Genomic DNA, 144,179 nt, shown 5'->3' on the forward strand with positions numbered 1-144,179 from the left:
AGCCCCCTTTAATAAGGGGGCCCCCAGATACCGGCCCCCCACCCTAAGTGAATGAGTATGGGGTACATCGTACCCCTACCCATTCACCTGCAAGAAAAGTGGTAAAAACACAAATAAACCACACAGGGTATTAAAATAATTTATTAGTCTGCTCCGGAGGCCGCCCCCTGTCTTCTTTATTAGCTCTTTTACCAGGGGGAGCTTCTTCTTTGACGTCTTCGGGTGGGTGGGGGCCGCCGTCTGGTTCTCTTCCACCGCCGGGGGGGGTGGCTTTTAAAAAAGCCCCCACCCCCCTGGCGGGTTTCCTCCGGCGTCTTCGGCGGGGCTCTTCTTCTTCCGCTATCCAGACGGGTCTTCTCCGCTATCCGGGGGGGTCTCCTTCTATGTTCGCCGCTCTCCGCTGTTGACTCGTCGCACCCCGGTTCTTCGTCTCGCTGTCCGGTCCCTTCTTCCGTGCTGTACGTCTTCTTCCGTGCTGTGAGTTCTTCTTCTGTGCTGTGACGTCATGTTCTTCACTTCTCTTCTTCTCCCGATGTTGACACGCCGGTCCTTCTCGCTGAAATGACGGATGCGCGCCTTGCATCGGACCTATATAGGCCTCACAGTCCCATCATGCTCTGTACCTACCCATGTGATACCTACCCACGTGGGTATCACATACCCCGACAACCAACGGCCAGGGTTGTCGGGAAGGGGCCCTGTCCTCATCAACATGGGGACAGGGTGCTCTGAGGTGGGGGGGCCGCAGTGCGCCCCCCTGCCCCAGAGCACCCAACCCCCCCATGTTGAGGGCATGCAGCCTGGTACGGCTCAGGAGGGGGGGGTGCTCGCTCGTCCCCACTCCCTTCCTGGCTGGCCGGGTAGCGTGCTTTGGATACGGGTCTGGTATGAATTGTAGGGGGACCCCCTACGCCGTTTTTTTTCGGCGTAGGGGGGCTCTCCTTACAACCCATAACAGACCTAAGGGCCCGGTATGCTCCCGAGGGGGGGACCCATGCCGGATTTTTATTTAAAATCCGGCGGGGACTTCCCCCTCAGGATTCATAACAAACGCCGCACACGTGTAGAATTGGCGGGAATCCAAGTCGGATCTTCCGTCGCTTCTATGACGGCTCTGTCTCCATCGCGGCAAGCCAGCTCGGTGCTGGCTCCCGCGATGGGGCTCGTAGGTGCTCAATCTCGCCGAGAAAGAGAGCGAGATTGACACAAAATCGGGTTCACCTACTGTAGTTCTGTGTGCGTTACTGCCAGTTTAATGCCATATAGTTTTGCATGTACTACTGCCAGTTTAACGCCATATAGTTTTGTGCATTACTGGCAGTTTGACGCCATTTACTTCTGTGTGTGTTACTGCCAGTTTAACGCCTTATAGTTCTGTGCATCACTGTATGCTTGGCGCATTATATTGCAGTATATTATATTGTATCAGTGGAGTGTGTCTGTGTAGTGTGAGTACTCAAATTAAAGGGCAAACACCTCTGTACATTGATTAAAGTGCATCTACGTACAGATTTCAACTTCTCCTTTACATTTGCTTATAAGCATCGCCCCTCCCTCCCAATAATGTCTGGGAGGACAAGGAGAGGCAGACGTTCCCTTGGCACTGTAAGGGGGTCAGCAACAAATGTATCCACAGACAAAGGTGGACACGGTGGTCAGTCCTCATGCAGGGCATCATTTCCTCTATTTAGTGAGTATGCCCATGCTATCCAGCCACAGCATGCAGAGGAGGTGGTGGACTGTCTTACTAAACCTTCCTCATGCTCTTCATCCTCTGTCACACAAGCATAGACAAGGGTGCAGTCCCCTAAAGTTGCCAGAGTGGATAAACCTGTCTCCTTGTCCACATCTATTCCTGTGGTAGCCCTAACATCAGCCATTGAGGAGTCAGCTGAGTTATTTGACCACAGTGTCAGACACTTTCTCCTTGATGATGCCCAGCCATTACTTAATTTAGATGCTAAACACTGGTAGATAAATTGGCATTCATATTCCCCAAGCCGCAGCGTATTGCCACATTGTCTTCAGTGGTAATAATGAAGATGGAGATGATGATGAGGTCACTGATGCGACTTGGGTGCCAGATAGAGCAGAGGAGGAAAGTGAAGGTGAGGCAGCACAACCCCAAGGAGGTTGACATCGGGAAAGAGTAGAGAGCATGCAGCCACCCTATTCCATCACATTCTGTAGCTGTTATCTCCCTTTGCCTTTTTCAGCACATCTGCAGCAGATCGCACCGTTGCTATCTGCAAACTGTGTCACAGGCACATCAAACGTGCATATCATTGCAATTTTTTACAGCAAGGCAAATTCTTGCTTAGTTCAAGAGTACCTCTATAGGGTTATGGTGGGAAGGCGCCACCGACACCCAAAGACACATTTTTCAGCACCTGTTTGACGGGTGCATATCATTGCAGTTTTTTTTACAGCAAGGCAAATTCTTGCATTCATCAAGATTATCTCTATAGGGTTACGGTGGGAAGTCTACATGACACCCAAAGACCAATTTTAACACACCCGTTACTTGTATACAAAGTCAAAGTGACACCAGAATGTATCAAAAAAATCTCTAATCTTGTTCCCAGTGCACTACATTGTGGCCTCATCATACACACTGGTCCCCCAGCCGTTGCTGAGCATAATAAAGGCAGCTTGCAGGAATTTTTTATTTTTTTTTGGCTTTATAAATTCAATCATCGCTGCAGCAGATTCCAGACATGGTACAAATTTGCCACTTTACAGTTGGACTAAGGGGACCCCCCCAGGCACTATATTGGAAGGAGTTTTTCATTTTTAGGCTTTCACTTTAAAAATCAAAAAATCACTGCTCATTTAAAAATGAAGTTTTTCACAAACTTTTTTTTATTGATACATGTCCCCCAGGGCAGGACCCAGACCCCTATAACCATTGTATGCCCAATTACTTGCATTTAAGCCTTCAAAACGGGCACTTTTGATATTTGACGTTCGTGTCCCATTGACTTTAATGGGGTTTGTTATAAAAGATGAGAGGTGATGAGAAAACAAGGCAGAACTAAGTTGCACAGGAACAAATAGTTTATCTTGAGGGGAACCTAGCACCATATAATGTAAAGAAGCAGACCCCACTTGCACTACACTTATGGCATTTCCCAGCATATTAGGGCAGCTGGCAACAAAGTGGCTGTGGTTGCCACAGTACAAGCAGTCATTGGGATTCTCTTCTAGCCTTTTCCCCTGTAGTATTAATGAGTAGTGTCAATTTGCTCTTCTTGGAAAGGTTGACAAAACCCAGGAAGGGCTGATTATACGGCCTATCTATACGGATGGCTACTTGCATGGTTTAATTAAAAAACTTTGAAACAGGGTAGTGTACTAAGGAGTCCCTGATGGAGTCTTATAAGCCTAACCTGAACTGGCTTCTTAGAGCTGGGTCATTCCAACCTCAGTCAGGTGCCCAGTGGCATAAATCAGAACAGTATTGATCTGTGATGCGTTTACCCTGATCCTCATATAGTAAACCCAGGGCTTGAAAAATGCCTTGACTGACTCTCGGACTTGATCTTCTGTGAGGAGACTAAAAATCCAAGACTGGGGGTTCCCCTGCAACCACATAATAATCAGGTCAATCGACTGTGCTTCAGAACCAGAAGGGTGTGGCTTAAAGTGATACTAAATTCTCTTTTTTTTGTTAAAAATAACAAACATGTTATACTTACCTGCTTTTTGCAGTGGTTTTGCACAAAACAGCCCAGATCCTCTTCATCTTAGGTCCCTCCCTCTTCAGCACTCCTGGCCCCTCCCTCCTGTTGAGTGCTCCCACAGCATGCAGCTTGCTTTGGGAACACACGTGCCAAGCTGCAGCTTTCTGCGTGGACAAATCTTTCACCGCTCCAGGTGAGTCTCATATATCATTAAGGGCTGTTGAACCACCAGGGTGCTGGCGATGCTGATTGTAGCAAATGGACGAAAAAAAACTCTGGACGGCCGCACTCCAAAATAACTAAAACAAAGTTGGTCTTTATTTTCAAATGCACATGCATTCACCGCAAGCAACAGGTACAGTATAGGCCGACGCGTTTCACGCTGTACTTCAGCGCTTAGTCATGGCTAACATGGGTTCATACTAACACAACATAAATATCAAAACCACCGTCATGTGAAAAAGACATCCGCCAATGGCAGAGTAAAATCAATCAAATAATTAAATAATTAAGCAAACAATTAATTGCAGACACGTTCAATTTGGATCATGTGAAGTAGGTGAGAAGACCTCCCTCAGAATCAATAAATTGAAAAAGTGCCTGGAGTAATGTGAAGATCATATAAAAAAATGTACATGCAAAATTGTTAAAAGTCCATTCAGACACAGAGACACTGCCCAGCCCTGCCCTCTTTCTCTCCTCATTGGATCACTGACTTTGATTGACAGCAGTGAGAGCCAATGGCACCATTCTGCTATCTCAGCCAATGAGCAGGGGAGTCCCGGACAGCCAAAGCTCTCGTGCAACATCACTGGATTTAGATGGACCTCAGGTAAGAATTAGGGGGACTGAGGGGGAGGAGGTTCCTGCACCCAGAAGGCTTTTTATCTTAATGCACAGTATGCATTAAGAAAAAAAAAACCTTCTGCCTTTACAACCACTTTAAGCTTAAAGTATAGTATACAACTGTTTTTTAAAGTTGGAAAACATAGGGAGGTCACCAGAAAATGGTTGGGCAGGTCAACCTTGGGCCCTGGCTTCTGTGATATTTGCCTATAGCCGTCCCATTTCCCATAAGGCAAGCAGGCCTACTGGTAATCGGTTGCCCCCAGGTCTTATACACAATGATCCAAAGTCATCAACAAGGGAATCCAAACTAGCAGGTGCAGGAACAGGACAGGCAAACAGGGAGCTTGAAGCACATGTTACACACAATCACAAGCATTAGACTGCAGGCTTTGCTGACTTATAGTGATTCAAAATGTTTTGTTTTTTTAATAACAAACATGTGCTTCTGGCTCTTCCCCCTTGGCCATTGCCCCCAATAGCAAGATTCTTGCTATGTGGGCACTGATGGGTGCTCACTCCTGAGCCTGTCTTTTCCCCCCTGCTCTCTCCTCATCGCTGGGTGTAATTGACAGCATTGGGAGCCAATGGCTCCTGCTGCTGATTCTCTGCCAATGAGGAAAAAGAAGCCTGGCATAGGTCGCTGGATGGTAAGGGGGCTCAAGTGAGTATAAGGGAGGGTCTGTGGGGGGGTGCAGCACACAAAAGGTTTTTTACCTTCATGCATTGCAAGCATGAACGTAAAACATCTTCAGCCTTTACAACCACTTTAATCCTAGGTTCAGATTGCTGCGGGTTAGAAATTGCGCAAGTTCAGCTAAACTCACCCAATTTCAACTTGGCAATGCAGCCTGACTTGTGTGGGTTCCTGCATAGATGTCTATACAAATTGCCCCCTCAAAGTCGCCAAAAGTAGTACAGAAACTACTTTTGGGAATCAGCGCAGTGTCGCAAAGTCGGCATCGCACTGATTTGGATGGTGTCATTGCTGGCAATATCTGAAGCTGAGCGCTCAGTGGAAGGTTTTTCTCTCTTAAATTCCAGAGTTTCTGAAAAAAAAAGTATGTGACAGACTACAGAAGATAGTTTTTAGCGACTTACCTTTTCAATACTCTTCATACACTGTGCACACTCTCCAAACTCTTCATACACTGTGCAAATTTAAATATTTTAATTCATTATTTGGATTTTCAAAGTAAAAAATTTCAGTGAGTTCTCCCCTTTAAAAGTAGTACTGCAGGCTATGAATGTATGGTACTGCACACTTAGAAATTATCGCCCAGAATAGAATTACCCTGACAGTAGTTAATGTTTTGTGACATATCACAAATGCTTGTTTCATTCCTGAGAAGGACAAGAAGGAGCTCACTGTAAATATTAAATTAAGCAATCTAACAGCTGAGAATAATTCAGTTTTCTGCTTTGTTGGTTGTGATTTAATAGAGAATGTGAGGTGACAGAGAAGCCAACTATTTACAATAAAATGAAACTGTAAATCAGCTGTGTTTATCATTAATTCACTTTAAAAGGAAATATTTAATCCATAGTACCCAGGCCATTGTGATATTACACACAGTAGTTAAACACTTGCTTGAAGACTTTCTCTAAAAATACACTAAAATCATTATTAGTGGAGACAAACACAACATATTCATGCTAAATGTTTGCCAAATGTACAAGCTACAACTGTATTAAATTATTAAATGATAAATATTTGTACATTTTAAACTCTTAACCCACGGCCCATTTGGCTATGGGGGCACAGCAGCTGTACAAATACAGCCACAGTGTGTCTGTACAGCTGTTACTTTGACAGCTATCAGAGTGTGGCCCTGAATGCAGACAGTGTGATAGAGTAAGAGGGTCAAAACCCCTGTTTTTTTTTTATGCCACCTGTGTTCCATTGGGTGAGATTTCCTATTACTTTCTTTTCTCATAACCAAAACAGGAAGTAAGAGGAAATCCCTCTAATGTGAGGAAATACCCAGTTGTCACCATTGTCACAAGATTTCTCCTCTATTCCTGTTCTGGTGACAACACAAACATTTATTTTACATTCAGTCTTGATGATAGAGGTAAACAGAATAAATAGAGAGGGCAAATCTCCCTATGGGGGCACAGGCAGTAATACAAATCTGACAAGGGTTTTGACCACTCTTCACTTTATCTATTGATTACTGAGCTACACTGATGCAAATTATTTTTCGGAAAAAGTTCAGGAGTGTCCCTAATTAGAATTCTCAGGAAAACAGATAACTAAGACCTATCTTTTCATGTATAGTGGAAATAAGGCTATGTGACTAAACTATGCATGAAAGCATAGCAGATGGGGTGCAGAAAAATGGCAGCAGGTGCTCTGGACTGATGAGTCAAAATGTGAAATATTTTGCTGTATCAGGAGGCAGTTTGATCAAGGAAGGGCAGGAGAGTCTCACAATAATGAGTGTCTGCAGGCAACAGAGAAGCATGATGGAGGTTCCTTGCAATTCTGGGGCTGCATTTCTGCAAATGGAGTTGAAGATTTAGGGGGTAATCCACAAAAGGGATACGCCGGCGTATCTACTGATACGCCGTCGTATCCCTGTTTCTATCTATGGAACTGATCCACAGAATCAGTTTCACATAGATAGACAGAAGATCCGACATGTGTAAGGGACTTACACTGTCGGATCTTAGGATGCAGTACCGCAGCCGCCGCTGGGGGCATTTCTCGTCGAAATGCCGCTTCGGGTATGCAAATTAGCACTTACGGAGATCCACGAAGCTTTTCAGCTTCGTTTTTTCTCCGTAAGTATTAGTTTGCCGTCGCAATATTAGGGCTGCTTTTACAAGGCCTAAACTGTTTACACCTTGTAAAAGTAGACCCTTCTATCCCGCGTCACTGTCTTTTTTTTTTCATTTTTTTTTTTCCGCCGCAACTCGTTTTTTTTTTTTTACGCCCGTCGCGATTCTCAAAACCCGGTGCAACGTAAAACCGCGCAAAGCACGTCGGGAAAATGACGTCGGGAGCATGCGCAGTACGTCCGGCGCGGTAGCGCGCCTAATTTAAATGGGACTCGCCCCATTAAATTAGGAACGCCTTGCGCCGGACGGATTTAAGTTACACCGCTCAAAATTTCTAGGTAAGTGCTTTGTGGATCAGGCACTTAGGTAGAGATTTTGCGGCGGTGTAACTTAAATGCCAAAAGTTACGTTGCGCCGGGTTTTTGAGGATTAGGCGCTTAGTCATGATCAATGTGTCCTCAATCCTGAGAAATACAGGCAGATACTTATCCATCAAAGTATTCACCAAGCCATACTATCGGGGAGGCATGTGATTGGCCCCAAATTTATTCTGCAGCAGGACAACAACCCCAAACATGCCATTTTATGTCTCCTGCCCAAGAACAACATTACCAAATATAATGAAATTATTAAAAGATTATGGAGAACTATCAAACTTAAAAATAAATCCTTCAAAGTCGTAAATCTTAAATATTAATATTGATAAGAAAGATGAACAACAATTACAAGAACAGTTTCTGTTTACATGGCAGAAAAAAAAATTAAATACTTAGGTATAAAATTAACAACATCTCCAAAGGATCTGTATCAAAAGAATTGCATATGATTATTAAAATGAGATTAAAGAGAAAATAAAAAAAATATCAATAAGGCCACATTCTTGGATTGTTTGTATAAATATCATCAAGAACGGAATCTTGCCAAAAGTTCTCTTTAAATTTTAGATGTTCCTTATAGATGTGCCACAGGTGTATTTTAATGCCAGCCATACACAGTTCGAATTTCGAAATAATTTTCTTTCGAAAATCGTATCTAAGAATTTTCGTACGAATTTCACACCATTAGTGGGCTGCAGTAACAGCCAATTTTCGTGCAGCAATCACATTTTAGGAATCTGACATGTTGGACATTTTTTTAAAAACAAACGATTTTCTAATCCATGATGGGAGAATCGTGCAAAAAAATGTAATAGAAAAAGGAATGCACATGTGCAAGAAAAGAACATTTCCGAAGAGAAAAGAAGATTCCCGGCCACGAAAATTATTTTCTGTAGCAACATGTGGTGAAATTGGTCAGCCGAATTTTGAAAATCAATGGTGGCATCATCAGATCACAAAAAAACAAACTTTCTGATTTTGAAAAGAAAATTTGTTTGAAATTCAACCATGTATGGCCTGCTTAATACATTAAAGAAGATGATATGTAAGTTCATCTGGCAGCACAAAAAATAAATACAATTTGCAGTACGAAGTAAAGTAAAAATACACGGAGGATTAGCTTTACAAGATTATAAAAGATATTACAATGCAGTTTTGTTATCACAAATTATAGATTGGACATGTAATTCACATGGGAAAAACTTTAAAGTAATAGATTAAGTAATACACAATTGAATAAAGGTATATGGGTACCACACCAGTATTGCAATTTTTCGAAAGACTCAAGTGAATTAACAATGAACATATTTAAGGTATGGGATTTATTACACAGACAAATGAAATGGGAATCTAATTCACCACTAATACCACTCACAGGCACAAACTATCTTTTTCCAGGGAATGAGATACTATTTGGAGTAGTATTAAAGGATAAAAATGCACAAATAAGGATTTTATGAAAGAGGGAGAGATATACACAATCCAGAAATTAAGACACAAAAAGGAGTTACTAGTGATAGATGAACTAAAATACCCACAGTTAAGACATTTTCTGGAGGGGGTGTTGTAAAAGAGGAACAATGACACATATATGGAGGGAGTGTTTGAAAATACAGAAATTTTGGAAAGAAGTGATACAACAGATTCAAGAAAATATGGGAGTAGATATGCCTACGAATCCAGAGACCTATTTATTACATAATACCAAACTTACAATAAAACAATATAAGAAAAGGATAATACCACATTTAATAAATACAGCAAAACACCTGATCCCAAAACATTGCCAAACATCGGAAAGTCCAACACTAAGAGAATGGGTTCAAAGTATAGAATTAATATACAACATGGAAGAATTGTGTCGTTACGGAGAAGATGGACTAGAAACATTTTCAAATAGTTGGAAAGGATGGGAAGAGTTTAAGAATACAACAAAATACTCTGAGATAATGTGAATCTGAAAAAAAGAGAGGTAGAGGAAATAAAAGAAGGAACAGTGGGGGTAATCCACAAAAGGGATACGCCGGCGTATCTACTGACGTCGTATCCCTGTTTCTATCTATGGAACTGATCCACAGAATCAGATCCGACATGTGTAAGGGACTTACACTGTCGGATCTTAGGATGCAGTACCGCAGCCGCCGCTGGGGGCATTTCTCATCGAAATACCGCTTCGGGTATGCAAATTAGCACTTACGGAGATCCATGAAGCTTTTCAGCTTCGTTTTTTCTCCGTAAGTATTAGTTTGCCGTCACAATATTAGGGCTGCTTTTACAAGGCCTAAACTGTTTACACCTTGTAAAAGTAGACCCTTCTATCACGCGTCGCTGTCTTTTTTTTATTTATTTTTTTATTTTTTACGCCCGTCGCAATTCTCAAAACCCGGCGCAACGTAAAACCGCGCAAATCACGTTGGGAAAATGACGTCGGGAGCATACGCAGTACGTCCGGCGCGGGAGCGCGCCTAATTTAAATGGGACTCGCCCCATTAAATTAGGAACGCCTTGCGCCGGACGGATTTAAGTTACACCGCTCAAAGTTCTAGGTAAGTGCTTTGTGGATCGGGCATTTTGGTAGAGATTTTGCGGCGGTGTAACTTAAATGCCAAAAGTTACGTTGCGCCAGGTTTTTGAGGATTAGGCCCAGTATAACACATGTTTAACCCCCTTTCTGATCAGAGCACTTTTTGCGATTCGGCACTGTGATGCTTTAACTGACTATCCAGCGGTCGTGTGACGTGGCACCCAAACAAAATTGACGTTCCTTTTTCCCCACAAATAGAGCTTTCTTTGGTGGTATGTGATCACCTCTGCGGATTTTATTTGTTGCGCTGTAAATTTTGGAAAAAATAGCAATATTTTTTAATTTTTGCTATAATAAATATCACCAAAAAGATATAAAAAACATTTTTTTTCTCATTTTAGGCCAATATGTATTCTTCTACATATTTTGCGTAAAAAAAAAAAATCGCAATTAGCGTATATTATTTTTTTTTATTAGTAATAGTAGTGATCTGTGATTTTTATCATGACTGCGACAATATGGCGAACACTTTTGACGCTATTTTGGGACCATTGTCATTTATACAGTGATCAGTGCTCTAAAAATGCACTGATTACTGTGTAAATGACACTGGCAGGAAGGGGTTAACCACTAGGTGGCGAGGAAGGGGTTAAGCGTGTCCTAGGGAGTGGTTCTAACTGTGAGGGGGCTGGGCTACCGGTGACATGACATTGATCACTGCTCCCGATCACAGGGAGCAGTAGATTAGTGTTCTGTCACAAAGCAGAGCAGGAAAATGCTTGTTTACACAGGCATCCCTCTGTTCTGCAGCTCCGTGACACGATCACGGGACACCGGCAGACATTGAGTCCATGGGTCCCGCGGGCATGGTCATAAAGCTCGTGGCAGGGGTGTGCGCGCTCCCGCACGGCTGCAAATTCAAAGCAACGTACCTGTACGTTGCTTTGTGCAGCTGTGCCATTCTGCCAACGTATATTTACTGGCGGCGGTCGGCAAGCGCTTAAGGAATGTGGGATGGGGAAGGTGAGGGGAGAACTATTTTATGAATGAGAATTTTGAACAAAGTATTTAAAATTTTGTATGATGTGAAATTTTATAAAATTTAAATGGGAAATAAAAAAGAACTATCTTCAGTGTAAAAAAGTACATGGGATCCTGGAAGTGATGGTTGGCACCCACAAAGCTCTGATCTCAACATCATTAAGTCTATCTGGGATTACATGAAGAGACAGAATAATTTGAGGCAACCTACATCCACAGAAGATCTGTGGTTAGTTCTCCAAGATGTTTGGAGCAGCCTACCTGCTGAGTTACTTCAAATACTGGCCCAGATTCAAGTAGAATCGTGCAATATTTGAGTGGGCAAAGAGCAAATTTTTTTCTCTGCGCCCACGCAAATATTGCGCTTTGCCCGCGATTCATGGAGCAGTTGCTCCGTAAATTGCGCGGGCAATATGCTAAGCAGCCGGGCGCAAAGCTGCCTAATGTAAATGATCCCGCCGGGGGCGGGAATCATTTAAATTAGGCGCGCTCCCGCGCCGAGCGAACAGCGCATGCTCCGTCGGGAAACTTTCCCGACGTGCATTGCGGCAAATGACGTCGCAAGGACGTCATTTGCTTGTAAGTGAACGTGAATGGCGTCCAGCGCCATTCACGGTTCACTTACGTAAACGACGTTAAATTTGAACGTCGCGAGCGGGAGGCGCAGCTATACTTTAGCATTGGCTGCGCCTGCTATTAGCAGGAGCAACCTTATGCTAAAGGCGCCGTACGGAAACTCCGTACCTTGCATAGGCAGGGCCCGCGCAACTTTTGTGAATCGGTGGTAGTATGCAATTTGCATACTACACGCCAAACACAAAGGCCGCGCCCCCTAGCGGCCAACGCAAGAATGCAGCCTGGGATGTGAAGGCATAAGGAGGCTTATGTTTATCACATCCTAGGCTGCATTCGGTGTAACGAGGTTCCTGAATCAGGAGCACTCGTTACACCGGAGCAAGTAAGCACTTGCGCCGCGCAACTATGGTTGCGCGGGCGCAAGTGCTTCTTGAATCTGGGCCACTGCGTGCAAGTGTACCTAGAAAAACTGATGCTGTTTTAAAGGCAAAAGGCAGTCAGAGCAAATATTGATTTGATTTGGATTTTTCTTCTGTTCATTTACCTGTATTTATCAGCATATAACACATACAGGTGTATAACACGCACCTTCATTTTAAGAGGGGAGTTTCAGTTTTATTTTTTTATTTTAAATAACGAACTTTGAAGCAAAATAAGGGTCAGTACCCATCAAAGTAAATAGAAAATTATTCAGCGCTGGAAAACAACACACAACAAAAAATATATGCAGGCCAGCACTAAAGGTAAATTCAAAAAACACCTCAATAAAATATACAGTGAAAATAGTGCAGCGCAAAATTACATAATAATACTATAGTATAAAATAGAAAGAAAGTCCATAATGTGCTCTGGTGCAATATAAATAGTCCAACAGTAAAGGTAGGTGCAAAAAACACACAATCCAGGAGTGATGTTCAGGAAAGAAGAAACCTCCACCATATGGAAAGGATGGCCTCTCACCTTAATACCCAGACCAACAAAGCATGAATATAGCACAGCAAGCTTCCTGTTCTCAGGGATGTCAGCAGTATGTAGAGACAAGATCTCACAACAGCAGCCAGATAAACGAATAAGATGGAGCATTCAGGGCATGTAAAAAAGGAAGAGGAAAATCTAGTGCTCTCAGTCAAACGATCGTTTATTATAATAAGACAAAAAACAACTCACATGTAAAAGCACTCTCAACTGAGTGCTGAAATAAAGGCATAAAACACAGTGTATCCGATCGTGATACACGAGAAAGCGATCGTGGGTGACGTTGTGCGTAGCCTCTCCCCGTTGTACGCGTTACATCCCGGTGGATGGGACTTCTTCAGCGTGGGGTGAAAGAGGATAACAAGACGTCCCAATAATGTGTTTAAATAGCGTGTGGTTGCCATAACAACCAACCACACCTGCTAGCCTCGGCTCCTCCCTATAGTCATCAGAGCAAAAGCTCAAGGATACTAAGTGCCAAGCGCACTAAAGGTGAGCACAAAATAGCTATTAAAGGGAAGTGCAAAGATACACAAACCCTTGGTATAATAAAATTAATAAAAATCATAAAAAATTGTATCATAAAAATATGATAAAATTGACGTCATCCGCGATCGCATTCTAAACATGCAAAAATGCACAATAATAGTAAAATTACAGAATTGCACATAAGACTATACAAAAAAATATATAAAATTCTACTTTAACCCCTCAGGGTCTATAAGATGGGCAGTAATCATTAAAAATATATAACAAATATAATCTATACCATAACCAACATATTGAAATATGTAAACAGTTATCTATTGGAAATAAAACAGTTGAGATCAAACTCAACGTTTAAACCAGATGGTGAGGACACTTTTGTTTCATAAATCCAAAAAGATTCACGTCTATTCAGTTGTCAAATGTAGTGTCCCCCTCGCCAGTGTTTCGATACCTTTTCGATACCCCAAAATTTGAGACCACTGGGGTCTTTTTGGTGACATTCCCTAAAATGTTTAGAAACACCATGGTTCCTCTTACCCCTTTTAATATTGCTTATATGTTCCCCTATCCTGACATGTAATGCACATGACGTGCGTCCAACATATTGCAGACCACAGTCACATTCAAGCATGTAGACAACTCAACTGCTTGATTGGATACTCAATTTGGGTCACATTGGAGCAAAAACTTTTTTGTTTCTTCACATTAAACTTGGCATGCTTGCAGGTCGCACAGCGACCGCATGCATAAAAACAAGATAAAAAGCTAAAAAGCTTGGGTTGGGCCACGACTGGAGGGTCAATCACTCCGGGGGCAAGGGTATCCCTTAAAGAGGGTGCTTTTTTATAGATAAATTGTGGGCGGTCTGGTAGGACCGGACCCCAAATCCTATCACTTTTTAAAATGGGCCAGTGTTTAGCGACGATTTTCTCAAATTTCCTGTGCTGGATATTGAAATCCAGCAACATTTTGTAACTGGTTTGTTCCTTATCTGCAATTTGAGTTTTATCAGCTACTATGCTGCTTCTTTCTAGGGTCCTGACCTTCTCAATTTCATTCATAATTTGTGGACGGGAATACCCTTTAGCCACAAACCTAGAGATAATTCTTGCGATTGCGTGAGATAGTCGGACTCCAGAGTACAGTTTCTGCGCAACCTTACAAACTGGCCTCTGGGAATATTGCATAGCCACAACCGGTGATGACAACTATTTAAGGGAATATATCCATTTCGATCCACTGATTTGAAATGGTTCCTGGTGTGCAATTTATTCCCAGACTTGAAAATCCCCAAGTCCAGAAAATTGATCTGCACATGAGATACTGTCCAAGTCAAAACAATATTCATAGCGTTGGTATTTAATTTGTCCATAAATAACTGTAAGGACAGTAAGTCACCCTCCCAGATCATAATCAGATCGTCAATGTACCTACGGTAGCATACTAATTGGGATGGTCTCTTAGGGAAGACTGTGTCTTGCTCCCAGTGGGCTTTGGCTTCAGAGAGCACTAGATTTTCCTCTTCCTTTTTTACATGCCCTGAATGCTCCATCTTATTAGTTTATCTGGCTGCTGTTGTGAGGCTGCTGTTGTGAGATCTTGTCTCTACATACTGCTGACATCCCTGCTTGCTGTGCTATATTCAATCTGATTGACCCTTTGTTGGTCTGGGTATTAAGGTGAGAGGCCATCCTTTCCATATGGTGGAGGTTTCTTCTTTCCTGAACATCACTCCTGGATTGTGTGTTTTTTGCACCTACCTTTACTGTTGGACTATTTATATTGCACCAGAGCACATTATGGACTTTCTTTCTATTTTATACTATAGTATTATTATGTAATTTTGCGCTGCACTATTTTCAGTACCCATCAATGCAGCCTGATCAATGCCCATCTGCAGCCTCAAAATTGACCATAAATGCAGATTGATCAATGCCCATCTGCAGTTTCACAATTGCCCATCAATGCATCTTAATCAATGCCCACCTGTAGCCTCACAATTACCCATCAATGCAGCTTGATTAATGCCCATCTGCAGGCTTCCCATTGCAATGAACGCAGCCTGATCAATGCCCATCTCAGGGAGGGGGCGGGGTGAGTGCCGTCAGATTACATACAGCGAAAATCTTCTGTTTATTCGGTGGCCTCTTTAATACCAAGTCCTGCCTCCTGCACTGGCTTCTATGATAGACAGAACACTGGCCCAATTCCGGCCCAGGAGACAGGACTTCCTATTACAGAGGCCGCTGTGTAAACAGGAGATTCTCGTTGTATGTAATCTGACAGCGCTCCTCCCGCCCCCCACCCCGTTCTCTCCGAGGCAGCCCAAATTGCAGTTTCGGCGTATAACATGCACACACTATTTGCAACCGATTTTCAGGGTGAAAAAAATAGTGTTATATGCTAATAAATACAGTACTTTCCATTTTGTTAATTGATAAAAATAAACTATTAGCATTTGTATTTCTGAAGCATTTTTTCACACCTGTATACAATTTTTGCACATTATACATATTGATTAGGTACACATACACATATACAGTGCATAAACTTATACTGAATAGACATGTGCACACTGAAATATTTTGTTTCGTAATTTCGTTTTCGTCTGAAAAATTTATTTATTTAGTTACTCCCGAAATTTGTTTTTATTTATTTTGTTTTTTGTAAAAAAAATGCATTCGTCCGAAAATCCAAATTAAGGTCGAATCTGTCATTGAAGGCTTATGGTGTCTGTCGAATGTTGTAAGAAAAAAAAAGAAGATTCGACAGAATCTTTAAAATCTATATATATAAAACTCAACGTGTGTGTGTATGTATGTATGTTCCAGCATCACGTCCAAACGGCTAAAGATATTAACATGAAACTTGGCACACATGTTACTTATATGTCAGCAACAAACATAGGATAGGTGGTTTAACCCTTACCCACCCCCATTTGCCATGGTCAGGGTTTTTCTTTAAAGTCCCATTCAACTCTATGGAAAATACATGTTACTTCATGTTCCAGCATCACGTCCAAACGGCTAAAGATATTAACATGAAACTTGGCACACATGTTACTTATATGTCAGCAACAAACATAGGATAGGTGGTTTAACCCTTACCCACCCCCATTTGCCATGGTCGGGGTTTTCCTTTAAAGTCCCATTCAACTCTATCATACATGTTACTTCATAACTTCCAAACGGCTGTAGATATTTCGATAACACTTGGTCACATGTTACTTATATGTCCACTTAAACTATAGGATAGTTCATTTATCCCTTAACTACCCCCATTTGTGAGGGTCTGGGTTTTTGTTTAAAGTCCCATGCAAATCAATGGGAAATGTATGTTCCCACATAACTTCTGTACGCCTGGAGATATTTCAATAATACCTGGTACACATATTACTTATATGCCAAATAAAAATATATGACAGTTAAATTAACCCTTACCTACACCCCTATATAAAAGATGGGTATATTTCTATTACTATGATTTTCCTCCCCAAAAGGTTAAGATAGGAAGACCGGGCAACGCCGGGTATTCAGCTAGTATATATATATATATATATATATATATATATATATATATATATATAATATGTCGAATCTTCATGTCTCTCTATGTCGAATCTTCATGTCTCTCTATGACGAATCTTCATGTCTCTCTATGTCGAATCTTTTCTCTCTATGTCGACTCTTCTTCATGTCTCTATAATGTTGAATCTTTTCTCTCTATGTCAAATCTTTTCTCTTTATGTAGAATAATTTTGGACTAATAGAGTTAATGTTAGGCACATTCGACCACAACGAAAATGAAAATAAAGCATGTGTTTATGTCGGATCTTTCGGTTTTCGTTTTCTGTGCTTTCGTTATCGTTTGTTAAAACGATAACGAAAATACCTGAAATTCGGACGAAAACGAATGCACATGTCTAATACTGAAATAAATATATAGGCTGTCCAAAATATCTAGTTCTCATGCTGACATTTTCTAGGGCACTGCCAGAAAAAAACCCATGTAGATCAGGAGTACGGTAATGATGTCACTTTGACTTCACTTGTGCATGCTTGTTACATGTCAGTAACTAAATAATTTGTAGCTAGAGACAGCCAAAACTTTTCAGAGGGAGGTCAGCAGTGGAAGCCTTTGTATTTATTTTAGTACCAATTTGCTTTAAAAAATATTATGTACACAAATCATGCTAGATTATGCAGTAAGGCATAAAGAGTATATTGTAGTTAGATCATTAGAAAATGGTCTCCGATTCATTGCTACAGGTTTTCACATTTTGCTCATCATCATTGCTTTTATGGTATCAAGAGTAATACCAAAATGACCACTAAACCCATGTTTCAATCTAGCCATGAATCAGGTTGGCAAGATATTTAATATTCAATATTTTACTGGCCACGCATATAAGTATGCATAATAAGTAAATACAGTAAAACCTTGGATTGCAAGCATAATTTGTCTCGGAAACATGCTTGTAATCCAAAGCACTTGTATATTGAAGCAAATTTCCCCAAAATAAATAATGGAAACTCAAATGATTCATTCCACAACCATTTATTTATAAGTCCTTCAGTTTAAAGTCCACATAAAAAATATTATAGCAGTGTAATAGGTTGTGTAACCATAAAATGTCCATCCACAAATGGAAAAATCCAGGGGATTAGAAGCAAAATCCAGCAGGAGCTGCAGAGTATAAAAGAGAAGAGAGGCGCCTCTAAGTGTAGCAATATGGTTACATTTAATGAAGGTACAACATTTAATAACTCACATGGTTGATGATTAAAAAGGCACATCTAAGTATATGCAGGCATCCGGGGGAAAACTGTCCACATAGACCATCCCCCACACCACCTGCTCTCACCACTGTCAGTCTACAATTATGACCGGGAAGACTACCCTGGAGTAGAGTGATTAAACCGCTCGTGGAACGCAGCGTGGAAGGGATGAAGTGAAAATGGGTCTATTGCGCTACTGCGAGTGTTGGAACGTGTACCTCTAAAATAAAATACAAAACTTAAGCTGCTAGATCTAAAAGGTGCACAAATGGAAGGGATGAAGTTGATGGCGGTGCAGAGGATGGTCTATATGGACAGCTTTACCCCGGATGCCTGCATACTTAGATGTGCCTGTTTTAATCATCAACCATGTGAGTTGCTAAATGTTGTACCTTCATTAAATATAACCATATTGCTACACTTAGAGGCACCCTTCTTCACTCTTATACTTAGTTGTGACGTGACGCTACTTGTGTATCAAGACATCACTTGTATATCAATTCAAAATGTATTTAAAAATGTTGCTTGTCTTGCAAAACGCTCTCAAACTCAACCCAAGCACTCAATTTAACCTCTTGCTTATCCTTTGGTCAATATGATCATATCTGTGCTAGAATTTAAAAACTTATTATCAGATTGTATATGTTATTGCATACCCCTCCAAAAATGCATAAATCTGCTGTATCCATGAAGCATCACTGGATTCCCGCTTTTAAAATAAAGTATAAACCCAGTATATGCATATACAACACTATGGCATCAAAATTTAGATTGTTTTTAGGTTGAGAAAAAAAGTGAAATAATAACAATCTGAGATAAATAAAGTAAAAAACAGGCAACAAATTAAAATCAGCACTAAAGCAGTGATGTCATTGCAACATCAGAAGAAAATAACTATCCAGTGCCTCAGAGCGCTGTTGAAAAACATTGCCTAGCAGTCACATCTTCTTATAATTAAAATATAACCAGTAACACAAACTGCAATAAGTGTATGGTAAATTGAAAAAATAAATCTTTTCTGTCAAATGTAAATTAACTACAAGTCTGCATTTTTGTATATCATTACATAGTAAATTACGTTATACATGTAGCTGCACCATCACAATAAAAGGTAAAAAAAAAGATCAGTTCTGTTGTTTTAAAAAATGCAAAATGACAGATTTAGACTTAAATAGTAGACACAAGATAATATAAAATATAGTGAACATTGCACTTTGATAGATGAAGTAAAGGCTATGCAATTTCCGAGATTCAATTTTCTGAAGAGCTTGCTTATGGGAAAAAGCTATGTAATACTTTGGGTGTAATTGTCTAATTGGTTCTTAAAGAATTAGATATTTATTATAACATTGAAAATGAACATATTTATTATACGTTGTAGACAAGTCTGGCATGCAGCAAATGATGCAGCATAATCACATGGAGAATGCAATACTAGAAAGAGTTAATAATCAACAATCAATTTAAAATGACTTTGTACTAAAACTGTGTTTTACAAAGATAGCTCAATAACGGCAAAAAACATAAGACTTTGTATTAAAGGAAGAGAGTTTTTTTTTTCATATAAATAAGGAAGAGTTCATTCTAAAAAAAGGTATCTTCCAATCTTTTGCACCCAGTCTACAAGCAAAGTAAAGCTGCCCATAGATAAATCTAAATTGGACCTGTTCAGAAGAAGTTAATCTACCAAACCACCCTGCAGTGATCACTTGTGTATTCTGATGGTGGGGAAGTTTCCCCGTTGTCAGGATACAATGACACAACGGAGAGGATTTCCCCTTGCTCCTCAAAAGTGTGGATGGGGGAATTGGGTCAGTTTTTCTTGTTCAACCATTTATAACCAGCTTTACAGAGAAATGTGGGTTAAATCTGCTGTTTTCCAATACTTGCTCTCACTTCTACCCAGATCTGATCCAGCAATCTGTCAACTCATGCATTTGCAGGAAATGTCTGAAGTACTTTAACCACTTCAGGCCCGGGCCAATTCTGACACTTCGTTTCTACATATAGAACAAAAGGAAATTGGGCTGTGGGACTTTAAATGGGGCATGGATGGGTTTGTAAGATTATTGAGGATATCAACAGTGGGAGATCTATCACAGTCCCATCAAGGGAAATCTCTGTGGTCAAGGATAATGCTTAGTGATCAATCCGAAAAGAAATTGAAGGAGTCAAATATAAACTTAATAATATAATGTGTATCATAATAAATAATACAGAGATCATGCATACAAAGGCATAATACATGTAGTCATAGTAACATTGATATAAAATATTCAAAAATCCAGGACCATTAAAAGCAATCACAATAAATTGACATATAGATACAGTAGACATGATTATCCAATAAAGTTGGTGGATGTAAACAATATGGTAATAGAACACATAATTTGGCAAGCTTGATCTTGGCATCCCTGAGCATAGACTCGACGCGCGTTTCTTGGCGTTTAAAGCCAGTCATCAGGAGTGGGGTGCATAGCAATAAGCTAGAGAGAAAGAGGAGGGGGGGAAAGGGATGAACATACAGGTGAGTAGGTGCAATCTTATCATGGTAGCAGCATAAGCGAGTTTGGTTGTGTGGTATATTACCTTTATGTTGGGCCAAAAGTGAAGTAAACCTTTGCGTTCCAAACTAAGGAGTGGAATGATGGTCCTGGAATGAAATGTCTCCCCCGGAGTTGAAGCAGGGACATCTCCCCCTTAGTCCAGGGACAGACCAGCAAATGAGGAGAGCCGAGGACAGAAAGACGTGGGACAGCAGTCAGATGAGGCAAAAGCAGCCACAGCACAATGCCAAAGGGTGAGGCGGGCGCACATGGGGCACACATTTGAGTACTGGTAAAGAAAAAAAGTGAATGAATGAGGTTATCAATCACTATGGGGTACTGGGGTATGGGTCCTATATAGGAAAAATCAATTACCAGTGAGTGTGGATACATGGAGCCTCTCATCAGATGGGAATGTGTGAAGTGAAATTGCCGGGGCAATCCGAACTAAATACCCACATCCTGGGGGCGTGTCCCCACTAACGTCATGCATCATCGCATTGGGCCAGACAATGGGATAGGAAAAGACCTCAGTGGGCGTCCACCCATCTAGTCAGCCATGCGGGATGGAAAAGCCATGCAGCAAACAATGGCGTCTTAGGACGCCCTGAATGCAGCATGCTAGCATGACGCTGATGCGCCGAAAGTCCGCCCCACCCCCATCAAGAAAAAAAAAAATGGGGGATGGGCAGGGGAGGAGGAGCTGGGTGCATCACAACCCCGGAATGAGAGACACCAGGTGAGTCAAACCTTAAAAATCACATGGGTTGGGCAAATATAAAGCATGAGTAAACAAATGGTTGATTGCAACTCAGATTAGTTAAAAAAAGGTAAATAATTATAGCGATATTCACCTATTGTAAAAGGGAGATAATTGAAATTGAAAAAATTGGGTTAATATAGGGAGTTAGAACAATGGGAGAGGATGCCAGAAATATGTAGTCTTGTATGATCATTGGCTGGAATGATCAATCATGAAAATAGATTGGGTCCATACAGATCACTGGTGTGACAGCGGGTGTCTTCCACCCTGTTAAACATTTGTAAAAGAAAGTGATCTGTTTGGAATCCAAAACCTAGACTGTGCCCCCATCCCTGTAGTCATATAGAACAAAAGGAAATTGGGTTGTGGGACTTTAAATGGGGCATGGACGGGTTTGTAAGATTATTAAGGATATCAACAGTGGGAGATCTATCACAGTCCCATCAAGGGAAATCTCTGTGGTCAAGGATAATGCTTAGTGATCAATCCGAAAAGAAATTTAAGGAGTCAAATATAAACTTAATAATATAATGTGTATCATAATAAATAATACAGAGATCATGCATACAAAGGCATAATACATGTAGTCATAGTAACATTGATATAAAATATTCAAAAATCCAGGACATGACCATTAAAAGCAATCACAATAAATTGACATATAGATACAGTAGACATGATTATCCAATAAAGTTGGTGGATGTAAACAATATGGTAATAGAACACATATTGGCGTTTAAAGACAGTCTTCAGGAGTGGGGTGCATAGCAATAAGCTAGAGAGAAAGAGGAGGGGGGAAAAGGGATGAACATACAGGTGAGTAGGTGCAATCTTATCATGGTAGCAGCATAAGCGAGTTTGGTTGTGTGGTATATTACCTTTATGTTGGGCCAAAAGTGAAGTAAACCTTTGCGTTCCAAACTAAGGAGTGGAATGATGGTCCTGGAATGAAATGTCTCCCCCGGAGTTGAAGCAGGGACATCTCCCATTTAAAGTCCCACAACCCAATTTCCTTTTGTTCTATATGACTACAGGGATGGGGGCACAGTCTAGGTTTTGGATTCCAAACAGATCACTTTCTTTTACTTCGTTTCTACATGTAAAGATCATCTTTTTTTGCTATTGTTTGCTAGAAAATTACATAGAACCCCAAACACTATATATATTTTTTTAGCAGAGACCCTGGAGAATACAATGGTGGTCATTGCAACTTTTTATCTCGCAACAATTTTTCAAATGCTTTTAAAAAAAAAAAAACAGTTTCATGCTTTAAGAAACAAACAAAAAAAAACAGTAAAGTTAACAGAATTTTTTTGTATAATGTGAAAGATGAAGTTACGCCGAGTAAATAGATACCCAACATGTCACGCTTCAAAATTGCACACGCTCGTGAAATGACGCCAAACTTCGGTACTTAAAAATCTCTATAGGCGACGCTTTAATTTTTTTTACTGGTTGCATGTTTTGAGTTACAGAGGAGGTCTAGGGCTAGAATTCAGAAGTTCATGGTGATACCTCACATGTGTGGTTTGAACACCATTTTCATATGTGGGCGGGTCTTACGTATGCGTTCGCTTCTGCGTGCAAGCACACAGGGACATAGGCACTTGTTAATTTTACTTATTTTTTTTTACATTTTGACACTTAAAAAAAAAAAAAAAAAATGTTGATCACTTTTATTCCTATTACAAGGAATGTAAACATCCCTTGTAATATAAATATGCATGACAGGACCTCTTTACAGTGAGATATGGGGTCAATAAGACCCCACATCTCACCGCTAGGCTGGGAAGGGTAAAAAAAAAAAAAAGAGAGAAAACGATCACCGCTTCACAGCCGAAGCGGTGCCGTTTTTTTGAATGCAGAGGCCGGTCGTGACGTCATAACATCGTGCCCGGCCTCCGACGATCATAGAGACTTCGGCGACTATCTGGTCCGCCAGAATTCTCTGTGATCTGCATCCAGGGGCTGGCGGTTCCTGTCACCGACTCACGTATCGCACAGGTGAGTCGGTAGAAGCACCGGAGGGCGACGGGAGGTCCCCTTTTGCCGCCCGTAGGAATGATCAAGTGGTGGAACAGCTGCTGTGATTGTTCCTATGGTGTAGGGAATTGCCGGCCGAAAATGCCGATATCTGAATGATGCCTGTAGCTTCAGGCATCATTCAGATATAGTCCCACAAAGTACCACAAAGCCCAGGACGTCATATGACGTCCTCTGGGCGCCAAGTGGTTAAAGGAATTATGGGCTGCTGAGCACCGTTCTATAAGAATTACTGTACAGCATATTTCAATAACAAAATGTGCTGATACTTATGCACATTATGCATTTTGTACGCAATCATATGTCATTGTATATACATTAGTGTGCGCTGTTGCTGTATTCTTTAGAAGGCATGGCTATTTCTGAAATCCAAGCTGGCCTTTTTTGTACCAATAAAGCCCAAAATAAGTCATATGTAAGGATATGTAGTTAGACATTGTACAAACAACCACCATTTTCATGGTCTTATGTCTACTTTCTTTTTACAGTAGTTGTGTGGGGTGTCTGCATATGACTGTGTAGTCCAGTTTGAACTAGAGTAATGCCGCGTACACACGATCGGAATTTCCGATAAAAAAATTCTGATGGATTTTTTTCATCGGAAATTCCGATCATGTGTGGGCCCAATCGGACTTTTTTCCGTCAGTGTTTAGAAATAGAACATGTTTTCTTTTTTTCGGATTGAAAAAAAAAAGATAAGAAATTCCTATCGTCTGTGTGCAACTCAGACGGAGAAAAAACCCACGCATGCTCAGAATCGAGTTGACGCATGCTCGGGAAGCATTGAACTTAATTTTTCTCGGCTCGTCGTAGTGTTTTATGTCACTGAGTTTTGGACAGTTGGAATTTGGTCTATTGCCGCGTACACACGATCGGTCCATCCGATAAAAACGGTCTGATGGATTTTTCCAACGGTTAACCGATGAAGCTGACTGATGGTCAGTCGTGCCTACACACCAACAGCTAAAAAAACGATTGTGTCAGAACGCGGTGACGTAAAACACAACGACATGCTGAAAAAAACGAAGTTCAATGCTTCCAAGCATGCGTCGACTTGATTCTGAGCATGCGTGGATTTTTAACCGATGGACGTGCCTGCAAACAATCGTTTTTTTCCTATCAGGTTAGGTATCCATCAGTTAAATTTAAAACAAGATTGATTTTTTTTAACCGATGGATAGGGCCTACACACAATCAGTTTGGTCTGATGAAAACGGTCCATCAGACCGTTCTCATCGGTTTGACCGATCATGTGTACGCGGCATGACAGTGTGTATGCAAGACAACTTGAACGGAATTCCGATGAAAAAATTCCATCGGATTTTAGGCCATCGGAAATTCCGATTGTGTGTATAGGGCATTAGACCCAGTGCCTTTTGTAATAAGTAACATGTCTGGAAAAACACCCCCTTCCCTTCTCTACAAGATAGTTCAGTTTACAATTTGGATGCCAAAATAAAGCACTGAAGTGTAAGTAAAGAAAACAGAATTTTAACTGAGAGAAAAGAGTATATTACTATTTACTATACAATCATTTCAAGCAAAATTTTCTCACAAATCATAATATATGGGGTAAATGTAGGAGACATCTACTGTTAAAATGCTGTTAAAAATTGGGGTCTTAAGGTTTTTGTTTGCTTCAAAAGGGTTTTTATATCCCCATGTCTAGGGTTCTGGTGTTTCCGCCAGGGGGTAACGCAATCCAATTTTAAGGCAAAGTCTAGAATCTTGCAGCCCTCCTCAGAACCATGGGAATTCATGCAACTAAAAAAGAAAAGAAAAAGGAGGGCTCACCGACCTAGTGTATTACCGTTTGAAAGGTTTTATTAGATAACATACAAGCAATAATCTTACTCACAAAGGGAGTTGCAGAGTAAGATTATTGCTTGTCAAGCAATCAGACTGGTACATGGCACCTCCCATGTCCCATGTTCTTTGCAACTCCCTTTGTGAGTAAGATTATTGCTTGTCAAGCAATCAGACTGGTACATGGCACCGCCAGAAAAACCTGATGATAATAAGCCGGCAAAATGGCTGACGCGTTTCTGGGGCGTACCCCTTTCCTCAGAGCCTAGGTAGTCCGTTGTCGACTGACGCGTTTCTGGGGCATACCCCTTTCCTCATCAGGTTTTTCTGGTGGTGCCGTGTACCAGTCTGATTGCTTGACAAGCGTTCTTTGCAACTTCCTTTGTGAGTAAGATTATTGCTTGTATTTTATCTAATAAAACCTTTCAAACGGTAATACACAAGATCGGTGCGCCCTCCTTTTTCTTTTCTTTTTTAGGGTACTGTAAACCAGCTTGAACATGGTAAAATGCAGATCAGAAAGAGGTTAACTGCAGGTAATTGCATCTGTCAGGGAATTCTGAATAATTCTGATGTCAGACTAATGCCATCAATACAAGCCTAAAGCCCATCAACACATAATTTAAAATGTATTTTGGCTAGGTTATTCGAGTGACTTATCATGATTGTGAGTAAATATTATACTTTACTTACAAACATTTGTGAAATAATCTAAAAATAAGTTTCTCTTTTATTCAGAAAAGTACCAGACTGATACACAAGACATGACAAATAGAATCATGACACTTTAGGGGCTAAATGAATGCATTTTTTTTCTAAATTAAAGTTTTTCTCCAGCCAGTTTTAATATAGCATTGAAACAATAAAGTTTGTGTTTTTGTCCTGAGGATTTTCTCTCATTTGCAGCCCCTGTGATGTTAATGCAGGAAGTAGGGGTATGAGGCTGCCATCTGGACAGAAAGGCAGATGTAGCAAAAATATTGTCAGAAGTTATAAGCTTTAGAAAATGCAGACGCATTTACTAGAGACATTCAGCTGCCTTGTAAAGTTGATGTCTGGCTTTCTGTTGTGCTGCTTTACACCTAAGGAAGAAAATGCTTACCTTATTTAGACCCAGTAACATCATCACTGTGTGTCTATGTGCTTCTCAATGCAATGATCATGGTTTTCTGGGAGAGGCAGACAGGGTGCTAAACATAACTTACTGAAACCATCATACAACTCTGCCTCAGTACATCTTTCAAGAGCTCTCAACCTTGATGCTAGCAGTAGGACAGATGCTCCTCCCAATGCCTGGAGGAGTGGGCATTTCTAGGTAGGCTAGAAATATGATACTGATAATATCTGATACTGAAATATGACTCGATAATAATGAAATAATTGAAATTGAATGAAAGAGCCAGGCCAGGGACAGTAAGGGTGAGGACAGAAAGGTAGAGCTAACCATGAAAAATAGCCTACAATTATTGCTCTCACTCTGCTGTGATATGCAATACATGTAGCGCAATTAACATTGTCATGCAAAGGTGCCCCAACCCATGCATTTGCATTCATATGTGTGTTTATGTGGGATGAGAGAGCAGTAAAAACATTTTTGAAGGGGATATTAAGTGCTCGGGTGTAACTAACTTTAAGGAACAAAAAATAGAAATTAGTTTGATTGCTTTTTTTCATCAAATAGGGGAAAAAATGTGATAAGTTCTCTTTACCACTTGCCACCCAGGCCAATTCTGATACTTCTCTCCTACATGTAAAAATCATTATTTTTTTTTAGAAAATTACTCAGAACCCACAAACATTATATATATATATATATTTTTTTTTAGCAGAGACGGTAGGGAATAAAATGGTGGTCATTGCAACTTTTTATCTCGTACGGTATTTGTGCAAAAATGTTTCATGCATTAAAAAAATAAAAAAAAACATTAACGTTAACCCGATTTTTTTTGCATAATGTGAAAGATGCTGTTACACTGAGTTAAACGATACCTAACATGTCACACTTTTAAAAAGTTTACATATGTGGGAGCAAACTATGTATATGTTTGCTTCTGCAAGCAAGCATGTGGGGAAGGGGGCACTTTAAATTCGTTTTTTATTGTTTATTTTTATTCTATTTTTCTATTTTGGCACTTCCCATTTGCAATTTTTTTATCACGTTTCTTCCTATTACAAGGAATGTAAACATCCCTTGTAATAGGAATAAGGTGTGACAGGTCATCTTTACAGTGCGATCTGGGGTCTATAAGTCCCAAGATCTCGCCTCTAGGCTGGAAAGCCTATAATAAAAAAATACGATCTTGACTTCCCAGCCAAGCCAATGACAGTGTCCCCTTCAACCGTCTGTAAAAACAATCAAACGGCTAAACAGCTGCTATGATTGTTTTTGCGGTGCAGGTACTTGCCTTCTGTAAAAGAAGATATCTGAATGATGCCTGTAACTGCAGGCATCATTCAAATATCCCAACTCAAAATATGTGACCTCATAAGCCATAGTTGGGCACAAAGTGGTTAATGAGACATCAGGGGTCTAAAATACCCTTAATGTCTTACCTGTCATCCAATAAAATGAATGCAGTGCAGATCACAATCTTCCCCAGCCATCTTGGAAGGTAAAAGTGGCACCAATACCCAGAAGTGACATTTTACATGTCACTTCCAAGTCAGTAAGAGGAAGGGAATATCAGCAAATTGATTTTTTGCTCATCTCCCTCCCCTGTACCTGTACCTGTACCAGTCCGCACCTGCCATGCTACTTTAGGGACCGCAGATGGACTTGTGGAACCTGGGAAACATGGCATGGGAATTGGGGGCACTATTACCGGAGTATATGGAAGCAATCCAGGCAATCCTGCAGCTGCACTGTCTCCAGAGCATTTCCATCTGACTGCGGACCGTTGGCTTGTCATATTTATACACACTGCAGCCACTGGGAGTATGTGTAAAAAACAAACAAAAACAAAGCCCATGACATACACTGGTGGCAGTGAAATGGTTAAATGGCTACTCTACTAAGGGTGTAGTTCTACTTTATTAAAGTAGATCTAACCCCCCAAAAAACGTTGCCTGTAAATGGCTGCTCAGTATAGCACACTAGATAATTCATCTTAATCACTGTAATTTTGTATTAAAAAAAATTCAGTTTACAGTTTGCAACACTGTCCTACAAAGCTTTTGCACATGTGGCAGGTTACTAGCTAGCTTACAGTGCTTTAAACATGTGTTCTAAAAAGATATGCAGGGCAAAAACATGTTGCTGGTTTAGTGTTAAAGAGCTTTTGCCTCAGTTATTTAAAAAGGTAGCTAGCAATTTTCCTGATCAACTATGGCAATTTATTTCTAAGTGTCCATTTACAAGGTGTCAGATGAAGACTTTTATTTATAATCATCATTTTAATTTCAACAAAGAGCTTTTCACTCATGTTCCATGCACATTTTGTTGCAGACAATGCCGATTATAAAAAATGGACTTTTATCCTCTTGCAATGGTGTTGACATATGGAAATGAATCAAATGGTAATAGGCATAATTACAAGAGTTCTATGTAGGGGTATAATTAGTGTCTTTTTGAAAAAGCGTTTTGATAAAAATTACCAAAAGAACAGTTCCATGCAAAAGAAAACTAAGGATAGGTATTAGAACATTCTGAATGAAGAGCTTTGCCTTAGTATAATTTAGTTTTGACCTTAAAGAGACACAATATTAAGTTTGAAGTTTATGTTACAAGTTAGTACTGTTGTGTTTATATACAGTACATGTAGATTTTTATGTAAAAATAATAGTATAACATCTTAATCTTAATTTGCTATTATGTTAAATCCTACACTTCTTGGCTCTGGAAACATGGCTGCACAATAGAAAGTATTAATCTTTGTTATGAGTATCTGTTTTTTCCATGGTACTAAAAATGTACTTTGGCTTTATCATGAGGCAAACTTATGAAACCCCTTTCATTGACTGACTTTCTAAATGAGCCTTTTAGAACATTTTACCCTTTGGAGTGGAGTTCCCCCTGTCCCCCCCCCCAAAAAAAAAAACCTTAAAATAAATTGAAAAAAATAAATAAAATTTATACTCACCTGAAAGGGCGGTTGCTATGTGGAAGTAGCTCTTCTGCCTCTTCTTCCACCGCGGTGGATCTTCTGACTCGTCTTCTGTCGCGGTGTCTTCTGGTGAATGAGCCGTGCTGCCTTCTGGGAACTGTGTGTATCCCAGGAGGCAGCCGCCAATTCACAAAGCGCCGCACGAGTCTTGCATGCGCAGTAGGAAACGGGCAGTGAAGCCGTAAGGCTTCGCTGCCTGTTTCCCTTAGTAAGGTTGGAGGTGCCAGGACTGAGCGATCGCCGTCGGGGGACCGACATCGCGGGCGACTAGGACAGGTAAGTGTCCTTATTAAAAGTCAGCAGCTACAGTGTTAGTAGCTGCTGACTTTAAAAAAAAAAAAAATTGCGGGTGGAATACATTAAATATGAACAAAGCATATCCCTCTATAGTGTATATTTCTCTCAATTAGGAGTGCTAAGTGTCAGTTCAGTATGTTGCTCTATTCCGTTGCTTTCAGCATGAATCACTTCTGACTAGCTTTCCTGACACCAAGAGAAAAAAGATGACAGGGGAGGGAGCTCCATCTGATTAACAGCCTCTGTTCCTGTGTGCTGTGTGAAGGGGAGTGTGTCTGTTCCTTCCAATCAGCTCTCCTCACTGAGCTTTGCAGAGTGTGACACTTCCCTCCCCTTTTTTTTAAAACTCTCAGATAAGCTTTTTACATTCTGGACTTTGAACAAGTGTAGAAAAGAGAAGACTGTAGATAGGTACAGCTTATGTAGGAGGAATTGTTTTATCTCTCTGCATCACCTGAGGCTAGTTACTTCACTAGGCATATGTAAGGGTTTATAACCACTTTAACCACTTAAGACCTGGACCAAAATGCAGCTAAAGGACCTTGCCCCTTTTTGCGATTCGGCACTGCGTCGCTTTAACTGACAATTGCGCGGTTGTGCGACGTGGCTCCCAAACAAAAATGGCGTCCTTTTTTCCCCCACAAATAGAGCTTTCTTTTGGTGGTATTTGATCACCTCTGCGGTTTTTATTTTTTGTGCTATAAACAAAAATAGAGCGACAATTTTGAAAAAAAAATAATATTTTTTACTTTTTGCTATAATAAATCTCCCCCAAAAATATATATATATAAAAAAAAAAAATTACTCAGTTTAGGCCGATACGTATTTTTCTACCTATTTTTGGTAAAAAAATCGCAATAAGCGTTTATCGTTTTTTTGCGCAAAATTTATAGCGTTTACAAAATAGGGGATAGTTTTATTGCATTTTTTATAAAAAAAAAATGTTACTACTAATGGCGGCGATCAGCGATTTTTTCCGTGACTGCAACATTATGGCGGACACTTCGGTCAGTTTTGACACATTTTTGGGACCATTGTCATTTTCACAGCAAAAAAATGCATTTAAAATGCATTGTTTATTGTGAAAATGACAGTTGCAGTTTGGGAGTTAACCACAAGGGGGCGCTGATGGGGTTATGTGTTCCCTGAAGTGTGTTTACAACTGTAGGGGGGTGTGGCTGTAGGTGTGAAGTCATCGATTGTGTCCCCTATAAAAGGGATGACACGATCGATGCAGCCGCCACAGTGAAGAACGGGGAAGCCGTGTTTACACACGGCTCTCCCCGTTTTTCAGCTCCGGAGACCGATCGCGGGTCTCCAGTGGCGATCGGGTCCACTGGTCCTGCGGTCCCGGTCACAGTGCTTCGGACTGGGTCGCGGGAGTGAGCCACGGGCGCGCGCCCGCGACCCACGGCTGGGTACTAGTACAGGACGTACCTGTACGTACATGTGCCCAGCCGTGCCATTCTGCCGACGTATATGTGCAGGAGGCGGTCCTTAAGTGGTTAAGGAACCCTTGAAAAAAAAATTGAGGTCTCAGGAAACCCAACTATCTCTACCAGAAAGCACTCTGAACTTTCCCTTCCCATACTTCAACATACTGCTGGAATTCTGATAAGAGAAGTGTCTAATGCCGCGTACAGACGGTCATTTTTTGTGATGAAATAAAATGACATTTTTAAAAATGTAAATTAAAATGATCGTGTGTGGGCAAAATGTCATTTTATGTCTTATGAAAAATGACAAAAAAAAAATTCGAACATGCTCGAATTTTTTGTGTCGTTTTTCAAAATGTCATTTTTTGTGTCAATGAAAATGATAGTGTGTGGGCAAAACGACGTTTTTAAACCCGCACATGCCCAGAAGCAAGTTTTGAGACGGGAGGTAAAACTACCATTCATAATGGAGTAAGCACATTCATCACGCTGTAACAGACAAAAAAGCACGAATCATCTTTTACTAACAAGTAACCAGCTAAAAGCAGCCTCAAGGCGAATAGAACTTCCCCTTTAGAGTGCCGTCACTTTGTTCATCATTTTTCAAAATGATGGTGTGTATGCTACATCGTTTTTGAAAATGAAGTTTCAAAAATGTCGTTTTTTTTCATCACTTCAAACGTCATTTTTTTTTCATCACAAAAAATGACCGTCTGTATGGGGCATTATATAGTGAGAAGGTAGGCACATTATCCATTGGTTTATAGTGAAAAATTCACTCTGCATTGGTGTTCAGTGCAATAAGTATTGATAAACAAGTATACTTGCATTTTTTTGCAGAAAGCTGACATTCCAAATATTGGGTTTATCTGGAGGCAGGTTTACATTTGTGTGCAGTTTTGGAAATGAATAAAACAAAAGAATGTATCCGTTGTGAGTGAGTGAGTGAATTACTTATATAGCACTACAAATGCGAACTGAATCACCTCAAGCTTGGCATCCATTTTCCTTCAGTTTGACCCTCAGAATAGATGGGTCTTTAGTTTTTTTCTGAAGGCCAGGTGACCAATTTCCATTCAGATATTAGTTGGTAAAGCATTCCATAGTCGAGGTCCTTGAACTGAAAAACAACGTTCTCCTTTGGTCTTATATCGGGCTTTGGGAATTTGTAATAATTTTTGGTTAGTTGATCTCATGCCGCGTACACACCATCACTTTATGTGATGAAAAAAAACAACGTTTTTAAAAACGTCAATTTAAATTACCGTGTGTGGGGGCAAACGTTGTTTTATGTCTTGTGAAAAACGACAAAAAAAGATTGAAGCATGCTTCAATTTTATGTTTCGTTTTTCAAAACTTAGTTTTTTACTTCACAGAAACGACATTTTTACACCCGCACATGCCCAGAAGCTAGTTATGAAGCGAGCTTCAATGGAAAAAAGTGGTGCTTTGCTAGAGCATTGTGAAAAAACGATGGTGTGTAGGCAACGTCGTTTTTGAAAATTGAAGTTTCAAAAACGTTGTTTTTTACTTCACAGAAAATGTTTTTTTTTTTCATCACATAAAGTGATGGTGTGTACGCGGCATAAGAACTCGATTTGGGTTTTGTTGTTTTTTTTTTCTCACTTAAATATAAGGGGGCGCTTCCGTGTATACATTTGTGCGTTAGGCATAAGGCCTTGAAAGTGACTCAGTCCTTTATGGGCAGCCAATGGAGGGATCTCAGGGACGGGGTGATTGGTTCCCAGGGTTTTTTCCCTGTTACCAGTCGAGCTGCCATGTTTTGGATGATTTGGAGCCGGGCAAGCTGGTACTTTGGGAGTACAATGTAAAGGGCATTTGCATAATCCAATCTGGAGTTAATGATTGACCCTACCACTACCGCTGTGTCTTCTTTAGGGATTGGGATTTAGGGATTGTCCCTATATACATGTTTTTTTTTTTTACTTATTGAGTATTGATCTGTGTTTGACCTATGCATATTTGAATTCATTGACTGACATTTTGGATGTTTAACCAGTTCCCTACCGAGCCATAGTAATAGGATGTCGGCAGGAACTACTGTCTCTCCCTCAGAGTGGACTTCATATGACATCCTTTGCATCGCAGGCGCTAGAGGGCGCGTGCGCGCCGCCGGCGCCCCACGCACCCGCGGCATCGTTCACGACCCGGTACGCGTGCCTGGTGGCCGCAATGTCCGCCGGGCAATCACAGCAAGAGTGTGGATCTGTGTGTGTAAACACACGGATCCACCGCCTGTCAGAGGTGAGGAGACCGATGTGTGTTCTCAGTACAGAGGAACACAGATCGGTCTCCTCCCCTTGTGAGTCCCCCTCCCCCTACAGTTAGAATCACTCCCAGGGAACATATTAACCCCTTCAGCGCCCCCTAGTGTTAACCTCTTCCCTGCCAGTCACATTTACACAGTAATCAGTGCAGTTTTATAGCACTAATAGCTGTATAAATATGAATGGTCCCAAAAACGTGTCAAAAGTGTCCGATATGTCCGCCGCAATGTCACGGTCACAATAAAAATCGCAGATCGCCACCATTACTAGTAAAAAAAAAATGCCATAAATCTATCCCCTATTTTGTAGACGCTATGGGCCAGATTCACAGTACAAGTACGCCGGCGTATCTACTGATACACCGGCGTACTTTCAAATTTTCCGCGTCGTATCTTTAGTTTGAATCCTCAAACCAAGATACGACAGCTTTTGGCTTCGATCCGACAGGCGTACGGCTTCGTACGCCTTCGGATCGTAGGTACAATACTTTGGCGCCCGCTGGGTGGAGTTTGCGTCGTTTTCCGCGTCGGGTATGCTAATTAGCTTTTTCCGGCGATCCACGAAGGTACGCGCGGCCGTCGCATTCTCTTACATCGTCGCTAGTCGGCTTTTCCCGGCGTATAGTTATAGCTGCTATTTTGTGGCCTATATTTAGACTTGCCATGTTAAAGTATGGCCGTCGTTCCCGCGTCGATTTTTTTTTTTTTTTTTTGCATAAGTCGTCCGTGAATAGGAAAGGACGTAACTCACGTCTACGTTCAAAAGCAAAGCGGAAAGCATGGCGGAGCATGCGCAGTACGTTCGGCACGGGAACGCGCCTAATTTAAATGATCCACGCCCCCTACCCGGATCATTTGAATTAGGCGGGCTTGCGCCGGAGGGATTTACGATACGCCGCCGCAACTTTACAGGCAAGTGCTTTACGTTACGCCGCCGCAGATGTACCTGAATCTGGCCCTATAACTTTTGCGCAAACCAATAAATATCCGTCTAAACTGAGGAATTTTTTTTAATGATATTTATTAAATCAAAAAGTAAAAAATATGGTGTTTTTTCAAAATTGTTGCTCTTTTGTTTATAGCGCAAAAAATAAAAAACGCAGAGATGATCAAATACCACCAAACGAAAGCTATATTTGTGGGGAGAAAAACATGAAGATTTCATTTGGGTACAGTGTTTCATGACCGCGCAATTGTCATTCAAAATACAACAGCGCTGAAAACTAAAAATTGGTCTGGGCAGGACGGGGGTGAAAATGCCCTGTATGGAAGTGGTTAATGATGTCAATACCATTATTTTTTGCATAATACAGTGCCTTGAAAAAGTATTCATGCCCCTTTCCACAATTTTACACATGTTGTCATGTTACAACCAAAAACGTAAATGTAGTTTATTGGGATTTTATATGATAGACCAAAACAAAGTAGCACCTAATTGCGAAGTGGAAGGAAAATAATAAATGGTTTTCCAAATTTTATTAAAATAAATATCTAAAATGTGTGGTGTGCATTTGTATTTCGACCCCTTTACTCTGATACCCCCAACTAATATCTAGTGGATGTGTAGGGGTTGGGGTGAACGTGGAATCACATAAGCTCCTACAAAGGCACCATCCCTTGGAAATATGCAAATATGTTACAAAAAAAGGGGGGATTGGAACAAGGTGGGACTTTAAATGTGCCTTTGAGGAGTATAAAAAATTTAATTCAGATACATTGGTTTATGGAAAAATAGATAAGTTTTTATTATTCTGCCAACAGGCAGTACATTCTATGAATAAAAACCAGATAAAATAAATTTACAGTCTTGAAGTTTTGAATACGGGGTGTGCAGGTCCCAAATAGTGAAAGCAATAGGGCCAACGTGTTTCGCGGACAATTCCGCTTCGTCTGGGCCTTGAGAGTTGCACAGCAGAATAACAAATAATTTCTATAAATGAGATATTAATGAACAAAACATAAATGACATAATATACTATACATAGTATACTGTATGAGAATTCAAAAACATAATAAATGGGTTAATACATTTGTTTGATATGGATTAAAAATGCATTTCCTGTAATGTTGTACAAATATCATCACAGGCTGTATGTTGTATTTTAAAGCATAAGAGATTAAAGGAGTTGTAAAGGAAATTTTTTTTTTTGCTGAAATGACTGTTTACAGGGTATAGAGACATACTAGTTAACTGATTCCTTTTAAAAATGATTAAAAATAGATACAAATCAATCATATAATGTACCTGTAGTTTCAGTTTAGTTTTTGCATGTTTCCTGCTTCTCTGCTGCACAGAGCCAATACAGGGCAGTGATGGTTTGGAAAACGAAACTGATTGGTGTTGAGGGGTTTTAGACACACAGTAATCACACCTCCTTGATTAGTGACCACAGAGAGAAAGCTCCCATGACTTTTTTCATCAGGAAACAGACAACCAGAAAGTGTTCAGAACAGAGAAGGATTAGAGCAAAAACAAACAATGAGGACATGAAACCAGGACTTCAGTAAGGTAAAGGAAGCTATTTAGCTAAAAAAAAATCCTTTAGTGACCCTTTAACTACTTGCCGACCTGCCGCCGTCGTTTTACGGCGACAGGTCAGCTCCCCTGTGTGGGAGCCTGTAGCTCTACGTCGGCTCTCTCGCAGGCCACTAGGTCACTAGGTCTCTAGGTCACTAGGTCTCGCAGGCCACTAGGGGCACTCGACCCCTGCTCGCCCCCAACTCCCATACTCACCCCCGACTCCCGGGCACACGCGATCGATCGTTACAGAGCGGGGACCGGGAGCTGTGTGTGTAGGGGGGAAATGCTGATCCTCTGTTCATACAATGTATGAACAGAAGATCAGTGATTTCCTCTAGTGAGGCCACCCCCCTACAGTTAGAACACACCTAGGGAACATACTTAACCCCTTCCCTGCCCCCTAGTGTTAACCCCTTCACTGCCAGTGGCATTTTTATAGTAATCCAATACATTCTAGTAGCACTGATCGCTATAAAAATGCCAATGGTCCCAAAAATGTGTCAAAAGTGTCCAAAGTGTCTGCCATAATATCGCAGTACCGAAAAAAATCGCTGATCGCCGCCATTACTAGTAAAAAAAAAATATTAATAAAAATACTATAAAAATACCCCCTATTTTGTAAACGCTATAACTTTTGTGCAAACCAATCAAATAAAGCCTATTTATATTTTTTTTTACGAAAAATTAGTAGAAGAATCTGTATCGGCCTAAACTGAGGAAAATAAGCACTGGCGCATGCGTGTTCGCCTGGATGAGCCATTGCGCACGCCCCTTCTGAACTCCGTTCATCTCACTCTAAGATTCTGCCCAATGCGCATTGGCGTTAGTGAAATGGGAGTCAGCAGCTGCTGCAGGAAGATGGGCACTTGCTGTGTGGGTTCTCTGACAATAAAGCTGGGGCTTTAATCAAATGGTTTAGATCAGCCTTTCTCAACCCTTTCAACAAAAAGGAACCATTGAAATAGCTTTGCGGTCTCAGGGAACCCCTAGTAAAAATGATGATATCTGAAACTCATGATAAATTTGTGTGATGGTCAGTGGGAAGAAAGTCCTTACACTTCTGGTCATTGGGAAGAATTACAGATAGCTAAAAAGATCAATGGAAACTTATCTTAGAGGAAGAAATTGCTGATTGCTCGAGGAACCCCTAGCAATCTCTGGAGGAACCCTAAAGTTCCACGGAAACCTGGTGGAAAAACCCTGGTTTAGATCAAAGCATATTCATGTTTTAGAATGGCCTAGTCAAAGTCCAGACCTAAATCCAATTGAGAATCTGTGGCAAGCATTGAAAATTGCTGCTCACAGATGCTTTCCATCCAATCTGACAGAGCTTGAGCTATTTTGCAGAGAAGAATGGGCAAAAAAATTCTCTAGTTGTGCAAAGCAAAGTATTGACTGAAAACATTTTGAAAACCATTTATCATTTTCCTTCAACTTTGAAGGTGGTCGATCACATAAAATCCTAATAAAATACTTTTATGTTTTTGGTTGTAACATGACAAAATGTGGAAAATTTCAAGGGGTATGAATACTTTTTGAAGGCACTGAATCTTTTTACACATATGCTCATAATATAACTGTATTAGTTATTTATTACAGGTACTTATATAGCACCATCAATTTACTCAGCACTTTACATATTATATTATACAATATATTCACATTAGTTCCTGCCCTCAAGGAGCTTACAATCTATGGTCCCTAATTCACATTCATACTATGGCCAATTTGGACAGGTACTGTGCCAATTAATCTACCTGCATCTTTTTGGAGTGTGGGATGAAACTGGAGTAAACTCATGCAGACACAGGAAGAACATGCAAATTCAATGCAGGTTGTGCAATGATTGGGATTTGAGCCGATAACTCTACTGCTGCTGGGTGGAAGTGCTAACTACTTAGCCACTGTGCTGTCAACTTTATAACCTTTACATTATTACTATGTTACATCCCTTTTCTGAGGTCCTATAATAATTGACTTGTTGTCCTGTAATGTAAGGCTTGATTTGGGAATTTGCCTTAAATTTGAGAAACCTAGGGCCAAATTCTCAAAAACATGTGTAAATTTAGGATTATCTAACTTATGTCATTTAAGTTACGGCGCCCTAAGTTGGTGTCCTAAGTACCGTATTCTCAGTGCATTTGCGCACAAAACTGCGCCATCCTTAACTTAAGTTTCAATGCGTAAGGCGTGGTTATGGCAAGTGGGAATGAAGTGGGCGTGCTTCATTGTAATGAGCCGTGACCCCATGCAAATGAAGTGCCGGCCATACTGCGCATGCGCGCACGAATCTGGACCTCACTGCGCATGTGCAGAACTTTGGTCAGCGCAATCAGTGAGATAGGTAAAAGGCCAAGCGTACTTAGTTTGAAGATCGCCCTGTGTCTAAATAGCCCCAGTCAAACAGACTTCAATTGCAAAAGTATTTCCCTGTGTTCCCTTCCTAAAGCAAGTTGCTTCTGCTTTGAACGTTTGTCAGTGTTTGTTGGTAAGATTTGTTTGTGAGAAAAGTGTTTGTGGAGTTGGAGGGTATAGTTGGTGTTTGTTTTTGATAATTTGTTCTTTGTTTTGATTGTTTGCGTGTTTGTTTTTGATAAGTGTTTTTTTTTGGTTGTGTTTATATTTTTTGTTTTCCTTTTTTGCCTGTTTGTATTCGAATTAATAGTAGCTGTCTGTATCTTTTTTATTTTTGCTTGTTTGTATTTTCTTTGTTGTGTGTGTGTATTGTTGTTTGTTTTTTGGGTGAGTTCCCTGTTGCTGGGTGTTGTCTGTCATGGCTCCCAAGCGCAGGAAGCTTAATTTTACCCTGGCAGAGAAGCATATACTTGCTCAGGGCGTCATTAAATTTGGGCGATTTCTCCATGGCCCTGAGAGCCACACCACCACCCCGGCCAGGAGGAAGGAGATCCTTCAAAAGATCACCGATCGGATCAATGCGGCGGGGGGGGGGGAGACCAGGACCATCGCTGGAGTTCAAAAAAAAAAAAATGACTTGAGGAGCGTGTCCCGGAACAAGCTGGCAACGCTGCATGCCCATACCAGGGGCACTGGAGGAGGGGGACCCTGCCCAGTCAGGATGAGTGAGGAGGAATGGGCAGTGGCCCAGTGTTTCCACCCACAGCAGGTGGTGGGCCTGCCTGGCTTTGACAATGATCCTCTTATGAGGACAGGTAATTTTTTGGAATTTCTATCTGGTGATTAGCATGTGTGGGTGGGGGAAGGGAAGATGTGCCAAGTGTGTGGATCCAACAACCTGTGATTGTTTTGTGTCCTCCCCAGATGGCCAGGAGGTTGCAGCCCCATCAGCCCAGGAGGTGGCAGCCCCATCAGCCCAGGAGGTGGCAGCCCCATCAGCCCAGGAGGTGGCAGCCCCATCAGCCCAGGAGGTGGCAGCCCCATCAGCCCAGGAGGTGGCTGGCCCATCAGGTCAGGAGGTTGCAGGCCCATCAGGGCAGGCTGCTGCACCACCCCCAAGACAGGCTCATGCAGAGTCCCAAGAAGGGCAGGATTCGCCATGGGAGGGGAGTGCCCACAACTCCCCTAATTTGGATGTTGAGTGGGAGGAGGATGAGGGGGAGGAAGATGACAATATTCTGATTGGGCAGGAAATAATGATGGGCCAAGATATGACCTTTGAATCATCCCCTGAGGGAACCCCACAGGCGCCCAGCAGTCAGGCCACCATCATGGGTCGCCTCTTCCAACCCTCCTCCAACATGCAGCAGCACCCATGGCTCACTCCAACTCCTCCTCCAAGGCCACAAGCCTCAGGGGCAAGTAGGATGCCGACCCCTGAAAACAGGGGGGGGTTGGTGCGTCTGCCGGTCAGTCTGTTGAGGGACAATGTCCGGCAGACCCGCAGTCTGTCTGCAATACAAAAAACAATGACCAAGGTGGAGCGCAGCCTGGGTGCAATGAGGGAGTCACTGGGTGACGTGGCCACCAACTCCGTGGGGGTCATCACCTGTTTGTGGGACCTGAGGAACGCCACAACAGGTGTGGCCCAGGAGGTGACTGCCCTCACCCAGGCTGTGCAGGCCAATACCCGGGCTGTGCAGGCCAATACGGCTGACATTACTTCCTGTCTGACAAGGATAGCCGTTGCCTTGGAGGGAAGGCCAGCAGGAGGACAGACACCAGGGGAGGCTGCTTCCTCCCCTGTACAGTCCCCCCCCCTGAAAATACTCCCTCCCCTGCACAGTCCCCCCCCCCCTGAAAATACTCCCTCCCCTGCACAGACCCCCCCCGTGAAGATCCCCCAGTCGGCCGTGGCCGTCCCCGTGCCCGTGCCCGTGGCCGTGGGCAGCCCAGAAGGAGCACTCGGCAACATCCTTAATTTGCAGGGGTACTTTTTTTTTTTTTTTTTCTTTTTTTTCACACTGTACTTATGATTTGGTTTATGTGTGTGAATGATGTGTGAATGTGGGGGGTGGCATTCCTGAAAACATAAGGGTGTCACCCTCAGTTTTGGTGGAGTAGGGATCCCCAGGACCAGGGAGAAGTCATCCTAGGTTCCTGAATGGTGTATGAATGCACAGTGACATAATTGGGGCCGTGGCGGGGCGTTACTGCTCCCAAGTACCAAAGGGGGGGGGTACTTGGATCTAATCCAATTCGATGTGCATGTGATGTGTCTGTGCTAGGGACCACAGTGACGTGCATTCATGCATTATCATTGTGAGATAATTAATGTGCGTTTTGTAACAACAAAAAAACATTCTCATTGGCATATAAGTAATGTGCATTTATTTTGCAAAGTAAAGATTTAAAGGTCACATAATCTCTGTGATTTGTTCTGGGCAAAGCAAAAACAAAAATATAATTAGGATCCATTTACTGGGCAAAGATGCCTTCAGACAGTTGTCTCCTGATTGCCTGGCCCTCAGCAGACCGGGTAGAGGGGTTTGGGGGGGGGGATTGCCTGGGTGGGGGGTTAGGTCAGGACATATCTCCACATGCATGCCCCTTCTTAAAGCAAAATTGTGCAGTATGCAACATGCCCCAATAATTTGGCATACAAAGTCTGGGGAATACAATAGTGTACCCCCAGTCTTGTCAAGGCATCTGAATCTTGACTTTAGCAGGCCAAAAGTCCGCTCTACTATAGCCCGGGTCTGGATGTGCACCTCATTGAATTTTCGTTCTCCGGGTGTTTGGGGGTTCCTAAAGGGGGTCATCAGGTGGGGTCCCAAGGCATATCCTGAGTCACCTGTAAGGGAAAAGACAGGAGGATATTAGTCATGCATGTGCCCCTTGTGATGTCTGCATCATGGGGGGGGCATACCTGACACCAATGTCACTCACCAATCAGCCAGCTGTCTCCATAAACGTTCATCTCAAAGTCTCTGTAGATCTTGGTCTGCCTTAGGATGTAACTATCATGGCACGAGCCCGGAAACTTGGCACAAACGTGCCAGATGAGGCCATGGGCATCTACGATCACCTGGACATTGATCGAATGCCAGCCTTTCCTGTTTCTGAACAGGTGTTCAGTATCATGGGGGGGCTGTAGTGCCACATGGGTGCAGTCTATCGCCCCGATGGTCTTAGGAAAGCCAGCAATATTATAAAAGTCTGTCATTGCTTGCACACGCTGGTCCTCCTGGGTGGGCATGACAAACTGGTTGCTCATGCGCCGCAGTATGGCAGGGACCACCTGATGTAGACATTTGCTCATGGTTGACTGCACCATCCCAGCCACACCTCCAGATGCTCGCTGGAATGAGCCACTCGATAAAAAATGGAGGGTTGCCATCACTTTTTCAAGAGGTGTCAGGGCATGGGAACGTAGGGTTGGGGCGATTAGATCCTCATGAAGGAGTTGGGTGATCTCCAGGATGGCCTCCCTATCAAAACGGTAGTTGCCAATCACCTCATAAGCTGGCATTTGCCAAATATCACGCCGTGGACGATAAACTCGCGCCTGTGCCCTCATCCTCCTCCTCTGTGCCCTCCTCCTCCTTTGTGCCTGTAAGGCAGCAAGTGCCGTCAAAATCATCGCTGGTCCTGGCATTTTTAAACAAAAACCTTCACAACTAGAGCTCTAACCTCTAGTCACTACCTTCAGCAAACCCTTCCACAGCATGTGTAAAATTAGGGCTGGTTTTATAATGTGGAAATGTAGTCAGAAAAACTAACAGGTGCGCACAGGGCGGAAAATACGGCACACACACTTAATTCTGAGAATCGCCCTAACTCCCTCATTTGCATCTTTGCCTATCAAAAACAGCGGCGAGCCTAGCGTAATTTGCGCCCGGGAATGCGCAGGTGTAACTAATTTAAGTACGGCTGAAAATACGGAAATCTTTGCTTAAGTCGTTTTGACGATCGTGCGCAAATATACGCGCCGTGTAAATTTAGAAAAATGGAGTTAAGTCTGCGTATCTCTTTTGAGAATTTGGCCCCTAGTTACAAAATTAAAGCGATACTACTTACCTGCTCTGTGCAATGATTTTTACCCAAAAATATGTAGAAGAATACATATTGGCCTAAACTGATGAAGAAATGTGTTTTTTAAAAACATTTTTGGGGATATTTATTATAGCAAAAAATAAAAAATGTCGTCCTTTTTTTTGTTTATAGCGCAAAAAATAAAAACCGCAGAGGTGATCAAATACCACCAAAAGAAAGCTCTATTTGTGGGGAAAAAGGATGCAAATTTTGTTTGGGTACAGCATAACTGTGCAATTGTCAGTTAAAGCGTCGCAGTGCCAAATTGTAAAAAGTGCTCTGGTCAGGAAGGTGGTAAAATCTTCCGGGGGCTGAAGTGGTTAAATAAGGGCATTAGCCAGTGCATCCCATTGGGAAATACATTTAAAATAGTGCACAAAAGTCTTGGATGGCTTAACTCCAATGTAAAAATGCATATAAAAGCTAAGGAGAAGGCCTTTAAAAAATACAAGGCTGAGGTATCATCATCAACATTCAGACTTTACAAAGAATGCAACAAGAAATGAAAGACACAAAGCAGAGGAGAGCAAAAAAAAATCCCAAGAAATTCTTAAAGTATATAAAGAGTAAAAAAGGGAGGATAGACCATATTGTCCCCATAAAGAATGAGGAAGGAAATCCGGCTACAAAGGATGGGGAGATGGCAAAGATATTGGATTTATTCTTCTTCTCGGTCTTCACAAGGGTATCGGGGCCCGGGGGCTTCAGTAACCAAAACTGAAGTGTTTATCCTCCTGACACATCACAGGAAGCACCCTCATGGCTAACATAGGACAGAATTAGAAATAGACTTGGAAAATTCAACATTAATAAGTCACCGGGACCAGATGGCTTGCACCCGAGAGTACTTAGGGACCATTGTTCCTAATTTTTACTGACAGTCTATTGACTGGAATGGTAGCAGCTGATTGGAGAAAAGCCAATGTAGCATCAATATTGTAAAAACGGGCCAAAATACAGTCCTGATTAAAAGTTTAAGACCACTTGAAAAATGGCAAAAAATCATATTTTACATTGTTGGATCTTAAAAAGGTTCCAAGTAGAGATTCAACATGCAACAAGAAGAAATGAGAGTGAGACAAAATATTTTTTGAGCATTCAATTTAATGAAAACAACGAATAAACTGAAACAGGCTGTTTTTCAGCTGATCAAACGTTTAGGACCACACCTCCAAATAACCCCTAAACCCCCCCAAAACAGAAATCCAACTTCCAAACATGAACTCAGTAATGAGTAGCTCCGCCATCATTGTTGATCACTTAAAAAATTTGTTTTGGCATTCTTAATGCAAGTGTTTCCATGAGGTGAGTGGGAACATTTCTCCAAGTGGTGAAGACAGCCGCACAAAGGCCATCTACTGTCTGGAACTGTTGTCCATTTTTGTAAACTTCCCTTGCCATCCATCCCCAAAGGTTCTCAATTGGATTTAGATCAGGGGAACACGCAGGATGGGCCAAAAGAGTGATGTTATTCTCCTGGAAGAAGTCCCTTGTCCTGTGGGCATTCTGTACTGTAGCGTTGTCCTGTTGAAAAACCCAGTCATTACCACACAGACGAGGGCCCTCAGTCATGAGGAATGCTCTCTGCAACATCTGGACTGTTTGATGCCCCTGCACTTCCTGAAGCTCCATTGTTCCACTGAAGGAAAAAGCACCCCAGACCATTATGGTGCCCCCTCCACTGTGGCGCGTAGAAAACATCTCAGGTGGGATCTGCTTGTCATGCCAGTAATGTTGGAAACCATCAGGACCATCAAGGTTAAATTTTTTCTCATCAGAGAATAAAACTTTCTTCTACCTTTGAATGTCCCATGTTTGGTGCTCTCTTGCAAAGTCCAAACGAGCAGTTCTGTGGCGTTTAAGGAGACAAGGTTTTTGAAGATGTTTTTTTGTTTTTGGAGCCCTTCAGTCTCAGATGCCGTCTGATGGTTATGGGGCTGCAGTCAGCACCAGTAAGGGCCTTAATTTGGGTTGAGGATCGTCCAGTGTCTTGATGAGAGACCCTGCTTATGCAGTTCAGCAACCCGACCACGGTCAAAAGGGAGTTTTTTTGTCTTTGCCATCACAACGTGTGACCACCTGACAGAAAATGACAATGAATCCACATCTTTGCACAGATTTGGCCTTTTAAAGGCATGTGGTCCTAAACTTTTGATCAGCTGAAAAACAGCCTGTTTCAGTTTATTCGTTGTTTTCGTTAAACTGAATGCTCAAAAAATGTTTTGTCTCACTCTCATTTCTTCTTGTTGCATGTTGAAGCTCTACTTGGAACCTTGTTGCGATCCAATAATTTTTCAAGTGGTCTTAAACTTTTGATCAGGACTGTACATCCCTGGGAATTACAGACCAGTTATCCTAACATCAATAGTATATAAGCTCTTGGGGGGAATGATAAGGGACTATATACAAGATTAAATGATAGGATAAAAACCACAACGGCCACGTATATGGTCTAATAGTTGATAGATTCATAAGTCCAGTTAGGAATCAGTCCAAGCAAGGTGCCATTAGGCTATTGTTGGTAGCTATATATAGCCAGTGTGGATGGTTACAGGTGCTCAGGGCAGCTCTCTAGAAGCAAAGCCAGCTCAAAATATAAAAAACAAGAGGAAAAGCGCCTCTGAGTATTCTGTATTTTAATATTTATAATAAAGAGTATACAGCATTTACATCATGATAAACATTGGTGAAGTCCGGAAAGCTAGTGTAAAACTTTACTGATGATCAGTGGAGCCAGGATCGAGAGATGTTGTCATCTAAACCAGATATCTGCAGCCACTCAGGGCCGGGGGGAGCCGACTGTGTCCGTGGTGATAGAATGCTGCTGGGCTGGAGTCTCGTGTGCAGGCATGTGACGTCAGCTGGACAGGGGCCGAGGGAGACCACAACGCGTTTCAGAGTGTGCGGGAGTCAGGGAGCAGACTCGCGTGCGCTCTAAAACGTTTCATGGTCTCCCTCGGCCCCCGTCCAGCTGACGTCATACGCCTGCACACAATACTCCAGCCCAGCAGCATTATATCCCCACGGACACAGTCGGCTCCCCCCGGCTCCGAGTGGCTGCAAATATCTGGTTTAGGTGACAACATCTCTCGATCCTGGCTCCACTGATCGTCAGTAAAGTTTTACACCAGCTTCCCGGACTTCACCATTGTTTATCATGATGTAAGTACTGGATACTCTTTATTACAAATATTAAAATACAGAATACTAAGAGGCGCTTTTCCTCTTGTTTTTTTCATTAGCAGTAATCAGCATGTATTCATGAAGAATCGTTCTTGCCAAACCAATCTATTAACCTTCTATGAGGAGGTGAGCTGCCATCTAGATAAAGGAAGGCATGCAGATGTGGATATGGTGTATCTGGATTTTGCAGAAGCATTTGACACAGTTCCCCATAAACATTTACTGTACAAAGTAAGGTCCATTGGCATGGATTATAGGGTGAGTACATGGATTGAAAACTGGCAACAAGGGCAAGTTCAGGAGTAGGGATGAGCCGAACACCCCCCTGTTCGGTTCGCACCAGAACTTGCGAACACACCAAATGTTCGTGTGAACTTTAGAACCCTATGGGACTCGAACGTTTGAAATCTAAAGTGCTAATTTTAAAGGCTAATATGCAAGTTATTGTCCTAAAAAGTGTTTGGGGACCTGGGTCCTGCCCCAGGGGACATGTATCAATGCAAAAAAAAGTTTTAAAAACTGCAGTTTTTTCGGGAGCAGTGAATTTAATAATGCTAAAAGTGAAACAATAAAAGTGAAATATTTCTTTAAATTTCGTACCTAGGGGGGGGGTGTAAAGTTAGCATGTAAAATAGCACATGTTTCCCATACTTAGAACTGTCTCTGCACAAAGTGTCATCTCTGAAAGAAAAAAGGACATTTAAAACTGACTTGCGGCTATAATGAATTGTCGGCTCTGGCAATTCAGAGCAAATTCATTCATAAAAAAAAATAAAATAGCGTGGGGGTCCCCCCAAATTCAATTACCAGGCCCTTCAGGTCTGGAACGGATATTAAGGGGAACCCCGCCATAAATTTAAAAAAAAATGACGTGGGGTTCCCCCCAAATATCCATTCCAGACCCTTCAGGTCTGGTGTGGATTTTAAGGGGAACTCCACCCCAAATAAAAAAAAATGGTGTGGAGTTCCCCTAAAAATCCACACCAGACCCCTTATCCGAGCATGTTAACCTGGCCAACCGCAGAAAAAAGGGGGGGACAGAGTGCGCCCCCCCTCTCCTGAACCGTAACAGGCCACATACCCTCAACATGAGGAGGATGTCCCCATGTTGATGGGGACAAGGGCCTCATCCCCACAACTCTTGCCCGGTGGTTGTGGGAGTCTGCGGGCGGGGGGCTTATCAGAATCTGGAAGACCTCTTTAACAAAGGGGACCCCCAGATCCTGTGTCCGGCGGAGAGAGGAGGCCGGCGATGCTGCGCTGTGGATCCCGGAAGATCTTCTCATCGCTGGACCGGAGAAGAGATCACCCGTCGCTGGATACAGACAACGTTGGAGCAGTCCACACGGTCTGGTCTATTAATTCCCTGACAGTTCCAAACTACCAGGAGACACCTGCTGGTGGGCCCCAGTACTGCAAGCCAAATATCACCAGCGGATGGAACCTTTCCTGACATCTTTGGGTTTTAAATGAGCCCATGAAACCCACACCAAAAAATTCTTCCAGATGAAATCAACTCTCACAACGCTATGCAGCCTAGAAGTTCTGCATAGTTTCCACATCTCAAAAACAATTAATCAGCAACATCGGCACCAGGTGCTTCATAGCTGCTGGTAATCCAGGACTGATTCATTTTGATAAATGGCAGCGAGTCCACCGAGTCTGGACAGATGTGTTCTACTATTAGTAAAAAAACCTCCAGCAGCACTGAATGCTCATTTGGAAAGCACGCTGGATGCAGGGCAGTCCAGCAACTCAATTGCATAATGGGCAAGTTCTGGCCAGTGGTCTATTCTCATGAACCAGTAAGTCAGTGGATCGTCGACTGGAAAGCTCTCCATCTCTGTTTTTGCCCCTAGATAAACATCCACCATGTGATGCAGATGCTGCCGATGGGATGTAGAAGCTGACAGCCCCGGGTGGCGAGGACTAAAAAAATTGTGAAATGCATCACTAAGGCCCCGTACACACGAGAGGATCCATCCGCTGGAATTGATCCGCGGACCGGCTCCAGCGGATAGATCCCCTGGTGTGTACAATCCAGCGGATCTGTTTCCGCGGATTTTTATCCCCTGGGATGGATTTCAAGCGGATAAAAATTTGAAGACATGCTTTAAAATCTATCCGCTTGAATCCATCCCAACGGATTGATCCGCTGGTCTGTACAGACTCACCGGATCAATCCGTCCGAATGGATCCCCCGCATGCGTCGTAATGATTCGACTCATGCGTGGAATTCCTTATATGACAGCGTCGCGCACGTCGCCGCGTCATCATCGCGGCGACGGCGCGACACGTCATCGCGATGGGATTTCGGCGCGGATTTCGATCCTATGGTGAGTACACTCCATCGGATCCAAATCCGCGGAAATCCTCGAGAGGATTATATACCTGCGGAAACGGTCCGTTGGACCATATCCGCGGATAAATCCTCTCGTGTGTACTAGGCCTTAGGCGGCCGCCTTCTCCACAGCTCCTCTCTTGACCAACAGAAGCCTCAAAACAATGTTTTCCATGACATTATAACCTACCAAAGTTTTGATACATGTTAGATAAACTGCTCTTTAGATGTCCTCAAGAGATTCAATTCTTCTGAACTCTGTGGGGACTGGATGAGTTCTGAGACTTTCCCCTTGTAAATGTGGTTAAGGAGGATTGCCAACCAATAGTGATCCTTCTTCTTTACCACACGCATTCTTGGGTGCTTTTGCAGGCTTTGAGGCATGAAAGAGCCCATGCACTGCAAATTTGCGGAGGCATAAGAAGCAGACACCTCAGGCTCACTGAGGATTATAGTATCTGGAACTGCCTCCTCCAGGCCACATACTACTCCCAAGGGTTCTGGGGATAAAAAAACATCTCTTATTGCTTGACATATGTCTTTCTCTGCTTCAATGCCTATAAAGCTGCCAGATTCCTCCTCCTTCTCCCTCTCTTCTTGTGTGTTCTGTGGTATAGGAACAATGGTGTCTGCATAAAGTGGGCCTTGAGAGGAAAGACGTCCTACTCTTTCTCCTGCTGCTCTGCCTTGAGTGCCCTGTCCATAATGCCACACAGAGTCTGCTCCAGCAGGAACACAGCAAGGATTGTGTCACTGATGCATGCATTGTCACGGCTCACCCTCCCTGTTGTCTCCTCAAATGGTGGCAGTACAGTGCATGTATCCTTTATGAGCAGCCTTTATGAGCAGCCATTGGCAGTCCTCAGTTTAGGCCGATACGTATTCTTCTACATATTTTTCATTAAAAAAATCGCAATAAGCGTTTATTGATTGGTTTGCGCAAAAGTTATAGCGTCTACAAAATAGGTAGTTTTTTGGCATTTTTATTAATATTTTTTTTATACTAGTAATGGCAGCGATCTGCAATTTTTATCGGTACTGCGACCTTATGGCGGACACATCGGACACTTTTGACACAATTGCCATTTGTATAGCGTCAGTGCTATAAAAATGCATTTATTACTGTAAAAATTACACTGGCAGTGAAGAGGTTAACACTAGGGGGCGGTCAAGGGGTTAATTCTTTTCCCTAAAATGTATGTACATTGTATGAACATATGATCAGTCATTTCTCTCCCTGAAAAAACTACCTCTGTGCCTGCCCCCTGCAGAGCTGCTCTGGTGTGGTTCCTGCCTGCTACACACACCAGCTGAAGCACTGCTTGGCACATTTCAGCCTGACTCATTGAATAGCCACCCCTTAAATGCTTAGGGGGTACTTGTGGTTCATAGGGCAATTCAATAGAGTAGGGCATAGAGGTGGTGGAGGAGAAGGGGATAGAGCTGACACATATTGCATCATCACCATTATCTATATGGAGATGTGGGGACACAACAAGCTGCATCACTGAACCGTGTCCTGCATCATTCCTAGTTTCATGCAGAGTTACCCAGTGTGCTGTGAACAAAATATATCGTCCCTTACCATGCTTGTTGGACCATATGCCAGCAGCAATGTGGACTTTGCGGCTGACTGCCTTGCCCAACGATGCCACAACATTGCCTTCCACATGATGAAACAAGAGCTGGAATGGCCTTGCGTGAAAAGAAATAGTGACTGGGAATCTGCCATTGTGGAACAGCACATTCTGCAAATTCACGGAAGGGGGTAGATGGAAAGGCAGAATTTGTAGAACCAGCAGCTTTGACAAGCTTGCATTTAGATGCTGGGCATGTGGGTGGCAGTGACTGTATTTTTTTTCCGCTGCAGCAGATGGGGCAGAGAAATTTGCCAGCTAGATGGTGTTCAACTGGGAAATGTGCGGCAAGGACCTGGGACACCCTGGGCTATACCATCATCCCTGTCAGTGGAGGTTGCTGAGAGGTCATGAGGTATTGTGGGGGAAGACTGAGGTGAGTAAGGAGGAGAAACATAACTGTGTCCCTTTTGTTTGGCTATCAGGTGCTCTTGCCAATGGGCTGAGTGGTGGGAGGTTAAATTCCTTGTCAAGCATGTGGTACCTAAATGGCTGGTGTTTTTGCTACGCTTGATATGCTTGAGACAAAGTTTGAAAATTGCAACATGTGCTAAAAAGGCTCAGACAGCTGAGCTGTGGGAAGTGGGCCAGGAGATAACAGCTCCACAATGTGATGGAATATGGTGGCTGCTCTCTACTATTCCATGATGGCTGCTTCATTGGGGATATGACTCACTGTCACTTTCCTCCTCTGCTCTATCTGGCATCAAATTCACGTCAGTGACCTCATCGTCATCATCTCCTCCAACCTCATTACCACTGAAGACAACTTGACAATATGCTGTGGCTGGGGGAACACGACTGCCAATTTGTGTACCAGTGTTCTCCCCTCTCTGTAGGCTCATGTTCCTGCCTTCCTCAACCTCAGAACCAACATCTGAATCAGGTAATGCCTGTGCATCATTAAGGAGAAAGTGGCTGATGCATTCAAACAGCTCATCTGACTCCTCATGCCTGATGCTGGGGCTATGGCAGAAATAGCTGTGGACAAGGAGGCAGCTTTAGCCACTCTGGCAGCTGCAGTGGACTGTGCTCTAGACTCTGCTTGGGTGACAGAGGATGAGGAGAATGAGGACGGTTTAGTAAGTCAGTCCATCACCTCCTCTGCATGCTGTGGCTGGATAGCATGAGCAACATCACTTAACAGAGGAAATTATGCCCTGCCTGAGGACTGACCATGTCCACCTTTGCCTGTGGACATATACGCTGCTGGCCCCCTCACAGTGCCATGGGAACGTTTGCCTCTCCCTTTTGTCCTCCCAGACATGATTGGGGGCGTGCTTATTAACAAAATGCAATAAAGATGTGGAAATGTGGATGCATACACAATCAATGAAAAGTGGTGTTTGGTGCACTTTAGCTTGAGTACTCAATACACAAACACACTTCACTGATACACTATAATACATTCCAGTAAAACTGAACTGACACACTGCAATATACTGCGTCAAATGTGCAGTAACACAATATTCTGCTTTAAACGTGCACTTATGCACTGAAATATTCAGCATTAAACATTGCAGTGATGCACTGAAATATACTGTGTTAAGATTGAAGTAATGCACTGACCTATACTGCGTTAATCAGAATGTACTGCACTGAAATGTACGGTGTTAAACTTGCAGTAGTGCACTAACACACAGAAATATACTGCGTATGTAGTATGTGCACTAACGCACTGAAATAAATGACGTTAAACTTGCAGTAATGCACTGAAATATACGGCATTAAACTTGCAGTAAGGCACAGATATATACAGTGTTTAAGCTTGCAGTAACACATTTAACTATACTGCGTTAAAACAGAAGGTAACACACTGAAATATACGCGTTAAACTTTCAGTAATGCACTGAAATATATTGCGCTAAACGTGCACTTACACATAAAAATAGACTGCATTAAACGGCAAGTAACGCACTAAAATATACAGTGTTAAATTTGCGGTAACGCACTGAAATATACTGTGTTAAATGACGCGTAACGCACTGAAAATATGGCGTTAAACTTGCACTAACATACAGTAACATACTAAAATATACTGTGTTAAACTGTCACTACACTGACACTGACTGATCTATCACTAGATTCACACTAAAGTGAAGGTTTAGCCACTCTGGCAGCTGAAGTGGACTGCATACTAGTCTTTAAAATTGCTCACAGCAATTATATAAATATATTTTTTCACCTGAGTGAGTGATATATCACATAGCGCTGCATTTCTTTATTTTTAATATTTTATACACAGATTATGGGAGTGTGAATATGCTTAGTTGCTGTAGATTGCTTCTCTTACATTTAATAGCAATTTACATTTACATTGGTAGCTCGCAAGACATCTATCTATACAAATTGTGTACTAGTCTCTACTTGGGTGAGGGAGGATGAGGAGGATGATGATGGTATAGTAAGTCAGTCCACCACCTCCTCTGCATGTTGTGGCTAGATAGCATGGGCAGCATCACTAAGCAGAGGAAATTATGCCCTTCCTAAGGACTGACCACGTCCACCTTTGTCTGTTGACACATATGTATGCTGCTGGCTACCTCACAGTGCCCTGGGAACATCTGCCTCTCCTTGTTGTCCTCACAGACATGATGGGGGGGGGGGGGTGCTTTTTAACTGAATGTAATGAATATGTGGAAATGTATATGTGGATTCACTTTAATTAATGGAAAGTGGTGTTTAGTGCATTTAACTTCAGTACTTACTACACAAACACACGCCGCTGATACACTATAATATACTTCAGTAAACCCACATTGACGCACTGCAATATACTGTGTCAAACGTGCAGCAACGCACAGTAATATACCACGTTAAACGTGCACTAACGCACTGAAATATTCGGCATTAAACTTGCAGTAGCGCGCTGAAATATATGGCAATAAACATGCAGTAACACACTCAACTATACTGCTTTAAACAAAGGTAATACACTGAAATATATGGCGTTAAACTTGCAGTACAGCACTGAAATATACTGTGTTAAAAGTGCACTAACACACATAAATATACTGCCTTGAATGGCATATAACGCACTGAAATATACAACGTTAAACTTGCAGTAATGCACTGAAATATAGTGTGTTAAACGTGCACTACACTAGCTGAACTGTCACTAAAGTGACACTAAAGTAAAAATGACACTTTGCTACAATATAAAGCAGTGAGTGTACATTGTAAATTTCACCAGTTTTAAAACTTACACACCATAAAAATATAATTCAAATTTGACGAAAATTGCTTATAGTATCTCATTAAATCTTTTTGGGTGATTAACTTGTCTACTCCAGCTTATTTTGATATTGATTAAACCGTAAATGTATCATTTTGTTTCATAGTACTTCTAATATTATTCTCAAATGACATGATTAGATAAAAAATACTTTGAAAATAGTTTAAATACTTACAATGTATGACATAGTAAAACTATTAAAAATCCAGGGTGCCTCTACAGTAGTATAGCATGACTCTTTGATCCCCTTCATCAAGGCTCGGAAATCTTGAGCTATTTATATGCATAATGAAGTTTCCTATGATACATGAAGGGGCCAAGGTTTTCTAGATGTCATGCTAAAAAAGTAATGACAAACAATATTGCTCAATACAATGATCATGCTGCTCCACTGCTTTTATCATGAACCCCAACATTGTAGATGACCTCCTGATGCAGAAGTCATTTGTGCAATAAACTACAATATAAATACATATACTGTAAACCCATGCCATTAACACAATAAAAAAAAAAAAAACAATGTTACTAGATGCATACCTATATTTGTTCTCTTCAGTTTTTAGTCTCTTTAACACAGTTTTCTATTTATTACATTTAAAACTCCAGTTAATGATGAAATTAAGACTTCTGATTAACTTTGAATGTTAAAATGTGAGCTAAGATATAGAATTTATTCTTTCTTGTTTCCTTTATAATTTCAGCTCAAATAACTTATCTGAAGCATCAAAAATGGATGCAACCTTAGACTTCAAAGAGGAAGGAGTCTTAGTGTTTCTTTTCCTTATCTGCTTTCTCTTTTAAGGGTGTTTGATCTGCAACAAGCAGTAGTTTCCTTTTGCAACACTAAATAATAGAAATGTACTTTTTGTATTCTTGTCACATGCTCTGAGGTTACACAACCCGCACGCTTATCAGCAGCAGACATGCAGTGCATTATGGGATCTTTCTGATGATGTGCCAGCCTTTCATGAGATTTATTGTGAAATAAGGTGTTGACCAAGTTGCCATTTTGACCTTGACATTTTTTAAACAATTCAAGAAATATGAAAAAGAGAAAAAACAAGGAGTGCTACTGGTCACATCCAAGGGGATTTTTCTTTCTTATGTTTTTTTTTTTTTTCTTTTAACACACAGTAAAATTACATTATGTAATCAATATGCCTGAAATTCGAATATTGTTTCATGTTTGCATGATAAGATATATTTTTTAACAACATATTAAAGCAATTAAAGGAGGGATAGAATGAGTATAATAATAACAGAGCAGGTTTATTTTGGATTATTCCTGATAGTAGACAGAATATATTTTATCATTAGGCCTGTATATGCACAATTGTACCTGTCTTATAATGCATGAATTACAAAGAGTATTACATACACCTGGATATCCACCACTTTTTCTATATAGACTGTTGATAAGATTTATTTACAATATATACGACCAGAGTACAGTTGTATAAAATTTGGAAAGGAGCACAATTCATTTTACATAGTATTCTGTAATGTTCAAGAATTAGAAAACATACTATAAGAAATAGTAAACAGTCAATAGAGACCAGCTTGAGATGTGCTGACATAGATTGTACCCCAGTATTTTAAATACTAAAACTAAAAATTAAAACTGTTCCGACACAACCAGAAACTTGAAGGTGTCTCAGGGTCATTTATAAAAGAGAACTTGTCTGTAAAAAAATACCATGTATGATTCTGGTGGCCTATACCTACAATCTTCACTGCGTTGAATACTTTCTCCTACCATGGGGAGATGTAGTTCCTCCTGCCGGCTTACACATCACTGCAAGACATAGGATCTGGCAGAACCAAAGTGTGTGGGAAAAGGTAATAAATATATAGCTATGCATTTACAGTCTGGGCTTTTTTCACATTTGACTCTATGATTACAGGGTCACTTGAAAAACAGAAGCTGGAAATTAGTTGGATTTGGGAGCATAGGGCTTATGTCTTCTGACTAGATGACTGCATTGAGAGGCTTCAGACAATGAAGATCTTTTCCTCAAAGTCCTGGCGGTATGACAGGTCATCTGGGGGCCATGGTGGGTAAAAGGGAGTTGCAAAGTGGCATGGTAGAGGACAGGAGCTGGAGCAGATACCCTCTGTCCTCTCCATGTTGTTGCTTGCTGCTGGGTAGAGATGGGCCGAATGACCCCCTGTTCGATTTGCGGCAGAACTTTTGAACGTAGCAAAAGTTTGTAATAAAATAACAAATCTCATTGAAGTCTATGGGATCCGAACTGGAAAATTCAAAAGTGACTATTTTGAAGGCGTATATGTAAGTAATTGGGCATACAATGGTTATGGGGTCTGGGCACTGCCCTGGGGAACATGTATCAATGAATTTTTTTTTTGTAATAAACATAATTTTTAAATGAACAGCAATTTACTAATGCTTAAAGTGAAACCATCAATATGAGAAATAACAAAAATTAAAAAATCCGTTAAATAATGTGCATGGGGGGTCCCCATTACAGTCTGTCTGTAATGTGGCACATGAGTACCATGTATAGAGCCTTTTGCAGCAATAATGACATTTATAAAACCAAAAAGATTATATTTTCCATTCAAGCTTTATTTATTTTATAAACACTGGCTTGGTTTGCCAGTCTGTATGATGAGGCCACAATTTAGTGCACTTGGAACAAGATTCAAGATTTTTTGGATACATTCTGGTGTCTCTTTCACAGACTTTGGATAGAAGTAACAGGTGCAGAAAAATTGGGCCTTGGGTGTCAGTGGTGCATTCACACCATAACCCTATAGAGGTACTTTTGATGTAAACAAGAATTGGCATTTCTCTCAAAAGTTTAAACGATATGCACCTTGCAAACAGGTACAAATAAATCGGTCTTTGTGTGTTGGTGGTGCCTTCACATCGTATCCCTATCAAGGTACGATGTGATGCCCGGCTCTAACAGTTTAAAAAAAATGGTCTTTGGGTGTCGGTGGTGCCTTCACACCTTAACCCTATTGAGGTACTCTTGATGAAAGCAAGAATTGGCCTTGCTGTCCAAAATTTGAGTGATATGCACCTGTCAAACAGGTTCGTAAAAATTGGTCCTTGGGTGTAAATAGTGCCCATAAAACCTACACCAAAAAATTCCTTCCAGATGAAATCAACACTCATAAAGCTAGGCAACCTAGACTTTCAGAGATTCAAGATACAGAAAGCACTTAATCAGCGCCATTGACATCAGGGGCTGGATAGCTGAGATGAGCTCTCTTATCTGTCACAAAACCTGAATTCCCGTTTGGAAAGCATGATGGATGCGAGCAGTCCAGCAGCTCTATTGCATGCTGGGCAAGTTATTGCCAGTGGTCTATTCTCATGAACCAGTAATCCAGTGGATCATTAATTGGAATTGATCTATCTATATCTATATCTTTCACCCTTAGATAATCCCCCACCATATCATGAATATGCTATCGATGGGATGTAGAAGCTGACAGCCGTGGGCGCCAAGGACTAATTTTTTTTTGAAAGGCATCACTGAGGCGGCCCCCTTCAAGCCACTTTTCTCTTGACCAACAGAACCCTCAAAACAATGTTTTCCACCAGGCTGTAACCTACCATAGTTGGGAAAGGCATTACATAAACTCCTCTTTAAGGTGTCCTCAAGAGATTTCATCTCTTGCTCCCTCTGTGGGGACGGGATGAGTTCCCGAGACTTTCCCCTTGTAACTGTGGTCAAGGAGGATTGCCAACCAATAGTGATCCTTCTCCTTGATGCCACAAATTCTTCGGTCCTTTTGCAGGCTTTGAATAATGAAGGAGCCCATGAACTGCAAGTTTACAGAGGCATGAGTGGCAGACTCCTCAGGATCACTGAGGATTACAGTATCTGGAACTGCCTGCTTCCAGCCATGTACTACTCCCAAGGGTTCTGGGGATGGAAAACCATCTGTTAAGGGTTGACGTATGTCTCTGCTTCAATGACACCAAAGCGGCCATAAACCTCCTCATTCTTCTCCTTTTGTGTGTTCTCTGGTGTAGGAAAAATGGTGTCTGCATAAAGCGGGCCGTGAGAGGAAAGAAAGTCCTCCTCTTCCTCCCGCTGCTATACCTAGAGTGCCTTGCCCATAATGCCATGCAGAGTCTTTTCCAACAGGAACACAATAGGGATTGGGTTACTGATTCATGCATTGTCACAGCTCACCATCTTTGTGGCCTCCTCAAATGGTGACAGTACAGTGAATGCATCCTTTATTAACAGCCATTGCCTGTGACATACTCACACAGGTACTTGTTGATGGCAGTTTACGGGCAGGTGGAATTCCAGCTGAATTTCAGCCAACAGAGGACTGGCTGTGTATGAAATGGCTACAGACTCTTCTGGCCTGCTTTAGCAGATCTTTCAACCCTGGGTACCTACAGTAGGTGCACGTGATATTGTGTCAATCTCGCTCCCTTTCTCGGCGAGATTGACCACCTACGAGCCCCATCGCGGGAGCCAGCGCCGAGCTGGCTTGCCGCGATAGAGACAAAGCCGTCATAGAATCGACGGGAGATCCGACTTGGATTCCCGCCAATTCTACACGTGTGCAGCGTTTGTTATGAATCCCGAGGGGGAAGTCCCCGCCGGATTTTAAATAAAAATCCGGCATGGGTTCCCCCCTCAGGAGCATACCGGGCCCTTAGGTCTGTTATGGGTTGTAAGGAGAGCCCCCCTACGCCTAAAAAATGGCGTAGGGGGCCCCTCTACAATCCATACCAGACCCGTATCCAAAGCACGCTACCCGGCCGGCCAGGAAAGGAGTGGGGACGAGCGAGCGCCCCCTCCCCCTCCTGAGCCGTACCAGGCTGCATGCCCTCAACATGGGGGGGTTGGGTGCTCTGGGGCAGGGGGGCGCACTGCGGGGCCCCCCCACCCCAGAGCACCCTGTCCCCATGTTGATGAGGACAGGGCCCCTTCCCGACAACCCTGGCCGTTGGTTGTCGGGGTATGCGGGCGGGAGGCTTATCGGAATCTGGGAGCCCCGTTTAATAAGGGGGCCCCCAGATACCGGCCCCCCACCCTAAGTGAATGGATATGGGGTACATCGTATATCATACTCGGCGCACCCCGGTTCTTCCTCCAGCGGTGCCTTCTCCTTCAGCGCTGAACGTCTATCTTCTTCTTCCGTGCTGTGACGTATTCTTCTTCTTCCGGGCTGTGACGTCATCTTCTTCTCTTCTCCCGATGTTGACACGCCGGCTCTTCTCGCTGAAATGACGGGTGCGCGGCTTGCATCGGACCTATATAGGCCTCACAGTCCCATCATGCTCTGTACCTACCCATGTGATACCTACCCACGTGGGTAGGTATCACATGGGTAGGTATCACATGGGTAGGTACAGAGCATGATGGGACTGTGAGGCCTATATAGGTCCGATGCAAGCCGCGCACCCGTCATTTCAGCGAGAAGAGCCGGCGTGTCAACATCGGGAGAAGAGAAGAAGATGACGTCACAGCCCGGAAGAAGAAGAATACGTCACAGCACGGAAGAAGAAGATAGACATTCAGCGCTAAAGGAGAAGGCACCGGACAGCTGGAGGAAGAACCGGGGTGCGCCGAGTCAACAGCGGAGAGCGGCGAACATAGCAGAAGACCCCCGGAGAGTGAAGAAGACCCCCCGGATAGCCGAAGAAGACCCCCCCGGATAGCGGAAGAAGAAGCACACCACCCCCCGCCGAAGACGTCGGAGGAAACCCGCCGAGGAGTGGGCGCTTTTATAAAAGCGACCCCCCCCCGGTGGTGGAAGAGAACCGGACGGCGGCGAAGAGCGGCCCCCACCCGAAGACGTCAAAGAAGAAGCCCCCCTGGTAAAAAGAGCTAAAGAAGACAGGGGGCGGCCTCCGGAGCAGACTAATAAATTATTTTAAAAACTCTTGTGTTGTGTTTATTGACTTTAACATTTTTCCTCCAGGTGAATGGGTAGGGATACGATGTACCCCATATCCATTCACTTAGGGTGGGGGGCCGGTATCTGGGGGCCCCCTTATTAAAGGGGGCTCCCAGATTCCGATAAGCCTCCTGCCCGCATACCCCGACAACCAACGGCCAGGGTTGTCGGGAAGGGGCCCTGTCCTCATCAACATGGGGACAGGGTGCTCTGGGGTGGGGGGGCCGCAGTGCGCCCCCCTGCCCCAGAGCACCCAACCCCCCATGTTGAGGGCATGCAGCCCGGTACGGCTCAGGAGGGGGGGCGGCGCTCGCTCGTCCCCACTCCTTTCCTGGCCGGCCGGGTAGCGTGCTTTGTATACGGGTCTGGTATGGATTGTAGGGGGGCCCCCTACACCGTTTTTTCGGCGTAGGGGGGTCTCCTTACAACCCATACCAGACCTAAGGGCCCGGTATGCTCCTGAGGGGGGAACCCATGCCGGATTTTTATTTAAAATCCGTCGGAGAGTTCCCCCTCAGGATTCATACCAAACGCCGCACACGTGTAGAATTGGCGGGAATCCAAGTCGGATCTCCCGTCGCTTCTATGACGCGCTTGCTGGAATGTGCTGTCACCATTCAAGCGAGTGCGAGATGTCGGCACCCTGTCGCCGAGAATCAGTGCGATGCTGTCGTGCTAAAAACACATTCTCGGCAGCAGGTACTGTATTTAAAAAATGCTGCACCACCAAATCGCACACCACCATTCCTGGCTCCAGCTGGCATGGTGTGAACCACCTCTGGGCCTGCCCCTACAGAGCTGCCAGAATCTATGCTCTGGTGTGGCTGCTGTGCCCTAGACAGACAAGCTGAAGCACTGCATGGCACCTTTCAGCCTGACTCATTGAATAGCCCCTTGAACGCTTAAGGGGTACTTGTAGTTTAGTGACAATTCAGCAGATGAGGGCATGGAGAAGGAGGAGAAGGGGTGGAGATGACCAATCCTGCATCATCACCACTAGCTGTATGGAGTTGTGATGGCACAACAAGCTGCAGCAGTGAGCCTTGTCCTGCATCCATTCCTTATGAGTTGCAAGCAGAGTTACCCAGTTTGCTGTGAATTAAATATATCGTCCTTGACCATACTTGCTGGACCGACCACATGTCAGCAGTAACATGGACCTTGCGGCAAGGAATCAGGCAGCCTGGGTCTACCCGACTTAAGGTCATATTACAGAGCGTCACATCTGGTCCGAATAGTGGATTGGTATTGCCATGGATCCATGAAGGAGTGGGTGGGTTTAGAGGCAGAGATCTGCCCGATGGCCCTAAAGTACTCTCCATGGGTCCCGAAGTCTGCTTACCCAATCTCCTTACATAGGAATCCTGTCACGGGGCCCACACTGGAGATATTCCAACTTCTAACTAAACGGCGGGGTATTTCCAACATCCCAGGTCCTCTCACACCTTTGGCAGACAACCCAGACTTTGCTCCTGGGGTTGGTAACACATCTCTCAGGTCATCTCCTCAGTCTGATCCCTTGTTGGTGGGTGAGTGCTTTGAAGGGAATGGTTGACTCTCAGGCTGGGGAATAATCTCCCCCGCTTGCGGCTCTGGACCTACTTCCAGCTGCGCAGCTATGTAAACAAACTCAGAGTTTCATCAGCTCTCACAAGACCACTAACGGAAATGGAATCAACATGCCGCTTGCAATCCCCACTAGCCAGAGCGACTTCTGTGGTCTATTCTTGGCTGCAGCGGGTTGGGGGGGAGGGGCCGGATGGACACAGGAGGAGATGGTCGGAGGACTTGGGCGTGGACATCTCGGAGAAGCAATGGAGGTATGCATGTGTTATGGCACACACATGTTCAATCAGTTCTAGGTTACAAGAAACTAGCTACAAACTCTTGACTCGCTGGTACAACACACCGGACAGACTACACAGATGGGATCCACAGAGACCCGAGATTTGCTGGAGGTGTCACGGTGATAGAGGTACGCTGCTCCACATCTGGTGGAGTTGCCCCATGATTTCTGTCTACTGGACAGAGGTGAGACACGTCATTAAACTGATTACAGAAACTAATCTAAACCTAGACGCTGCATGTTGTCTGCTACACCTGTCCTCCTTCTCCCTGACACGTTACAAGAAATCCTTAACCAAACACTCACTGAACGCGGCTAAGTCGCTGATTCCCCTACACTGGAACTCTTCTAGGGTACCATCCGTACAGGAGTGGCTCCACAGAGTGGACGAGGTGTACGAGATGGAGGACACGTTGGCACAAGATAGAGGCTCAGCTGTGAGTTTTCATGACACCTGGCAGACGTGGCTCATTTTTAAGTACTCTAAAGATTATGACAATATTATGCCCGGATCCACCCCCGGTGGTATCGACTAACGCGATGACTCTGCCCGTCAGGGCCTTGGCCGTAGCGGTATGATGGGGTCGGGCTCTCACGTCAGCACACTGTCGGTGACCCCCCTTTCAGTTATTATCTCCTAACCCTCTTTTTCTTTTTCTGCTTCCATTTCCTCCTTTCTCTCTCTTTTTTTTTCCTTTCTACTTCACCTCTATCTGCTTATGTTTGGTGACAAAGTTCACAGGTAACATCTCAAACTGTTTTATAAGTATGGTGAATAAAGATTTCCCCCAATGACGGGGTTGCTTTAGATACCATAGAGATTTGATTTTGTTTTGCACAACTAAATGATGTATCTATATTTCACGTTGGATTAGAATTTTAATGTGCCTTTTACTATATCTATGTATGTAGCATTGTCGTGAGACTTGATTCCTTGTTACTTTAATACAATGTTCGGGTCGCAATGCTGTTGTACCTTACCATAGACTTCGACTGCTATGCTTGTCTGTACCTTTTGTTTCTCAATAAAGCTCTTTTGAATGATAAAAAAAAAAAAACATGGACCTTGCGGTTGACTGCCTTGCCCAACAACGCTACAACTTCCACTTGATGGTAGAACTGGAATAGCCTTATTTGAAATGAAATAGCAACTGAGAATCTGCAATTGTGGTACACCTCATTCTGCAAATTTACAGAAAGGGGCAGAATCCAGCAGATAGGGCAGATAAATTTGCCTGCTCTAGTCTATAGCTGGTGGTGTGCTACTGGCAGACATGCTGCAAGGATGACCTGGGACACCCTGTACTATAGTGAGGAGGAGCAGATTTGCGTCCCTTTTGTGTGGCTTTCAGGTGCTCTCGCCAACAGGCTGAGTGGTGGGGGGTAAAGGCCTTGTCAAGCATGTGTTACCCAAATGGCTGGTGTTTTTGCCACGCTTGATGGGCTTGAGGCAAAGTTTTCAAATTGCAACAGTGCAATCAGCTGCACATGTGCTAAAAAAGGCCCAAACAGCTGAGCTATGGGAAGTGGACCTGAAGATAACAGCTCCACAATCTGGCTGCTCTCTACTCTTCCATTACCTCATCATTATCATCCCCTTGAGCCTTATTATCACTGGAGCCAACTTGGCAATACGCTGCGGCTGGGGGAACATGACTGCCAATTTGTTGTTTACCAGTGTTCTCCACTCTCTGTAGGCTCATGTTCCTACCTTCCTCAACCTCAGTACCAAGATCTGAACCAAGTAATGGCTGTGCATGGTCAAGGAGTAAGTGGCTGATGCTGTGTTCAAATAACTTAGCTGATTCTTCCATGCCTGATGCTGAGGATATGGCAGGTGTAGTTGTGGACAAGGAGGCAGAATAGACCACTCTGGCAGCTGCAGTGGACTGCACACTAGTCTCTGCTTGGGTGTTGGAGGATGAGTATGATAGTTTAGTAAGCCAGTCTACCACCTGGACATGTTGTGGCTGGATGGCATGGGCAACATCACTAAACAGAGGAAATATTGCCTTGCCTGAGGACAGACTAAGTCAACCTTTGCCTGTGGACACATACGCTGCTGGCCCCCTCACAGTGCCATGGGGACGTCTGCCTCTCCTTGTTGGCCTCCCAGACATGATGGGGGAGTGGGGGTGCTTATTAACAAAATGTAATAAAGATGTGGAAATGTGTACATGGATGCACTTTATTCAATGGAAAGTGGTGTTTGGTGCACTTTAACTTTAATAAACTCACTACACAGATACACTCCACTGACACACTACAATATGCTGCAGTAAAACTGCGCTGACACACTGCAATATACTGTGGTAAACATTCTCTAATGCACCAAAATATACTGCGTTAAACATGAAATAATGCACTGATATATACTGCGTTAAACATGCAGTAACACTATATTGCTTAATTGTGCTGTAACCCACTAATTTATACTGCATTAAACTTACAGTAACGCTTTAATGTATACTGTGTTAAACGTGCAGTAATGCACTGAAATATACTGCATTAAACATGCAATAATGCACACAAATATACTGCGTTAAATATGCAGTAATGCATTGATATATGGTGCATTAAACGCGCAGTAACTTACTGAAATATACTGCGTTAAACGTGCAGTAACAGATTCAAATATACTGTGTTAAATGTGCAGTAACACACTGATATATACTGCGTGAAAAATGCAGTAACACACTGATATATACTGCATTAAACATACAGAAACACACTGATATATACTGCTTTAAACATGCAGTAATGCACTGATATATACTGCGTTAAATGTACAGCAATGCATTCAAATATACTGCATTCATCGTGCAGTAATGTACTGATGTATACTGCGCTAAATGTACAGTAATGCAATGATATATATTGCTTTAAAGGCAGTACTGTATTTAGGTTTTGTGCTGCCCTAAGCCTGACTAAATTCATGCACCCCCTAATTTAAATATGACCCATCACTTTCTGTCAAGGCCACACCCCTTTCTATTTAAGAACCGCCCTGAAATTTTCTAGTGGGGACACTAGTTCTAAGGGCCTGGGGGCAATGGGTCCCCCTAAGTTGCATAGATTTCCTCTCACTTGCTGTCTGGCTATGGGGCAGGAAGGGAAGGGAAATCTCTGCAATGGGACAGGGAGGATAAAAAATAAACTGACAGGGGCTATATCCCACCCTTACTCTATCCAAAATGAAAAAAAAGTGTTGCCTATACTACTTTATACTACTACTTTAAGCACAAATTTCTGATAATTTTATGAAGAGGACTAAGAAGATATAACTATGCCATGGTGCAGCAGAAAACATATAGTACAGTCAGGAAGGTTTGTGGAACAGGATGATAGGACAGTCAAAATTAGAAGCAGCCCCCCGACAGTTGTGGAATGCCCACCGCCCGCCCTCATAGCAGTGAGGTGTAACGGCACTGGTGAACGGGAGTGAACCACAACTGCGGATAGCAAGGATCTCAATGCATGTACCTAAGTTATGGGAGATTTCAGTACTAGGCCCCAGGTGTCCCTCCAATCAGAACACAGGAGTTTGGGGGGTCACTACATCATCTCTTTCACATATAAGGGAATGTATTGAGTTACTAAGGTTGGCCTTTTTACAACATGTGACCAAACCTTAGCCTTTTAAAGTATACAATACACGTGAAGAGTCTAAATGCACATCTGAATGCAAGTGATTATCAGTACGGGACCCCAGGCGTCACTCCACTCTGAGAGGGGGGATTCTCTACATCATATCACTTTAGCATAGCGAAGTGCATTAGGTCACTAAGGGAGCAGGTATGAAATATCCTCAACCCCTAGCATAGAAAAGTTAAGACAAACATGTTCTGCAACTTAGGGCAAGGGCCCATAAACAAGTAAGAACTTATGTCAAGCACATATTAATTAAGCAAGGTGTAGGCAACTGGTAGTTGCGTAAGAGAGGCAAATATAGCACAGGTAATTTGACAGCGTATGTCCCTTTAAGATACTTCACAATAAGTAGCTAAGAACACAACAGACAATCTCAAGCAGTATGTTAATACTTAGTAAGCCAAAGTTCAATACAGCAACTGAATTGAAGCAATATATGTAGCAGATGATTCTGAAGCACTACAAGTGAAACAATGGCTACTTATTCGTTTGCAGAGGATGAGTCTTGTTGTAGTTCAGCAGCAATGGGATTCCGTGGTGTAGGGATCCAAGAAGGAAGGTATCTTTAGGGTGTCCGCAGCAACAACAGTGAGGTTGATAGCGCAGGTGTAGGAATGGGATGGTTTACAGCCTGGGACAGATGGTACCTGTAGTTCCTAGCAGCCAGGCCGGCTACGGCCGACAATAATAGAACAGTGTGCAGTCTGCACAATGCTCTGTTTATAGGGTAGAGGCAGGTACAGATCATAAGCACTGATTCGAGAAACCGCGGTGATTCGCGGCGCACTTCCGTGTTCCACGGTGGAATGCACGCGGCGCCAGGCGATGATGTTATATCGATTGCCCTATGCATTCCAGCGTGGAATGCATTACGACGGTGTGAGGAGAGCCTGTTACATGAGACCGGTTTATGGGGACACTAGACTGATATATATACTGTGTTAAACATGCAGTAACGCATTGATATAGCCTGCATTAAAATGTGCAGTAACGCACTGAAATATACTGCGTTAAACACGCAGTAATGCTATACTGCATTAAATGTGCAGTAACGCACTGATAAGTACTGTGCTAAACAGGCAGTAACGCACTGATATATACTGGGTTTAACGTGCAGTAACACACACAAATATACTGCGTTAATTGTGCAGTAACGTACTGATATATACTGCGTTACACATACAGTAATGCACTGATATATACTGCAATAAACGTACAGTAACACACGTGTATATATACAGTATTGTGTTAAACGTGCAGTAACACACTGATTTATACTGTGTTAAACATGCTATATTGCACTTAAATACACTGCATTAAAAGTGCAGTAACAGACTGAGGCCCCGTACTCACGACCAAACATGTCTGCTGAAACTGGTCCGCGGACCAGTTTCAGCAGACATGTTTGGCCGTGTGTAGGCCCAAGCGGACCTTTTTCGGGCGGATCGGACAGGTTTCCAGCGGACAACTGTTTCCTGGACTTGCTTTAAAACAGTCCGCTGGAAACCTGTCCGCCCGGACATGTACGGTCGTCTGTACAGACCTACCGTACATGTCCTGCCGCCCGCCATTCCTCGCATGCGTCTAATGACTTCGGCGCATGCGTGGAAGCATTTTAAAGGCGAACACGCCCCGCGTATTGTTTACGCACGGACCTCTGTTCGATGGTGTGTACAGCCATCGAACAGAAGTCCCCGGGCAGTCCCCGGGCAGACATGTCCGATGAAAACGGTCCGCGGACCGGTTTCATCGGACATGTATGCTCGTGAGTACTCGGCCTGATATATACTGCGGTAACCATGCAGTAAAACACTTAAATATACTGCGATAAAAGTGCAGTAATACATTAAAATATGCTGTACTAAACGTGTAGTAACTAGAGTTGAGCGGACACCTGGATGTTCGGGTTCGGGTCCGAACTTTAAAAAAAAAGTTCGGGTTCGGGAACCCGAACCCGAACCCGAACTCCGAACCCCATTGTAGTCAATGGGACACAGACTTTTAGAAAAAAAAAATGCGCGGAGGTCCCCGCAAATTCAATAACCAGACCCTTTAGGTCTGGTATGGATATTCAGGGTAACCCCGCCGTCAATTAAAAAAAAAAATGACGTGCGGTTCCCCCAAAATATCCATAACCAGACCCATTATCCGAGCATGTTGACCTGGCCGGCCGCAGAAAAGAGGGGGGACAGAGTGCGCCCCCCCCCTCTCCTGAACCGCACCAGGCCACATGCCCTCAACATGGGGAGGATGTCCCCATGTTGATGGGGACAAGGGTCTCATCCCCACAACCCTTGCCCGGTGGTTGTGGGGGTATGCGGGCGGAAGGCTTATCAGAATCTGGAAGACCCCAGGATCTTCTCATCGCTGGAGATCACCCGCAGCCGTCGCAGGATCAGGACAACGCAGGAAGCCGGGAAAGAGTGGATTTCTCACTGCTGGAGTTTTTTTTTTTTTAATAAAGGACTTTATTCAATGGTGTCAGTGTGTTTTTTTACAATACTTTACACTTCATTCGTGAAATGGTAGGGGTACAGTGTACCCCATTACCATTTCACACAGGGGGGGTCAGGATCTGGGGGTCCCCTTTGTAAAAGGGGTCTTCCAGATTCTGATAAACCTCCCGCCCGCATACCCCCACAACCACCGAGTCTGTTTATGGATATTTAGGGGGAACCGCACGTCATTTTTGTTTTAAATTGACGGCGGGGTTCCCCTGAATATCCATACCAGACCTAAAGGGTCTGGTTATTGAATTTGCGGGGACCTCCGCACATTTTTTTTTTCCCGAACTCCGATCCCAGACCCAAACTTTTTTCAATTATTCGTGTTCGGGTCCAGGTTCGGGAAAAACCCAAAGTCCATATCGAACCCGAACTTTACAGTTCGGGTTCGCTCAACCCTAGTAGTAACGCACTAATATATTCATGCAGTAATGCACTGATATATACTGCATTAAAAGTGCAGTAACACACTGATATATACTGCGCTAAATGTACAGTAACGCACTTATATATACTGTGTTAAACGTGCAGTAACCCGCTGATATATAATGCATTAAACGCACGGTAACACACTTAACCACCTTACTTTATAGCACTGTTCGCTGTATAAATGTGAATGGTCCCAAAATAGTGTCAAAAGTGTCCAATGTGTCCGCCGCAATATCGCAGACACGATAAAAATCACTGATTGCCGCCATTACTAGTAAAAAAATGTCAAAAATTAAAATGCTAAAAATGTATCCCCTGTTTTGTAGCCGCTATAACTTTTGCGCAAACCAATCAATATACGCTTATTGCAATATATTTTTTTTACCAAAAATATGTAGAAGAATACATGCAGTATCAGCCAAAACTGAGGAAAAAAATAGTCGCTTTTCTTTTCTTTATAACGAAAAAAAAAAAAACTACAGAGGTGATCAAATACCACCAAAAGAAAGCTCTATTTGTGGGGGAAAAAAATATTAAAATGTCATTTGGGTAAAGTGTTGTATGACCACGCAATTGTCATTCAAATTGTGACAGTGCTGAAAGCTGAAAAATGGCTTGGGCAGGAAGGGGGTGAAAGTGCCCAGTATTGAAGTGGTTAAATATACTGTGGTAAACATGCAGCAATGCACTCAAATATGGTGTGGTAAATGTGCAGTAACGCACTGATATATACTGTGCTAAACGTGCAGTAGCACACTCAAATGTACTGCATTACTCATACAGTAACGCACTGATATATATTGCATTAAACATACAGTAACACACTAATATATACTGTGTTAAAGACTAACTCCACTAGTGGGGAAAATAAATAGCAAATAAAGAAAAAATAATATAGCACATATAATTGCGACACTAATCATATTGTAATTTAATGTTTTTAAAAATTACCTTTCTTTTTCAATCTGCAGCCACTGTAATTTTCTGACAATTCATTGCAATATCGTTACATGGAGGATTTCTGTACACAGAGTGTGTACTGACCACTCCCCAGAAACATAATTTCCTGCTTGTGGGATTGGCTCACCAATTTTCCCAGAAGTCTGCCTAGGATAAAAGACAAATTTCAGCCATCCTCCGCAACAAAAATTTCATTTTTGGAGAGATACTTTCAGTAGTAGCATATCTTAAGTGATGGAGGCCCAGCAGATTTCCTCATTAGTGCCCTGAAGCTGCACACCTGACAGTTAATTATGAAACCACTTCAATTAGACCCACTCAGTACAGAGGTACAGACAAACACACATGGATTATTTCAGAATAACAAAATCTGCAACGAAGGTTGTTATAATCATTGCAATGTACATAAATCACCCAGAGGGGCATTATTGCATTTAAATATACTGCATTAAACATGCAGAAATGCACTGATATACTGTATACTGCGTTAAAAATGCAGTAACACACCTAAATATACTGTGATAAACATGCAATAATGCACTTAAATATACTGCATTAAACGTGCAGTAATGCACTGATATGTACTGTGTTAAATGTACACTAATGCACTGATATATACTGTGTTAAGTGTGCAGCAATGCACTGATCTATACTGCATAAAATGTGCAGTAACGCACATATATGTACTGCGTTAAACATGCAGTAACACACTGATATATACTAAAGTAAAAATGAATGGTCACGCTACACTCACACTTTATTATCACTAGATTCACACTAAACTGGTATTCTACACTGACAATAGAAGCACAATAGCACACTATAGCACACTAACTCACTAGCAGCACTGAACAGAGCCCTGTTCTATCTCTCTCCATGCCATTATCACACTGCAAATGGATGGAGAATATTTTTACTGTGGGGCTGGTTTAAGAGTAATGAGCCATGATTGGATAGAGTCATCAGTACTTTATACAATCATGTCTCTGACAGTACTCTGTGCCCTGATTGGGCAAAGCTTCCATTGTTTCAACCACTCAGGGTTCCAATGTACTGTGCGGCAGCACAGTGCCTTTTTGTCATTCAGTGGGCTGAACAAATGTTCAAACACTCCGATAATTTGGGTGTTCGTTGAGCGGGCGAAAGCCAGTGCTAGGCCTGAACTCATGCTTGTGGCGAACCGTTCATCCAACTCTACTGCTGTCAATTACAGTGTATGGCAGGCTGGTAGTATCTTACAGACCCCACGGTTGACTGACAGCTGTCCAGCACATTCTAGGTGAGTAAGTGGCACCTTGATAGGTCAATCCAGAGGCTGTTCCAATCCTTTCAACCTGGTAACCCATTTGATGCAAAGGCTCTCCTCCTCCTTTCCTACAGGTAGCTCTTGCCATGGCACCCCTGCTGACCCGATGGGGCAGAGTACCTGTGCCTGGTACAGTAGATCTGCTCACGCCATCCTATCAGTGAATTTTTTTGTCATATCCTAAAACCAGTTATTACAATGTATAGGATAAATTGTATATGTATAAAAGCACCATTGTAAATTTATCAGATCAAAAGGGAACAACGTTAGATAAAAGGGTTTACTGGGTTTATTGGGGTTTCATCTAATTGTGCTACTGGTTTTAATACACAAGATGTTATTATTCTAGAATAAACATGTGTATGATGAGAAAAGGTAAATCACGTTAATTACTGTCTGTAGTTGTATCACTGAAGACTCCAGTAAGCCTCAGGATTAGGAAAGATTAATACAATCAATAACAATTATTCCATAGAGGGGAATGTTACTTCATTAGATGAGCTAAATTTTAATGAGGTAGCAAAAACAGCCATTCAAAATGAATATGAAATGTATAAAAAGTTAAAAGAATTTAATGTATTTTGTTATAGAATACACATGCAGTGCAGCAAAATAAATAATAACATCTTCTATATTATGTTAGTGTCTCCGAAATTATTGTAGCTATTGGATTGGCATGACAGCCAGACAACTGAGATTTTCCAAAGGACAGATGAGCATTAATAATCTACATATTTCTCGTAACAGAAATGCAGCAGAAAAGTCAGATAAGGCAGATAAATGGTTATACAAAAAATAAATAAAAAATTGGAGCAGAAAGTCCTCAAAAGCTGCTGTGGAAAAGTCAGCCACTCCTTCAAAGCATAAAAAAACAATCTATTATTACCATGGCACTAGAAACAGTTGCAATCACCACTAACTACAACTAATATGCCAAAGCTAATGATGATATATCCTTGACATAAAAGTCAGTGTGAATACACAAGATTACTAGGGCTTCAGAAATCTGTCGTAATGCTGAGATAAGTCACATCCACACTATTGCCAAGAGAAATAGCAACGATCTTAACACTCAAATAGAAGAAGATTATATTATAACAATGCTTCTTTATTCCAGATGCTGTATGTTTGTGATATTGAGAAATTAACCAAGCATTACCACAGAACTGATGCAAAAACATTTTTTTCAGTTAGATAGATGTGCCGTTACCGGCGGCTCCCGCGTGCATGCACGGGAGTGACGTCATCACGTCTCCGGCCAATCACAGCCGCGATACCCAGAAGGAAGCTCTGGGAGAGATGTCCACGGTCGGAGGGGGGGTCGAGGATGGCTCCGGGGGCTTCGATCTAAGGTAAGTAATACAAAATGAGCTAGTATGCTATGTATACTAGCTCAGCCCTCAAAATTTGCACAAATGCTGAGGGCGAGTAATGACAGGGCTGTGCTATCACAGGAATGCATACCAAGTGTCCCTTTCGCCGCGCAGAGGCTCGCAGCGCAGATATTTCAATTCACACAGTCAGCCGTCTAGGACCGCCCCTCTCCACCTCCTTTCACACATCCTCACCCAGGCTCGCAGAGTGTGCATGAAAGAGCCGATGGGACCGCCCCCTCCACCTCCGTTCTCCTGCACATCCCCATCGTGCACTGCACTATACATGTAAGAGCCGCCTGGGACTGCCCCCCTCCACCTCCGTTCTGCACATCCCCGCCCAGGTTCACAGACCGTGCACTTCACCATTAAAAAGCCGTCTAGGACCGCCCCTCTCCACCTATTTCCACACATCCCTGCCCAGGCTCACAGAGTGTGCTGTTCATTGGGCATGAAAGAGCCGTTGGGACCGCCCCCTCCACCTCCATTCTCCTGCATATCCCCACCGTGCACTGCACTATACATGTAAGAGTCGCCTGGGACCGCCCCCCTCCACCTCCGTTCTGCACATCCCTGCACAGGTTCACAGACAGGACTGCCCCTCTCCGCATTCATTCTGATGCACATCTAAGAAATGGGGTGGTCCTAAGTGGGCAGGCTCAAATGTCGCTCCTCCCTGATGACTGACCCCGTGGCTGCAGAATGGTAAGTACAATGACAGTGTGCTGGAGGCATTGATGAAATGGGGGGATTAAACAAGAGGTGTGCTGGAAGGAAGGGGTGGGATTGAGAGCAAGCATGTTCTGGATAGGGGGGGTGTAATTGAAGGCATAAATGTCATGGATGGGTGGGGGGGTGTAATTGGAGGTCTGAATCTATGCCTTCAATTTCACCCACCCCGCCCCCTCTCAATCCATGATATATATGCCTCCAATTCCACCTTCACTCCCCTAATCTATCATACAGTATGATAGAATGGGGGGGGTGGTGGTGGAATTGGAGGCATAGATATCATGGATTGGGGAGAATATTGAAAGCATAGCCATACAGGATTGGGGGGAGATTGGAGGCATAGGTGTTCTGGAGATAGGAGGTCAGAAGATGAGGCATGCTGGTGGGTCATTGGGAGGGGGGGCATTGGAGGCAGAGATATGCTGGGAAGAAGAATTAGAGGTAGGGATGTAATGGAGGAGGTGTTGGAGGTAGGGATGTACTGAGTGAGGCGTTGGAGGTAGGGATGTCCTGGGTGAGGCATTGAAGGTAGAGATATTCTGGGGGGAGGCATTGGAGGTAGGGATGTACGGGGTGAGGCATTGGAGGTCGGGATGTACTGGGGGAGGCGTTGGAGGTAGGGATGTACTGGGTGAGGCATTGGAGGTAGGGATGTACTGGGGAGGCGTTGGAAGTAAGGATGTACTGGGTGAGGCATTGAAGGTAGGGATGTACTGGGGGAGGCATTGGAGGTAGGGATGTACTGGGTGAGGCATTGGAGGTAGGGATGTACAGGGTGAGTGTCATGGACTTGGTAGACCACTAGGTGGCGCTAATCGCGCACCGGCGCGCAATAGCGGCAATAGCGCATTAGCACGCACGGGAGCGCGCGTTCGCGGCACGTCGGCGCGCACGGGTGCGCGCAATAGCGGCGCGCGCGGGCACGCGCAATAGCGGCGCGCGCGGGCACGTGCTGACGCCATTTTGGCGCCACTTAGGCTATTTAATGGGGCTCTCCCCATAGCCCCCTGCTGCTCAGTCAACAGCGTTCCTGTTTACCCTACCTGATACCTGTTACCTGATTGGCTCCTGTTTCCTGTGACCTTGGCTTACCATTGACCCTGCTGTTCTCCGCCTGCCCTGACCCTTGGCTTGTCTGACTTCGCTTCTGCCTCCTCCTTCCAAACGGTCTGCTGCCCGCCAGTTACTGATCCGGCTTGAACTACGACTCTGCTTTGGCTTCCCCCTGTACCTGATCCGCCCGCCTGTGTTTGACCCGGCCTGCCTGACTCTGCCAGCATCTGTACTACAGCACACCTCCCACCTGCTGCCTGTTCCAGCCATCTGCACCAAGCTCCTGTTGTCTGCTGTCTTACCTCCAGCATCTCTGCAGTTCCTGCACAGCATCTGTGGAGTCTTCAGGAGACCACCGCAGACCTGCACGGCACCTTCCTGGCGCTTGTGCGACTCTGAACTCTAGCGCTCCCTGTCTGCTCTACCAGGGGTTCCGGAGTCAGAGGAGCAAGAGTTGCCATTCCCTGCACGCCAGGCTCTGCTCTGTACCAGGTACGTGACAGTACTGAGCAGCCATGTCTGAGCCTGCGCAGGGAATGGACCCTATGACGGAACTTTGTCGCCATCTGGATGGCCTTACCCAAGCAGTCAGGGCCCTGCAGGAAGGCTATACCCGACTTGAAAATCGTGTCCAGGAACTGTCTACTCCATCCACTTCTTCTTCGTCTGGCGCATCCGCGTCACCTTCAGTTATTATGCTGCCTCCTGAACCTAAAGTGCCCATGCCTGAAAGATTTGCAGGAGAACGAAGCAAGTTTAGAGCGTTCCGGAATGCTTGTGAGCTCTACTTTGCGCTTCAGCCACGAACTTTCTCACTAGAAGCTACCAAAGTAGGTTTTGTTATGGCCCTCCTATCGGGTGAACCGCAGGCGTGGGCCCACCGTCTGATGGAGCAAAAGGACTTATCCCTTGACCGGTTGGACACGTTCTTTCAGGCTATGTCATTGTTGTATGAAGACCCTCATCAGGCCGCTACCGCTGAAGCCGCTTTGCATGCCCTCCTGCAAGGTCGCAGACCCGTTGAGGACTATGTAGCCGAGTTCAGAAGGTGGAGTGCGGACACTACCTGGAACAATTCGGCCCTTTGTTATCAGTTCCGCTTGGGCCTCGCCGAAGCACTTAAGGATGAACTCGCACGTGTAGGGGTCCCTGACACTTTGGAGGCTCTTATCAACCTAACCATCCAGATTGACAGACGCTTGAGGGAACGCAGGACTGAACGTGCCACCGGTCTGAATCGCCCAACATGGATGCTACCCCGGGTACCCGCGTACCCTAACCCGATTCCTCCAGCCCCGACCACTGCCTCTAGAGACATTCCAGAACCCATGCAGCTGGGTTTGATCCGCCCTTCTCTCACTGCTGAGGAACGACTTCGACGCCGGACAAACAACCTTTGCCTCTACTGCGGAGAGTCCGGCCACTACGTGAGGACCTGCCCAGCAAAATTCCGTAAGTGCACCTTCATGTCATCTGTCCCCTCACCCATTGTCTTCAACAAATCTGCTCATCTGGCTGTCCCCGTTTTATTGCAGCTTCCAGGAAGGGATATACGGACCAGCGCCATACTTGATTCCGGGGCCTGCAGCTGTTTTCTGGACTCTGCCTTTGCCACTCATCACCATATTCCGTTGCGCCCAAGGGCTGTTGGACTGTCTGTACACTTGGCCGATGGGTCTATCTTGAAATCCGGGCCAGTCACCCAAGAAACCTTGCCCATCGCCACTACCATCTCGGACAGTCATCGAGAACTTTTATGCCTGGATGTTATTGAATCCCCTCTGTTCCCTATAATCCTGGGCATACCCTGGCTCCAGGCTCACAACCCTCAGATAAACTGGACTACCGGTGAGATTTGCTTTTGTTCCACCTACTGTCAACAACACTGCTTGCAGACAATCTCATCTCCCCCCTCTTTGCTTTGCATGGACTCCGACATTGACATCCGCCAATCCGTCCCCGAGGTGTACCATGAGTTCCTGGACGTCTTCAGCAAAAAGGGGGCTGACACCCTTCCCCCTCACCGACCATACGACTGCCCGATTGAGCTCCTCCCCGGGGCCGAAATCCCTTTCGGAAGAATTTTCCCCCTAACTGAACTAGAACTTGGAAATCTAAAGACTTATGTCGACGATAACCTCAAGAAGGGGTTTATCCGCCCCTCTACCTCACCAGCAGGGGCAGGAATTTTCTTTGTCGAGAAGAAGGACCATTCTCTCCGCCCCTGCGTGGATTACCGCGAGCTTAATAAGGTAACAATAAAAAATCGATACCCTCTCCCGCTGGTGCCGGAACTATTCCAAAGACTGGGAGCAGCGGTCATTTTTACGAAACTGGACTTGCGGGGGGCCTATAACTTGGTACGAATACGGGACGGCGACGAATGGAAGACTGCCTTCCGCACCCGCTTCGGCCACTTTGAGTACTTGGTGATGCCCTTCGGGCTCTGCAACGCGCCTGCCACATTCCAGCACTTCGTGAATGACATCTTTAAAGACTACCTTGACCTCTTTGTCGTGGTCTACCTTGATGACATCCTCATTTTTTCCCCTTCTGTTGTCAAACATCGGGAACACGTCAAAAGCGTACTTAAGCGACTCCGAATACACGGATTATACGCCAAACCTGAAAAATGTGAGTTTGAATGTGAAAGCATACAGTTCCTGGGACTTGTTATTTCAGTCAACGGCATTGAGATGGACCCGCAGAAGGTTACGGCAATCCTTGAGTGGCCTGCGCCCACAGATAAAAAGGGCATCCAACGCTTTATCGGGTTTGCCAATTTCTACAGAAAGTTCATTAGGGGGTTTTCCAACATCATCGCCCCCATAACTGGCCTAACCAAACAAACTGTCCGGTTCCGTTGGTCCCCTGAAGCCCAAGGAGCTTTTGAGGCGTTGAAGAAACTGTTTACGTCTGCACCGGTCCTTAGACACCCAGATGCCAGCCTGCCCTATATCTTGGAGGTGGACGCTTTGGAGACGGCAGTCGGGGCGGTGCTTTCCCAAAGACAGGGGCCAAAGGCCCTTCTCCACCCGGTTGCTTTTTTTTCCCGCAAACTATCTGACGCGGAACGGAACTATGATGTGGGTGACCGAGAACTTTTAGCGATCAAGGCAGCGCTGGAGGAGTGGCGGTACTTATTGGAAGGTGCAGCGCACCCAATTTTGATCTATACAGATCACAAGAACTTAGAATACCTGAGAGTAGCCAAGAGACTAAGACCACGTCAAGCCAGATGGGCGCTTTTTTTTACCAGGTTCACTTTCCATATAACGTACAGACCAGGGTCGAAGAATACCAAGTCCGATGCTCTTTCCCGGATGTACTGCGATTCTGAAAACCCTGCTCCTCCGGACACTATCTTATCTTCGGGAAATTTTCTGTTGCTTCAGGATGACCTATTGTCACGGATCAAACAGGCCTCTGCAGGAATGGCCTCCTCTTCGGATACAAATTTGCAACTCAGAGATGGCTTGTTGTGGCATGAGGACAGGATTTTTGTGCCGGAAGACTTACGGGTCAGTGTCCTGAGTCTCTGTCATGACCATGAGCTGGCTGGCCATTTTGGGGTACAGAAGACCTCGGAACTCTTGCAGCGCACGTTTTGGTGGCCCCAGCTTATGAAAGACTGTAAGAGTTATGTGGAGTCGTGCACCACGTGCATCCGAAGTAAAGGGAGCAAATCCAGAGCCTGGGGACTGTTGAAGCCTTTGCCCGTACCAGAGAGACCATGGAGAATGATCTCCATGGATTTTATTGTTGAGCTCCCTCCTTCTGAGGGTTTCACCACCATTTTTGTGACAGTGGACAGACTATCCAAGATGGCACACTTTCTGCCCATGAGGGGTACACCTTCTGCTCCCGAAACTGCTAAAATCTTCATTAAGGAAATTGTGCGGTTACACGGCATCCCCGCAAATATCGTGTCAGATCGTGGAGTACAGTTTACTTCCAGGTTCTGGAGAGCGCTCTGCGAGTCCCTCAAGATTGAGCTGTCGTTCTCATCTGCTTATCACCCACAATCAAATGGCCAAACTGAGAGGACAAACCAAACTTTAGAACAATACCTACGCTGTTTCTCTTCGTTCTCCCAGGAAGATTGGGTCTCTCTACTTCCACTGGCTGAATTCGCATATAATAATTCAATTCACTCTGCTACCAAACAATCCCCTTTCTTTGCGAATTACGGCTACCACCCGCTATTTTTGTCTAATCGTGTCCCGGAATGTACGGTGCCCGCCGTCCAAGAGACATTAGACTTCTTCAGCGCTAACAACAGGCTTCTCCAGGAAACTATGGCAAAGACTCAGGAGCATAATAAGGAGGTATTTGATAAAAGGCGAAGAGGAGAACTCAACCTGGAACCTGGGGATCTGGTATGGTTGTCTACTGTGAACTTGAGACTTGCCTGTCCATCTAAGAAACTGGGGCCTAAGTTTATGGGGCCATTTCCAATCAGAAGGAAGATCAACAGTGTGGCCTATGAACTCGAATTACCAGAGTCTTTCCGCATCCATCCGGTCTTTCATGTCACCCTCCTGAAGCCTGACGTCACCAACCCCTTTCCTGGGCGAAGCACTGATCCACCCGAACCGGTCTTGGTTAACGGTGAGGAGGAATTCGAGATTGAGTCTATCCTTGACTGCAGAAAAAGGCGCAATCAGGTTCAGTTCCTGGTGAAATGGAAGGGCTATGGCCCTGAGGAAAACTCCTGGGAACCTGAACGTAACATCCACGCTAAGAGCTTGATTCGGTCCTTCAAGAACGCTCATCCACTCAAGATGTCTCAGTTGGGCATCCGGAGGCTGCCCATTGGAGGGGGGCAATGTCATGGACTTGGTAGACCACTAGGTGGCGCTAATCGCGCACCGGCGCGCAATAGCGGCAATAGCGCATTAGCACGCACGGGAGCGCGCGTTCGCGGCACGTCGGCGCGCACGGGTGCGCGCAATAGCGGCGCGCGCGGGCACGCGCAATAGCGACGCGCGCGGGCACGTGCTGACGCCATTTTGGCGCCACTTAGGCTATTTAATGGGGCTCTCCCCATAGCCCCCTGCTGCTCAGTCAACAGCGTTCCTGTTTACCCTACCTGATACCTGTTACCTGATTGGCTCCTGTTTCCTGTGACCTTGGCTTACCATTGACCCTGCTGTTCTCCGCCTGCCCTGACCCTTGGCTTGTCTGACTTCGCTTTTGCCTCCTCCTTCCAAACAGTCTGCTGCCCGCCTGTTACTGATCCGGCTTGAACTACGACTCTGCTTTGGCTTCCCCCTGTACCTGATCCGCCCGCCTGTGTTTGACCCGGCCTGCCTGACTCTGCCAGCATCTGTACTACAGCACACCTCCCACCTGCTGCCTGTTCCAGCCATCTGCACCAAGCTCCTGTTGTCTGCTGTCTTACCTCCAGCATCTCTGCAGTTCCTGCACAGCATCTGTGGAGTCTTCAGGAGACCACCGTAGACCTGCACGGCACCTTCCTGGCGCTTGTGCGACTCTGAACTCTAGCGCTCCCTGTCTGCTCTACCAGGGGTTCCGGAGTCAGAGGAGCAAGAGTTGCCATTCCCTGCACGCCAGGCTCTGCTCTGTACCAGGTACGTGACAGTGAGGCTTTGGCTGGTAGGGATGTACTGGGGGAGGCATTGGAGGTAGGGATGTACAGGGTGAGGCATTGGAGGTAGGGATGTACAGGGTGAGGCGTTGGAGGTAGGGATGTACAGGGGTGAGGCATTGGAGGTAGGGATGTACTGGGGGAGGCATTGGAGGTAGGGATGTACTGGGGGAGGTGTTGGAGGTAGGGATGTACTGGGGGAAGCGTTAGAGGTAGGGATGTACTGAGTGAGTGAGTGAGTGAGAAACTTATATAGCGCAACACATGCGAACTGAATCACCTCTGGGCGCTTGGTATCCATTCCCTGGGCCCTCAGAAGAGATGGGTCTTGATCTTTCTCCTGAAGGCCAGGTGGTTTACCTCCAATCGGATGGTGGTTGGTAGAGCGTTCCATAGTCTGGGTCCTTGGACCGCAAATCTTCGTTCTCCTTTGGACTTGTATCTGGCTTTGGGCATCTGGAGTAGATTTTGGTTGGTGTTGTGAGCTTTTAGTTTCTCGCATAGATATTGGGGGGAATTTCCCAGAATACACTTATGCGTTAGACAGAGTGCTTTGAAAGTGATTCTGTCTTTTACGGGCAACCAATGAAGGGATCTCAATGAAGGTGAGATTGATTCCCATGTTTTTTCCCAGTCACAAGTCGAGCGGCCGTATTTTGAACGACTTGCAGACGAGTGATTTGGTATTTTGGGAGTCCAAGATAGAGGGCATTTGCATAGTCAAGTCTGGAGTTGATAAGTGTCCCCACCATGACTGCTATGTCTTTTTTTGGGACAAAGGGAGTGAGTCTGCATAGAAGTCGCAGCAGATGGTGCGATCCGCTGACTACTGACCCTATTTGTGCATCCATTGTCATGTAGGTGTCGAAGATGACTCCGAGACTTTTGACTTTGGTGCTAGGGGTGATGATTTTACCCAGAATGGGCGGGGGTGTCCATGTTGTTGCGGGATGAATCTTCCGATTGGCCTGAAACAGGAGAAGTTCTGTTTTTGAGCCATTGAGTTTAAGGTAACTCTTTGTCATCCACTTTTCTATCAAAGAAAGGCATTTCTCTAGTCCGAGATAATGATCCTTTTTGTTGCAGATGCGAAAATATAGTTGTGTGTCATCTGCATAAGAGTGGTAAAGTAACTTCTGGTTGCTGATGATTTCAAAAAGAGGGCGGAGATAGATGTTGAAAAGAACAGGCGACAGAGGGGATCCCTGGGGGACTCTGCATGACACTGCGTTTTTCCGAAGTGAAAGGGCCCAATTTCACTATTTGTGATCGGTTTTCCAAGAAGGAGGAGAACCATGATAAATCACATTCCGCTAAACTCCGGCTACTTCGACTAGCCGTGTCAGCAATAATTTGTGGTCTAGCGTATCAAAAGCTGCGCTTAAGTCCAGCAGTACTAGAAGACAAGATTCTCCTTCGTCTGCGGCCTCTAGAGCATCATCCCATATTTTGAGAAGTGCTGTTTCCGTCCTGTGACCCGGACGGAAACCGGACTGGAATGGGTCAAGTACTTTATGGGTGTCTAAGTGATGTTGTAGCTGTTGTACAACTTCTTTCTCCATTACCTTGGAGAAGACATTCAGGCCTGTTATGGGGCGACGGTGGTTAGGGTCTTTTGGGGTCGAGGGTGTTTTTTTTTAGAATTGGTTTGAATATACCTTGTTTCAGCAAGGGTGGCACCACGCCCTCCTTGAATGACTGGTTTATGAGCTGCATGATAGCTGGAGCCAAAATATCGGCACATTCTTTCAGCAGTTTGGTGGGGATGATATCATTGGGCGCTGTGCTACTTCGCAGAGTCCTGATGATATTTTTAGTGGCATCGATGGAAATGGGTTTTAGAGTGAAGTTAGGTGATTGTGGCGGAATTATGTGGGTATTAGGTTTGTGATTTAGGGAGGGGTAGATGGAGGTTGTTTTTTGCTGAATACTTTCATGGATTCTTTCAATTTTGTTGATGAAATAATCCGATAATTCGTTGCAAAATTCTTGTGAATCAGAATTAGGGGCTTCTAGACAGACTGGGTTCATGGTCTTGGTAACTAGGTTGAACAGTTCACGGGGGCGGTTTAGGGCATTGGTAATAATATTGGAAAAAAAAAAATTTTTGGCAATAAAGATTTCTTTATGGTATTTCTTAGTTATTACCTTATAAATGGTGTGGTTTTCTAGTTCAGGACTTGAAATTTTGAGCCCTGTACTAGTTCATTATGCCTTTGTCTTGCAGGTTTTTTTTAAGGATTTACAACCACTTTAAGAGTGCTCACCTTTCGGCCGGCGTCTGACATTACCGGCCGAATGCAGACGTGATGGTGACATTGCGCATGCACCAAGGTCAGAGGGACATATCCCCGAACTCCAAAGACCAATGCTAGTTTTCAGGACAACGGCAGAATTAGCTGTAGAGGAGAACAAAGAAGAGGGTATGTTTTTAGATTAGTTGATGGAAATCTGCTGCTCTGTGGATGAGAAAGGATGAGAAAGGTTTGGTTATCCACTTCAGCTCCACCTCTTCCATGTGCTCTGGCTATATAGCAAGCTCACTGCCAGGAAGAAAAGGCAGATGAGTGAAGAACCTCTTCCATTCCCTTTAGGCCAACCAGACAAAATACATGGGATTGCCAAAACGTATTAGTAGTATTAGTAGCTATGGTAATAGGAGGGATTGAGAATGTTGTGCTTTGGTGCATTTCACAATGTGGTGGTGTGGTGTGAATTAACAAAGGAAAGATTTGCCTGTGTCAGCAACAAATTCACACTTAAAGATTTCAAAGATCCTAGAAAATTGTATATAAATAAAATTTACATTGCGAAAAATATCAATGCCTAAAAACGAAATTACAACCCTAAAACACTAAACCCTAAAATACTAATACAACCCTAAATATGTTTTTATATGTTGTTGTTTTATCAAAGATCATTGATCGCTCAGTTAAAGAAGGCAGAATGGATCCATGGTTTCATGTTGTTTATACCAAATTCTGACCCTACTATCTGAATGTCGCAGCTGAAATCAAGACTCATCAGACCAGGCAATGTCTTCCTATATTCTATTGTCCAGTTTTGCTGAGCCTTGGTGAATTGTAGCCCCAGTTTCCTGTTATTAGCTGACAGGGGTGGCACCTGGTGTGGTCTTCTGCTGCTGTAGCCCACCTGCTTCAAGTGTTGATGTGTTCTGGAATTTTGCATACCTTGGTTATAACAAGTGGTTATTTGAGTTACTTTTTCCTTTCTATCATCTGAACCAGTCTGCCCATTCTCCTCTGGCCTTCCGACATCAGCAAAGCATTTACATCCACACAACTGCTGCTCACTGGATATTTTCTCTTTTGGTTGTACGTGAAAATCCCAGTAAATCAGCAGTTTTTTTTAAATATTCAAACCAGCCCATCTGGCACTAACATCCATGCCACATTCAAAGTCCCCTTTCTTCCCCTTTCTGATGCTCAGTTTGAACTTCAGCAATTCGTCTTCACCACATCTAAGTGCCTAAATGCATTGAGATGCTGTAATATGATTGTCTGATTAGCAATTTGTATTACAAAACAACATGTGCACCTGCTGGTAAGTGTATATGGAAACTCCATCTCCCCTCTTCCCTATGATGTCATTCCTGTATAGTGTATACCCAGGTATAGTTATTTCCCAATCAGTTTCAAAATCCTTGAACCATGTCTCTGTAATTGCAACAATGTTCAAGTTGTCCCAAGACATAACATCTGTCAGCTCACAAACCTTGTTCCCTAAACTACAAGCATTAGTGCACATGCCAGGACAAAGATTGCTTTTTTTTTTTACCACCAAATACTTTAACCTCTTCCATACAGGGCATTTTCACCCCCTTCCTGCCCAGACCAATTTTTAGTTTTCAGCGCTGTTGCACTTTGAATGACAATTGTGTGGTCATGCAACACTGTACCCAAACTAAATCTTTATGTTTTTTTCCCCCCCACAAATAGAGCTTTCGTTTGGTAGTATTTGATCATCTCTGCATTTTTTTTTGCACTATAAACAAAAGAAGAGCGTTTTTTTTTTTAAACACAATTTTTTACTTTTTTATTTAATACATATCACAATTTAAAAAAATAAATAAAAAATTCCTCAGTTTAGGTCGATACGTATTCTTCTACATATTTTTGGTAAAAAAAATCGCAATAATCGTATATTGATTGGTTTGCGCAAAAGTTATAGCATCTACAAAATAGGTGATAGATTTATGGCATTTTTATTTTATTAATTTTTTTACTAGTAATGTCGGCGATCTGCGATTTTTTTTATTGTGACCGTGACATTGCGGCGAACACATCGGACACTTTTGACGTTTTTGCGACCATTCACATTTATACAGTGATTAGTGCTATAAATATGCACTGATTACTGTGTAAATATGACTGGCAGGGAAGGGGTTAACCACTAGGGGGCACTGAAGGGGTTAAAATGTTCCCTATAGTGTGTTCTAACTGTAGGGGGGAGGGGACTCACAAGGGGAGGAGACCGATGTGTGTTCCTCTGTACTGGGAACACAGCATTGGTCTCTTCAATGCTGACAGGAGGTGGATCTGTGTGTCTTGTAAAAAATTATACTAACAGTATAACTAACACCGCGCTACTTAAATAAACATACAAATTGCGGCCGACACCGCAGAATAGATCAATTCTGCAAAAACAAACAAATATAAACAAAAAGTGTAGCGCTAAATATATGTGAGAAAAAAAATAGATATAATGAAAATATATCCAATCGCATATGACCGTATATGTGAATGATGGTAAATCCACAGATACAGATACAAAATCTGATGATAAGTCTCTAGTAAATAATGAAATTGGAAAAAGTTCAGAAATCGGTGAGTAAATCAATAATAAAGTGACTGGTCTTCGCATGCATGAAGTGAAGTGAATCCACCACCGAAATAAATGGAGGCTTACCGGAATCAGTGGACCCAAAATAGGCTTATGCCTAATGGGTCATACAGGCTTGTAAATGATGGTATCCAGCTCCTAGAGCTATGGCTAGCAGGAAGGTTAAATCCAATGCAGGCAATGATTGTACCAAGAGAAGGAACGACTTTAGGTCAGCTTGTGATGTTAGGGACTCAGATCCATGTGAGTGGCTCAAAATCTCAGCTCAAGGGAAGGAATGAAGAAGAAGGCAAAGATGCACATAGTGTAAATCCGTTTAAAAGTTTACTTGGCAGTAAATAAAAAAAATTACACTCACATTTTCAGCAGTTACATCAGGCATAAAATCAATTGGCAGTAGTATCAGCAGGTTCCCTACACACACAGATCCACACTCCTGCCGTTATCACCGGGAAATCGCGGGTGCCCGGCAAATTACAATCGCGTGCGTGCCCTAGAACGCCGGGAATACAGGACGTCATATGACGTCCACCCGGATCGAGGGACGGTTCCTGCCGACGTCATTTGACAATGCGTCGGTAGGTAAGGGGTTAACTGACCACCCCATCAGTCCAGTCCTTAGCAAATAATACCCAATCACATGTAAGGTAAATAAAAAAAACAAATATGTTTGCTTGCATATGATCGGACCATGGAAGCCAGCAGAACTTCATCACATTCACTAAGCTATGGGTATAATTCCCCTGCAAAGTGCAACTTCCTTTGCAAAATGATCAGTTTTTGATTCACTTAGGTATTAATACACAAGTGGGATGACCGATGATGTTTTGATAAGAAGTGTTGAAGGTCAGGCAATACAATAAAGTACTTGTCAGCAAGCCTCTACTAAAAATAGATGTTTTTAATTGTCAGACAATGCGTACAAAAGCTACAATCTCACTTTAAGCTAAAGAGTAATGATTACGAAGATCACAAAGAATTATAACAGATTTCATCCATTATCTTGACCAACCAAATTCTTGGATATCTAGAGGCAAACTTGGATATGTACTAGGCAGTTTACTTTTATGTACTGTAACTGAATGGACAAATACACTTAATTCATGTACAATACATGTACAATTACATATAATATAATGTTCTTGTCTTTGGAAAACAGGACTAGTGACCAAATTATTGTATATATTTTTAAGATGCATTACATAAAACATGACAAGAAACCACCATATTGCATTTTGGCGGATACAACAAATAAAACAAACTCCTAGGAGCACGTGCAATCGCATATTACAGAAAGGTTTTTTGTAGAATCTCTGACAAAGAGTTAAATAAAATCACCTTGCAGATGGGACATGTCTTTTACAAGATAAAAGAAAAAAAGTTTCTAAAACTGTTACTTTTTATTCTGAATGAGCCCATTTATTTGCTCCACAGCAACTTGAAACAAAGCAGGGTTAATATCGTTCACCATGTCCTAGAGATGAAAACTACCATTGGGACACCCAGGACAATTTTTATATAGGATTAGAAAACAAAAATCAATATTTAATTATCTCTAAGCTTTTTGTGTCACTGCATCTTTAGATCAGTAGCTGGGAGTGCAGTCTGCCACAGAGAAAGTAAGCCATTAAAGGTGCAGGTTCTTTTTACAAGCTGCTTTATTGGCTTGTAGTAAATAGAGTACATTATCACTTTTCACATACAGTATTGTTATTTATCTTTCCAATCTCTATTTGCTTATATTTATGTGTTTTCAGTGGCAAGTAGCTAAGTGACATCAAGTATATTATGTAGCATGCCACTTCCTAAATATAAATACAGCTATGTGCTATTTTTGCATATTTAGAATAATACATTCACCATGATTCTGTCCAGTTTATAAAAGATGGCTAATAGCATTTAAGGAGTTACATAATTGCTTTAAAGTGCTATACTCCCAGTTACCGAGGTGCCTGTATAAATCTTCATATAAATTGAACAGTACATTATGACCTGCAGCTGTTTTTTTTTTTTTTTTTTTTCATTTGATGTAAAGGAATAATATTAATCTGTTTATTTGATGCAGCACAAATAGCACTGCTGATCTACAAAATGCATTAATCCATATTAGCTGCTCAGAATTAACTTTAAAGCGGTAGTAAACTGCTGACTTTTTTTTTAAAACCATGCAAGGCAATGTCATAATGTTCTAGTATGCATTGCATACTTGCACATTATGTGAAACTTACCTTATAATGAAGCCCTTCAGTAGCATGCTGTCACCGCTGAAGGCACTTCCATTTTCACCTGATCTTTCTTCCGGGTTTGTGGACATTGGCTGTATGAGTGGCCGTAGTCACAATGACATAACTCCCACTCATGTGCTCAGAACCTGTCGTTTACACGCAGTACTTCATGTTGTTCCTTCAAAACACATGCGCTGCATCTACAATAAATATCTCCTAAACGGTGCATGTTTAAGAGATGTTTACAGTGCCTATAGGTAAGCCTCATTATAGGCTTACCTATAGGTAAAATTCATGCATGGGAGTTACTCCCACTTTATTTATACTAGATCAATATGTGTTGAATTCTCATTGATCGTTATGGTCACTTTTGATCCCTACACTGAAGACTATGTTGATAGGCTACATATTCTGAGAGTGTGGCAGACAGGGACACCCTTAATGATATAATCGAGTAGTTATCAATTTAGAAACAGATAGATGGATGGATAGATAGATAGATAGATAGGCTAAACTATTCTGGGTTTGGTTCAAGTGTTGCTGGGATAACGTTGAATAAGATCAAATTCCAAACCCCTTTGAAATAAATGAGAACCACATTTCCATACTAGCACATTATGTGAAACTCATGCCGCATACACACCATCACTTTATGTGATGAAAAAAAACGACATTTTCTGTGAAGTAAAAAACAAAATTTTTAAAACTTAAATTTTCAAAGACGAAGTTGCCTACACACCATCGTTTTTCTCACAATGTTCTAGCAAAGCGAGGTTACGTTCACCACGTTTTTCCATTGAAGCTCGCTTCATAACTAGCTTCTGGGCATGCGCGGGTGTAAAAACGTCGTTTTAAACAACGTTTTTTGCTACACACGGTCAATTTCTGTGAAGTAAAAAACAACCTTTTGAAAAACGACACATACAATTGAAGCATGCTTCAATTTTTTTTTGTCGTTTTTCAGAAGACATAAAACAACGTTTTCCCCCACACACGGTCATTTAAAGTGACGTTTTTAAAAACGTTGTTTTTTCACATCACATAAAGTGATGGTGTGTACGCGGCATTACCCTAAAACAAAGCTGTTCCAGAGCCACAATGTCAGCACTCCAGCCGCTTCCATTTTCACCCGTCTTGCTTTCGGGTTTGCGGGCTCCGGCTCTGTGATTGACCAGAGCAGCAATGATGTTCACAGCACAGGGCTCGGAAGGTATAGCACCCTTGGCCATTCGTTCAGAGCGCATGCGCCAGTAATGTCATTTGCACAATACACATTTGGGAGATATTTACACTACCTATAAGTAAGCCTTATTATAGGCTTACCTATAGGTAAATGTTAGAAGAGGAAGACTACTTCCTCCTTAAGAGCTTTATGATGCCGGGAGGTGGGGCTTAAGATCATGTGACGTGGTCACGTAGTCCTAAGCTTTCACTTAGGCGGCTGTAACTGTGACTGAAGCGCAGTGCCGTGCTCTCTACACAGGTGTAGTGGCACCAATTCACGCAAATATGCATATGGCCGGTGCCAAGGGGTTAAAAAAAACACAGAATCTTCTAAGGGTTTGCTTTGTATTTTGTGAGACCTTTTGAGTGCTCTGTTTGCTTTTTTTTTTAGCTAACAATAAAATAAAATTTGCCAATAATTTAAATTGTATATTTTTTTCTTTTTCTTTTTCTTTTTCTTTTTCTGTTGTAAATTTTTGTGTAGCACATCCAACAGCAAGAGCTTTTAAAAATTGCACAGAACTCCCCCCCACCAAAAAAATAAATAAATACACACCAGACATTGGTATGATACCCTGAGAGTCGGTTCACACTAGGGCGACACGACTTCCAGCACGACTTTCAGAAGCAACTCCAACACGACTTGAGCATGAACCACAGGGCGATCTGGGGAGATTTACAACACGACTTGAAGTCGTCTCCAGGACAGGAGACATTCCAGTGGCCAATAAAACAACAATCAGCTCTGGGAGAGGGAGGGGGAGGGAGGGGTTTACCTGAGAAATGTATGTTATCTTCCTGGAAAGTAGCTTCAGTTAAGACAGTGATCCGACTTCTGAGGCGACTTCCATTGAAATCAATGGGTACAAATCGCCTACAAGTTGGATTGAAGTAGTACAGGAACCTTTTCTGAAGTCGGATCGCCTTGAGTCGTGTGCATTAACACTGCTCCCATTCACTTCCATTGTTTTTCTCTACAGCACGACTTGGGACGACTTGAGGCGACATGAAGTCGGATCGCAAGTCGCCCCAGTGTGAACCGGCTCTGAGTCTGATATGTTTTTTTAAGGAGATATCTCATACATAAAAAAGAGGTCCCCTAAAAAATCCATACCAGACCCTTAATCTGAGCATGCAGACTGGCTCTCTTGAACCATGCAGCCAATGTGCCCTCAACAAGGGCACATTGGCTGCAACCCTATCAAGTCCATCTAGTTTAACCAATAAAATAGAAAAAACAACAATCCCATATACACAATTCTATACCCATATTTGATCCAGAGGAAGGCAAAAAACCACAGCAAAGAATGATCCAATTTGCTACAGCAGGAGAAAAAAAGTCCTTCCTGATCCCTCGAGAGGCAATCGGATTCTCCCTGAATCAACTTTACCTATAAATTTTAGTACCCACTTATATTATGTACATTTAGTAAATAATCCAGGCCTTTTTTAAAGCAATCTACTGAGGTGGACAAAACCATCTCTGGAGGGAGTCTATTCCATAGTTTCATAGCTCTAAGGCCTCGTACACACGACCGGTTTCCTTGGCAGAATCTATCAAGAAACTTGGTGGGAGAGCTTTTTTGCAGAAGAAACTGGTCGTGTGTACGTTTTTCATCGAGGAAACTGTCGAGGAACTCGACGAGCAAAAAAGAGAGCAAGTTCTCTTTTTCCTCGACGGGAGTCTGAATTTGCTCATCGTGTTCCTCGTCGGGCTGGTTTTCGACGAGAAACTCGAGCGTGTATATGCTAAGAAACCCGCGCTTGCTCAGAATAAAGTATGAGACGGGAGTAAAAGTAGCATTTGTAATGGAGATAACACATTTTTCAAGCTGTAACAGACTGAAAAGTGCAAATCCTCTCTTAACAAACTTTTACTTAACACGCAAACACATGAGATTAGCAAAACCAACCCCAAGAGTTGTGCCAGTGAAATCGAACTTCCCCTGCCGTTGTATGTCACCGCGTTTGAGAACGAGGAGATTTTGTCTTGACAGTGTGTACGCAAGCAAGCTTGTCGAGTTCCTCGACAAGCCTAACAAGGAATTTGTCGTGGAAAACGATGTGTCTTTTCCAACGAGTTCCTCAGTCGTGTGTACGAGACTTACTGTGAAAAAACCTTTCTGTATTTGGAGATGAAATCGCTTTTCCTCTAGACCTAAAGAGTGCCCTGATGTCCTCTGTGATAACCTTAAAGTGAATAACTCAACGCAAAGTTCACCATATGGACCCCTTATGTATTTGTATATGTTGATCATATCCCCCCCTTAGGCTGGGTTCACACTTTGGCGAATTGGATGCTGGTTTACTGGTGCTCAAAACTCAACTGGATATTGCAGATGAGGTCTTGCTAATGATTTGTACAGGAAAACATTTATATCTCTCTCTTTGGAGTCAATACATCTCTTAATACAAGAAAGGACTTTACTTGCTTTAGAAACTGGAGCTTGGCATTGCATGCTATTATTAAGCTTATGATCTACCAAAACCCCCAGATCCTTCTCCACTATGGATTCCCCCAGTTGTACTCCCCCTAGTATGTATGATACATGCATATTCTTAGCCCCCAAGTGCATAACTTTCTATTTATCAACATTAAACCTCATTTGCCACAAAGTTGCCCAATTAAACAGTGCATTGAGGTTGGCTTGTAAGTTGGGGACATCCTGTAAGGAAGTTATTTCACTGCATAGCTTGGTGTCATCTGCAAAGAAATGGTACTTTGTTTGATAACTTCTGTCTTTCATGAATCCATGCTGTATGTAGCTTAAAATATTTTCCTGCATCATGGCAGCACACACACTGGGTTGTGACTCCGCCCCCACAACCTGATAGGACTGGTTAGCTATAAGTTTTGAAGAGGAGTCCACCTCTGAATTCTCCTTTTTTTTTACTCACCTGTTAGGACTGACGGGATAAAGCCTAAACCTCTTACCACATATCCCCAGCTAGATTCAGCCTCTCCTAGTTGGAAGCCCTGACTGTACAGTCTCTAAACAAGCTATATGCTGGGGCCCCCACTCTGATGGTCTCAGGGGAGTTGTATTAATCTTTTATTCACAAGCCTTAAACAGCTTAGACCAGCTTGCGAAGGCCTCCATCTTTCCTCCACCTTTTTATTCTGCCTTCTCTTAGGCCATTCTCTGCCTTTTTTTTTCCATCTTCTCTTTTTTCCCCCATCATGCTGAGCCTTCTAGTCCTCCATGGTTTTTGCCCTTCTCAGCATGGCAGCCGTGATCAGCTCGGCGGAGTGACCGGAAGTGAAGCAAGTCTCTTCTCTTCTCGCCAGTTTCAAAGATGGCGTTGGGTGACACGAATCACATGCACGGTGCCTACGTAACTTGCGTTGTGACGACGCTCTATTTAAAAATGGCTCCTTGTGCTACACAACCTTACAGATGATTACCAACGCTCGTGCTCTGCATACATACATCTACTTACTGCTGCTACTTTTTTTTCTAAGCCTTCTGAACTGGTAAGATGCTGCCTCCCTGCCTTTGTTTCTCTTATGGATATGTAGCCCATCCTGACACTGAAGCCTCGTACACACGACCGAGGAACTCGACGGGCGAAACACATCGTTTTCCTCGTCGAGTTCCTTGTTAGGCTGTCGAGGAACTCGACAAGCCAATTTTCTCCATTCCCGTCAAGGAAATAGAGAACATGCTCTCTTTTTGGCTTGTCGAGTTTCTCGACAGTTTCCTCGACGAAAATGTACACACGACCGGTTTCCTCGGCAAAAAAATATCTCCCAGCAAGTTTCTTGCTGTTTTTTGCTAAGAAACTCGGTCATGTGTACGAGGCCTGAGCTTCACCGGGATTAACCCTTCTATTCTCAGGTACACTCTGTTGCTCATGGAGGCCGCTGCCCCAGCAGACCATCCACAGCCAGTGAGGTAAGAGGCATCATATTTTGGTAAGTAGTGAAGAGGAGAAAAAGAGAGCCATGCCACTAATATAACTTTATCCTGATAGCCCTGGCAGGTCATCAAGATCATCTCACTCAAAACGCAGGGACCGTTCTCCTTCGAGGCACTCACACTCCAGAAGAAGATGGTCAAGAACCTCCTCCCACCACCATAGTAAATCATCATCCTCTCACTAAGCGCAGGATAGTCCCTGCACCCGACCTGTGGCTAATGCCTGCTGGGTGTGCAGAGCACAAGCCCTCCCTAATAAGCTAGCTTGCCAGACATGCGCTGAAGAAGCAACGCGGAAAAAAGAGACGGATATATTAGAAGTATCAAATATAATAAGAGAATCCATAAAGGAATACATTCTGCAGGTATCAGCACAGAACCAATTAGACCAGCTCAAAGCACATCAGTGACAATCTCTTGTGCCCCGCAAGGATCAGATGAATCATCAGGTGAAGAAGATTCTCCAGTGTCAGTCGGTTTTGATTCCTCTTTAATAGACCCTTTCACAAGGTTAGTAAAGGAGGCAAATGGTTAGGAAGAACCAAAGGAAACACCTCAAAAGCTCAGGAAATACTTCCCTAATTTAAAAAGGGACCCAGAAACTTTCCCCTTTATCGATGAGCTTGAAGATTTAATAAAAGATGAATGGCAAAAGCCTGACAAAAAGTCTAGCCTTAACAATAGGATAGCAAAGCTATATCCTTTAAAGGAACCAGCCGTCATCTCAGCTCCTGTAGTAGACGCTTCGCTAATGCGGCTGGCTAGACACGTGACCCTGCCAATAGAGGACGCAGTGACCTTTAGAGATGTTTTGGACCGAAAAATTCACCTTGACCTTAAGAAAGTCTTCTCAGCAGTGGGAGGTGCCTTCAGGCCAGCTATTAACCAAGCTGGACCTCAAACATTGAGAAACTACTATCAGAGACAGAGGACCAGGAGAGAATCGTATCTGCTCTAACAAGAACTCAGCCTAGCAGGAGACTTTGTAGCCGAAGCATCGGTAGATATAATAAGATCGGCAACAAGGGCAATGTTGGCATTGGTTATGTCCAGAAGAGCCCTATGGCTAAAGCCATAGGTTGCGGCTTCCAAAGTTAGATATGGCTATCTAAAAGGTCACAGGTGGAAAATCAGGTCTTATCCCATCTGACAGAAGGCCGAAGCAGCAAAAGGTCCTACCTACCTACCTACCTACCTTTTAGACGCAATCTGCCTGAAAGATACAGAGAAGCAAAATCATACAGGCCAGGCAAAGAATTTAAGCAAAATTGGTCTTTCCTGAGGACACAGAACCCCAAATCTCCCAGTACATGGGATCAGCAAAAATTGTTTTGATGGCATGCTCGCCCAGCCTGTGTTAGTGGGAGCCAGGCTCAGGCTATTTACACAGGTATGGGCAGACCACATAAAGGATCCGTGGACAATATCCACTATCCGTGAGGGCCACAAATGGAGATTCAAGTGCAGAATTCCCAGAGATCATTTAAAAAATACCCTACTTCCATCATCTCTACTAAAGCGAAAACTCATAATGAAGTATTTACTAGAATTACTACAAAAGCAGGCAGTTGTAGAAGTTCCTAAGCACCAGGGCTTTTATTCCCCCCTATTTCTCGTAAAGAAAAAGACGGGGAACCTGCGACCGGTTCTAGATCTGAAGAACCTCAACAGGACGATCCTAGTAAAATCTTTTAAAATGGAGAGCCTCCAATTCATACTACTGGCAGTAAACACAAAAGACTGGATGTTGTCAATACATTTATCTGACGCCTATCTGATAGGGATGAGCCGAACACCCCCGGTTCGGTTCGCATCCAGAACATGCAAACAGACCAACAGTTCACGTGAACATTCGAACACCGTTAAAGTCTATGGGACTCAAACGTGAGAAATCAAAAGTGCACATTTTATTATAAATGGCCAAAGTGTTTGGGGACCCGGGTCCTGCCCCAGGGGACATGTATCAATGCAAAAAACTTTTAAAAACTGCAGTTTTTTTGGAAGCAGTGATTTTAATAATGCTTAAAGTGAGACAATAAAAGTGAAATATTCCTTTAAATTTCGTTCCTGGGGGGTTTCTAAAGTGTGCATGCAAAGTAGAGCACGTTTCCAGTGTTTAAAACTGCCCCTGCACAAAATGTAATTTCTGAAGGAAAAAAGTCATTTAAAACTACTCGCGGCTATTCATGAATTGTCAGTCCCGGCAATACAGAGAAAAGTTTTTTTTTTCAAATACTTTTATCTGTTTTGCCAGGATCCGACAATTTATTAATAGCGTGAGTAGTTTTAAATGACTTTTATTTTCCTTCAAAAATGACATTTTGTGCAGGGAACCAACATTTTTAAAAAAATGTGTGGGGGTCCCCCCAAATTCCATATCAGGTCCTTCAGGTCTGGTATGGATATTAACCACTTAAGCCCCGGACCATTTTGCAGCTAAATGCCCAGGCCAGGTTTTGCGATTCGGCACTGCGTCGCTTTAACAGACAATTGCGCGGTCGTGCGACATGGCTCCAAAACAAAATTGGCTACCTTTTTTCCCCACAAATAGAGCTTTCTTTTGGTGGTATTTGATCACCTCTGTGGTTTTTATTTTTTGCGCTATAAACAAAAATAGAGCGACAATATTTTTTACTTTTTGCTATAATAAATATCCCCCAAAAACATATATACATTTTTTTCCTCAGTTTAGGCCGATACGTATTCTTCTACCTATTTTTGGTAAAAAAAATCGCAATAAGCGTTTATCGATTGGTTTGCGCAAAGTTCATAGTGTTTACAAAATAGGGGATAGTTTTATTGCATTTTTATAAAAAAACATTTTTTACTACTATTGGCGGCGATCAGCGATTTTTTTCATGACTGCGACATTATGGCGGACACTTCAGACAATTTTGACACATTTTTGGGACCATTGTCATTTTCACAGCAAAAAATGCATTTAAATTGCATTGTTTATTGTGAAAATGACAGTTGCAGTTTGGGAGTTAACCACAGGGGGCGCTGTAGGAGTTAGGGTTCACCTAGTGTGTGTTTACAACTGTAGGGGGGTGTGGCGATCGAGTCTGCCTTATAAAAAGGATCACTCGATCGATACGCCGCCACAGTGAAGCACGGGGAAGCCGTGTTTACATACGGCTCTCCCCGTTCTTCAGCTCCGGGGAGCGATCGCGACGGAGCGGCTATAAACGAATAGCCGCGCCGTCATCCCGGATCGCTCCCCGAGGGAATCCGCCCGCCTCACGCAGCGGGGGGGTCCCGATCAGACCCCCCACCCGCTAGAAGGCAGGGACGTATATATACGCCCATCTGCCTGTCCGTGCCATTTTGCGGACGTATATAGTCATGCGGCGGGTGTTAAGGGGTTAAGGGGAACCCTGTGTAATTTTTTAAAAATTATCCAAGCTTGCAACCTGGTAGGCTGCAGGAAAAGAGGGGGACTAGAGAGCACCTCCCTCCTGAACCATACCACGCCAAACATGCCCTCACATGCCCCCAGAGCACCTTGTCCCCATGTTGATGGGGACAAGGGCCTCATCCCCACAACCCTTGCCCGGTGGTTGTGGGGGTCTGCGTGTGGGGGGCTTATCGTAATCTGGAAGCCCCCTTTAACAAAGGGGACCCGTATGTGAATTGGTAACAGGGTACATTGTACCTCTACAATTTCACAAAAAAAGTGTCAAAAAAGGTAAAAAAAACACACAGACAGCTTGGGAAAAGTAATTTAATAAAAAACGAAATTCCAGCAATGTACATCCTTCCATGACCCGGACCCGCCCTACCTGCCATTACCTGCCGCTACATTTCTGTGTGACATTTCTTTTAGACCCGAGGGAGGGGCCACCCGTGATGTGAACGAGTGACCACACCGTTCTGACGTAACAGGGGTTTCCGGCGGCTTCCCGTGATGCGCCAGAGGGGGCGGGTCACCCGCCCTCATGTTAGAAAGAAAAGTCACACGGCTCACGTGTCATTCGCTCGGGAGCCTTCTATGGAGGAGGCTGTATCATTCATAGCGGCGGGTAGTGGCAGGTAGCGTGGGTCTGGGTCGTGGAAGTATGTACATCGCTGGAATTTATTTTTTTATTAAAGGACTTTTCTCAAGCTGTCTGTGTGTTTTTTACCTTTATGTTACAATGTACCCTGTTACCAATTCACATAGGGGGGCGGAATCTGGGGGTCCCTTTTGTTAAAGGGGGCTTCCAGATTACGATAAGCCCCCCACCCGCAGACCCCCACAACCACCGGCCAAGGTTTGGGGGGCTGAGGCCCTTGTCCCCATCAACATGGGGACAACGTGCTTTGGAGGGTCACAGACCCCAAAACATCCTCCCCATGTTGAGGTCATGTGGCCTGGTACGGTTCAGGAGGGGGGGCGCTCTCTCGTCCCCCCTCTTTTCCTGCGGTCTGCCAGGTTGCATGCTTGGATAAAGGGCATGGAATGGATTTTTGGTGGGACCCCACGCCATTTTTTTTTATTTTGGTGCAGAGTTCCCCTTAAAATCCATACCAGACCTGAAGGGTCTGGTGTGGATTTTTTGGGGGAACCCCACGCCTTTTTTTTTAAATTACACGGGGTTCCCCTTAATATCCATACCAGACCTGAAGGACCTGATATGGAATTTGGGGGGATCCCCACACATTTTTTTTTTACATTTTGGTTCCCTGCACAAAATGTCATTTTTGAAGGAAAAAAAGTCATTTAAAACTTCATGCGCTATTAATGAATTGTCGGGTCCCGGCAATACAGATAAAAGTCATTGAAAAAAATGTCTCCAAAAGGGCCTGGTAATGGACTGGGGGGGGCCCCTGTAATTTGTTTTCAATTACTTTTCTCTGTATTGCCGGGACCGACAATTCATGAATAGCCGCGAGTAGTTTTAAATTACTTTTTTTCCTTCAGAAATTACATTTTGTGCAGGGACAGTTCTAAACACAGGAAACATGCGCTACTTTACATGCATACTTTAGAACCCCCCAGGTACAAAAGTTAAAGGAATATTTCACTTTTAATTTCAATATTTTTTATTGATATTTGACAATTTAACAATTGTAATGCAAATAAACACATACACGGTTCTTTGCTGATACATTAACCCCCCTGGCGGTATTCCCGAGTCTGATTCGGGGTGAGATTTTTTGGCTACAATCGGTAACCCCCAGTCAGACTCTGGCTCGCCTTGCTGAATCCACAGGCATGGTTTACTTACCTTGTCCCTGGATCCAGCGATGCCACCGCGCTGTGTGATCGAGTGGGTCCCACTCGATTCACACAGTGTCCTCCTGTGTCGCCGATCTCCGTTCCCTGCAACGTTACGACGCACGGGAGCGGAGAACGGCGCCAAATTCAAAAAGGTAAACAAACACAATACATACAGTATACTGTAATCTTATAGATTACAGTACTGTATGTAAAAAATACACCCCCCCCTTGTCCCTAGTGGTCTGCCCAGTGCCCTACAGTACATGTACTTTTATATAATAAAAACTGTTCTTTCTGCCTGCAAACTGTAGATTGTCCATAGCAACCAAACGTGTCCCTTTATGTCAAAAATGGTTTTAGAGCAGCTAGAAAACAGCGAAAATAAATTATAATCACTTGCAGAATTGTGCGATAGCGATTTGTGGGGAAATTCGTCATAAAAAAATAAAAGTAACGACAGCGACAATTCTGCAACTGAGCAAATTTCAGCGATTTTGAGTTGATTACATTATTGAATCATTTTTATTATAATTATATTATTATTTGTTATAATTATTTATAATTATTTATTATATTATAATTTATAATTTTGTTTTTTAAAAAAATTCATAACCGGGATGCCTACTAGACTCTTGTTTGGTCAGATTTAAATGAGTTATTCCTTAGGGCCCTTTCACACGGAGCTGATCAGTAATGATCCACTCTGTGTGTCCGCAAAGCTCAGCGGGGATCCTCCGTAAAATCCCCGCTGAGCTGGCAGCTGACAGGGCGGTCCCCGCACACTGTGCAGGGACCGCCCTGTGTTTCCTTCACTCTCCCCTATGGGGGTTCGGATGAACACGGGCATACGATCTGATCTGGCAGACGGAAGAAAAATAGGATTTCTTCCGTCTGCAAATGCGGATCTTTGCGGAGGCAGACAAATTACGGGTGTCAGCGGATGTTCATCCGCTGACACCAGTAATCACATAGGGACCCATGTATGTCCCGTTTTCATCGGCAAACGGACGGATGAAAATGCGGACATACGGTCCGTACGTGTTAAAGGGCCCTAAGAATTACAGGCCTACAGTATAAAACGCCAAATTTCCTTGCAAATAATGGTACCGCTTTCAGCACCTTTTTTCTGAAATAATCATACCGCCAGGGAGGTTAAGTAACAAAAGCCATAGTGCAGTTCATATAGACCATATACAATGACAGCCTTATATATTCCCTTATACTGTATATAGAACAAACACCAATAATAACTTCTAGACTCGAGAAAGTCCCGAAGGACAGAAGTGCTTGTAAAACTATTACCGTAGTATGTCAGTATATTGATATTGATCAATGATACAAGAAAAAAAAACAGAGCATAAAACAACGCTAAGGTAGGAGACGAAAAGTAAAACAATAAGAAAAAACAAACAAAAAAGTGCAGTTAGATACCATGAAAATATATCCACTAAGATAAGAGTCCTTGTATAGGGTAATCATCAGCCTAATGAGGGGTAGAGATAGTTTTGGAATTATACCATGTGTTCCAAGGTTCCCAAATCGTATTGATTGCAAGGTGACTACCACGACCCAAGGCAAATAGTTGCTCATACGTACCATGTGTATGGATTATTTGTATAGTTTCAGACATTTTTGGATGTGACGTGTCCTTCCAATGCTTGACCAGGGCTAATCTAGCCGCTATTAGAATGTGGGATAACGGGATATCGCTGGACCGGAGATCACCCGCACCTGTCGCTGGATACAGACAACGTTGGAGCAGGAAGCCGGGACCGAGAGTGGATTATCACCGCTGGATTTTATTTATTTTTTTTATTAATAAAGGACTTTTTTCTACGGTGTGTGTGTGTTTTTTTCCAAATATTTACACTTCCTTCGTGAAATGGTAGGGGTACAATGTACCCCATTACCAATTCACATAGGGGGGGCAGGATCTGGGGGTTCCCTTTGTTAAAGGGGTCTTCCAGGTTCTGATAAGCCCCCCGCCCGCAGACCCCCACAACCACCGGGCAAGGGTTGTGGGGATGAGATTCTTGTCCCCATCAACATGGGGACATCCTCCCCATGTTGAGGGCATGTGGCCTGGTACGGTTCAGGAGAGGGGGGGCCGCACTCTGTCCCCCCTCTTTTCTGCGGACGGCCAGGTTAACGTGCTCGGATAAGGGGTCTGGTGTGAATTTTTGGGGGAGCTCAATGCCATTTTTTTTTAAATTTGGGGTGAAGTTCCCCTTAAAATCCACACCAGACCTGAAGGGTCTAGAATGGATATTTGGGGGGAACCCCACATCATTTTTTTTTAAATTGACGGTGGGGTTCCCCTTAATATCCATTCCATACCTGAAGGGCCTGGTAATGGAATTTGGGGGGACCCCCACGCTATTGTTTTTTTTTTTTTATGAATGAATTCTCTCTGAATTGCCAGAGCCGACAATTCATTATAGCCGCAAGTCCGGTTTTAAAATACTTTTTTTCCTTTCAGAAATGACACTTTGTGCAGAGACAGTTCTAAGTATGGGACGCTATTTCACATGTTAACTTTACACCCCCCCTAGATATGAAATTTAAAGTAATATTTCACTTTTATTGTTTCACTTTTAGCATTATTAAATTCACTGCTCTCGAAAAAACGGCAGTTTTTAAAACTTTTTTTTGCATTGATACATGTCCCCTGGTCCCCAAACACTTTTTTGGACAATAACTTGCATATTAGCCTTTAAAATTAGCACTTTAGATTTCAAATGTTCGAGTCCCATAGACTTTAACAGGGTTCTAAAGTTCACACGAACATTTGGTGTGTTCGCAAGTTCTGGTGCGAACCGAACAGGGGGGTGTTCGGCTCATCCCTAGTCAGGAAAGGAAAATTATGGAAAGGTGAGAATCTCCAGTATCTTTCCAAATATAGAAGTTAAACTAACAGGTCTATAGTTACTTTGTAATAACTTTGATCCCTTTTTTAATTCACCCTATGCCAATCCAGTGGTACTATTCCAGTCATTAACGAGTCCCTAAAAATTTGAAATAATGGCTTTGAAATGACAGAGCCTAATTATTTTAGGATCTGTGGGTGGATGCCATCTGGTCCAGGTGCAACCTTTATTCAGTCTAAATATTTCTGGACCATATACATTTTGAGCCATTGTGGATCATTTGGGGCTATGTGAATACTATCCCTATTATGGACTTGAGCTCCCCATGCTCCTTTGTATACACAGAGCTGAAGAATGTATTTAATACATTTGCCTTCTCTTTGTCCCCAGTCACCCACTCCAGATTATTTTGTAAAGAGCCTACATGCTCGGATCTGACCTTTTTACTATTAATATATTTAAATCATTTTTTGGGGTTTGTCCTACTATCTTTTGCAATCTGACATTTGTTTTGAACTTCTGCGTCCTTAACCACTTAAGACCCGGACCAAAATGCAGCTAAAGGACCTTGCCCCTTTTTGCGATTCGGCACTGCATCGCTTTAACTGACAATTGCGCGGTCGTGCGCTGTGGCTCCCAAACAAAATTGACGTCCTTTTTTTCCCACAAATAGGGCTTTCTTTTGGTGGTATTTGATCACCTCTGCTGTTTTTATTTTTTGCGCTATAAACAAAAATAGAGCGACAATTTTGAAAAAAATGCAATATTTTTTACTTTTTGCTATAATAAATATCCCCCAACAACATATACTGTATAACATTTTTTTTCCCCTTAGTTTAGGCCGATACGTATTCTTCTACCTATTTTTGGTTAAAAATTTGCAATAAGCGTTTATCGATTGGTTTCCGCAAAATTTATAGCGTTTACAAAATAGGGGATAGTTTTATTGCATTTTTTTTTAACTACTAATGGCGGCGATCAGCGATTTTTTTCATGACTGCGACATTATGGCAGACATTTCGGACAATTTTAAACAAATTTTTGGGACCATTGTCATTTTCACAGCAAAAAATGCATTTAAATTGCATTGTTTATTGTGAAAATGACAGTTGCAGTTTGGGAGTTAACCACAGGGGGTGCTGAAGGAGTTATGTTTCACCTAGTGTGTGTTTACAACTGTAGGGGGTGTGGCTGTAGGTCTGACGTCATCGATCGTGTCTCCCTATAAAAGGGATCACACGATCGATGCAGCCGCCACAGTGAAGCACGGGAAAGCCGTATTTACATACGGCTCTCCCCGTTCTTCAGCTCCGGGGAGCGATCGCGAGGAGGCGGCTAGAAACGAATAGCCGCGCCCTCATCCCGGATCGCTCCCTGAGGCTTACCGACTGCCGCATGTACCGGGGGGGGGGTCCCGATCGGACCCCCGACCCGCGGAAAGGCAGTGACGTGCAGGCAACGTCGTTCTGCCTGTCCGTGCCATTTTGCCGACGTATAAGTACATGTGGCGGTCGTTAAGCGGTTAACTTTTCCAGCAGGGCCTTTACACCAGTCTATTTCTTGGTAATTAAAATCCCCCATTATTATCACTGTCCCAGCTCTTTCAGTTCGTTCTATCTGTGCAAAGAAGCAGAGACTCCATCTCCTCATTAACAGTGGGAGGTCTATAACAAACTCCAATGATAACCTTTGTAGTAGTATGCACACCAATGTACAGTTCCCTCATAATGTTTCAGACTTATCATACTCGCCATCAACTAGGTCCTCTTTCACTTTGAGATCACTTCTCACATAGAGATAGACACCACCTCTCCTTTTTACCCTGTTTTTTCAAAAGAGAGCATAGCCAGGAATATTAATAGCCCAGTCATGTGAAGAATGAAGCCAATGTTCATCAATACCAATTAAATCATAGTTCTCCACGTGCACCAGAGCTTCCAACTCACCAATTTTGCTTGGCAGACCTCTGGGATTGGTGAACAAACACTTTAATTCATTTTCACATTTTGTATACTTATGTTGCATATTTTTTTATTTTGGTAAACAAAGTACCATTTCCAATGGTTGTTTGTAACATGGGAATTTTTATATCACTTCAAATATTTATTCATATATTCCCTTGGGTAAGGTTTGTTTGGGGGCTACCTTGTGTTAAGGGGGGTTTCCAGATTCCGATAAGCCTGTTCAAAATTAATACAAAAAATCTTCTTGGGGACTGAATGTGAGAAAAGGGCCTTTGTATCTCAACACTGTGACAAAGTGCCTTGCAAGATATGGAGGCTTCACCACCACCCTGTTGTAAGGTACCCTCCCAATGTTAAAATGTATGTTGCCTGCTGTGATCCAGAAAGAAACCCATGCTTGCTGACTTCCCTTGACATCATGCACAACTCTCTCTCTCTCTCTCTCTCTCTCTCTCACTCCTTTGAAAGTTTGCCAGAAAGGGAGGGGGTGAGTCACAAGAGGGCCAATGAGAGTTGCAGAGCTGGAGGTGTGCCCCTGTGTGTCTGTGTAAATCCAAGAAGTAAACCGGCAGCAGCTTCAGCTGCCCACAGTTAAAATTGATGCAGCCAGACGTAGTGGAGGGAGATTTCTGCAGCATATTTGGCAAGTACAGAATCACAGTATACTGTATAAAAATAATATGCAAAGTGGTTGGAGAGAAGCTTCAAAATGACAAATATGCTTTTATTACAAATTATGTGAGCAGACTGCAGTTCCTCTTTAACACCAATTTCCTACTTGTAAAGAAACAATACATGGGAAATAGTGGGAAAAAAAATCACGAGGATTCCACTAAAAATTCCAGCTTGGGTTTTAACCAGGCACGCCTGGATGGGCAGGAAAATGGAAAGAATCAAGGGCCCCCTACTTGCTGAACTACAGCAGGAAACATGCCTTTAACATTGTAAGGGTACTTCACAAAGGGGGTGATAAAGCCCTCACCTGTTGCAAAGAACCATGTCCAAGTGTTGAGAGACAGGAGCCTCTTCCGCACATCTAGTCCCCAAGAAGATTTGGAGGTTGTTGGGGGGGAGGCACTTATAGGAATCTGGAAGCCTCTTAAATTAATGTTAATAATGACAACCCACTGCCTGAGGAGGTTTTCACACTGCCCAGTAAGTTTTCCCACAGTGGCAATGATATTGACTTATTGCATGTAAATGACAGTGCGGGATCCTAGGTTACATCATTGACCAAATTTGGTAATAATCATATTTGGAATAATGTCCCCCAGGATCCTATGGATCTTTTGTTTATGAACCAAAGCCAGGAATCTGTCATTTAGCAGCATTAGTGAAGTGGAGTAACATCAGCAAGCAGGTGAAGCATGAGGTGGTAATAGTTCATCACAATTTACACTAGATCTACTGTACATCGCTAAACAATGTGATTAATACATACAAAAAAGAACATTGTGTTTATAGCCATTTGATCTTTTTTTTTCTTGAGGTGTAATAAGGGGTATTAATAAGGGGTACTTCATACCCATTATATTCAAATTGGAGTTTTTAGAATCCTATATTTCCCCCACAAGCCCCCACATCCTCCTGGGTACCAGATGTGGGGAAAAAGCCCTTGTTCTATAACACTGAGACAAGGCGCCTTGGAAGAAGTTGAGGCTTTGCCACATTTCCCTTGCAAAGTATCCCCCCAGTGATTAAAAAAATGTAGCTTGAAATAGTTTAGGAATGGGGGGGGCTGTCACAAACTATGGTGAACGGGAGTGAACCACAACTGCGGTTAAGGAAAGAATTCAATGCACCTCCCTATGTTATGTGAGGTTTCAGTACTGGGCCCCAGGCGTCACTCCAATCAGAGAACAGGAGTTGGGGGGTCACTACATCATCTCTCTCTCACATATAGGAATGTGTTGAGCTACTAAGGGCGGAGGTATTACAACATGCCTCCAACCGCTAGCGTAGAAGATTTACAACAAAAATCAATAAGCGCAACTGCATTAAAGACTCCAATGCAGGCACTCCATGTATAGTGATGATCAGTACGGGACCCCAGGCGTCACTCCAATCAGAGAACAGGAGTTTGGGGGTTCTCTACATCAAATCACTTTAACTTTAAGGAATGCATTGGACTACTAAGGGAGCAGGTATGAGATACCGTTGAGCCTTAGCATGAAAATGTTAGAGCAAACATGTTCAGCATTTTAAGGACAAAGCACATATACATTTAAGAACATATGTCAGGCACGTAGCAATTAAGAATACTGTATGCAATTAATATTTGCGTAGGAGAGGCAAGTATAGCTGAGCTGAGTTGAGAGTGTATGTCCCTTTAAGATATTCTACAGCGGACAGCTGAAGACACACTAAGTAATCCCAGGCAGCAAGTTAGTATTCAATAATCCAGATTTAAATACAGTACTTGATAAGGGCAATATATGAAGCAGGTAACTCTGAGGCCTCGTACACACGACAGAGTTTCTCGGCAGAATTCAGCGAGAAACTCGGTCAGAGCCGGATTCTGCCGAGAAACTATGTCGTGTGTACACTTTCGGCCCGATGGAGCCGCCGAGGAACTCGTCGAGAAAATAGAGAACAGGTTCTCTATTTTCTCGTTGTTCTATGGGAGAACTCGGCCCGCCGAGCTCCTCGGCGGCTTCAGGGCTGAACTCGCCGGGGAACTCGACGTGTTTGGCACGTCGAGTTCCTCGGCCGTGTGTACGAGGCCTAAGTAGTATAAATGAGGTAAAGTTGCTACTTATCCGTTTGCAGAGGATGAGAGTACACAGAGCAGCAATGGGATTCCGTCTCGGAGGGTCTCCTGGTGCAGGATATCCTAGGGTGTCCCCAGCCACAACAGTAAGATGGGCAGTGTGAAAGGAGGCAGTAGATAATCAGCTTGGCTCGGGTTGCGCTACTATTCAGTTACTGCTCGTTTACTTGAGGGGATGGATAGTACCTGTAGTTTGTTAGTAGCCAGGCCGGCTACGGCCGACAATAATAGAACAGTGTGCAGTCTGCACACTGTTCTGTTTATAGGACCCAGGCAGGTGTAGTGCATAAGCACTAATACGAGGTGCACTTCCGCATTCCATGGTGGAACGCACGTGGCGTCGGGCGATGACGTCATCGCGCGGTCGCCATATGCGTTCCAGCGTGGAACGCAATACGGTGCAGAGAGCGCCTGTTACAGGGGCACACAATCACTGCCCTCTTTTTCCTGGCTACTCAGAAATGCCTAGGTAAGAATCTGGTTTGAATTTGGAATTGGGTATTAAATTGTACTTTTCCTTAATTTCTCATTCGGCATTAAGGAATCCCTATTATCCTCATATCATCCGTATAAAGCATGCTATTTAAAATATTTGTATACTTTCAAGCCCTGTAAACGAGGGTAGAATGTCGGCAGACATTTGCCGGTATGAAAAATACCGGCTGACATTCTGCCCGTGTCTATGTCGGTCTGTCCCGACCAGAGCTGTCAGTTTTTTCCTGCAACCCACTTGATTGCCTGAAAATAAATAACAGGCTTTAGCTGTATGATATGACTCTCTGCCTGCTGAACACTATTAGCTAGATTCACAAAGACTTACGACGGCATATCAGTAAATACGCCGTCGTAAGTCCGAATCCGCGCCGTCGTATCTTTAAGAGTATGCTCAAATTGAGATACACTTCTCTGTTGCTAAGATACGGCCGGCGTAAGTTTCCTACGCCATCGTATCTTAGCTGCATATTTAAGCTGGCTGCTAGGGGCATGTACGGCGATTTACGCCGAGAATATGCAAATGAGCAAGGTGCGCCTATTCACGAACGTACGCACGCCCCTCGCAGTAAGATACGCCGTTTACGTAAGGCGTTTTCAGGCTTAAAGATAAACCACCAAAAAGATGGCGCAGCCAATGTTAAGTATGGACGTCGGGACAGCCGTCGAATTTCACGTTGTTTACGTCGTTTGCGTAAGCCGATTCAGAATGGGGCTGGGCGTAGGTTACGTTCACGTCGAAAGCAAGGAGTATTTGCGATGTGATACTGAGCATGCACACGCATGCGCCGTACGATTGGCGCTTCATTTACATGTATGGTAATGAATCGTGAATTCATTATCATACAACACGCCCCCTACCTGCCTATTTTGAATTAGGCGGGGTTACGCCGGGCCATTTGCGCTACACCAACGTAACTTAGGAGGCAAGTGCTTTGTGAATACAGTACTTGCCTCACTATCTTACGTCGGCGTAGTGCAAATAGGATGTGCAACGCCGACCTAAAGATAGGCGGCTCTACCTGAATCTGGCTATATATATATATTGTGATGGTGGGACTCTGTGTTACGTGAAAGGTTGCTGGTTTACGCCAGATTTTGGAGAGAAAGATACATTAATTGCACAGCTGTTTCTTGGGCTATTTAGTTCTGACCTGACATGGCTCAGAGCCTCACCCCACAGACAGGAAGTCTGTGCTAGGAGTCAGGTGGACTCCCATCTCTCTGAGAGTCAGAGATGCTGCATGGGTGCAGCTAGAGTATGCATGTCTTCAGGAGGCAGATGTCATTGGTGATTAAGTAGCAAGGCGCTGGCAAGGAGCAAGTGAGGAGTGAGCTTATCTCTAGGAAACTCTGTTTGTTCTGAGGAACAGAACTTAGGCCTAGGCTACAGGCCTGAAACAGCCGGATGGCAAGAATGAAAGCCAGGAGGCTAAACTGTTGAGCAGGCATGATACAGTAATGGTGGAACCCCCTGCGAGGGCTACTGATGTATTTGTGAACTTTTTGTGCTTTTTAATAAAAGTGGGCTACCAGGACCTTAAAAACTCAGTTCTAGACTGGCATACTCACTAAAAACGCACCTACCGATGGAGTCTGATCACCCCAATCTTACAACATACATATATAGAGCTAAATTCACGTAGCTCAGCGTATAGTTGTGCTGGCGTAGCGCATCTCATATGCACTACGCCAACGTAAAATAGGGTGCCCAGACCATTATTCACAAAGGTCTGGTGCCGTATGTTGCGCCGGCGTAGTGTAACTAGGCAGGCGTAAGCCCGCCTAATTCAAATGTGGATGGTAGTGGGCGTGTTGTATTCAAAATAGCCGTGACCCCATGTCAATTTTTCCACTAACGATCCGCGCATGCACGCGCATGCTCAGAGTCATGTCGCATATACTCCCTAAGATACGTCGGCTCAATGCTTTCGACGTGAACGTAACCTACGCACAGCCCCATTCACGTACCACTTACGTAAACAACGTAAAATTTGACGGCTGTTCCGACGTCCATACTTTAACATTGGCTGCGCCTCATATAGCAAGGGTAACGTTACACCGGACGTAAGCCTTGCATAAACGGCGTAGCGGGCGCAAGTACGTTCGTGAATCGGCGTATCTAGGTCATTTACATATTCTACGCGTAAGACTACTGAAGCGCCCCTAGCGGTCAGCGTAAATATGCACCCTAGATACAACGGCGTACTAACACTTACGTCGGTCGGAGGAAGCTGAAATTCAGGCATATCTAGTTCAGTGAATAGCACGCATAGGTACGATGGTGCATCTTTCTACTTACGCTGCGTATATATAGATACGCCAACGTAAAAGAATGCTGAATCTAGCTCATACAGTTTTTCACAAAAAAAAGTACACCCATCACATTTTTGTAAATATTTTATTATATCTTTTCAAGTGAAAACACTGAAGAAATTACACTTCGCTACAAAGTAAAGTAGTGGGTGTACAGCTTGTATAAAAGTGTAAATGTGCTGTCCCCTCAAAATAACTCAACACACAGCTATTAATGTCTAAACCGCTGGCAACAAAAGTGAGTACACCCCTAACTGAAAATGTCCAAATTGGGACCAATTAGCCATTTTCCCTCCCTGGTGTCATGTGACTCGTTAGTGTTACAAGGTCTCAGGTGTGAATTGGGAGGAGGTTTGTTAAATTTGGTGTTGTTGCTCTCACTCGCTCATACTGGTCACTGGAAGTTCAACATGGCACCACTCTCTGAGGATCTGAAAAAAATAATTGTTGCTCTACAAAAAAATGGCTTAGGATATAAGAAGATTGCCAAGATCCTGAAACTGAGCTGCAGTACGGTGGCCAAGACCATACAGTGGTTTAACAGGGCAGGTTCCACTCAGACCACATGTTGCACGCTACATCAAATTGGTCTTCATGGCTGTCGTCCCGGAAGGAAGCCTCTTCTAAAGATGATGCACAAGAGAGCCCACAAAAAGTTTTCTAAAGACAAGCAGACTAAGGCCCCTTTCACATGTGCGGACCGTATGTCCGCATTTTAATCCATCCGTTTGCGGATGAAAACGGGACATACATTGGTCCCTATGTGATTGCGGGTGTCAGCTGATGAACATCCGCTGACACCCGTAATCACCCGCCTCCGCAAAGCTCTGATTTTGCGGAAGGAAGAAAATCCAATTTTTTCTTCCATCATCGGATCGGATGAACACGGTCCGTGTTCATCCGATCCCCCCATAGGGGAGAGGAGAAAAGACAGGGCGGGATTTTACGGAGGATCCCCGCTGAGCTGACGGACACACGGAGGTGGATCATTACTGATCCGCCCCATGTGAAAGGGCCCTAAGGATTACTGGAACCATGTCCTATGATCTGATGAGATAAACTTATTTGGTTTAGGTGGTGTCAAGCATGTGTGGCGACAACTAGATGAGGCGTACAAAGACAAGTGTGGCTTGGCTACAGTCAAGCATGGTGGTGGGAGTGTCAGGATCTAGGGGGTGCATGAGCGCTGTCAGCACTGGGGGAGCACTGTGAAGCTACAGTTCATTGAGGGAACCAGGAATAGGGATGAGCCGAACACCCCCCGATTTGGTTCGCAGCAGAACATGCAAACAGACAAAACATTTGTTCTAACACTCGAACACCGTTAAAGTCTATGGGACATGAACATGAAAAATCAAAAGTGCTCATTTTAAAGGCTAATATGCAAGTTATTGTCATAAAAAGTGTTTGGGGACCCGGGTCCTGCCACAGGAGACATGTATCAATGCAATTTTTTTTTTTAAAAACTGCTGCTTTTTCGGGAGCAGTGATTTCAATAATGCTTAAAGTGAAACATTAAAAGTGAAAAATTCCTTTAAATTTCATACTTGGGGGTTGTCTATAGTATGCCTGTAAAGTAGCACATGTTTCCCGTGCTTAGAAAAGTACCTGCACAAAATGACATTTCTAAAGGTAAAAAAGTCATTTAAAACTACTCGCGGCTATAAAGAATTGTCGGGTCCCAGCAAAGCAGTATGAATATTAGGGGAAACCCTGCGCCTTTTAAAAAAAATGGCATGGGGTTCCCCCCCAAAAATTCATAATTCGTGGGGGTCCCCCCAAATTCAATATAGGGCCCTTCAGGTCTGGTATGGATAATTAAGGGAAATCCTGCGCCATTTAAAAAAAATATGGCTTGGGGTTCTCCCCAAAAATCCATACCAGACACTTTAGGTCTGGTATAGACTTAAAGAGGAACCTGTACCAAAATAAAAAAAATCCTGTGGGGTTCCCCCCAAAAATCCCTACCAGACCCTTATCCGAACAAGCAACCTGGCAGGCCGCAGGAAAAGAGGGGGGATGAGAAAGCGCCCCCCCTCCTGAACCGTACCAGGCCACATGCCCTTAACATGGGGAGGATGTCCCCATGTTAATGGAGACAAGGGCCTCATCCCGACAACCCTTGCTCAGTGGTTGTAGGGTTCTGCGGTCTGGGAGCTCCCTTTAACAAAAGAAGCTGAGTGTAAAGGTCATGGACTCTAACTTCCACCAGCTCCGTGATGTCGTCCTAGAGGAGTGGAAGAGGACTCTTGTGGCAACCTGTTAAGCTCTGGTGAACTCCGTGTCCAAGAGGGTTAAGGCAGTGCTGGAAAATAATGGTGGCCACACAAAATATTGACACTTTGGGCTCAATTTGGACATTTTCACTAAGGGATGTACTCACTTTTGTTGTCAGCGGTTTAGACAGTAATGGCTGTGTGTTGAGTTATTTTGAGGAGACAGCAAATTTACACTGTTGTACAAGCTGTACACTCACTACTTTACATTGTAGCAAAGTGTCATATCTTGTCACATTAAAAGATATAATAATATATACTCAAAAATGTGATGGGTGTACTCACTTTAGGGAAATACTGTCTATATATTTATATCCCACTTTTTAACAATAGCTTGCAAAGCAATATTAAAAAAGGCCAGAAAAAAATATTTGGCTTCTAGTTGAATATACACCGAAGAAAAGATCAGAAGAACAAATTATTTCAGCAATGGCACTGTTATTTTTATACAGAAAACCATTCATAGGGCTAAAACTGCCATAGAATAGTTATAGGTGCAAACAGGAAAAGTGACAAGGTTAAGTAGAACAATTGTTAGCACAGTATATATATGTCAAATGCATTTTAGTGGCACAGGCATGACAGATTACAGTAACAGCTCTGCTTTCTCACTTTTTTTGACAGCCATTTCAAAGGCATCTTTTAATTAACTTGTAACTAAACATACACTGTAAACCTATTAACAATATAAAGTAAACCAAATAAACATAGATTTAGGCTAAATTACTAAATGAGTAGAGAATGTTTGCTTAGCAAAGTGAATGTTCACCTAGTTTAGTAAATATGGTGAAGCTATACTCACTTAATTTATTCTGTCCTGTGTATGCACAATCATGTGTTCCCTGGAAGTAGTTTGAAGCTGAATTCTAGGCAGGTACAAATGACAATAGGAAAAATATAGTTGCGCTAAGTGATACCTGAAAATTACATAAGTGAAAATGACATAAATAACAAATGAATGAACAAAGCGTGTAATGATACAACAGCAGATAATCCAAATCACAAAAAATATCTGCCAGTGAAAAAGATCAACAATAATGTCTGTCCAGCATTGAAATAAACAGTTGTGGTATTAGGTGTCCTAGACAGAACAATCAATAGGTGTACCCGTACATAAAGTGATCAAAGGAATTTACAAGTGAAGAAAAACGGTAAGAAAAAAAGTCCACTAAGAGGGATGAAAGATCAGAACTTCACATAAACACTGATAGATGTGTCTGAAGGTAGGAAGTAAAGATGTCTTCCGCCACCATAGCGATGAAGCGTTATCCAGTGCCACACGGATTAGTAGAAGGTGGACCCTTACCGGAAACGTAGGACCTTAGAAGGTCTAAAATCGCCTATGCAGATATAAACCTCTGCAGGGGTTTAAGATGGATCCTCCAACCTCCTGGTTCCTCAGGAACTCCACGGACAGTCCTCCTCTGGGGCTAATGGTGTAAGTGATGGAGGTTAATCCATCAAATGCGACTCCATAGGATATAGGGGATATGAAAAAATAGGCACCATGTGCGTTATCTCCTTTATAAAATGTTTATTGTAAAGCTTGATAAAGCATTTACAGTAATACCAAAAAAAACGCAATCTCAAAGATAGTAAAAACGGCCGATATAAATATAAAAACAATTGTTGTGCAAACACCCGTGGTTCCGGGGTCACGTGGGAGCGTGATGATGTCAATGCGTATCTCCGCCCTGACCAGTTTCGACAAAGCTGTCTTTTTCAAAGGGCACGGGTGATGCACTGACATCACCACTCTATATAGAAGGAAGCTTAACCAAGCCTCGTTTTCGTTTTAGCAGCACATAGGCCGGTCTCACAACCAAACCTCGTGTGGGCTAGATGTATGAGCGGTATCAAATCGGGAGAGCCAGTCACAGCCCTTCCCCATGAGCTCCGCCTTGCAATTAGGCATATTATTCACATTTTGTTGCTGTGAGTGATGGGCAGTCCCCGCAACCATTAAGTGGATAAGCGTGAACCGTCACTCTGCTGCCACCTCTGGACACAAAAACAAATGTTTGTTGCTGCAATCTAATAAAATAAAAACAATCATGACATTACAATCCCATTTAAAAGAACGGACGTCAGGTCCATTTCACAGGTGCAAGGCGCAATGATTGTATGTATATAAAAAAACGATTGCGCAAGGAAACACTAAATGGGACTAGCACAATTTGAAATTAACTTTCATATTCCAATTGCATATATTCTAAATAGGGTAATATAAAAAACTCTCCAGTGTGTGACCAATTCTAGGGCAAACACAATAATTGATGTGTAGGAGAAGTAAAGAAATATTACGTATATATGCAAAATGTCTATAAGAAAAGGAACTAAAAATACAGTTAAAATATGAAAATATAAAAGTAAATAAATGTCCAAATGGGATCAAGGTTTTACAAAAAGATGCATATAGTCAGGGAAACATATGGTAGTGTTGCCAACGTATATATCATATAATCACCTGTGAAGTACCATGGACCAAACCTCAGTTGTACAGATTCAAATAAATATATAAAATCATGAGCTATCAATGAAGGCATTGATTTCAATGTCCACATTCAAACCCAATGGCTTTAAACATTTAACCCTGTATATCCAACTCATTTCTAATTTGGATACAGACCTCTTTTTTGAACCCCCTCTCCAGTGACTTTGAAGTCTGTCAATAGCTATAAACAAGCTCCCAGTTGGGTCTCTGTGGTGAACTTCCCTGTAATGTTTAGACACGGAGTGTTCCTTGAAGCCCTTTCTGATATTATTTATATGCTTGTTGAGCTTCACATGTAGGGGTCTGATGGTACACCCAATGTATTGAAGCCCACAGGGGCAAATTAGAAGGTAGACCACATGGGTAGTGGAACATGTGATGAAAGACTTGATGTAAAACACCTGTGAAGTGCTTTTTGATGTAAAATTTGTGATTTTACGATCTTTGATCTTATTGATGGTACAACCCGCGCACTTTTTACACTTATAGTATCCAACTAGATTTTTAAAGAACATTGGTGTGTTACTAGGGGGATCACAAATACTGGGGGCTATGGAGTTCTTCAGAGAGGATGCTCCCCTGAAAACCACCATAGGTTTCTCTGGAAGGATGGGTCCCAGGACCGTATCACCCTTTACCAGATGCCAGTGTTTTTTAACTAGTTTTTTGATTAGGAAGTGTTGGTCCGAGAAACCTGTAATGAAAGGCCAGGCATAATCGTTTTGTTCTCCAGTAGCCGTTGGTTTGTCTACCAATAGACTATTTCTAATTTCAATATTTATTTATTAGTATTTTCAGAAAAATTATCAAAGTAGACAAGTAAGTAATCAAACAAGTCCGTTGTCCCAACTGGAGCATAAAAACAAACATTAGGTAGTTCAGTTCCATTGTAATGTAGGCGATCTTACAAGATATCAACAATACACAGGTTATAAATGTTAACATGTTCAGCACCAGCGGGGGGAGGGTAAAGTGGGACTTGGGGTAGGGAGGAGGGGGGGACACCAGCAGGGTGCAAATTAACGTTATGTAGTACTAGGAAAAAGAGAAGAAGGATATCGGCAATTTGACTCTGTTATAGAAGGCATCATATTTTTACAGTACATTTTGGGTGAGCGAACCAAGTTGACCAGTCCTCAAGAAATTTTGCCATATTGCAATTTTTCCTGGCAACTAATCTCTCCATCTCACATTGAAGATTTAGGGTCGCAATTGTGCTGAAAATGGAAGGGGCTTCAGACGTTTTCCAGAGTTTGGTGATAGTTAGCTTTGCCGCAAGCAAGAGATTATCACTACCCGTGATCTGGGTGGGAATTTTTCTATCCAGAGATGCAATAGTGCCAGGGCAGGGTCTGGAGTGGCTGTAGTGTGTGACAAGGAGGTGATAAAAGCGAAGATCTGTCTCCAGTATGAGCTTAGAGATCTGCAGAACCACAGGATGTGTGCTATAGTCCCAGTACCTCCACAGGACCTCCAGCAGGTAGCTGGATGTCCCGGGAAGAACTTCGAGAGTCGGAATGGTGTCAGGTACCATCTATGGATGGTTTTTTGGTAGGATTCCCAGTGATTAGAGCAATGGGAGGCTCTGTAAGTGAATTTGAAGGCCGGGTCCACATATCAGGTGTGGGACTCACATTCAGTTCTTGAACCCATTTCAAGAGGGTGGTGATTTTGGAGAAAGGGCGGTTATAACTGAGAGCTGAGAAGATTACGGATACACCATGATTGGGATAGGCCAAACGGGTGAAGAAGTTGTATAGGGGTTCAGGAATGGTAATCGATGAGGGGATTCTAGTGGTTCTAAGGAAGTGGGAGATTCTCATGTACGTAAAAGTTTCGGTATCAGGTATTCCATATTCAGTTTGAAGATCTCTGAAGGATTTTGGGGAACCGTTTTTACATAAATCTGGTAATTTCTTAATCCCATAAGTCTGCCAGTGTTGTATCGGGTAGAGGAACTGATAGTGCTTTGAGAGGTATTGGTAAGGAACGCGGAGGAGTATCGACAGGTTTGAGGTTAGTGAATTTTTTCCATGTAGCCAGTGAGGCTGCGATAGAAGGGGAAGGAGTCAGTTTGCCAGGAGGCAAACCCGCTGAAGTGAGTAGGAGGATGTCTACCAAATTATGTGGCATACAGGAGGAAGACTCCAGGATGGACCAGGTCTTATCAGGAGTTGGGTGCCACCAGTAGTAAAGCTGGTCCATGATGGAAACGTAATAATAGTTCTGGATATGGGGAAGACCTACTCCACCTTTTTTGTGATGTCTAGTTAAGATGTGATGGGCACATCTAGGAGGTTTGGCGTCCCAGACATGTCTCGATATAAATTTTTGTATTGAAGTAAAGAAGGAAAGGGGTATAGGGATTGTTACCGTGTGGAATAAGTAAATAATTTTGGGTAAAAGCAGCATCTTAAAGGAGGCAATTTTCCCTAATTTGGATAGACCCATTGTGCACATTTGAGATAGCAATTTGGGGAGCTGTTTCTGGAAAGCACGGTAGTTAAGATCATATAGGAGGTGTAGCGAGGGGGCCAATTTTATCCCTAAGTATGGTATAGCTTGATTTGACCAAGTAAAGGGAAGATTTAGGGGGAGTATTAGAGATTTGGTGGAATTAAGCTTATAAAAAGAGGTTAGACCAAAGTGGTTAAGGGTTTCTTGGATTGCCGGCATGGATTGGATTGGGTCTGTGACCAGGAGTATGACATCATCGGCAAAGAGACTTATTTTATGTTCTATGCCGTTGTGGGTAATGCCTGAGATGCGTTTGTCCTCTCTAATCTTAGCTGCTAGGGGTTCCATTAAGAGAGCAAAAATTTGAGGGGAGAGTGGGCATCCTTGGCAAGTGCCGTTGGAGATCTCGAACGGTGAAGATAGGGTTCCCTCTGTCAGAATTCTGGCAGTCGGATTGGAGTATAAGGAGAGTATCGCAGATTGAAATCGCCCAGTAATGCCAAATTTAGTAAGTACTGCTTTCAGGAATCCCCAGTGCACCCTATCGAACGCCTTCTCTGCGTCCAGAGATAGGAACAAAGAAGGCGTTCGAGACTGAGCGACCTGGTGTATCAGGTTGATGACCCTTCTAGTTGCATCCGGGGCTTGTCTGCCTGGCATAAAGCCAACTTGGTCTGGGTGCACCAAGGACGGGAGACATTTCAACAATCTAGATGCAATAGTTTTAGCGTAGATTTTCACATCCGTATTAAGGCGTGATATAGGCCTGTAATTAGACGCAAAGGCAGGGTCTTTCTCTGGTTTGGGAATGGTGGTTATAATTGAGCCTAACATATCAATTGGAAAGGAGCCAGAGGTGGCAGCAGAGTTGAAGAGGGTTGTGAGGTGAGGAGAGATAAGGGTGGCAAATTTTTTGTAAAATTCATTAGTGTAGCCGTCTTCCCCAGGTGATTTATGAAGGGGCAAAGAGTTTATGGCCTGGAGAATTTCATCGTTTGTGAAGGGTTGGGAGAGTGTACATAGTTGATCGGGGGTGACAGATGGGAGATTAATGGAGGCTAAGAAGCCTTGAATAATTGTATCAGTTGGCTGGGGTGTGGATGGGTCCTTTGTCAAATTGTAAAGAGAGGAATAGTAGTCACCAAAGGCGTTTGCTATATCTTGTGGGTTAGTGAGGAGCTGTTTGGAAGTTGGATGATAGAGGGATGCAATTTTATGCTTGTGTCGTTGTGGTTTAACCTGTCGAGCCAGTAAGGCTCCTGCTCTGTTTCCTAGGGCATAATACCTGGCCTTAGCCAATTTAAGATTGTGTTCAAATTTGTAGAGTAGGAGTGAGCGAAGTTTGTGTCTCCAGTCAAGGAGTTCAGTAGCCATTTTATGGGAAGGAGTTTGTTTGTTCAGATTTTCAAGTTGGGCAATTTGGGAAAGGGCCTCCTCAATTCGCCTAGACCTCTGGCTCCTAACCCTACTTTGAAGCTTAATGAGGATACCGCGCATGTAAGCCTTGTATGCAGACCACAATACGAAACGGTCCGTGTTTGGTTGGTCGTTCAGATGGAAGAAAGTGTGGTGTTCAGTGGTTATTGTTTGGGAGTTACCAGAGTCTGAGAGGAGAGAACTATCAAGTCTCCATATAAACGGTACCTTTGAGCCACGGTTCCCCACTGTTATGGAGACCGGCGCGTGGTCTGACCACGTAATGGTACCTATCGTTGATGCAGTTACATCCTGAAGAGTAGTCTTGTCAGCAAGGAAGAAGTCCAACCTAGAATAGGAGAGTTGAGAGGAGGAAAAGTAGGAGAAGTCCCGTTCGTTACCATGCTGGCATCTCCAAACATCGAAGAGATTGTTCGACCGCAAAAAGGGGTTCAAGGCAAGTCGGTGTCGTTGGGTAGTGGATGAGGTGTCTATAGATGGGTCGCCCGTTACGTTGAAGTCACCTCCAATGAGCACTCTTCCCTTCTGAATATTGTTAAGTTTCTTGTAAAAACGATTACAAAATCGTACTTGTTGCTTATTTGGGCCATAGATGTTGGCCAATGTGTAGGTGGTTTGGTTGATGTCACACAAAAGAATAATGTAGCGGCCTTGAGGATCCAGAATGGATTGATGTAACTTGAAATGTAAAGGGTCGCGTATCGCCAAGAGGACTCCGTTCTTCTTCTTTGGGCCCGAGGCTAAAAAGATTTGGCTGAAATTTTTCAGTGTGAACTTAGGGGTTTTATCGGCTGCAAAGTGGGTTTCCTGTACAAATAAAACGTCGGCTTTTTGGTCATTGGCTTCCCTAAGCAATGCAGATCTCTTTTGAGGGGAGTTCAGGACCCTGGCGTTTAAAGAAACTACTTTGAGTGCAATTGTAGGATTTGATTCCCAATAAGGGATCGGCAAAGTTCAGGCGAAGGTGTGCACTGTGATAGAAAATTGAGCTGAATCTATTTTTGGTTGTCCAGTACAGGAGAGATCAGGAACCAAGTGGATTAAAGGGAGGTTGAAGGGTTTGCTGGTGTGGGATTCAAAGGAAAAGTTCTATATGTAAAAAGGGGAGCCCGGAACAAAACACGGGCTCAATGTGCAGAAACTTCTGCTAACAAACAATGGGGGGAGATGGTCCACTGACTAACAGGTATATCAGGGACCACTCGTAAGTTAGGTGGGGTCCAGTGAATGGTGCTGCAGGTACCCAGCTATACAGCAGGATACGTGTAGGAAAGGTTATCTGTCGTATCATCAGGCGTTTTGATATACTCCTCCAGTTTCCATGTGTGTTGCAAGGTGGTCAGAAGGAGCCGGCTCTTCCGGTATGATGAGCCAGGTCCTCAGGAGTTTAAGGCCAGCCGGTAGTGTTCTTATAGCATGCGTTTTATTTTGATGAGTTATCAGGAGTTTAGTAAGAAAGCCCCATTTATATGGTATCTTGTGATTTTGTAGAGCTTTGGTTATTGTCACCAGCTGCCTGCGGTTCTCCATTGTTGCCTTGGAAAGGTCAGCATAGAGAGCAATCGTAGAGTAGGGATCGGGAAGTCTCGCCATGCGTTTAGCGGCGTACATGACCTTTTCCTTGACTGTAAAAAAATGAATGCGGGCTAGTACATCCCTAGGAGCAGAGGCAGGAAGGTGAGGGGGTTTAGGAAGTCTATGCGCTCTGTCAATCTCCATTTCACGGTCGGTTAGGTCAGGTAGTAATGTGCGCATAAAAGATCGTAGGAATTGCGTCAGATCAGAATTTTGAACCGTTTCTGGGACATTGCGGAACTTTATATTGTTTCGCCTGGATCGATCTTCGAGATCCGCGAGTTTAAGGTTAATCGATTGAAGCTCATCCTCATGATCAGCAAAGCCATCCACCAGTTCATTATGGGCAGAGAAGAGATCTCCCATTTTCTTTTCAATAAAAGTAATGATTTGTTCATGCTGCTACACAGTAGTAGAAAGGGATGACACTGCAGTTGATAAATCGTTATAGAGAGTCTGCCTCAGTGAGAGAAGCATATTTTTCATCGTGCATTCAGACAATGGCTGATCTGTGGCAGGGAAAGCATCCAGCGCTGATGCTTGTTGTGGAGGGGGAGGGAGAACACGCAGGGAGCTGTGACAGTCTGTGTGTGCTCAGGCTCTTCCTTCCTGAGTCTGGACTTAGCAGGGCTGGACGTGGTGGGTGAGTTAGGGGGAGAAAACTCACCAGCGTTGTTAGGTGACTGAGGGGTTCCCACGCGCTGCTCAAGGATCTGTCCTGAGAGAGGAGAGGAGTACTGTGTTAGGCATTCACGATCGCCGCCGGCGCCATCTTGGTCGCTCGCCATGCCTGAGAAGGGGAAGAAGTTGGTAAGCTTTTTAGGCAGCTTACTGTCCTTCCTCCGTTTGGACATTGCTCCTGGTGGCTGCTACTGTGACCGGGCTGTAAGATGTGCGGGTAACACTTTCCTCTTGCCGCTGTGGAGCCGCTAAAGGCAGGGTTTCTGCGGAGCTGAGGGATTATGCAGCCATTCGCTCGAGCCCCCAAGCCACGCCCCCAATAGACTATTTCTGTCCAATTTTTCTACTTGGGAGGCTTTTTCATTCAGATCATCGGCAGAGTATCCTTTTTCTAGAAACCTCTGAGTCATTACATCTACCTGTATTCTGAAATCCTCAACCTTTGTACAATTCCGTCGTAGACATATGTACTGACTCTTAGGTACAGAGTCTAGCCATTGATGATGGTGACAGCTATCTCGAGGGATAAAGGCGTTTCTGTCAGTTGTTTTAAAGGATGTAGAGGTCAGAAATTGCCCCTCCTCTATCCGTATCTGTAGGTCCAGAAAGTGTATGCATTGTTGATCCGCCTCCGCCTGGCAACACTACCATATGTTTCCCTGACTATATGCATCTTTTTGAAAAACCTTGATCCCATTTGGACATTTATATACTTTTATATTTTCATATTTTAACTGTATTTTTAGTTCCTTTTCTTATAGACATTTTGCATATATACGTAATATTTCTTTACTTCTCCTACACATCAATTATTGTGTTTGCCCTAGAATTGGTCACACACTGGAGAGTTTTTTATATATGCAATTGTAATATGAATGTTAATTTCGAATTGTGCTAGTCCCATTTAGTGTTTCCTGGCGCAATAGTTTTTTTATATACATACAATCATTGTGCCTTGCACCTGTGAAATGGACCTGACGTCCGTTCTTTTAAATGGGATTGTAATGTCATGATTGTTTTTATTTTATTAGATTGCAGCAACAAACATTTGTTTTTGTGTCCAGAGGTGGCAGCAGAGTGCCGGTTCACGCTTATCCCCTTATTGGTTGCGGGGACTGCCCATCACTCACAGCAAAAAAATGTGAATAATATGCCTAATTGCAAGGCGGAGCTCATGGGGAAGGGCTGTGACTGGCTCTCCCGGTTTGATACCGCCCATACATCTAGCCCACACGAGGTTTGGTTGTGAGACCGGCCTATGTGCTGCTAAAACGAAAACGAGGCTTGGTTAAGCTTCCTTCTATATAGAGTGGTGATGTCAGTGCGTCGCCCGTGCCCTTTGAAAACGACAGCTTTGTCGAAACTGGTCAGGGCGGAGCTATGCAGTGACGTCATCACGCTCCCACGTGACCCCGGAAGCACGGGTGTTTGCACAATTGTTTTTATATTTATGTCGGCCGTTTTTACTATCTTTGAGATTGCGTTTTTTTTTGTATTACTGTAAATGCTTTATCAAGCTTTACAATAAACATTTTATAAAGGAGATAACGCACATGGTGCCTATTTTTTCATATCCCATATATCCTATGGAGTCGCATTTGATGGATTAACCTCCATCACTTGCACCATTAGCCCCAGAGGAGGACTGTCCGTGGAGTTCCTGAGGAACCAGGAGGTTGGAGGATCCATCTTAAACCCCTGCAGAGGTTTATATCTGCATAGGCGATTTTAGACCTTCTAAGGTCCTACGTTTCCGGTAAGGGTCCACCTTCTACTAATCCGTGTGGCACTGGATAACGCTTCATCGCTATGGTGGCGGAAGACATCTTTACTTCCTACCTTCAGACACATCTATCAGTGTTTATGTGAAGTTCTGATCTTTCATCCCTCTTAGTGGACTTTTTTTCTTACCGTTTTTCTTCACTTGTAAATTCCTTTGATCACTTTATGTACGGGTACACCTATTGATTGTCCTGTCTAGGACATCTAATACAACAACTGTTTATTTCAATGCTGGACAGACATTATTGTTGATCTTTTTCACTGGCAGATATTTTTTGTGATTTGGATTATCTGCTGTTGTATCATTACACGCTTTGTTCATTCATTTGTTATTTATGTCATTTTCACTTATGTAATTTTCAGGTATCACTTAGCGCAACTATATTTTTCCTATTGACTGTTTTCATGATTATCACATGTTAGTGTTGCTGCTTGACCTTCGGATAGATTAGCGCAGGAGTCACCCCCCCTTTTTTTCAGGTACAAATTACACAATGTTTTAGGTAGGGATGGGCCCGAACACCCCGGTTCAGTACGCACCGGAACATGCGAACAGGCAAAAAATTTGTGCGAACATTCAAACCCTATTAAAGCCTATGGGACACAAACATGAAAAATCAAAAGTGCTAATTTTAAAGGCTTATATTGCCCTAAAGAGGGTGGGGACTCGGGTACTGCTTCACGAACATGTATCAATGCAATTTTTTTTTTAGGAGCAATGATTTGAAGAATGCTGAAACAAAAAAAATGAAATACACAAAAGACAGTTTTTGACAATTCATTTATTTAAAAAAAAAAAAAAAAAGGGTTTTGCAATGTAAATCCATCGTCAATCATGATGCCCAACTGACCCGAAAAACAGAAAAAATAAAAATAAATACTTTGCCTCCACTGTGACAGCTGTTACATAGGGGTGGGGTCACTCGGTTACGTCACTGGGTGACTCCACCCTTACCTATATAACAGCTATCACAGCGAAAAGACAGCCATCGGCAGGACACCTCCCATCGAGGCAGAGCTTTTTTTTCCTATTTGTCGGGTACTTCGGGCGGTGTATGGACATTGCAGGACACTTTTTTTATTTTTTTAATAAAGGAATTGTTAAAAACTGTATATTGTGGTTTTTACTTTTTGACCCTTTTTTTGTTGAATGGGTAGGGGTACAATGTACCCCATACCCATTCACATAGTGGGGATGGGATCTTCGAGATTCTGATAAGCCCCCGCCTGCAGACCCCCACAACCACCCAGCAAGGGTTGTGGGGATGTGGCCCTTGTCCCCATCAACATGGGGACAATTTGCTTTGGGCACCCCAAAGCACCCTCCCCATACTGAGGGCAAGTGGCCTGGTATGGTTCAGGAGGGGAAACACTTTCTTGTCCCCCCTATCCTGGCCTGCCAGCCTGCTTGCTCAAATAATGGTCTGGTATATAATTTGGGGGGGACCACACGTCAATTAAAAAAAATGGTAAATCTAAACTAGACCCAAAGGGCCTGGTATGGACTGGGGGACATGCCAGTTTTTTTCTTGATTCTGTCATATGGTTCTCCTTAACCACTTCAATGCACTGTATATACGGTACACTGACTACACTCTTTTTTTTTTTCAAATAACAGTTTTTTATTTTTGTAAAAGGTCAATACAAAATATAGCAGCATTTCAAGTGTAAGAGAAAAGAGGAGGTACAAAATTCCATCTTAATGTACTTACACAGTGGCTTCATAATTATTTATACGATCAGTAACTTGTAAAACAACTAGAAATCAAAGAAGAGGGAAAGAAGAAAGAGGGGATGGGGTGAGGAGAAGGAAATGGGAAAGAGAGAGAGAGGCGAGAGGAAAAAGAAAAAGAAGAAAAAGGAAAGAGGGGGAGGCAGACAAGAAGGGCGGGGGTAGTGATGTACCTCGGTGACCTGTCGTCGGCTCACGGCGGGTTCTCCTCCACATGCCACCTCTCCCAGACAAGATCATGATCTTCCAACCTGTCCCGGATCCTAGCCATCATCTTTTCCATGAGTTCTACATCCTTGACCCTAGCATAGAGGGCCTCTTGGGATGGGGGCATCGGTTTCTTCCAATTAAGTGCTATCAAGCACCTCGCAGCTGTGGTAATGTGTCTTAACAGTTTCTTGTAGGGTTTAGCTATGTGAGGTTGGGATAGGCCCAGTAGTAATAGCTTCGGGGAGAGGGGTATGGGCGCCTCCAGGAGGCGAGACAGGAGCTCTCGTGTCTGAGTCCAGAACGGGACAATCATGGGGCAAGCCCAATATATATGGAACAGTGTGCCCTTAGCTTGGTTGCAACGCCAGCATCGGTCAGAGGTGAAAGGGTAAATCTTGTGGAGAACGTCCGGGGTCAGGTACCAAAAGAACAGCACTTTGTACGTATTTTCCTTATAAAGGGTGCAAATAGAGCTTTTGGCCGCCTGCCTCCAAACCGCTCCCCACTCCTCCTCCGAGAGCACCTCCCCCAGCTCCCTCTCCCATCGGAGCATATAGGCGTGTTTACCTTTGTTTTGTAAGGGGTATTCGTTTAGGATTTGGTATATATCTGATATAAGGCCCCTTCAGGCTGTGCCCTCGAGTATGATACGCTCAAATGGGGTTGGTTTCGAGAAGAGGAGCAAAGTGAAAGAGATTCCGCTAGGCCCAGGGCCATGACATCTGGTGGGTGAGACTTGTCGGTAATTTAGGATTATAGAGAAAGGAGGTCAGCAGGGAACTATCAGACTTGAGTTGACAGTCTTGGGCTAGCCTCCTCCATATGCGTTGAAGCTGCTGCATGGAGCCCAGTAAGCGTCCGGGCTCCACTGCCGCGTTCGCGTACCAAAGGAGATTATTAGGGTGTATTGGTGCCAGCCAGATCTTTTCCACCTCCGTCCACCTATTGTAGGACTTCTGGGGAAACCACTATGCCATCGCTCGGAGTTGTGAGCCCTGGTAATATTTAACCAGGTCTGGGAAGGCCAGGCCTCCCTCGGTTCGCGCCGCCGTCATGACCGAGCGTGGGATCCTGTGGCGCCTGTAGTTCCACACATACTGGAGGAGATCCGCTTGTAGGGCGCGCAAAAGAGTACACGGGACCGGGACAGGGAGGGTCTGGAAAAGGTACAGCAGTTTTGGGAGGATCACCATCTTAATGGCTGCTATCCGGCCCAGAAGGGATATCTGATGGGACTTCCATTTATGGATCAGAGCCCTGATCGAGCTATAGAGGGGAGGGAAATTGGCCTGGTATAGGGATGCAAAGTTCGGGGTCAGATGGACCCCCAGGTATTTCAGGGAGGTTCGCTCCCAGTGGTACGGGAAGACGGACTGTAAGTGTAAGGTCTCTGGTTCAGGCATGTTAATCGGCATGGCCATGGACTTGGAGGTGTTGGTTTTGTATCCCGAGAGGGCCCCGTAGCGTTCCAGTTCCCCGTGTAGGTTGGGCAGGGAGATGCGGGGACGCGTCAATATCAAAATGATATTGTCAGCAAAGAGGGAGATCTTAAATTCCCTCCCCCTTACTGGGATACCCCGAATATCCGGGTTGCCGCGGATCGTCGCTGCTAGGGGTTTGACGCAGAGAGCGAAGAGAAGGGGGGAGAGGGGGCACCCCTGACGGGTTCCATTGGTGACGGGGAAGGTGGATGAAGTGGCAAAGGGAGTTTTCACCTGTGAGATCGGATTGGTATAAAGGTGTCGGACCGCCTGAAGAAAAGGTCCCCTAAACCCCATATGTCTTAACGTGGCGAGCATGAAGGGCCAGCCAAGGCGGTCAAACGCTTTTTCTGCATCCAGACTCAGGAGCAAAGACTCTGAGCCCTCCCTGCCCACCACGTCAATTAGGTCAATCACCTTTCTTGTGTTGTCCCCCGCTTGGCGGAGGGAGACGAAGCCCACCTGGTCTTTATGGACCAGGGAGGGCAAAACTACATTTAAGCGGAGGGAGAGGACCTTCGTAAATATTTTGAGGTCTGAGTTTAGCAGGGCTATCAGCCTGTAGCTAGCGCATAATGAGGGGTCATTGTCTGGTTTAGGAATGAGGGTGATAAACGATCGCTGCATATCTTGTGGGATGGGGGTCTGTTGTAGAAAGGCGTTGAAAAGCTTAGTCATGTGGGGGAGAAGTGTGGGGAGTAAAGTCTTGTAATATTCGTATGGGAACCCATCTGGGCCCGGGGATTTGTGGGCAGGCAGGGCCTTAATGCCAGGGTCAGCTCCTCATCTGTGATGGGGGCATTGAGAGAGACCAGGTCGTCCGGTTGTAGACGAGGAATGCTCGCCCATGTCAGGTATTGTGTCATCCTGTCTAGCAGGTCGGGGGAGGGTGGGTTATGGGGGATTTCTGGCTTGTTGTACAAGTCTGCGTAAAATGCAGCGAATGCATCCGCAATACTTTGAGGGTGAGATAAAATATTGCCCGATCTACCCTGGACCTGGTGCGGGGTGGAGGCGAGCGGTCTGTTAGTTTCCTCGCCAATAGGGCTTGCGCCTTGTTGCCCTTGTCATAATATACCTGTCGTAGGCAAACCAGGGCTTTCTCGACTCGACCCAGCGCGAGGTCCCGGAGTGTCGACCGTACCAGGGCAATGCGCTTGAGGAGCGTCAGGGAGGGTGAGGCTTGCAGACGGGTTTCTAGGGCTTGAAGCTGCGCTTCCGCCTGCTTTCTAGCGTCCCCTGATTACCGCTTTATGAGCGGCCCACAGTGTGGTGGTGGAGATGTCCTGCGTGTCATTTTCGCTGAAGTAAAGTTGCAGGGCAGATTCTATTTCCATTTTGGAGGGGGTGTGTTTCAAGAGGAAATCATTCAGACGCCAGTTATAGGGCCTGCGGGTGGGGGCGTTCAGGTCAAGGGACAAGGTAATGGGGGCGTGGTTGGACCAGGAGATGGGCAGAATCTGTGCGGAATCAGTAACGCGTAACGTGGCATTATTGACTAGAAAATAATCTATGTGTGAGTGTATGTGATGGGGGGATGAGTAAAAGGTAAACTGGCGATCTCCCGGGTGAAGCGCCCACCATGCGTCAAATAGAGCATGCTTCCTTGTTAGCTGGCGGAAGAGCTTAGAATCCCGCAGAGCCCTAGTCTGAGAGGCCCGGGGGTTCACTACCAGGCGATCCCAGGTCACCGAGGGCAGGGGGGTGGTGTGGAGAAACTCCACCGTGGGGGTTGGGAAAGAAGGAACTCTCAGGCTATCAGCCATGGGGGGTCCGTAAACAGAAGGGCAGCCTCTTCGGGGTCTCATCCGAGACAGGCCCGATGTGTGGTGTAGGGGTAAGGCTGGGGCAACCGGGGGTAAAGTGAAAAAGCAAAAGCAAAAAGCAAAAACAAAACAGGAGGGCTTCATGCAGCGCTCAGGGCGGCTCTTGTGGCCAGGATGACCGTCTCATGTGGGCCTGTGCCTGGGGGAGTTGCAGACAGTGTCCCGGCCTCTTGGGCGCTTGGGCAGAGGGACTCTCTGCCAGACCACAGGTGGAGGGGGTGGTGTAGCCACGAGGTCCCAGTCCGGCAGCTGGGGGACGGGGATGTCCAGTGTATTGCAGAAGACATCCAGGTCTTCGGGGTAACGTAAGGTGGCGGAGGTCCCCTGGTGGCTGGCGGAGAGGCTGAAGGGGAAGCCCTATCGGTACACAATGTCTTTGTCCTGTAAGGTGCGGAGCAGGGGTTGTAGTAGACGATGTTTCTGCAGGGTGATCCAAGAGAGGTACGGGTAGAGCTGTAATGGGTTGTTGTTGAAGACTAGGTTAAGAATGGGGCGAGCTTTACGCATTATGGCTTCCTTCAGCGGGTAGGAGTTTACCCGGCATATGACGTCCCGCGGTTTGGAGGCAGGGCCCTTTGGCTTGAAGGCTCGATGAGCTCTATCCATCTCAATGGGCTTGTCTGTTGGTTCGCCCAGTATGTTATTGAATAATTTCTGGAGGGTAAGCAGGAGGTCCTCCGCCCCGTCTGCTTCGGGGAGACCGCGTATGCGGACGTTGTTGCGGCGCCCCTTGTTGTCCAGGTCTTCAATGTGCCGCTGCATATCTCTAAGCATAAGATGATGGTCTGATGACTGAATTTGGGTGCGATGCACCACCAGTTTAGTCTCTTGGATCTCCTCCTCCGTCATCTCCACTCTATCAGCTAAGTGTTGAGGCCTGTGTGGAGAACCTGGATTTCAGCGCGGCAAGTTGCCTTAACATCTTCAATTAGTTGTTTAAAGTCGTCTTTCGTGGGGAAGGCCTGCATGTAGGACTGCCATGGTGGGGGAGGATAATGAGAGGGTCCCCTGGTGTCATGCGGAAGGTGGAGTGGGTCGGTGGGGGATGGCTGGTGGCTGGGAGCTGATTCTCCATGCCTTCTGGTCTCAAGGGGAGGTTGATGGGATGAATCCCATGGTGCGGACCAGGCCTCAGCCTGATCTCCCATTAAGGTAGGGGCCCCGTGCCACGGGGCGCTGGTGCTTGCCATAGAGGCATACGAGGGGGGAGAGATCCCTCTCCGATCCCCGACCCTGGGATGGATGGACAGATGGATTTGTCCCCGGGCTGCAGGGGAGGTGGGTTGCGGCCTAGCACTGGCAGAGGAGCTGCCATGCTCTGGAGATCCCATGGAGGCTTGGGAGTTGGTGGGGGTTTGCAGGGCCGGGAAGTCCTCCCGGGTAAATGTGGGAGAGGGGGAGAGCTGAGCCCCGCTTTGTGGTTCAGGGTCTGGGGCAGTGCGGAGCAGGCGGGGGAAGGCCCCCGTGCATTGAGTGTCCCGTCTTGGGGGCTATGGAGAGCCGCGGCCTGTACCGCGTGGTCCGCGGCAGGGGTCGGGGGTGCGGGGATCCACTCACCCGTTGCTGGGAGCCATCTGGGCTCAAGGATGAGGCCGAGGTCTGCGATCGGGTCGGGGATGGCTCTGGATGATGAAGCTGAGGTGAGCGAGGGGGAGATGTCCCTGTGTTGGAGGTGGCTGCGTCCGGCGCCATCTTGTCTCCTCCACCCGGCGGCATTTTGGGTGGCCTAAAATAGCGTTCGAAGGTCGTGGAGGAGCCTGGCGGGGGTTGGGATGATCCCCGTGCCTTGGTGGATCTGGTGGTCCACGATCCGCCCATGGATGGCTGCAATTACCCCCGTTTTTTTGCCGATTTGCTGCGGGCAGGAGAGGAGCTCTCAAGGGATGCTTCCTTCCAGGCTGGCTTCCGGTCACGCCCCCCATCCTGACTACACTCTTATATACTTAAGTGCCTGCACACCACTAACTAACCTGCCTCTAGCTAACGTTCTCTCACTCATTACATTATATACAGCCGCTGTGTAAGCACCCTTATATAGTGGGGGGGGGGGCGTAGATTTAGCCCTTAAGCCATGATTGTGCTCTCCACCCCTGTTCTCCCCCCCAGTGCTCTCCACCCCTGTTCTCCCCCCCAGTGCTCGCCACCCCTGCCCCCCCCAGTGCTCTCCACCCCTGCCCCCCCAGTGCTCTCCACCCCTGTTCTCCCCCAGTGCTCTCCACCCCTGTTCTCCCCCCCAGTGCTCTCCACCCCTGTCCCCCCCCCAGTGCTCTCCACCCCTGTTCTCCCCCCAGTCATTTCCACCCCTGCCCCCCCAGTGCTCACCACCCCTGTTCCCCCCCACAGTGCTCTCCACCCCTGTTCCCCCCCAGTGCTCCCCAGCCCTGTTATTTCTGCCCCCCTTTGTGCTCTCAAGCTCCACCCATCGCTCTCCAGCCCCTCAGTGCTCTCCACCCCTGTTATTTTTGGCTCCCCCTCCAGTGCTCTCAAGCTCCCCCAGCACTCCCGCTCCCAACCCCTATACTCTTCACTCCCCCCTGCATTTTTCCCCCACCCACATGCTTTCCAACCCTGCCAGTGCTCTCTCCGCCCCCCCCTGCATTTTGCCCCCACCCATGTGCTCTCCAACCCCGTCAGTGTCCTCCGCCCCCCATAGTGCGCTCCAGCCCCCCGTACTTTCCACCCCTGTTTTTTCTGGCCCCCACTGGTGCTCTCAAGCTCCCCCCTATTGCTCTCCACTCCCCAGTGCTCTCCACTCCCCCCTGCTCTTTGTACCCCCCAGTGCTCTACAGCAAACAGATCCTCTGGAAGGAGCACTGTCCCCACCCAAAACAAGAACAGACCCTGCCTGCTGATGGCCATCATGGATATCCTTCTGGCATGGAAGGTACCGTACCAAGCATCAACAACATCAACACACCTTCCCACAGACAGGGACTGCAGACTGGGACATGGGGCATAGGAGGGGCTGCAATGATGGGCACAGTGAGGCTGCATTCGTGGGCACAGTGAGACTGCATTCATGGGCACAGTAAAGCTGCATTTGATGGGCACAGTGAGGCTGCAATGATGAGCACAGCAAGGCTACAATGGTGGGCACAGTGAGGCTGCATTCATGGGCACAGTAAAGCTGCATTTGATGAGCACAGTGAGGCTGCACTTATGGGCACAGTGAGGCTGCATTTGATGAGCACAGTGAGGCTGCATTTGATGAGCACAGTGAGGCTGCAATGGTGGGCACAGTGAGGCTACAATGGTGGGCACAGTGATGCTGCAATGGTGGGCACAGTGAGGCTGCAATGATGGGCACAGTGAGGCTACAATCATGGGCACAGTGAGGCTGCATTTGATGGGCACAGTGAGGCTGCATTTGATGGGCACTGATGAGGTTGCATTGAGCTCTTGTATCATGTCTTCAGCCTCTGACCATCTCCTGTATCATGTCTGCAGTCTCTGAGGGAGTCTGGAGAGGAGTCAAGAGTGGGAGCACCGCCGGGACGGGGGTCATGGGAGAAGTCAAATGTGTGTAAACTGTGGAGAGGAGACTATATAGTGTGATGGATTAGGCTAAAATTCCTATTTTTGAGTTAAGCTAATTCTTTTATTAGAACCACTAAAATGTTTTCTCTGCTTTTATTCTTTTAATTTATTTTATATTCTTTTGATTTGTTTTTATATTTATTATATATATGCATGTGTGAAAAATATATGTAACAATAGTGCTTATTTTCCTTGAAAATATTTGTCAGATATGTTTTAAAGTATATTTCAATTTGGATGGAGATACAAAAGGACTATTATCAAGAACAGATGATGCCAGTTTCCCCTTATGCTCCAAATGTGTCCAACCTCTCTTCCCCCTTCTTCTCATTTCAATGAAGGAATTTGGTGTCCCGTGACAAGAGACTGTTTATGCCAAATAGGGACTTGCAAGAACAACTGTTACCCTGTCCTTCCCCTTCTTGTATTCACTCAGGAACCATATATGGTCAGACCCTTGCAGAGCTGACCAAGGACCCCTGTGTATGAACATTGAACAAAGGACTTACATGTGTATTACATGTGCTATAGTACAGACATCACAGGGGGGTGGGTAAATGGGCGGGCAAATGGGAGTGAATGTATAAGCTAACCAATCTGAATGCATATGTTTTGTGATGTCATTTGCCAATAAAAGCAGCTCCCCAAGCTGCAGCCATCTCTCTCTGCATTTTTTGGGAAAGAAGCAAAACTGTGTGTCAATTCTTGCCATACAATTTGAGCCAGTAAGCAGTACCGGTTTCCCTGTCTTGAGTCAGGGCCTCATCCCTATCAATAGGATAAAACCAGAGCCACCGAGCTGGAGCCAACTGACTGAGCCCTGCACAGTGCACCTGAGAGGAGGTCAGTGACAGCACCGCTAGGCCAGTCTGAGGGGGGTCACTGATGTAAGGGGGAAGTGAATATGATAATGTAAGGGGGCACTGATATAAAGGTTTCCCCTATAAAGGTTTCCCCCTTACATCAGTAACTCACCCCCCTTACCTTAGTGTATTCTTTCTGCGGAAGGTGGTCTCCCCACGTTCTAAAATCCTGGGGTCCCCCTTGATGATTGACCACTTTTACCACTTTTAACTGGAATTTGCTTTTATATATATAAAGTCCTATTTGCTTTCATATCTGTCTTATCTATATATAATACACTCTTAAAATGTGCTTTAAAATGTATGGTTTTCCCTTTTCATGAACAAGAAAATAATGACGCTATGCTGTTACGCTGGTATAATAATGCTGTGGGGCTGGTATGAAATTTTTTCCAGGGCTGGTTTTTATTCCCAGTCCGGCCCTGCCTCCAGCCAACCCTCCAGCCAAGCTGAGCCTTCTCTGGAGCAAGATGAGCCTTCAGCCCTGTACACACGATCGGTTTGTCTGATGAAAACAGACCGATGGGCCGTTTTCATCGGACAAACTGATTGTGTGTGGGACCCATCGGTTTGTTTTCCATCAGTGAAAAAAAAAAAAACTTGTTTTAAAATGTTCCTAAAAAAACGATTGTCTGTGTGGAAGTCCATCGGTAAAAAATCCATGCATGCTCAGAATTAAGTCAATGCATGCTCGGAAGCATTGAACTTCATTTTTCTCAGCACGTCGTAGTGTTTTACGTCACCGCTCAGATTTTTGACTGATGGTGTGTAGGCAAGACTGATGAAAGTCAGCTTCATCGTATATCCGACAAAAAAATCCATCGGATTAGATTCCATCAGATATCCGATCGTGTGTACAGGGCATTCCATCCTGGAGGAAGACCTGGCTGTCTGAAGCCAGGTATAGTATTTTAAATGTATTTATTGTGAGAAAATAAATGCTGTAAAATGTTAATATGTAAAAAATGTATAATGTTTGATCTAAAAGTGTTTTCCATATCAATAGACAATAGTGGCCCAAAAAGTTGGGGAGAAAAGAATGAAAACTGCTGGGGTCAGAATGGTTGTCTTTTCTATTTATTTTCCATCAATTTGCAACAGTCATGAGCTGAAAATTGTGTGTGATTGATGAACCCAAAACTCAAACTATGGGCCAGATCCCCAAAAGGGATACGACGGCGTATCTACTGATACACCGTCGTATCCCTGTTTCTATCTTTGGAACTGATCCACAGAATCAGTTTCCAATAGATAGGCAGAAGATCCGACATGTGTAAGGGACTTACACTGTCGGATCTTAGGATGCAGTACCGCATCCGCCGCTGGGGGCATTTCGAGTCGAAATGCCGCTTCGGGTATGCAAATTAGCACTTACGGAGATCCACAAAGCTTTTACGCTTCGTTTTTTCTCTGTAAGTATTAGTTTGCAATCGTAAAATTAGGGCTGCTTTTACAAGGCCTAAACTGTTTAGGCCTTGTAAAAGTAGACCCTTCTATCCCGCGTCGCCGTCTTTTTTTTTTTAATTTTTTTTTTCCCCGCCGCAACTCGTATTTTTTTTTTACGCCCGTCACAATTCTCAAAACCCGGCGCAACGTAAAACCGCGCTAAGCACGTCGGGAAAATGACGTTGTGAGCATGCGCAGTACGGCCGGCGCGGGAGCGCGCCTAATTTAAATGGGACTCGCCCCATTTGAATAGGAACGCCTTGCGCCGGCCGGATTTCAGTTACACAGCCGAAAATTTCTAGGTAAGTGCTTTGTGGATCGGGCACTTAGGTAGAAATTTTGCGGCAGTGTAACTTAAATGGCAATATTTAAGTTACGGCGGCTGGCTGTGGATCTGGCCCTATGTCCCTATTTTATACACAGGAGGACATCAGCCAGGACGAGGGTCTGGAAAATGTCAGACAGGAGGAGGCCGGGGTGAGTGGCAGAGAGGAGGTGGCAGGGCCAAGTGGCACAGAGGAGGTGGCAGGGTCAAGTGGCAGAACAAGGTGCCAGGTGCCTCCCATCTGCCTTCCAACAAGAAGGGCCAGGAGGGATAGGAGTGTGAGCGAGGCAGCACTGGTCCTGATTAAAGAGGCACAGGCCATACTCCAACAACCTACCACCCCTGAAGAGGGCTATGGCACCCTAGTAATGGGCAAAATGAGCTAGATGTCAATGGACCAACGCCTCCTATTTGAGCCCCTCCTAATTAGTCTACTCAATAAGGGGGTGAGTGGGACACTTACCGAAGACACAGTAATTTGTAGCCACGGCCATCCTCCTCCAGCTCCTTCTTCTCAACCTCCTCCTCCTCCACCTGCTTCTTCTCAACCTCCTCCTCCTCCAGCTCCTTCCTCTCAACCTGCTCCAGCTTATTTTCCTCCACCTTCTTCTCCTCCACCTTCATCTCCTTCACTCCTCTTCCTCCACCTTCTTCTCCTCCTCCTGGCATGAGTACACCTCCAGAGGCACAGGTTCCAGGCAAGCGGAGAAGGAAGGCTGCAGAGAAGTCTGCAGGGCAGACTGCAGAGAAAGTAGAAAGGAAGGCAGCAAAGAAGGATGGAGGGAAGGCTACCAAGAAGACCAGAAAGTGATGGCCTTGCTTCAAGGTGGTCTGACAGAAGGCAGCCTGCTGTAGTACCACAGACTTGGGACATATATCTGACCTGCTGCTGTTCCTGATCTCTGGGAGTCCAGGACCAGATCGGGCTCCCTCCTGTATGTGCTTCTCAATGTCCCAATTTTAGTGTCCACACAGAGTTGCACAAATGGCAGCAGGTTCTCCAGCGTTGCCTTCAATTTATTTTATTTATATTCTATACAAGAATAAATGGTTATTTTTTTTACAGTTCATACTTGCCTATGTGTTTTTATTCAACCCAAAAATGTAGCTTGTGAGTAGGCAGGTTAACTTTAACAAAACTTCAAAAGGTCTAATTATAAAGGGACAGATCAGATAACACCAAACAATAATGTTAAAATTGTGGTAACTTGACACAACAAAATGAAAAAATAAATCATGGAGATGACTAGAAATTAAATAATAATTAAAAATGCAGATCTGTATTTAAAAAAAAAATATATATATATATATATATATATATATATATATATATATATATATATATATATATATATATATATATATATATATATATATATATATATATATATATATATATATATATATATATATATATATATATATATATATATATATATCTTGCTATATAAAATAATCAAAAATATTCATGAGATCAGCATGAAAAATGTTGCAAAAAGTCAGAACTCTGTGTGAATATCAGCAGCAAAAGAAGTTCATTATTGTTCATTATTGTACCATTCTAAATATGATTTAAATGTGCAGCACAATGAGAAAATTAAGACTCCCGACGAGAAAAAAGAGAGCAGGTTCTCTTTTTTTCTCGTCGAGATCCACAACAGTTTTCTCAACGAAAAACATACACACGACCGTTTTTCTCTGCAAAAAAGCTCTGCCAGCAGTTTTCTTGATTGATTTTGCAGAGGAAAACGGTTGTGTGTACGAGGCCCAGGGCTATGATGAAGAGACCTTTGTCCTCAACAGAATGGGGTCAAGGTGCTTTACAAGGGGTTCTCCCCTGGCAAGAAGCCCTTTGAGGGCATGTGACGTGGTATGGTTCAGGAGAGGAGGCACACACTTGTCCCTTACCTTTCCTGACCTGTATGGATAAGCCTAACACCCTCTGATTCGGTTTGCAAAACAACCTGCGAACAGACAAAAAATTTGTGCGAACATGCCAACACCATTAAAGTCTATGGGACACAAATGTGAAAAATCTAAAATTTTAATTGTAAAGGCTTATATGCAAGTTATTGCCATAAACTGTGTTTGGGGACCCGGGACTGCCCCAGGGGACATGTATCAATGCAAAAAAACGTTTTTGAAAAGGGCGCTTTTTCAGGAGCAGTGATTTTAATAATGCTTAAAGTGAAATTAAAAAAAAGGAAATATTCCTTTGTCTGGAGGTCCCCTTAGTCTGCCTGTAAAGTGGCACATCATTCTTGTGTGTTTTACTGTGCCACAGCAAAATTCCATTTAAAATTGCTTGCAGTTTTAATGTATTGCTGATCCCTGCAATATAGATAAAGATCTATGATAAAATCAGTGTGGGCTCCGACCCCCCACACCATAACAGGCCTTTTGGGTCCACACCAAAATGTAAAAAAAAAACAGCGTAACAGCCTCCAAAATCCATATCGGGCCCTTTGGGCCTCATCACCACAACACTTGCTAGGTGGTTGTGGGGGTCTTATCGGAATCTGGAAGCCCCCTTTAAAAGGGAGGCCCCCAGATCCTGCCCCCCTATGTGAATGGATATGTGGTACATCGTACCCTTACACCCATTCACCAAAAAGAGGGTAAAAAAAGTAAAAAAAGACAGGACGGTGACATAAGCGGGTGACCCTATCTTCCCTCTGATGTTGCATGAATTGTCCCTATACATTTTTTTTACAATGTTGGCAACTATAATTATATGGTATTTAGTGGGGCTGATTTACTAAGGGGTGTTCACTTTGTAAAGTGAATGTTAATAAATAAGATATACCTTCCTTCACTTTAAATCGTTAGACATGTGTAAGGGAAATAAAAAAATAACTTCATGCTAGTACATGATTGGATGATTTGTTTTCACCTTTTTTTTTATTAAGTTCAACTCTCAACACTCAACTAGTCTAAGTGAACAGTCTCTAGTTCTTTATTAAATCAAGTGTGTATTATTATATTGTTATGTAACCATAATTAAATTGTTGTCATACTGTGCTCTATATTCAAAGTTTTTTTTATCTAATAGTCATTACACATCCTCATTTTAGGTTGTAGATGGAACTTTTTTTTATATTTTTTGGGGCTATTTAGAAATAAGGACAAATAAAAGAGACTTCCTATACATAATTTTGAAGCACTTTTACATTCTTGCTATATTTTTTTCCCCCCAGAAAACATTGTTAAACAGTGAAAGCAAGGTCCAAATGGAATGTATTAAATTGGATTGTCTTGTATAGGTATATCATGTCCTTGTGTTGTGTGAACTGGTTATTGACTCTTTGCTGCTTTAAACCATAAATAAGCTCTACAGATTTCACAGATATATTGGTCTGTTTGAGGAAGGAAATTGAGCAGCATATGTCTGAATGGTTAATTGACTTAATTGCTGTTAGTAAGGCTATTAGCACACTTGATCCACCCCAATGACCACAATACTTTATTAATGGTGTTCATTTTATTTGGATGCCAAGCTCCAGTTACCATTACAGGGACATTTCCAATTACTGATTAGCTCATAAATATATAATGATAGTTATGGGCTAAATAAAGCCAAGAAGCATTAATAATGAACTGCATTCCTCTAACTACTTTTTAAGAGAAGATGGAAAGTTTCTTTAAAAGGGGTCTACTATTCTGAAATGCAAATCATCTTTCACTTGTTTATTTTTTAATGATGCCTCATACACTTTATTTTTTCCAGCAAAGAGTTAAAAAGCAAACAACTGTGCAAAGATCTCCAGAGCAAATTTAGACTGGATGTCACAGTTGCTTCTTATATATTGTAATCCTAAATTATTGCGTATCTTTACAATGGTTATAACTCAACACATTTACTCACAATAAGCTGCCTGTTCAATTGATCTTGATTAAATAATATCTAATTTCTAAAAGCTGGTAATTCAGATTTCATATTTTTTTTTTAGGTAGACAAAACACCTAGGGGCAGATCCACAAAGATCTGCCCCGGCGCAGCGTATCTGAGATACACTACGCCGCCGTAACTTACTTCTCTTTGGTTCGAATCCAGAAAGAATTTGCGCCATAAGTTACGGCGGCGTATTGCATCTCTCGCGGCGTAAGGGCGCGGAATTCAAATTGGGCGGGTAGGGGGCATGTTTCATTTAGGGGCGTCCCTAAATTTCCCGCCGTGCATTGCGCTAAATGACGTCGCAAGGACGTCATTGTTTTGACGTGGACGTAAATTACGTCCATCCCGATTCACAAACCACAAATTAAACGCGGGAACGACGGCCATACTTAACATAGCAGGTTTAACTATACACCACGAAACAGCAGCTTTAACTATACGCCGGAAAAAGCCGACTAGAGACGACGTAAAAGAATGCGACGGCCGCTCGTACGTTTGTGGATCGTCAGAAATAGCTAATTTGCATACTCGATGCTGATTACGATGGGAATGCTACCCAGCGGACGCCAAAGAATTGCATCTTAGATCCAAAGGCGTACGAAGATGTACGCCTGTCGGATCTAACCCAGATGCCGTCATATCTTGTTTTGAGGATTCAAAACAAAGATACGATGCAGGAAATTTGAAAGTGCGCCGGCGTATCAGTAGATACGCCGGCGTACTCGCTTTGTGGATCTGCCCCCTAGTGTGTTTTATATAGAGCAGCCAGGGATATTTCAATGAATATATAAGGTGTATGATATAATAAGTCCATGAATTTTGACATCACTTCTTGACTATTTTTGTAATCTAAAAGTAGTGATACTAGGCACATCACATGATTTCTTTCGTGATTACACACCCAGATCCCAACGTTTGCAGAGATTTTTTGCTCTGGAACACTTTTAACTACTAGCAGGCTGAGAGTGATTGTCACTGAAGCAAGCCCCTACTGAGTGTTTTAATAGAAACATGCATCACACAGGGCTTCTGATGTTGCAGTTCTGAACTTTGAGTAATACTCCCTGCCACACTCAGACAGGAATGCAACATATTGCAAAACAGATGAAAAAAGGCAACAGTAAAATTAGAAAGGGACTAAAGTGAAAAATACTTAGCAGCAATACTGATCTTTTGTTCCATGCATGACCCAATTTGCTTGCAGATTAAGTCCAATGTGATGTATCAGAGTTACCGGCTCTTAGAATTGTGAATCTCTCAGTACCCTTATTGGTTTTCATGTCAACAAAAGCTCAGAGCTGCAAATGGAGCTATCTTTTCTGTAGAGAACTTTTGCAGAATTAACAAATTAACATTAGCAAATAAAAGGATCCGGGAGGTGTGCTGAAGGGGTGTTGAAGCATTTTATTAGGTTTTAGTGGATTCAAACTTAATGTTGATTACCTTAAATACATCTATGTTTCCATCTGACTAGGATTGACAATTTGATAACTAACATATAAATAAACAAAATTAAATTACAATTCATTGGAGGCCAAATATGTATCTTATGCATATCAACATTAGGAGTTCTGTTGTGTCCCATCAGTTGTCTGGACATTGTAGTATTGGTGTGTTTGATGTCTACCCAACTGGCATCTTTCTTTCCTGGCCCACCTCATGTCAACACCAAACAGTTAACACCTCCTTCAAAGCCCCGCGTGACCACCTGTACCTAGCTGAATAAAAGACAGCCCCTCCTCCAACTAGGATGTTCTTCTTTTTTGGTCTGCTCCAGGCCACCTGTTGATTGCAGTTTGTAAGTAATTTCTTTGCTGCATCCTCCCTGCCGAACCTACCCCTCCATGTTGAGCCTCTCATGAAGTTGGAAGACCCTGAATGCTGAAGGTAAATCCTTCTAAAAACTGGTGCCTTTTTGTGCCAAGGCCACGGACAAAATGATGCTTTTTCTTTTTTTTTCCACCCCAGACTAACCCCAGCAAGAGACTTGTCATGATTGTATTCATAATTCTGTCTCTACTTCCGGTATTGCATCATTTGTGGTTTATATACATGTTTTTATGCATGTTATTCTGCTTTTTATATCTTGTTTCCTTTTTTTTTTTTCTTTAATTATGCCCATCATTGCATTGCCCCTCTACTTGGGACTAAGGCGTTTAACACCGAGACAGAGTTACCAAATGTATTTATCCTTAGTGGACCAAAAAAAAAATATATATAAACCTCCCCTCGCCCCAACCTCCCTCCCGCCCCCCCCCCGACCATCTCACGACTCCACCTGAAGAAACTATTCCCTTTGTTCCGACTGTTTTTCTAATCCTCTTTCAGGTTTTCTGCACAACTCCAAGATTTTTTGAATTCTAACCAAGAGACCCAGCTGCCCTTGCACTCCTGTTTGTTTTTATCTATACCAAATTTCAATTTCTCCCTCCTATATGTATCCTCAACCGAGTCGATCCACTCCCACATTTGTGGGGTATCCGGCTCCCTCCATTTTAGCGGGATCAAGCGTTTCGCTGCGTTCAACAAGTGGGGGATCAGTGAGGCTTTATACTCTTTAACTGGCCCCTCCCCCCCATGAAAAAGGACTACCCATGGGTTATCTTCTACTTCTTTTTTTGTTATGGTTTTTATCAGGGACAGGATTTTTTTCCAATAAATTTTTATCTTTGGGCAATTCCACCACAAATGGGCCATCGTTCCCCTGTGCCCACATCCTCTCCAGCATTCCTCTGATTCTCCTTCTCTAAATTTACTCATTTTGTCTGGGGTGGCGTACCATCCCGTTAGGCATTTAAAGTTCATTTCCGCGGTTCTTACATCAACCGCCGAGGTGTGAGTTAAATTCAAGATTCTTCCCATGGTTGTCTTTCCCCTTGGGACATTAAGGTCTCTTTCCCACTTTTGAATGTATTTTAACGTATCCGACTCGTCCATTTTTTGCAAATATTTATATATTTTAGAAATATTCCCTTTTGAGGTTTTAGTGCTACACATTTGTTCCAATATGGTGTACTCCTCCCGTGACCGTATAGGATGTGGAAGATGCTTGACGAATGATGACAACTGCAGGTACCTCCACTCGTCAAGCATCCTAAATTCTATCATGTGTTTCATTTCGTGAAATGTCATTATTTTACCTTGTAGTGTTATATCTTTTAACTGAACTCTATTTCCTATCCACTTACCGCCTACTTCCCTTGTCCCTGGTGCAAAATATTTATTTTCTTTTAGATCTATAAAAGGCGAGTTGTATTTTGTTTTTAATTGTTTGTGTACTCTCTCCCAGATCCTCAAAGCGTTATGTGTGATTGCATGTGCTGACGTGTGTATATGTCTAAATTGTGGTGGGTTCCAAATCAATCTCCCTAACTGTGCTCTAGCTAGTGAACATTCAATACTTATCCATCTTTTGTCCTGTGACTCTTTAGCCCATTCTATAACCCTTGAGAGAACCGAAGCGTTATAATACATTCTAATGTCTGGAACCGACAAAATGATGCTTAAACAGCATTGATATTCTACAGACGTGGTATTATAAGGGCTCTGCAATGTCATCATTGTCTCTCCCTTGTTTTTTTCCTGTCTTTATATGCAGTGCACTGCTCTCTTGACTTTATTGTCAGCCTGAGAGCGGCTGTGAATGGTGTCACAGGGGGTAGGGAGATGGGCAGTACAGGATGGGAACCACCAGATGCCATGCAATGGTGTAAATGGTCTTGAAGGTCTGCAGTTGGGAGGGCTTCTCTCTCTCTCTCTCTGCAGTCCTGCCAGGTAAAGGACTTCCCTCAGATTCTGACTGAGTCTCCTGTCTGTCTCTGAATGTGCTGTCCTGGCTTCCTTGCTATGCTGTGTATATCTGTGGGTTTGACAGTCTGACTGTTTTTTGCCTCAGACTCTAAGACCCCGTACACACGACCGGATCTGTCCGCTGATATTTGTCCGACTGACAGTTTCAGCGGACAGATCCGGTCGTGTGTACAGCCGTCCGGACCGGATTCCCGGCCAAGTGGACTTTTTCCAGCGGACTAAAATTTCCTAGCATGCTAAGAAATCTGTCCACTGGAAACCTGTCCGTCGGACGTGTTCGGTCGTCTGTACAGACTCACCAGACATGTCCGACCGACCGCCATCCCTCACATGCGTCATACTGATTCAACGCATGCGTGGAAGCTTTGAACTTCAAGGCCGCCCACGTCGCCGTGTCGCCGCGCCATCGTCGTGGCGACGGCGCGGCCACGTCCCCGCGTATTGTTTACGCGCGGATTTCTGTCTAATGGTGTGTACAACCATCAGACAGAAATCTCCAGGCGGACATGTCCGCTAAAAACGGTCCGGCGGACCGTTTTCAGCGGACTGTCCGTCCGTGTGTACGGGGCCTTACTGTGTCTGCTGCTTGCCTTTTGAAATGCTACCTGAAGTTCACCTGCTGATGCTTTAAAGTGAGTGGATGAAGGCAGATGGTTCTTAAAGAGATAGGGTTCCATGTTATTTGGTGAGAAGTAAGATGCTTTTCTCCATATATTTTGTGCAAATATGAGCTTGTCACATCTGTTAGTGGCACAGAAGATTAACAAAGGTAGGAGGTGGTGACATGGGACATGTTTCCTAAAAGAGTTCCCATGGAAATTAAGCAAATTAAGGTGTTTTGCATTATTTCAAGAGCAGAAACCCTGAACGCAATGCTCCCAAAAACATAAGACCCGCCAATGATCATCTTATCCTGACCAGGATGATGATACCTAACCAGTTATCACATTTATTAAGCATGTGGTCAATACACTCTAAAGGAGTTGTTTACACTTACTCTATGAAGGGACAGGATCCAGGAAATTGACACATGCGCTTATACCAGAATGATAGAAGATGCCTTGACAACCTCAGGGTGCATTTTGGGCCTGCATGCAGTCTGCAGTGGCAGATAAATAAAATTTCACAAGTTGCCTCATAAGAATGTGGTTGTGCGAAATTCTAAGACCTATTAAGGTGGCTATAGCAGAAACTATACTAGAGAAAATAGCTGCGCTGCAATATACACAAAATAACGAATATAATGTGCACTATAACGTGATATCTAAGATCATGTATACTACAATTAACATACTACATGAATAAAGTGTATATAATAAATAAAATAACCAAAGTAAACAAACAAATTGAAGTGACAGCTAGCCTGTCCGTTCTTAATAGTGTTTACCCAACTAAAGCACAATCACATGAAGTGGAACTGAACTCCACTTGTTAACACCAGTATTGATGTTGTGAAAAAAATGTAATATAAACACATAGAAAAGTCTAAATGCTCTGAAAGTCCAAGTGTCAATATCAATAGGAAAGTCCTCTCCAAACATGATATCTGTGACTTCAAACAAACAGAACACCCCAGGGAAAGTGATGGTCTCAGATAAGGAAAGATTCCTCCACCAGTAGATAAACTGCCGCTTACCAGATTTAATGATCTTGTTATAAGGAGATCACACTCGCTTGTGGCTTACACTCCAGCCAAGGTCTCTATGGTTCCCAGCAGAGTCTCTCCACTTCCTGATTAGGTGTACCTCAACATGGTTCACAATTCAGCAGTTCCACATATTGAATCCACATAGCGCTTCCCCACTCCTCCCGGCGGCCATGTCTGCTTTACAAACACTTGACTTCACTTCACTCAAGCTTACTGAACTTCAGAAGGTGCAGGAGGCCAAACCTGATAGGACAGGCTGCATATTTAACAGATCACAGTGGAGGTGTCTCAAAGTAACTTTTGACATGAAATCAAGTCCAAAGCAAGCTGCTAAGATGTCTGGAAAGTCTTTTTGAAGGTACGTCCAACCAGTCTCTTCCAGTTGAGACCAGGGTGCCTGAGTGAAGTTGATGTTTGCAGCCTCCTTCTGGGGGGTTTGGACGACAATCATCAAAGACCAGTGAGTCCAGAAGAAAGGTGGGATTACAATGGAGAATTCCAAAGTTGACCACTAAATTAATTTAATTTATGTCCAACAGATCTCAGAAGAGAGAATGTTTGCAAGATTTGTATACTGCTACAAGGCCATCATGCCAGTGATGCCAGAAACATAGAATCATCTGGGGTCTTTTCTTGTTGGTTTTTCTAGTACTTAAGGCAGGAGCCTTCTGGCCTGTTTCAGTTTGAATGAATCAAATGTGTTCATACACACCAAGAGGTTTAAGATGGAGTCCATGCAGACAGTCACAGGGACAGTTCAACAGGAGGACCAGTTGGTATCAATTGACCGGCCGACTCATACTTCAATTTACCAATCAACGCTGAGCACCATAGGTGTGTGAGATTTGCAGTGGCCAGATGTCACTTCCAGTTCAGGTGTCTGCCTTTTACAGAATTGGCACAGCCCCAGGAATCTTTTTGAAGAACTTGCTGGCACTGGGGGAACCTTGGGATAGGTGGCACATGAGGGCGTTTTCAAGTTGCCTTCTTTAACCTATGAGCTGTCTATGGATCAGAAAATCTTTGTGCCTGTCACGTACCTGGTGGTTTGAGCCCGAATTGCAGAGGGAGGCCTCCCTTACAGCTCCCACTTGCGGCCCCTGGTAAGGTAACAGAAGGAACAGGAGTGAGGAGTGGTACGAGGGCCTGGCAGGATCAACAGCAGAGAAAGATAGTCCAGAAGTCCCGGAAGCCCTTGCAGGAGACAGGAACAAGAGGGTTGCCCGGAGCTGGAGTACTGGACTGGAACCAGGAACAGGAACCGCTGGTAGTTTAGCAGGCTAGAACTGAAGGGCTGGACTTGAACAGGAAACAAGACAGCTGACAGGTGAGCAGGCTGGAACCGGAGTTCTAGACTGGAACCAGAAACAGACTGGAGTACACTGAGAGTAGTCAGGCAGGCCGGGTCTGATATCAGGCGGACAGCAGAGGAACCAGAGGAACAAGCAGGAGAGTCAAAAGCAGACCAGATGTCAGGTGCAGGCAGATAGCCGGGATCGTCACAGATAGGATAGCCGGGTATTCACAGATAAGTCTCAGATCAGGTTTAAGCACATGGAACGTTGTAGAGCAGACAGCGAAGACTGTATGTGACAGGCAGGTTTAATAGCCCTCCTGGCGCCAACAGAGGCGAGCGTGCGTGTGCGAATGTGCATGCGCAATGGCACCCGCGAACGAGCTACAGTGAGCCTGGAGCGCATGTTATGGGCAGGATCTTCCTGACAGTGCCTATACAAATTCAACAAGAGCTATTTTCTTGTTACATCAAAGAAACTTTTTGTGGGGTAGAGAACCATTTAATCAGGTAAGGTTCATCTTCTTGCCTGGGAAGCAAAATCAAATTATTGATTCGGTTAGGCAGAATATTTTTTCTGCAAGTGCCTCATACAAATATTGGCCCTATGGGGCATCCTGGTGTTCTGTTGAGAACTGCCCGGCAATGGAATAGTGCCTGGGTGGAACTGTGCATGCGCCGCATGGAGCCGCAGGACAGCTGACTTTTACGATCTGTTGTCTCACATTGCCAAGGCACGTTCATGTAGGTGAGGGGTAGATATTTACACAAAGGGGGCAGATTTTTTAATGATGGGTGTAACAGGATGACCCGTGACACCCAGAGACTTTGTGAGGATGGGGGATACTCCTGTGTCAGCGTCACTGATAACTCTTGGGTCTGAGCCCACCCTGTGCCCTTTGGGCATGGGGTGGCAAGTGAATCATAATTCATGTATTACATGAGATGGGACATTAATAATAAATCATGTTTGCAGGATGTCTTGAGATATCACAAGTTGTTGGCTATTCAATGTGGGGACACATTCTTTTGAAAGGTGTTAATTGCATAGACTCCTAAGATATTCCATTAACCATTGTGTAAGGCTGTAGAGGTGTTAATCCAGGTCTGCTCCCAGACCTCTAATTATGTATGCTAAATACTGTTTATGTGTGGAATGTACTTGTCGGAGACAGAACGTCTGCCTAGGGAACTCAGTGTGTGATGGTGTTTTGTTTGTTATGCTGTTAATGAAGGAATGTGCAGTGATGAGATCATGATAATTATAGGCCGGTGCCGACACGTCTGGAATGTTTAGTAATTAGCCTTAGTGTGTGATTAGGGGGGTGGAGATCTCATTGTCCCTTTGAATACTGTCACATGATTGTAACTGCATAAAAAGCTGAGAAGAAACCATTAAAGTTGTCATTACATTTGGAACAAGTACAGAGCTGTGTCTCGTCTTGATTCTGGGAAAATGCTGCTGATTTGTCTGTGTGTCAGATGAGCTGTTGTGGATGGGATGGAAGGTCGTAAATGGTGGTGACCGTTACAGTGGTGGCTAGCAGCAGGATAATTCCATCGCTTAAAGGACGGCTTCAAGGACACAGGACGATGGAGACGCTGTATGAACGGCTGAAGCTCTCTTCCCTCAATGTCAGGGAAGGTTCCCCCTGCTGGTGTTACTGCCTGGTATTTGGCGTGCAGTACTGTGGCCCACCACCAGGTGTCTCCCGACAGTCTTGGACTGTTGGGGGAGTTCTTCCCTGGTGGTGTTATGTTATCCTTGGGCTGCAGTACTGGCATCCACCAGCGGGGGATTCTTGGCAGTGTGGAGCACACAGCCCTTCCTGCGTTCAGGTGTAACCTGAACGTAATTAGCAAGCATATATATACCCGGCGTGTGCAATCAGTCCTCGCCCTGGTATCTGTCTATTTACCTTGATCCTGAGCCTGTATCCTGACCCTGATTTTTGGACCTTGATTCTGATCCTTGATCCTGATCCCTGCCTGGACTTTCCTCCCTGTATCCTGATCCTTATCCCTGCCCGGACTTTCCTGCTTTCCTGCTTCCCTTGGATTCCTACCTCGCAGCCCATCCATCCATCCGCTCCCTGATCCGCTGTGTTCCCATCCTCACCCATCTGCTGACTTCCCCTGTGTATGACCTCGGCCTGGCTTTGTTTATGGATACGGTATCTCCCTTTGATTGTACATACTGTTTGCTGTTTATTGTGCACTGGTTGTCCCACATGTTTTGTTCACTCATTTGTAAATAAACACCTTTATTTCACTGCATACAGTCTTGGTCTCCTCTGTGTAGGCACACAGTACTGGTCTACTAAACTCTCCTGACACTCAAGGACTTACTGAAGAGCCGGGGAAGATCGGCCTGCAATCGTAAGAGAAGGGACATTATTACAGAGCTTGTCCAAATGGATAGAGCTGAAAGGCCCAGCATAACGGATAGGACACCCGATGAAGAGTTTTTTGACCGGGCTGTTAGACGTGGACTGGCACAGTATGGACCTAATCCTCCACCGGAGATCATAGACCGGGTTATAGCAGCTGTGGATGCCACTTGGCTACAGCAAAAAGGTGCTGCAGCAGCAGAAGTCACAACAGCACCAACTGAAGAGAGGGGAAAGGTACAGATGCCAGTCACCATGGAAGTGGAGTTCCAGGGAGCCGGGGCAATTGGCCCCTCTCCCCAGCAACAAGCTGTGGTGGTAAAGCATTTACTCCCAGCTGAATCTCTGACGGCAGGGCAAGATGCTACTGGCTGCTGCACACAACTGCAGCTTGAGCTGACATCGGGGGATGGGACTGTGGTCTCCCCCCAAAGCGACCCAGCAGAAGGGCTGGCAAAGGAGCAGAGTGCCACAAGTCTCTGCTCTCAACTAGCAGGAGAGGGAGTTCCTGTGGGAGTGGATGGGACTGTGGTCTCCACTCAAAGCGACCCAGCAGAAGAGCTGGCAACAGAGCAGAGTGCCACAAGCCTCTGCTCTCACCTAGCAGGAGAGGGAGTTCCTGGGGCAGTGGATGGGACTGTGGTCTCCGCTGACACAACCCCAGAAAATGGTGCGTCACCGAGACAGGAGGATGTCGGCTTGGCTTTGCAAGCATCGGGGGATTTTCACCTACCAGTGGATGGGACTTTAGTCTCCACTGGTATACCCCAGGGATGGGGGCCAATTGGCCCAGATCCCCAACCACATGATGGACTGAGCCCAGTCATCCTGTCTTCTCTCCAGCGGCTGAAAGGACTCCAGGGAGAAGGGCCAGTCCAGGCCTCTCCCCAGTGGCAGACAGGTTCTCTGACAGAGACAGAGGTTGGCGGGGTGAGTAATGCTCTGTTTGGAGCAATTTATTTGGGGTACGGTATGGATACCAGCATTGGAGGACTGGATCTACTGACTGACTTTGGAGTCAACCCGTTCGGGGTCTCCTGTGTCAGTCTCCCACCGAAAGGGGAGATATGTAACAGGATGACCCGTGACACC

The sequence above is a fragment of the Rana temporaria genome, chromosome 1 (assembly GCF_905171775.1).
Source record: "Rana temporaria chromosome 1, aRanTem1.1, whole genome shotgun sequence".
Lineage (NCBI taxonomy): Eukaryota > Metazoa > Chordata > Amphibia > Anura > Ranidae > Rana > Rana temporaria.